Genomic DNA, 116,260 nt, shown 5'->3' on the forward strand with positions numbered 1-116,260 from the left:
TAAATGTATTTTCTCTTCCTTATGATTTTCTTAATAATGTTTTCTTTTCTCCAGCTTACTTTATTGTAAGGATGCAGTATATAATATGTATAACATACAAAAAATGTGCCAACCAACTGTTCATGTTATTAGTAAGGCGTCCAGTCAACAGTAGGCTATCAGTAGTTAAGTTTTGGGGGAGTCCAAAGTTGTACATTGATTTTTTACTGTGTGTGGGAGTGGTCACTCTTAATACCCACGTTATTCAAGGCTCAGCTGTATCTTTCCCAGTCCAAGTATCCATTCCGTTTCTCCCTGTGTCATCTGGTCACAGGAGGGAATGGTAAGGAGCCTACCTGTTCACAGATGGTACAAGTATTGGATACAGCTCAGCATCCTGGGGGTGGACAGGACACATGTGTCATTTGGGGAAGGGATTCACTCTTCTTGGGCTTGCTTCCTATAGGACTAACCAACCTGAAGCCAAACTGGGGAGAAGGAAAAGATTGGTCCTCATTCCTTTGGGCCCTTTTCCATTGGGAGTGATTTTGACTCTCACCTGCTTTGAATCTAGGGTGTCGGGGAGATTTTCTGGTACAAATATTAATGGTGCAGAAAATTGGTCCAGAGTATGGAGAGGAGTTGGAGAAGGAAAGAATGAAGTCCACGGTGTTCTTATGACTTTGAAAAAAATCAAACTTGTAATTTCAAAAGACCATCTTCTTTCCAGTTTTTTCTTTATGAGATATAGATATAATAAATACTCCTTTGTACACATTTGCCTTAAGAAAAGACCTTCCGAGGGGTGCCTGGGTAGCTTGGTCGGCTGAGTGTCTGACTCTTGGTTTCAGCTCAGGTCATGATCTCAAAGGTTGTGAGATGGAGCCCCATGTTAGAAGGTTCTCTCCCTTTGCCCCTTTTCTCATTAGCACACAAGAGTAGGCTCTCTCTCTCTTTCTAATATAAGTAAGTCTCAAAAAAAAAAAAAAAAGAAGGAAAAGAAAAGACCCTCTGAAATACATAGTGGTAGGATTTTAGGGGATTGTTTTTCCCTCGTTTGGATCTAAGGTCCAATTTCCCCACAATATATAAGTGACAATATGGTTGGATGTTAAGTGGGGTCAGGTTCTCAAGTCCATAAGTAAAGAAATAAATCATGTCCAGGAAAATTACCTCAGAAGATAATTTCCCTACCACGATAGGATGTATGTGGCTTTGTGCATCACACACTAATTGCTTTCATTTAGGGGCAAAGATGCATGAAAAGATGTGCGTATTTATACACCAGAATCCACTTAAGGTAACAAGCAGTGTTAAGCTTTGTGAGAGCTGAAACTGGTCATGGAAGAGATACCTCCCATCTTGTCCCTCAGCCTGAGAAGCCCATCTTCACGGAGTGAGGGCCTCAGGAAACATCTCAGGGGCCTCAGGAAACATCTCCATTCTTCAAATTGCTCTCTGTCTCTTTCTCTTCGCAGGATGCTGTGTGAGGCCTCATCTTAAAGCTGGGTTTGCAGGACAAGCCATTATAGTCACTTAGATTGCATATTGGCAGATCAACAAAATTAGCATTTTATTTTCAGGTGGACTTATTTCATGAATTAAATTTATTTTTTTATTTTTTTAAAGATTTTATTTATTTATTCATGAGAGACACACACGGATAGAGAGAGAAAGGCAGAGACACAGGCAGAGTGAGAAGCAGGCTCCATGCAGGGAGCCCAACACGGGACTCGATCCCTAGTCCCAGGATCAGGCCCTGGGCTGAAGGCAGCACCGAACCGCTGAGCCACCTGGGCTGCCCTCATGAATTAAATTTAATGTATTAAATTCTAATGTGAATTTATTACCACTTCACCTAAGATTGAGAAAGCCTGAAGGTATGGGGTGGTAGGAACAGAGGAGATCTGGTTATAAATGCAGGGCTTTTTAGGAGGGCGATGAGGGTAAAGCCCAACCTGGAAGCTCTGGGCTGTTGCAGCAGTAGAGGTCATCTGTGAGGACGACTCTTAACCATGGCTCACTAACCCTGCTCTGGTTGGGTTGGGGTGGAGTGCAGGAGAAGAGAGGGGTTGAAGGGATGGGACTGAGTCCTTTCTCTGTACCCCTGTACTTTGCTCCCTCATCCCCAAATAGACACAGGTGTCCACAAGACTGGTATGCCACTGAGAGGTGTCTGGGGGCCCAGGCAGAAGGAACATTCACCGAATGCCCAACACATACTGATTGAGCATCTGTGAGGTGTGGGGTGTCTGGGACAAGCATCAAGTTTTCTTGGTGGGGAGCCTGTATAGCTTCCTTCTCCCCTGCCATGGAGGCAGAAACAAGGTGATAGAGACGACACAACTACGGCTGCTCGGTGCCCTCTCATGCAGTGATATGTCCAGCCTTGCTGATCATGTGGAGCATCAGTGGGGTTAGGACGTGGGTTTTGGAGTCAAACAGACCTAGGTTCAAATCCCACTTCTGGTACTCATGGGCTGAGTGATGTCTAACAGGTTATTTGGCCTTTCTGAGCTTCAAGTAAGTTATTGAAATAGTCTGTTAATGGGAATGATACTTACTGAGCACCTGCTATGTGTCAGGTACCAATGTTCTCTGCCCAAGAACCTTACAGACTATGGGGAAGAATGGTATGCGTGTTTATAGGGACGAATGAACCATAGTAAGTGCTCCAAAGGGGAAAAGAAGAATCCTATGAGATCATGTAACCTTGGCCCTAATTTGGGTCTTTTTGGAGAGAGAGCTTTAAGGGAGGGCTCTCTTTTTTTTTCTTTAAGATTTTATTTATTTATTTGAGAGAGGGAGAGAGTGCACATGAGTGGGGTGGTGGGAGGAGGGCAGAGGGAGAAGCAGGCTCCCTGATTTGGGGCTCCATCCCAGGACCCTGAGATCATGTGACCTGAAGGCAGCTACTTAACCAATGGAGCCACCCAGGCACCCCAAGGGAGGGTTCTCTAAAAAACTGTCATCAAATTGAGAGCTGTGAGATGAGAAGGTTGCTAGCTGGAACAGTGAGGGAGAGAACGTTCCAGCAGGATATAAAGGGTTCGACTCACCTCCACTGATGAGACCCCCCTGCCACTTCCCCTGGAGCTAAAAAGAAACTTGCCAAGCCTCTGGGGAAAAAATCCTGTCACTGCCCAGAGCCCTCCAGAGAGACGATTCTGTGGCTCTAACCCTCTGTGTCCCACCCCACAGGATGTGTGGGGCTGGTGGTCCTCAAATGGCAGCCCCCAACCTTCCCAGCTATTTTCACCTCCCTGAGAGCATGTTTCCAGTGAGGCTGGGCTCCCAAGCTGGGCGCCCGCCAGTCAGTCTGGCCAGGGAAGGAACTATTTTGGGAATTTTTATGATGGAACAATATTTTTTTGGTAAACAAATGGAAAGCTGTTAAACAGGGACGCTCACCCCCTAGCTCCTGGTTCACCTTTCCCCATGTAAAGGTGTCACAGAGGCAGCACTGTCCGGTGGGGAGAGTGTCCCAAGGGCTACCCACCTTCAGCGCACACCCCATCATTTCTCTCAGGATACACATCTGCAGAAACTGGGAGGCTGCCCCCTCCTCACACCCTGCCTTGGGTACCTTGGGGAAAAAAACCAAACCTTTAGTGCAGTCAGAGGTGGTAGGGGCCATGTCTGATTAACCCCTTAGGGCTTGAGGATGGCCTGGACTCAGAATATTAGCTCTCACAGGGACCTGAGAGAACATTGCCACCCCTTTCCTTCCCCCTCTACTGGGAGGGCACTAAGGCCCAGAAAGGGGAGGGCCCTTTCCCAAGGTCACAGACCTCATCAACTGCAAATAAGGCTGGAATCCAGGTACCAGACTCTTAGTCCTCTTCTCTTTCTTCAGGAATAGCAAGCCACACCAACGGTCAGGAAGAGGAAAGAGTGGGCTGCGAGCTTGGTATTTTGTGGGGAGCCCATGAACAGTACACCCATGGTCAATCCTGACTACTAAGGTCCTCAGCACTGACCCCACCCTTGAGCTCACCTGACAGAGGACTCTCTTTACTTTTGAGGACCTGTCCTTGATCCTGGCCCTGTCTTGCCCTGGCTGAGCTTCTCCAGGGGCACTCGTCTCTGACTGGGTGCTGTGGTGGCTGGGACTTTTGGGGCCCAGGACCCTCTCATTGGTGCTGGGACTACCCCTACTTGAGCACTGTCCCTCCAGCAGTTACATCACCTCTTGTTCTACCTACAGCTGTCTGGGCCTCTTTTTCTCAGACGGGGCTGCCGTCATTTTTTATGTTTGAGTTGAGAAAAGTTAATTAGGGTCCCAACTGACAATAGGACGGATGCATTACCTTTTCCTTACTGGCAGGGCTAAGAGGCCACTGCGTTATTATAGTCATGATAGCTACCTCTTACTGAGCCTCCATCGGACCCTTATAGACATGTTTTCATACAGCAGGCATGCCTGCGAGGGATTATTTGACTCGCTTTACAGATGAAGTTACTGAGGGCCAGAGAAACCCCAAATCACATGGCCAATGAGTAAGTAATGAAGCTGGATTCAGTCCGGCCTCCAGGAGAGCTGGCTTTAGGAACAGCTTGATCTAGGATAGTATTTCTTCTTCTCCTCCTCTTGATACCGCACGATGGTATCCGTGGTTGCTGGAGCCCCAGAATCATACTCTCTCAGCAGAAAGGGACAATTTTCTTTCATAGCTTCAGTGAGAAAATCACAGAAGGACTCCAGTTAGCTGGCTTAGGTCATGTGCCCATCTCTCACCAATCACTGTAGACAGAGGAATGGAGTCTTCTGATCCCGGAAACGTGCGCCACACAGGATGCACTGCCCACAGGGAAAAGGAGCTTGGGTGGTGGACTGAGGGGAGGAAAAGCATGGAAAGACAAAAACAACAACACCCCTTCCTCTGTAGGCTTGGAGACCAAGAGAGTGTCAGCAGCACTGATGATCAGAGGGAAAATTAGGAGGAAGGGTTACACAGGAATAGTTATACTAACTCTAACAGTACTCGGCAAGATTTATTACTTTACAGCTTACGCAGCCCTTCCGATACCTTATTAGCCCTCATGTAACCCTGCAAGGCAGGTGGAACAGGTGTTGTTACTGACCTCATTTTACAGATGAGGGACAGGTCTGGAGAGGATAAATGATATATGCTTGTGGCTGGCAGGGGGCAGGTCTGAGACCCGGATGGTAGACTCATGCTCACTTTCTCTGAATCCCAATTCAGGAAAGAAGATATGCTGAGTGTGAAGTGCCTGCTATCCTGGAGGAAGATGTTACCTTCAAGGTGGTAGGCGCACCTGAGCATCAGGTCACTTTGGGGTCATTCAGCTTAGTATGGTCCCCTGCTAGGTGTTATGTGCCATGTGGGCAGGGACCTTGTCTAGTTCACTGCTCTACCTTAGTGACGAACATATGCTTAGCACTCAAGAGGCTGAATACAAAGTGATCCAATAGTGCCCTGCTGAGAGGCTGAGTCTCTGCTGGGGGACGGAGGGTGGGGACCAGAGTCACAGGCCAAAGACTGAGCCCTGGGAGGGAATATGGAGCGGGAGCTCAATGTGCAGAGTGGTTGGTCCCAGCTCCAGAAAACCTTTGTCAAATGCACTGCAAGTCTCACATCTGCCGGGCAGACCAAGCTGGCCATGTGGGATCTATGGACTCTGAAAATCCCATTGGTGTAATAGGACTGGGTTGGCACCGGATGTGTTGTGCCTTCTGGGGTCTGTCTTTGCTGCACCTGACTGCACTTCTCTTAAGTGAATCAAGCTCCTCTTATCGAACACCACTATGTGCCAGGCATGTGCATATATAGTGCATGTATGGTGATAAGTAAGATACAATTCTGCCTTTTTAAGTCATTTATTCATTTGACCCTCATTATTTTCCAGGTACTGTGTTAAGCACTTGGGTGTACAAGATTTGGTGAAATTCTGATTTTAGGTAGGTTGACACATTCATGACCAAGTGATCATAATAAATACAATGTATAAGTGGTTTGGTCTACATATAAAAAAGTGCTTTGGGATTATAGAGATAAATGTGACCAATTTTTGTTCAGAGATTCAGGGAACTCTTGATAAGCAGGTGTCTGAGCTAGAATAGTAGAACAAAGGAAAAAGGTAAGTGTGTTCCTGGCATGCTCAGAGGATGGGTTGGTGAGCTGTTTGGGTGGGGAGAGTCGGTACACAGGGGCAGATGGTCGGAAATGGAGGGTGGGCAGGAGGTCAAGCTTGAAGACCAGTCTAGTCCAGGTGTTTTCACTCGATCCTTAGATGCCCTGGTCCCTTGGAAGGGAAACCCTTGCCCGGGATATGTGTCTAGGCTTTGCCTTTTACTCATCTGTTGGTTTCATACTTTGTTCTCTGGTCAGCAGCATGTCCTGTTTGTGTCTAGCTTTGTTGCTTCTTAAACCGTAAGCTCCCAGTGGGCAAGATTTTTCCCAGTTTCCGTGCATTTTTTCTTTGCCCTGAGCTCAGTGACAGCATGGATAATAACCAGGCCCCCTGGTGCTGCTGTGGGCCAGGTATATCACAGGGAGAGGCTGGCCACAAGCTCTGCTCAGTGACTGGGGAGCGAACTCCAGGACAATCAGAGTTGCTGAAAATGAGCTCTCCCTGGGCTTCCCTTACCTACCCATGGGGTCACCCATGGTGTGTATGCTGGAGTGTGCTGCTTGTCCACTGACATAGGTCCCCCCTCATCTGGTGTTAGAACTGAGTTTGAGCTGAGCACACCCCACCCAACCTCCCTTGCACAACTATAGCAAGCCACTGGGATATGAGTGGAAGTGACCCACATTTGAGATGGCCCTAAAAGGAAGGCATGACCCTTTCCCTGCTTGGTTCCTCTTCCTATAGTAGGGGATGAGGGCCATGGGAGAAGTGATCTTTGACACAGCAGTGGAAGCCGTGTATTGAGGATGGCAGAGTTGCCTATTGGCCTGGACTACCTCTCTATGCACTGGTGTATTCTGAAGCCTCTTTATTACAACAGCTTCGTCTGTACCTAAATCTGTTTAGTGGAAGGAACCTTCTTTGCCCTGTGGTCTTGGACAAATCACCTTATCTTCTTAGACCTCTGTTGCCACACCTGTCAGAGGGGAATATGAATAACTCTTCCCTTGCTCATTGAGAAGCATCTAAGAGCTACAGATGTGGCTCTGATTTGAGAAGTGTGGGAGCAAGGCAAAGGTGTGTGGGAGCGTTTTCAGGGTGACTGAGTGATAGTCTCTGATCAAAGTTTATTGCTTTGCTCTTTCCTCTTTGGGAATGTGTGAGTGGCTCAATTAAACCACTGGCCTAGCTAATCAGAACCAGTGTGTGTGTGTGTGTGTGTGTGTGTGTGTGGTGGGGGGGGTGGGCTCTGTGTTCACCATCTGCCCAGAATAATTCTCCCCAACCTTTAAAGTGCTCAGAAAACACAAAGTTTGTCTTGGCTGTAATGGGCCAGACCTAAGGAAGTGATCTGGGTCAAAAAGCTTTTACACAATTGTAAGTAATGGAACGTACTGAACCCAGTTGAACCTCATTAAAATGCCATGGCGGGTTGAGTGTTTATGTTTCATGCTCATGATGTTTGAATGTTTAAATTCACATGAAAAACATAAGCACCGAGATGAAATAACTGGCAGGGTCTGGGCCACTATTTCAAGACGAAGCGTACTTGATGGTGACAGCGGTGTTGACAGAACACATGGACTCTGAAGTGCAGGGAGGGCCCGGCTCACACGGGCCCTGGGCTTCCCACTCCGCAACCCGCACGTCAGCACGATTCGCCTCTTCTCGTGGAAACTGGCGCTGTGCAGGGGGCTCGCTCAACACACACCTGGGTGATTTACGATACACGAAGGACAGAGCCCACGCGATTTAGGAGAGGCAGGCAAAGAGCAGAGTTTAGGAAATTTAGGAATCATTCAATTTAGGAAATTGAATGAAAAAGAGGTGGGGGAAAAAGGAAGGATGTCCAGGAAAGAAATAAGACAATGTGTTTGAAAAATTAGAAACAGATTCCTTAAATACCTCACAGTAGAAGATGAGTAAATAAAATTAGGGGCCAGTCACTTATTCCATTCGTGAAACGATATTTGTGTTGTCTGCCGTGCACTGGGGTCCTGGGTCAGTAGATTCTGGGATGAAATCCCCTGACATCAGATTAGGCAGCTATTTAAAGTGATGGTTATGGAGCCTTGGTAACAACTTGGAAAATGCATATCATATGAATTTAGCAGAAGATGCAAGGGTCAAAATTTAGGTACAGTGTGATGACAGCTAGCTTTAAAAAACCCCAGATGTAGTGGAGGAGGAAGCAAAAGGAAGCATGGCTAGCAGGCTGTGCTTATGTTAGGGTGGTGGGGTTAGGCTAACTTGTCTCTATTCTTGAAATTTCTGCGCTGTAGTTGTATTCCATTCATAAATAAATTTTCTTTTCTTTAAGTAAGAAGGGCCATCACCTGACAAACTGACCCTCCCACCCACGTTAACCATCGGTCCAGCTAGCCTTCGAGGAGTACTTCACATGGGACAAGCCCATCCTCCTGTGCCAGCCTGGCTGCTGGCATTCTCCAGGTGTTGGGCCCTGCTGCTAGGAGTCCAAATCAAAGAGTTTGGGAGGAGCCAGGATATGCCAAAGGGCACCCCTGTTCTTAGCGATGGCAAATCTAGCAGCTCGCCAGTGGAAACAGAGAGGCCCCCAATCCGGCACAATGCAGGGGCCGATATTTCCCCCAACTCTCGGGGCCGGGTGCCTGTCCATTTGGGGCACGAGATGAAGGAGTTGGCCAGCTTCCCACCTGGGGAATGGAAGGGCCAGGCATCGCATGCCATGCCCAGGCCAGGCACTCACAGCTGCGCCTGCCTCCACTGGAGAAAGTGAAGGTTCTGTATGTCCTTCTCCAACTAGGCCTGCTTGGGGCATGACTCTGGGATGTGGCTTTGGAATCAGACAGACCCAAATATTTTAAGACTTTACAAATATTGAATTGAAGAACTACATGCACATGGTTAGAAAAATAAAATGGTACAGAAGGGCTTATAGTTCAAAACAGATTTCCATTCCATCCCTTGGATTCAGTCTTACCTCTCAGAGGCTACGGCTTTTCACTGCTTCAGTTTTGGGTTTTGCCAGCTTGCCTTCCTGTCGCTAGGTAATATGTGAATACTGCTGTGTTCTGGTGGATCCTCTGGGGGACATTAGCTGTTGTCTCCCCACTCTGAGAAAGTAGGATTTAGCTCATGCATATACTCGGGGAGACATAGAAAAGCACCATCCAGACTTGCAAAAATGGACTTGCCTCCCAGCTGTAGGGAGCGTGGTCAGCAGATGGCCACCACTGCCAGCTCCCACATGGTCAGCCCCCGAGGTACCGAGAGCCACCTGGCCCCAGGTCGCACCCTTCGTGGGGCTGCCTGCACCCAGCAACCCAGCACAGAGAGGGAATAAGGCCGTTTCAGCCCAACGTGGGGCCCTAACTGGGAATGGTCACTCCAGTGCTCTGGGCCGACTTTGTTGGATAGGCATCACCGTTGACTTCTCTCTCTGCCCAATTTTTTCTTTCCCCTTCTTGTCACAGGTGTCCATCTTTTTTTTTTCCTTAGATTAATTAATTTATTTATTCATGAGAGACACAGAGAGAGGCAGAGACATAGGCAGAGGGAGAAGCAGGCTCCTTGTGGGGAGCCCCATGTGGGACTCGATCCCAGGACCCGGGGATCATGACCTGAGCCAAAGGCAGACACTCAACCACTGAGCCACCCAGGTGCCCTCCCAATACCTTGATGACTCTGTTTCATCAGCTCTGAGTTGTACCCGGCTCCTTACCCTGTAAGGACACCATCCTGTCCTCCAGCCTCTTCAGTCAGGTCATTTTTTTATTGGATTAAATAAAAAATCCACTAATAGTGTCACTAATAGTGACATCCACTATTATCTTTGTTTCAGGAGTACAAGGTAATAATTTGATATTTCTGTACATTGTGAAATGATCACCACAAGAGGTCTGATTACCATCTGTCATTGTACAGAGGAGTCGCTATGATGTTGACGATTTTCCCTGTGCTGGACTTTTTCTTTCTGTGATTCCTTTATTTTATAACTGGAAGTTTACTCTTCTTAAGTCTCTTCACCCATGTCACCCGTCGCCCCTCACCCCCCTCCCCTCTAGCTACCACCAGTTTGTTTTCTGTGTTTATGAGTCTGCTTTTGTTTTGTTTTGTTTGTTTACTCATTTTTTAGATTTCACACCTAGAGAAATCATATGGTATTTGTCTTTGTCTGCCTTACTTCACTTAGTGTAATACCCTCTAGATCCATCCACCTTGTCACAAAGGGCAAGATTTCATTCTTTCTTATGGCTAATATTCTTTGTGTGTCTATACCACAACTACCTTATCCATTCATCTCTTGATGGACATTTAGGTTGCTAAGTGCTTCTATTAGCTCTTTTTAAATTTCTGCATTGTGGGACGCCTGGGTGGCTCAGCGGTTGGGCGCCTGCCTTCAGCTCGGGTCATGATCCTGGGATCCAGGATCGAGTCCCACATCAGGCTCCCTGTGAGGAGCCTGCTTCTCCCTCTGCCTGTGTCTCTGCCTCTCTCTCTCTCAGTCTGTGTCTTTCATGAATAAATAAATAAATCTTTAAAAAAAAAATAAATAAATAAATTTCTGCATTGTCAGATATGGTCACATCATATCCCGTCCTAAAATCATAGTGAACTTTTCCCTTCTTTGTTCACGGTCAATTTGAAAATTTGAAGACCAATGAATGAGTAACAACCGGAATAGTGCATTTTGTGTGGGTAAATATCACGGGTCCTGGTGATGGCCTCTGATCGTATTTCTTTCCCCGAATGTCCACAGGAAGACACCTGTGTTACTCAAAGGACAACGTTCTGAGCCCCAAGATCAGAGAGATGTTTTATGTGCCACCATTTGCTCAAATTCATCTTACCTCTTTCGTTGTTTCATTTTTGGACTGCGACATTCTTGATTCGTGGCTTGCTTTTCCCAGAGTTTTTGATTACTTTCTTGTTTCTGTTTGGGCAAAGAAAGCTAGGTCTTTGCTGTCGTGCCCCAAATATTTCCTAGCTTTTTACTCATTTTATGTGTGGCTTGGGATCTGTTAGATTCTTCTAAAAGATTTTCTCCTTGGGACCCATTGACATTTTATTGGACACCAATTTCTTTTGAAGCAGCTATCATGCTGGGATTTTTTTTTCCCCCCATTGGACTCTGGTTAATTCCACCATTTCTTGTATTTTTGCATTATCCTTTTGTTCCTTTGATGTTCACTCCAGTTTTGTTGGAGTACCTTCTCATTTTGCAAATCTGCAAAGTATGTACAAGAAGGAAATATCAAGTACTTATTTGGGAATTTAGCTGTGTGACTCAGGGAAGTCCCTAATCAATTTGTACTAGTCTCCTCAACTGTGACATGGGGATTATGTCACCCACGTCGGGGAATCGTGGTGAGGATTGCGTGTGATAACACTGATCAAGTGCCTGATCTTTGGGGCTGAGCAAATTTTGGTTTATCTCCCTAATTAAGCTACCTTATTCGCTAAGAGATCTTAAAATGCTCCCATTGCCTATGGAAGAGTCCAAACTCTTTAGCCTGGCCCAAGACCCTCCACAATTGAATCCCAATTGACCTTTTCAAATTTATTTCCTACTACCACCTTCATATACCCTTTGCCCTGCCAAACTCTCCTGCAGCACATGTGTGTCTTCCAGCCATCAGGCCTTGACTCTGCTCCCTCTGCCTTGAAAGCCGTTCTGAGCATAGCATCTGTGTGAGCAAACCCACTTCCCTTCTCAGGTGCTCCCTCTGCCACCATCCTCCCCTAATCTCCAGCTATACACACAGTCCCACTCTCTCTTCTGGCTTTTGCCCCTTCCCACTGCCTCTGAGAGTTGTTATGGCCACACACTTGGCTGGCTGCCTGTGGATGGACCAAACTCTTTCAATTTTTCTCTGCAGCTGGGGCAGCCACAGTGTTGAATGATCCCCTTTTTGCAGGCTGGGAAGAATCCAGGATGCCTCTAGGCAACGTTTTCAGAGAGCCAAAACCTACTGCTTCCTTCCTCTCTCCTGCCAGTGTAGCTCCCCCACCCACAACAGTCCCTCCCCACCCTCCTGCCCCATGGAAGGGCAAACTTTACTTTTAGGGCAGCCACCTATTTGGTGAAGTCTGATGGCCGTGGGAAAATGCTCTGCCATCAAATATCTCTTCTACTAGGATTTAGTAAGGGAACAAAATGCTCATACCTCTGGGAGGGCATCATATTAAGTATACTTCAGTAGCATTAGCATTTGCTCACTCACTCACTCACTCACTCACTCACTCAAGTGTATTAGATGACTCTGGTGTGCCAGGCACTGTGGAGGGCTTGGGGACACAGAGAGAAGAGATATAATCCCTGCCCACAGGGAAAAAACATGAAGAGCTTCATTTAAGATCACTTTCCAACCATGAGGTGTAGCTGACAGCAGGACATTGGGTTGGGTATGAGGGTTGGGATAGTGCAAGAGTGTGAAGGCCCTGGGCGCCTGAGTGGAAGAGGAGCCACAGAGTAGTGGGGTGCCAGAGACAGATTTTTCTCTGTGCCACAGCTTAGCCCTATGCTATGCTGTCTCCTGAGGCAAGAAGTTGGGGAGAGGATGGAAGGGAATACGATGTGGCCTCTGAGTACAGGGTTGTACCCATCCCATTCATGCTTGATTCTCTCTTGACCCTGAGGGAGACGCCTCCGCCCTGGACAGCTCTTGTCATTGTAGCTGTGAGGAAATACAGAGAAAGGAAAGTCCCTCAGCTCACCGAGATGTGTTCCCAGCCATTTCCGTTCATTTTCAGGATAAGCATGGGAGGAATGGGACAAGAAGGATGGCCCAAGCTGGTGCTCTCCCCAGGCCAGACCCAGTCACTCTGACCTGCACTGATGCGCAGGGCAGCCAGCCCTGGAGGAGCAAAAGCTTGCGGTTGTGTGTTTCTGAGCAGACATTGCAGCCTATGAAAGGTTGAATTCCGTCTGGTGGTCACATCCCGCGCCGGCTGCCCCACGGCACACAAAGCTCCTTTTGTAGCCAGTGGGACCAAGGGAAGGGGGAAGCTGAGTTCTTAATGCGACCAACCAACTTCCAGCTTATATCAATAAATTTCTCCCTGAACCTTTCCAAAACAAAGCTTTGCTAATGTGGAGCGGTGGGAGCCGGCTCAGCTCTCGCAGAGTCCGCAGAGTCCACAGGCCCAGGTCCTCCTTACTCTTGGCAAGAGCCAGCTCTGGCAAAAACGGGGGCTTAGGCTACGGGGAAACTGGTGTGCAAGTTGGTTAAATAACTGCCCACAGGTGGTGGGGCCAGTAAGTCTCTGGTAGAGCTGATTTGAACCCAGATCTATGAAAGTCTTCTCATTGGGCTTTTGTGCTACCTGCCCTATCCTGGAGGAAGGCTGTCCAGGGAGCCCACCTATAGTCAAAGACCACAAGTTCTTGCAGCTGGAAGGGTCCTCAGAGCTAGCTGGTCCAACTCTTTTATTTCATGGGGAACGGGGGATTTTGGATCTCTCTGAACTACAGAGACAGTGGTTGGGATGGGGCTCAGCTCCAGGTCTCCCCATTCCATATCAAAACATCTTTTTGCTTACACTACATATCCTTGGGAAATGTGCATGCTTCAAGAGAAGGACAAAAGGCACTTAACTCTAGGGAACCAACAGATGATGGTGGCAGCTAAAACGAAGTTTCCCCACATCATTCTACAGACCACAATCTGGAGACAGAGGGAAGTGACAGTGTCATTCAGTTGGAGTCCAAAAGTCCTGAGAGCCAGGGGAGCCAAGGTTGCAAAGTCCAGCCCCAGGGCAGGAGAATACCAATGTCCCAGCTCAAACAGACAGGCGGGATAGAAAGGGGGCAAAATCCTCCTTTCTCCGCTTTTTGTTCTGTTCAGGCCCACCAATGGATTGGGTGATGCCCACCCACAGTGGAGGGAGCAATCAATTTTTACTGAATTCACCAATTTCAATGCTAATCTCATACAGAAACACTCTCACAGGTACATCCAGAAATCATGTTTTACCAGCCGCCTGGGCATCCCATGGCCCAGACAACTTGACGCATGCAATTAACCATCACAATGTCCTTGCTTTATACCAATGTTGTAAGTCTGCTTTCTTTCTTTCTTTTCTTTTTCCCCGGATGGGAAATTTGAAAAGGAATCAGCTATAATTCTCCTTCCCCACGATACCTTCCACACAGTCTTGGGGCTTCCCAGTGATGCAAGGGCTGACTGGTTGGAAACAAAACCACGGAGCTCACTTATGGCACAATTATAGCTGCAAATACCCTTTGGGAAGTCAAACCTAGCCAGTGGTTCTGTGGCTATGACAGCAAAGAATAGCTTTCTGGGGGCCAAACCAGTAAATCATTTCAAGGTCTTTGTGCACATTGGATGAGGCAATGTAGTCAAATAGTTTAGAAAATTGTCAAGGGAGCCAGGTAAAGATCTGGGTTCAAATCTTGGTTCCGCCATGGTTTACAGGCCCTGTGACCTGTAGACACTTACTTAACCAAGTTGTCTACCAGTTTCCCCATTTGCAAAATGGGGATAATATTAGGATTGGTTAAAAAAAAATATTAGGATTGGTTGGGAAGGTTAAATGAATCCATCCATGTGAAGTCCCTAGAACATTGTCTGGCACATAATAAATGCTCTATATGTGGCAGCTATTATTATTATTGTTATTATTATTATTATTGGAGGAAAAAGTCAATACCATAAACATTTGTTGAGTGTTTGAGTGAGGTTTGTTGATTCCAGGATCTTTAGAAGATACAAGAGTTAGTAAGAATAAGACATGGGCCCTGCTCTCAATGTGCTTTCAATCTACAAGAGGAGAGAAGACACTGATGTGAAAAGGGAGACGTGTCACGCAAGTGAGAACAATAAAGAAACCTGCATTTTGAGAGAGGGAATCGGATCTCAGAATAGGAGGAGCAGAATCAGGCCAGAACTTGAACACTCTGAGCTTTAAGAGATGGGAAAATCACCTTGAGCAATTTGGGGCAGTTGAAAGGAAAGTTTTTTCAGGTTAGAGGCCTAATGTGTGTGTGTGTGTGTGTGTGTGTGTGTGTGTGTGTGTGTACCCACTCACAAAAAAGAAAAGCTACTTTTTTTTTTTTTTTTTTAAGAAAAGAGAGAAAAGAACTTTTCCTCCACCTCCCTGTAACCTCATTCCACTAGGCGGCTTCATGAATTCATTAGCACATCAGCTATGGCAACTCTGTTTTAGCAATCCCAGCTCCCAGGGTACGTGAGGGAATTCTGCAAGGCCGGCTTTGACTGTCAGAGAGAAAAGGAGCTGAGCAGAGATTTCCAGGTCAGCGGAGAGCTGGGTGCCTGTCCCTAAAGCAGCAGACTGGGGCCCCTGCTTCCTGGTACCAGGAAGAGTAGGGCCCAGGGGTCATTGACGTGGAACAGGACTTATGCATGAATTTCTAAATTAAGGTTTCTTAAACAACAACTAAGAAAAAGAAAGGAAGACTTCAACCTGATTTAGAATCTCTTCACTCAGTTATTTTCAGCCTGTGTAATAAGACCTCAATTCTTTGGAACCCCAGAGGGATAAGTTGTTCTGAAGGGGTAAAACTTGGGTGCCCAAACTTAAATTTAAATCATTTTGATGGGTTTGAAAAAATGTATGCATGCTTTTTTGCTTTGTTTAATAGAATATTTGGAATGTGACTTGGGGTGCCTACTGCAGGACTCTGTTGCCCTTTTGCTCTTGTGTACAGGATGACTTGAGGCCATACTAAGCAGGCTCAGACTACTATGTATTTTAAATTTTTTTGGGAAAAAAACACCACTACCACACCATGGAATTCTAGATTCAGCTCTGGCATATAAAAAGCTTAGATGCTGTCATTCTTGTCCTTATAACAAGAAAAAGCTGTACAAACTAAAAGTCAACAATTTTTTTCTTGAACTCATCAGAGAATTGGGGTTGCAGAGCAAATCACCACCTTGAAAGCTGGAGAGATCAGTGAATTCTGGAATGTGTGGCTGGCATCGGCCTACCTGAAACCAATGCTGCCAGAGCCATAAACTGGCAGGGACACTTACCCAGGTACCACAGCCTGGGTGCCAAAGTCATGTCATTTAAACTTCTGATGGTCTCATTCCTTCCAGGCTTAGCTATGCTCTGTGCCAAGCTTCACATCTATTCTTATTTTTTAAAAAGATTTTATTTATTATTGATAATTATTTATTTTTTGATTTGAGAGAGAAGAGCAAAGGAGAAGAGCATGAGTAGAGGGAGGAACAGAGGGAGAGGGAGAAGCAGACTCCCCACTGAGCAGGGAGCCTGATGCGGGGCTCAATCCCAGGACCCTGAGATCGTGACTTGAGCCAAAGGCAGATGCCCTACTGACTGAGCCACCCAGATGCCCTATATCTGTTCTTATTGCAGATAAGGTAGTTAGCAAATGGGTGATGGGTGGCAGTGAGCAGCAGACAGACAGACAGGCAGATGGACAAAGCCAGAGGCAGAGTTAGATTTTGGGTCTTGGTTTCTGATCACCTCTCAGCTTTACATGGTTCAATAGTTTGATATTATCAGTTTAGATGAAAGTAACCAGTGCCAGGGAAGCATCATCCCATAGAAATATGGCTGCCATACATGTACTTCAAAATTTTCTAGAGGTAATATTTTTTCAAAATAAAAAGAATAGATTAACCCAATATATTTCAAATGTTATCATTTCAACATACACTCAATATGAAAGTCATTAATGAGATACTTTACATTCTTTTTTGGTATAAAGTCAAAATGCAGTGTGGACTTCTCAATTTGTCCTGGCCACATTTCAAGTGCTCAAAAGCCACATACATGTACAGGCCCGTACAGCTCTGGGGGATTCTATGAGGCTAGAATTAGGTTTGGCTGCTAATATCAAAAGTGACTTAACACAGAAATGCATTTCTCTTATATAAAAGTTTGGGTAGGCAATAAGAGCCATGTGATAAGGCACTTTGTATTCAACCCAGGCTCCTTCTTGTTGCTTCTATCATCCATCTTGTCCCCTGATACACGGCTTCATTGTCAAATTCCTCAACAGTCCAAGATGACTGCTTCAGCTCCAGTCAGCACATCCACATTCTAGCCAGAAGGAAAGGAAAAAGGAAGAAGAAATCCTCTATTAATGGTGCTCTAAGAAGTTCCACACATATTACTTTTACTTACATGCCTTTGGCCAGAATTTAGTCAATGACCCTACCCAGCTAGCTGCAAGGGAGCCCAAGAAATGTAATCTAGATTTTTAAGCAACAATGTGACCAGCTAAAATTTGAGGATTCTGTGACTAGGGAAGAAGAAGAGGGCATATATTGAGAATCAACTGGTAGTGTTGGTCTCAGACCAATTCACACTGAAGAAATGCAGATTAGAATGGTAAACCAGAATGCCAATTTATTAAGACTTAATGGGACTGTAATTGCCAGCCAGATGGGAGTGTCTGGGTCTGCTGACTGTTGCAAACTCTTCCCAGTAGGATCATCTAAATGGTTGAAAGATTGGTGGATTAAGATATTATGGCCTGATGGACCCCTTTCCATTTAAGGACTCACCACCCTGACAAGAGAACTGAAACATTCCTGCTAGTCTTGCGGGAGCCCTCTCTCTGGGATAATACTACAGACCCTTGGAAAACTCCTGCCTTCACTGGTCCTTTATCTGAGCTTCAGGGGGCAGGGGGTACTGTCCTTTCCCCATCATAGCTTTACATAGTACAACTCTGCTTACATTTGTTACATTTTAGACTTTGAAAGGACAAGATTTTGAAGATACATGAGCCCCTTGTCAACTTTGGAAGTACTACTGTCTCATCAGCAACACTCACTCACTTGACAAGTATTTATTGAGCATATATTGTGCACCAGATATTCTATTCTGCTGAGAGTCAATGAGAACCTGACTTCTGTCCTTTTTTTAAAAATCTTATTTATTTATTCATGAGAGACACAGAGAGGCAGAGACACAGGCAGAGGGAGAAGCAAGCTCCATGCAGGAAGCTCGATGTGGGACTTGATCCTAGGACCCTGGGATCATGTCCTGAGCCAAAGTCAGATTCTCAACAGCTGAGCCACCCAGGCATCCTCTGACTTCTGTCCTTAAGGTGATCACAATATCTAAAGAATAGGGAAGGTGATGATGGGCAGGGTTAAAAAATAAGTAGGTGTTCACTGAGCAAGAGGAATGAAAAGGCATCCTGGGTAGAAGGAACAGTATATGTAAAAGTTTATAGACATTGAAGAACACAAAGTATTTGGGAGTAGTGCATAGCTGGGTGGGATTTGAGGAGAGGAGGTGCTGGAAGGGTGCTACAGTACACACTGTGGTGGTCTCCTCAACATCCATTCCCTCTTGGTAACTATGCCATTTTCCGTTGGGTATGCACCCTCCCTACACTTCCCACACACTTGAGGAAGGTGATTCCACCCTACCCCTAGGGGTAAAATGAATAGTCCCAGTATAGACTCATCAGCAAAATCCCTTTTTGCCTAAGATGAGCAAGTGACCCACTTCTAACTGAAGAGACTGGGAAAGACTTTTCAGGCAGCTTCAGAGAAAGAATCTCTCTCTTTCTCCCTCTACATGGTGCGGAGTGCGGATATGAGGTCAGGAATTGTTGCAGCCATTTTGTCACCATGAGGGAAACCTAGCAAAGGATGAAGACAACACCATGGAGGGGAGAGGGAACATCCTGAAAATTAGGGGCTTTGATGACATAGTTGAGCCATTGAGCCAAACTTACCCTGAAGCCCATTCTACCCCTAGGGCTTCAGCAGGTTTAGGTCACAGCATGAGAGAACTTGGGGCTTAGCCTTTATTCTGAGGGCAGGAAAAAACCATAGAAGATTTTCTTTTCTTTTTTTTTCTTCTTTCTCTCCTTCCTTCCTTCCTTCCTTCCTTCCTTCCTTCCTTCCTTCCTTCCTTCCTTCCTTCCTTCCTTCTTTCCTTCCTTCCTCTAACATTGCATGCTTATTAAGGACTTACATGGGCAGGTATTACCCCAAAGAAAATTATATTAGTAAGGAATTCTTAAATGGTCCCTGCAAACTTTATTTCATATAATTATTTATAAGGAGAAAGAAAATAGATTTTTTTGGTACCTTGTTTTGCTTCTTTCACACCTCCATTTGGTCGTTTTTCAGGTGCTAATCTCCTCCTGCTTTGTAGCCTCTGTTTTCCTTTCCTCCACCTTCCAACCACAGGTCTGAATATCCTTATGACCATTAATTGCACTTCAGTTTCTGGTCCTCCTAAGGCCTCATTGGCTGCCTCTCCTCCCAAGGAAGGCTTTCGAGCAGGGCATGAGCTGACGGACCCACATTGTAGAACGTTGCCTTGGCGTGCTGAGGGCAGAGAGCCTGGACCAAGGCCAGAAATGAGTAGCTGAGCCAAGACTGGAGAAGAGGGGCGAGTTTGAGCACCACTCAGATGACAGAGGCCAGGCTGACTGGACCAGAGGTCGTGAGGACCAGGGTGTGCTTCAGGAAGACTCAAACTCATCACCTGACTATAGGAAGGGAGATACTCTCCTTCCTCCTGCCACCATCATCGTACTCCCATGAAATCACTTCTACTGCCAGATTCTTTATTCTCCTCTCTTGCAGGATTCATGCCTCTGATTATAATTTCTTATGGGCACAGCTGTCTTCTTCCCATGATGCCTCGTCATCTTCCCATCTCCAGGATGTGGCACGTGGTTGGCACTGGGTCAGTGCCAAATTGGATTGATAGCATACTGGTTCTTGCTGAGCTAGGTGTTAGCTGCACCCTCCTCCTGCTCCCAGGGCTGAGTCATCTCTTTCATAAGTAGCCTCCAAAGCTGCAACCACGATACCCAGCTTCCTTGTTGTTGGCAGGTGTTGGCAGCCTGAGTGCCAGAACACCAGGGAGGCAGCCACTAGGAACATGCTGGGGGTTCGGGTGTGGAGAGTGAGCCAAGTAATCAGGCCTCATATACATTGACATGAGGAGTGTGTGTGCTCCCTGGGAGATCTGTAACAACACCCCCTTTCCGGGAAGCAGAAGCCAGGACTCCTTCCTTTCTCTTTTCTCACCTGTCCTGTCTTGTGGCCAGAAGTACATTCACTGGCTTTCCATGCTTCTAAAATAAATTAATTTCAGGACCATAAGCTCCCAAGCTATCCCAGTTTTGCTCCTTGGGAGCATTAACCCCTTACCATCCCACTGGGCCTCCAAGGCTTTGGATCCATTTCACAAAATATTAACACTTTCTCTACTTTCTGAAGAGGGACCTCAGTTTTCCTGAGAACTGTCTGTTCCCCACCATTTCTCACTCTGCCAATAACTCATCCCATAGAATGCTGTGTTAGGGGATGGTCATGAGCTACATGGCCTTTGAGGGAACAATATTAACCTTTTACAACTTTGCAGGGCACCCCTCCTTATCTCTTTTATATCAACCTCCACTGGGTTCTTGAGATGTTCCTGGTTCCTCCAAACCCCACGTTTTCCTCATCACCTCTCCAAGATTCCAGTTCTTCCCCTGGTCTGTATTATTATGGAAATTCCTGGTCCTGCTAGCCCGCACTTCTTAGCAGGGCTCTGAAATTCAGCTCTCATCTGCCCCACTGTTATGTTGTTTTCCCTGTCGCTATGGCAGGGATTAAGACTCCAGCCAGGGAAGGAGGGTGGAGGGAAGAAAGTTGAGCAGGGAAAAGCAGGAGGATGATGGGAGAGAGCCTGATTGGAGGGTGTCAGAGTAGGAGGAAGCAGAGAGAAATAGGCTGAGCATGTCAAGGGCGGAAGAGGGATTCCTGTTTTGTTCTATTTTGGTTTTGGTGTTTTAGTTTGGGTTTGTTTCCGGAGATGAGGAGACATACATTTAGTGCTGGATCCTGCCCCCGATGCAGAGTCACGGCTAAAGAAATCCTCTCCCATAGTCCGTAATCCAGAGGCAATCTCCAGTCCCCAGATCAAGTAGGAAAAACTCTCAAAATAACTTTTAGTTATTCCTAATTTACTTTATGGACAGGCTGGCTGGGTCAGTGTGACTATGTGATTCAGTACAACCCTGAGACCCAGGTAAGGGGGGCCTGACCTTCGGAGATCCCTGCCCTAGCTTCTTTGCATTTCTGGAGTGAGATATCCTCAGGACTAAGGAAGATGCCCAACCAGAGCCAAAGCCTAGACCCACACCCACCCTGGTCTAGAACTTGCCCCTGGTATTCAGGACCCTAGAATCTCTGCCCACAAGGCCCAAGCCTGCTTCCAGGGCCCATGTGGGCCTATTAGCAAAGTCCTCCCTCCCAAGGGTGGCTTGTGTAGCCTGGAGCCCAGAGGTGGCTACTTGGGGCAGTTGGACAGAATGTGGAAGTGCAGACTGGTGTTAGGAACATGCATGTGGGTAAGGCCCCTCGCTGAGGAGGGAATAAAAGGGAGACTAACCATCATCTGGGATAGCCTGTCCCTGTGGTTCTCACTTTCTGGTGTGAGGAGTCGAGAATTCTAAATTTGCTCTTGGCCTTCCAGAAGTCAAGGAAGGTATGTTTGTTAGGGTAGAAGGATAAGACATGGTTTATTTTATTTTATTTTATTTTATTTTATTTTACTTTATTTTTTTTTTTAAAGAGAGAGCGTGCCTGCATGCATGAACCAGGAGGTGGTGGAGCACAGAGGGAGAGGGAGAGAGAGAATCTCAAGCAGACTCCACACTGAGTGCAGAGCCCAACACAGGGCTTGATCTCACCACCCTGATTGTGACCTGAGCTGTAAGCAAGAGTCAGACACTTAACCAACTGAGCCACCCAGGTGCCTGAAGATATTTTATTTAACAATTTGTTAGCTTGACTAATAGTGTTTAAATATTTAGATATATGGTATTTGGGTCTTAATTTGAATTCTTGCCCTAGTCCCACAAGTCTGTGAGAAAATAAAAGATTTGTCCAGTGTGAACACCCCTATTTCCAGCTGTGCCTCCAAATGTCTTTTTCTCCATGTCCCCAGTCCTCTGGCAACTGACTTCATTCAAAGGCTCTAGTGCTGTGTGACTCAGTTACTTAGTTTCCCATAGTTATAGTAAGGGTAGCAGTAATGGAGTAGTGTTCTCTGTTTATTTTTTATGGTTGTCTAGCTTCTGAACCCTCTTTCTGTGTCTGGGAAATATCTCTATCCTGCATGCGTGTTTACACATGTGTACACACACACGCAAAAGCACACTTTTATGAGCCTTGATAGAGAACAGAGCTCACATCCCAGTCCAGAGGACAAAAATGCTAGGAACTTGCTATATCAGATGCCACCAGTCATCTCCTGTGATATCTATTCTCTTCTTTAGTAAGAGAACCCCCAATTTTTAGTTGGGGACATGGCTACCTGGATGGATCAAAGACTACCTTTCCCAAACTCTTTTCTGCTAGATGTGGCCAAATGATCAAATTTCAACCATTGAAATGTAAGCAATGCATGTGATTTCCAGGAAGTGGTTGTAAAGAGAAAGGGTGGTTCTTTCTCTTTCCTGATAGCTGGGATATGGACTTGATGGCAGGTACTCAAGCAGCCACATTGGTCCATAAGGAAGCATGTGAAGGTCTTCAAAGGTGCTTCAACAGCAATCTTGCACTCTTTGCCTTCACATTTTTTATACAGAGTGAGATACATTTCTATTTTTCTTTAGCCACAGTTATTTTGAGTTTTCCATTATATGGTGTGAAAACCAAGTGTGAATAATGTATTTGTCTTCACAGCGTCTCTTGCAGCTAGGGCACAGCATGTGACCAGGCTCTACCTCAGTCTCTCTGGTCAAGGCAGCCTCAGCAGGGAGCTTGAGTTCCTAGAGTAGTGGTTGCATCCAGTGTCCATTGTGAGGCAAGATGAAGTACCCAGTGCTTGGTGATGGCAGCAGGTCTGCACTAGGCCAGTTCTGCCTCATGATTTGGGATACTATTCTTGGCTGCATGGTTTCAAGCTGCGTCTTCCAGCAAATTATCCAATCTCCTGTTAATAAATTCCCCTTCTGTTCACATCTGTCAGAGTTGGTCAGTAACCCACAGTCAGCCCCTGTCAAAATACTTTATAGAAGTAAGATTTCACCAAGAATGTTGGTTTTTGCCATCAAATGAGTCCACTGATGAGTCTGTAATCTGTTAACTCAGACTCAACATGAGGCATGAATTTCATTTAAAAGTCAGAATTTTCTAACACACTTGTTTCTAAAGATGCTTCAGATGGGGGCAGAATTAAGTTCTTTTGAATATTTGGTGTCTCTTGTCACAAGGATATGTGCCATCTGCTAGTTGAAGCCACAGTATTTTGGGAAGAGACCAGCAACCAAAATTAAATATGAATTTAATTAAACTTAATACAAAATTAAATCAGAGGCATATTCAAAGGGCAGTAGCACTTCACTTATCCAGAGGTGATTTATACAGCCAACCTCAATTATTTGGAACAGGAAACAGAAAAGGAGCAAAAATAAACAAAACTCCAAAACCGATGAGGAAACAAACAACCACTTTCAAAACAAAACAAAACAAAAGAATATTTGCAGCCAAAATCAATGCCACAGGGCTCATCCCTCACAGTTTATGCATCTATTCAGAGGCAAGCCATTTAGATTCTCCTTTAGTTCTACTCTTTGTGTAGACACAATTCCAGGGAAAATTTGGGTGGTGAAGAACTTCCCATTCCAGAGAAGATTTGAAAAAGCACCTTAGGGGGCAAGGGGGAAGGGAAAGCTGCTGGAGATTGATAGGAAGGAGATGTTTGTTGGTTTGTGTTAAAGGCAGAAACAAGGCAGTAGAGCACAGCACTGCCTCTGAGCCCCTTCAGTATGACAGTAACCACCCTGGGTTACAATCCATCCAAGGGCGGGGGCTGTGTGTGCTGTGGTCCAAATGTTTGTGTGCCCCCCAAATTCATTAGTAACTCCTAATGCCCAAGGTGATGCTATTAGGAGGTGGGGGTCTTTGGGAGGTGATTAGGTAATGAGAGTGGAGCCCTCACAAATGAGATGAACACCCTTACGAAAGAGGCCCCTGAGAGATCCCTAGTCTGGCCACCGTGTGAGGATTTAATAAGGAGTCGGCAGCCTGGACAAGGACCCTCTCCCAACCAGGCTGGCTCCCTGACCTCAGACTCCCAGCCTCCAGAGTGGTGAGAAATAAGTTTCTGTTTTTATATACCACCCAGGCTGTGGTATTTTGTTAGGGCAGCCCAAACAGACCCAAGACAGTGCTATTCAGGAAAACCCTGAGCACCATGGAAAGTTAGGAAAAATTCACAAGTGGGCCAGTATCCAGTGTCGGTGGACACGTAGAGCAATGTGAGTGGATTTCCCCACTGCTGGAGGGAAAATAACCATTTAGGAAACTGGTTTGGTAGCACTTTGGAAAGCCTAGGCTGTCAGAATCCTTGACCCAGCACTTCCTCTCCTACTACATACAGATGGTCCCGACTTACAAGAATTTGACTTATGATAGTTTGACTTATGATGGTTTCGAAGCCATATGCATTCAGTAGAAATCGTACTTTGAATTTTGATTTTGATCTTTTCCTGGGCTAGCATATGTGGCACGATACTCTCTCCTGATGCTAGGCATCAGCAGCAAGCAGCAGCTCTCAGTAAACCATGCAGTTGTGAGGATAAACAACCAATACCCATACAACTATTCTGCTTTTTCACTTTGGAGGATTCAACAAATTTCAGACTAGGCTAAACTGTGATGTTGGGTAGGTTAGGTGTATTAAATGCATTTTCGATTTATGATATTTACAACTTATGATGGATTTATTAGTACATAACCCCACTGTACATTGAGGGAGATCTGTATAGAAAGAACCCATGGCCCATGGTCATGGAAGACATGAGCCAGAATATTCACAACGTTCAATGAAAGGAGCTACTCCTAACAAAACACACAAGTAGGATTCAAGTTACATAAAGCTCAAGAACAGGTGAAACAAATTCTACTGTTTGGGGCTACATTCCCATGTGGTAAAACAATAAAGAAAAGCAAGGACAGGATTAATGGAAAGAGGGGGCTCCTGAGGTACTATAGTGATATTCTTTTTCTTATCTGGGTGGTGGGTCTACTGGTATCTACTTGATTTATATTCTTTAAGTCATATATGCATGTTTTATTCATATATATGATATATCTCACCAACAATGTTTTTAAAAGAAGGAAGAAGAAAAAAAGGAAGAGTCAGGTTTTGTCCAATTTACCCTGTTGAAGAAGGCAAGATAGCACTTAATAACACTAGAAACATTTCTGCCAATACACTTCAAAGGAAAAGGGTTTGGGCACCTGGAGGGCTAAATTTCAGTGATCTGGAAGGTTCATTTAAACACAATAGCTGCTCAGCTGCTTCTCCAAACAATGGAGATTGATTATAGGTAGTGACCTGGAGCCCCATCTCTTTTTCAGTGAATTTCTGAATTTTGCATTGGCTTAAAAAAGAAGGAGGAGTCTTTGTTGGGGCTCCTTGGGGATGGCATGGAGAACTTTCACCAGTCAGCTTCAAGCCTGCATTTTGGCCTCCTTCCCTCTGGCTGCCTCCCCACCTGGAAGCTGGTTATAAATGTAGAATCTCGGGCCCCACCCCAAAGCTACTGGATCAGAATCTACTTTAAATGCACCCTGAAGTGTGAAAAGCACAATTCAAACCTAGACCATGATGGGACCAGATACTGGACTCTTCATAATTTCAGGAAAACCCTCCCTTTAAACAGGCCCAAGGCGGACACTCTCAGTACTGATCTCCATGCTGCAATAAATAGTACGCCGAAAAATTGGAATGTGTGCATTCATTCAATTAATATTAGGATGAAATTACCATTTTCTTCGTCAAAAATGGTTGAATATGGTCAGTTTGATATGGTTTAGCTCTGAGTATTCATTGAGCTTCTATTATGTGCCAGGCACAATGCTAGTATTAGGGACAGAGCAGTGGGCAAAGCCAGCCTTGGTGGCTGCCTTCATAGACCTCACAGTCTACCAGGAGAGACAGACATGAATTTTTAAAAAAATTTACACAAATCATGTAAAGTCACAACTGTGGCAAATGCTATAAGGTGGAGGTCCCTGGTGCATGGATGGTCCATGAGTTGACATGTTTCACAGTGGCAGGCATGTGGCCAGAACAAAAATCTCACAGGTGAGGACGGCTTGGGAGTGAGAGGTTCTGAGCAGAGGACGCAGCAGGTGCTAAGGCCTCCTGTCATTGATTCTGGGAGGCAGAAACCCTGACCCGAGTGCAGGACCCAGCTGGCTTAGTCTGGATCTCTTCTCTCTCCCAAAAGACAACCAGAGAGGTAGCCGAGTTTGTCCTTGGCACTTGCCCACACTTTCTGCTTTTCCTGCAGCCTCTGTGTTTGAAGAGGTTGCCAGGGCTTTTCTCTCCTCCATGGGAAGGGATTGGAGACCATGGTTAAATGGTCCTAGAGTCAGATTCAGTCACTTCACATCTGTGGGGCCTGCTTTTGATCTTTGTTTGAATAAACTTTGGTGGCCTTGGGAAACTTCTCTCATTCCCTGAATACCCATGATCATCCCTCTTGCCACTAGGACTTCACACTTGCTGGTCCCTCTGCCCAGAGCACTGTATGGACAGCGTGTCCGCCTCTCTCCACTCCAGATACCTGGCTTACCCCTCAGCATTGGCAGCACCCATGCAGGAAGTCCTCTTTCCCCCTCCCCCCAAGTTCCTGTGCTCCTACACATAGTCAGCCAGCACATAGTCAGGCCAAGCATGCATCACCTCAGCACCAAGTGTGATTTTACTCATCAATCTTCCCAGCACCCAGCTCAGGGTACAGTAGATGTTCAACACTCACTTGTTGAAAACACATATGAAACATTATATTTAACCAGATGCACAGCTGTGGCTGACACTGTGGGTTGGCTGGGTTGGCTTATTCAAATGCTCTTTTCTTCTCTTCTCTCTTCTCTTCTTTCTCTTCTCTTCTCTTCTCTTCTCTTCTCTTCTCTTCTCTTCTCTTCTCTTCTCTTCTCTCTTCTCTTCTCTTCTCTTCTCTTCTCTTCTCTTCTCTTCTCTTCTCTTTTCTCTTCTCTTCTTTCTTTCTCTTCTTCCTTTTCTTTCTTTCCTTCTTTTGCTGTGATGCTGGAGCTGCAGTAGCCATGTTTTAACCATGAGAGAAAAGCCAACAAAATCAAAGAGACAACAGTACCGTGCCGCAGAACCAGAACCAGTGGCTACTTATCTCTGGATTTCTCCTCATTCAAGGAAAATGAATGCCCATTTAGTCCACTGTTAGATTTTTCTGTTATTTGTAGCTGGTAGAGTGCCTGATAAGATATGTCTCAGTGGCTGCCAGCAAGTGTGTAGGGAGGAGAGACTAGAGAGTCTACTCTTTGGCTTGCCAAAGAAAGAAGTTAACATTTTTTGAACATTTTTACATTCTAGGTTATGACACTAGTTGTTTCATATACATGACATTTAACCTCACAATCCATCCAAGTAGATTTATTCTATCATTACACAGATGAGGCAACAAAGGCCCAAGACCTGTGTGAATCCCCCCCTGACACACAGCCGGTGGGGTGGAGCTGGTATGGTGGGGCACTGCTCTCTCTACTCTGTCCCACTGGGGCCCCAAGAGAAGGGTGGTGGGCTCTTAGCAGAGTTTGCCAAGTGTTACTGGGGTGAGGGCCGTGGGGGTTTGTCTTAAATCTAGATCTCCCCCAAACTGACTAGGATCCTTCTAGCTCAGCATCCTTTCTGTCTAGCAGCTATTCTAGCTTCGTAAAAGCCAACCATTGTAGTTAGAGCAGAAGTCGATCGCTTTGCGGGATAGCTGGTTCTGCATCACTAACCTTAAAACTGGCGCTGTCACTGTCAGACACATTCTGCAGAGAAACAAGTCCTTTGCCCACAGCTCAAGCATTTTGCTCAACATTGCTTGCGTCTCAGGGGTCCCCAGGTTAAGCAGTGACTGGGCAGGTGGTCCTCACTGCTTCCCTTTCTCTGGTCCCTTTGGCACTTTCTCTCTCTCTCCCTTTCACTAAGTGCCAAGTGTTATCGTGTTTTCTCAGTCTCCTCCATGGAGAGGAAAAAACCAAATTTATAAACATAATTGCAACAGAGTGTTGACTATTTAATTTGTTCCCTCTTTCAGGTCCTCTAGCACAGGTTTCCATCCCTGGGAGCTGGATGTAGTGCTCCTGGTAAACACCCAGCCCAAGTCCAGACTGTCAGAAGCAATCCTTGTCTTTGGCTGGGGGTGGACAACAGTCTTCTTGGCTGGTCCTACTTTGAGGCCTTAGACATTGGGCCAGGCTCTGTGCCAGGCTTTGTGTTAACAGCAATATGACTTAAGTCTTATGAGTCCATTTTAGAGACATGAGAACTGAGGCTCTTACCTAAGGTCCATACATGGGAGAACTTAAAGCCAAGCTTCTTGGACCTCAGACCTGAACTATATAGTCTTTTTGGTAAGGGCACTTCTCACTTGGTCTTGCCGCCACCATCCCCCTACTACTCCTCCACACCATCACTCCCAGGGAGCCCAAAGCCCAAACCCCATTAAAAGACTTATGCCTTGAGGCTGAAAGCATTTTGATTTTTCCAGAGTGTCTGTTGAAATGCAAAAGTCCCAGGGAAGTGTAATCCCCTCAACCTTTATAATATCAAAGTAGGGAGAGTTTAATGGGCCAGCCCTGGGGGAGGTCACAAGTGAGGCCTGGGGGCATGGAGTAGGGGGACAGAATAAAAGTATTTAATTGGCCCAGGGCCCCTTTCCCCTGGGGTCTTAATGAGACCAAGGTTAGCTCTCTACCTGATTCCCAGGGGCCTTAAGGCTGGTCATTTTCAGCAAGCTGCTTGGCGTGGGCAATTATTCTGAGAGCACCTTCATCCCTGTCAGATACAGTTAATAAGGCTTCGTTAGGGAAGGGAGCTTGGAGTTCTCCATGGACAGGTGGCAGCAGGGCCACTTGCTCTCTCCTTGACTATGAAACCCAACTGCTGCAGCGCAGAGAGCCAGGTCCTTCCAAGGTAGGTCTCAGCATGTGTGAGGGGAGGGGTTCAACTCTACCAGCTGACCTAGCATTCTGGGTTGTTACAGCAACCTCTCCTTGAACCAATCTCAGATGATGTGGATGTTTCTGGAGGCAAGCTGATAACTCAATGGCTGACAGCATTGATTTAGGCTGGACCTAAAGACCTTCTAGGTTAAGGGACCATCGCATTTCTGGCTTTGTCACCTTGGGCTTCCAGAACTCAACCTTAAGAAACAATATTTGTGGGATCCCTGTGTGGCTCAGCGGTTGAGCGACTGGCTTCGGCTCAGGGCATGATCCTGGAGACCCGGGATAGAGTCCCACATCGGGCTCCCTGCATGGAGCCTGCTTCTCCCTCTGCCTGTGTCTCCTCTCTCTCTCTCTCTCTCTCTCTCTCTGTGTGTCTCTCATGAAGAAATAAATATTTTTTAAAAAAAGAATTAATATTTATATTTCTGCCTTGGCACGGAAGTCCCTTTGCTGACCAGCAGGCATAAAACTGCCCTTCCACACTCTGAGTCAGGGCCTAAAGGCAGGTGAAAAACAGCCCCCCCCCCCCCCAATTGGGGGAGCGATGTTTCTTGGATTCCCCTTTGCTGGCTCCCTTCCTCCTTGCTTTGGTACTGGATCCATGTTGACTGCTCCCTTTCCTTGCATATTTTCCAGGAAATAGGATGCAAGTTATCCTCATGAGGACTAAGCAATAGTTTATCCACATGCTGGGCATTGTGAGAAGCAGTTTACACGCCTCATTTACCCTCTCACTACAGCCTCAGAACGTACAGGGGAGACCTTGTGTTGCAGGGTGGGGGGCACCGATGTTCAATGTTAGGGGAGAGTAAGTGGTTTGCCGGGGGTCAAGGAGCCAGGCTGTGGAAGGAACCTGGAATTGAGCCCAGGGTGTCTGACTGTCCGGGCTGGAACTGCCAGCGCTGCCTCTCAGTGTGAGTCCTGTGAGCAGACCCACAGGGCAGCAAGTGGTATATTTACAGGGAGATGGATAAATGTAGCCTGGGGAAATACAAAGGTGACCCAGGTTAGAGGGGCCTTCCCTGTTGCTGCCATTGTGCCTTGCAGGCCCTGTGGAGAAAATGTGTAAGAGGCACCCCGCCCAGGATTTAATTATCTGGAATAAATATCAACTTGCCTCCTCCAAAGTTCAAATTTGGTTTAAAATAGCAACACAGTGATTTCCAGTCTTTTTAGATTTGTAATGCTCTGTTGCTTTTGCTTGTTTCTTGTTTCTTTCCTTCTTTCTTTCGATTTTGTAAAAAATCCCTTTTGTTAACAGACATTTATCTGTGATGTGAAATTTCATTAAAAAATGTTTGCAGGGGATCCCTGGGTGGCTCAGCGGTTTAGCGCCTGCCTTTGGCCCAGGGCACGATCCTGGAGACTCGGGATCAAGTCCCACGTCAGGCTCCCGGCTTCTCCCTCATCCTGTGTCTCTGCCTCTCTCTCTCTCTCTCTCTCTCTATGTCTATCATAAATAAATAAATAAATCTTAAAAAAAAATGTTTGCCTTACGGTGACTGGGTGGCTCAGTCAGTTAAGCATCTGACTCTTGATTTCAGCTCAGGTTGTGATCTCAGGGTTGTGAGATGGAGCCCTGCGTCAGGCTCTGTGCTTAGCGTGGAGTCTGCTTGAGATCCTCTCTCTCTGTCTCCCTCGGCCTGCTCACATGCTCTCTCTCTCAAATAAATAAATAGGGGTGCCTGGGTGGCTCAATCGGTTAAGTGTCTGCCTTTGGCTCAGGTCATGATCCCAGGGTCTTGGGATCGAGCCCCGCAATTGGGCTCCTTGCTCAGCAGAGAGCCTGCTTCTACCTCTCCCTCTCCCTCTGCTGCTCCCCCTGCTTGGGTTTTCTCTCTCTCTCTCTCTGTCAAATAAATAAATACAATCTTTTTTTTAATAAATAAAATCTTAAAAAAAATGAAATATATACATCTTTAAAAAAACTTTGCTTTGAAATCTTCAGTGAAACCCCTTAAGATAATGGGGAGACGCCTAAAGCTGCCGTTAACTAAACTAAGTGGACCAGGTTACTAGGTGTGTCCACCTTGTGAACATTCATCGAGTTGCACACTTAGGATCTGTGACTTCCATGGTTGTTTGTTATACTTCAGTAAAACATTCACTTAAAGTACAGAAAAATAAAAGAGCAAGGGCCCGCTCTGAACAATGTGCAAATGAGAATGAAGGTATGGGCATCTACGATCTCAGTTTTTTTGGTAGAGCTGATGCTGGAGCTCTGGGCCTCCTGTATAGCTCTCAGGGCCCCTCTAAGGCTTGCCTTACAGTCACACCTTTGTGAAGACTTTTCTCATGACAGCCTGCTGGGGCCCCATATCCCTGCCTTGTAGCTTTCAGGGGCTCGAAACAGAGTTTGTACAGAGTTAAGTATAAAGACCTCAGAGCACATGTGTACTTGCACACACGTGTGCAAAACAAAGAGGCTGGCCAGCAATTCTGAAAGCAGATAGATTGTTTTTATTTGGGGGGCAGCTATAGCACATAGTAGCTATGTGACCCTGGAGTTCCTCAACCTTTCTGAAACATAGTTTCCTCATTTGCAGAGTGGGGATGGTAATAGGGCCCATATCATAGAATTGCAGAAAGAAGAATTATGTAGGAAAATTCACAAAAAGGGCTTAGCTCAGGATCTGGTACACATAATCAACACTAACAATGCATGGAATCAGAATACCCAGGAATGGGGCTCAGGCATCCAGTTCTTAACAAGCTCTGTAGGTGAGGCTGACACACAGCCAAGCTTAGGATTACTCTTGGACCTGGCCTCTGCCCCCACCACTGCATGTGGGAAATCTAGAATGTTCATTCCCTTCTCTCCCTCTCTCACAGATTAAAGCAGAGGTCAGAGGGGCCTTCCCTTTGGAAAGGGTGCATGGATGCCAAAGGAACGTCATTCCTTCCTTCCTCCCACAAGCACTCACTGAATGTGTGCCAAACACCGTGTGGGGGAAGGACAGGCAGATGGTCAGGTGTGACTCTTGTCCGTGGGGGGCTAAACGCTCACAAAGGAAACTGCCTGATGACATGCACTGTGGTGAAGGAGCACGGAGTCCCTGGGCTCTGGTTCCAGGTTTGCCCCATTTGAGCTTCTCTGAGCTGTTGTTTTTACATCTGGAAAATGAGGGGGATGGACTGGATGATTTTTGAGGCCCTTCCATTCCCGAAATTCTGTGAATCCATAAGTGCATCCCTAAAAACACTGTATGATAAAACTCAATGCAAAGAAAATATCAACTTAATTAAAAATGGTCAAAAGATCTGAATGGACACCTCAACAAGAAAGATACACAGATGGTAAATAAGCATACGAAAAGATGCTCCACATCTCAGATGATTACAAATTGCAAATTAAAACAACAGTAAGATACCACTGCACACCTATTAGATTGGCCAAAACCCAAAACACCAATGACACCAAATGCCGGCATTATGCAGAATGTGGAGCAAAAGGAGCCCTCATTTGAAGCTGATGGGAAGGCAAAAATGGTACTGCCGCTTTGGAAGACAGTTCAGCTGTTCCTTATAAAGAGAAACATCATCTTATCAGACAACCTAGCAATTGGTAGTCCTTGGCATTTGCCCAAATGAGTTGGAAAATTATGTCTACACAAAAGCCTGCATGAGAAATGCTTATAGCAGTTTTGTTCCGAAACTCAGAAGCAACCAAGATGCCCTTCCATAGGCAAATGGACAAATTGTGGTATATCTGGATAATGGAATATTATTCAGTGTTAAAAAGAACTGGGCTATCAAACCATGACATGGAAGAAATTTAAATGAATATTGCTAAGTGAAAGAAACCAATCTGGGAAGGCTATATACTGTATGAGTCCAACTATATGATATTCTAGAAAAGGCAAAATTATGAAGCCAGTTAAAGGATCAGTGGTTGCCAGGAGTTAGCAGGGAAGGAAAATGAATAAGGGTAACACTGGGAATTTTTTCGGACAGTGAAACTATTCTGGATGACACTGTTGGCGGATATATGTCATCTATTTGTCCAAATTTATAGGATATACAATGCCATGAGTACACCCTAAGGTAAACCATGGACTTTGAGTGATAAGGATGTGTCACTGTATGTTCATCCATGTAACAGGTTCCATTCTGGTAGGGGTGTTGTAATGGGGGAGACTGTTGGGGGTGTACAGAGAGTATAGTTGACCCTTGAATAACACAGTTTGAAACTATGTGGGTCCACTTATACATAGATTTTTTTCAATAAATATAGTACAGTACTATAAATGGATCCTCTCTTCCCTATGATTTTCTTAATAATATTTTCTTTTCTGTAGCTTACTTTATTGTAAGAACACTGTATATAATACATATAACACATAAAGTAGGTGTTGACTACATTTTCCGTAAGGCTTCTGGTCAACAGCAGCCTATTAGTAAAGTTTTTGGAGAGTCCAAATTTATATGCAGATTTTCAACTGCATGGAGGTCAGTGTCCCTGACTCCCAAATTATTCAAGGGTCAACTATAAGTGGGAAATCTTTGTGCCTTCTGCTCAATATTGCTGTGAACCTAAACCATTCTAAAAAATAAAGTCTATAAAAAAATCAAAACCAAAAACAAATAAAATGCCAAATAGTGTATGGTTAAGGCTTTGGAGTTCAACTGTTTGAATTTGAGGCCTGGCTCTACCTAACTAGCTGTGACCAATAGCAAATTAGCTCAACATTCTGTGCCTTGGTTTCCTCATCCTTAAGATGGGGATGATAATAGTGCCTGCTTCATGAGTTTTCGTACAGATTAAATGATTTAATAAATCTAAAGCACTTAGCACAGTGCTTGGCATTGGGTAAGTGCTCAATCAATATTAGCTGCTGTTAAAAGGTAAGTGAACCTTTGAAAGAACTGATTCCAATTGATTGGTTGCCTTTTGACCATAGTAATCCCTTGGATTGTTTATCCCTTAGGATAAATAATCAGATGCCTCATGGGATGACTTCTCTTTGCTGTATGTTGGGGTAGAAGATCTTTTTAAGAGCCAGAGCTTCCAAGCCCATACATGTTCTGAGGCCCAGAGAGCATGCCTCTAGATGGGACCATGCCAATGAACCAGCCAGAAAAAGGAGTGATGTATCTATGTCTCATTGGCCTGAGTGACCTGGCAAATCCCCCTGTCCCCATTCTTTCCTTCACCAACCAAGCATTGTTGTGTTTCTGATGTTACTCTGGGAAAGAAAGCTCTGTGCTCGATTAAACTAAGATTGGTATTTAAGTTTAAAGTCATCTTACTATCTTTTGACTGTAGCAACTGGCCTTGAGCACCATGGGCCGTGAGGCATGAACTCATCAACCAGTGATGAACTTGGGACACTGTGTTGCATACTTAAAATGCATTTAATAGTTATTAGACATTTTCCCAAATAGTTCTAATGGCATTATTGTGTTTGGAAATTATGCATATATACACCAATACAAGTAGTTTGCATTTTGATTTAGGATTTTTTTTTTTTAAAGGAAATGTTCTTTTTGGCCATAAGAATCTTAAATGATATATAGTGCTTATTGAAGTAATTAAGAACTGTATTAATGTAATTAAGAACTGTAGGCACCACCGTTGACTTTGGCCAAAAAGGGTCACCTTACACATTGAGTAGGGAAAAGAAACTGTCTTTTTTCTCTGACAGGCAGAATTCTATATTTCCACTGGATTTATTTTATTTCAATCCTACTTTGTGTGCTCATGGTCCTCTTTTGAAGAGCACCTGGCTACCTTCTTTTGAGTCTGGGCCTGTAGGCCTTGGCTCATCTCTGGATGACTCCCAGCCTGGGTCTATGGTTTGATGGCACTTGGCAGCATCTGCACATGGGCCAGAGGCAGGGAGCTCCCGCTACCCTTGGCAGAAGGTATGGCTGTGCAGGCTGGATGTGCCTGAGTGGCTGGCCCAAGGGTAGCATCGTGGACTCCGGCCCCCCACTTGCTCTCAGAGGAGTCTGAGAACCAAGCCCCTGACCACGGAGGCACTTCACCCTGATGCTTTGGTAACAATGGGAGGAGGGGTGACAGATGATGATGCCCTCTTTCAGTGAGTTTCCTCTGTGAGACCATGATTACTAAGCACTGTGGCTTGGAAAAACCCTTTCTTCTTTGAGAGGCCCCGTCCCAAATAAGAAACCTCCCAAAATCAGAAACTAAGGTTTTACACATGGACCTCAACGCTTCTGTTCCTAGTACCTTGGCCAGTTTCCCAAATGGGTTTAGCAATCTCCATTGGAGGGTAACATTAACAGCACAGAACGATTGCATGGAATTTCTATTTCCAGAGTGAGTCTTCTACTGGTTCACTTTATTCTTTTGTCAAGCCAATAAGAAGGTAAGGAATTATCAACAAGTCATGTGACACTGGGAAATGCCCTTATGAATACATACCCAACCATCCGCAGACAGTGGGTTAGGCACATCATATGTGGCCTCATTAGTCCTCACGGTGCCCCTACACAGTAGGAATTCCTACCTTCACTTTACCTAAGAGTATAACGAATCCCAGAGAAGAGACTAAGTCTTGGGGCTGGGATCTGAATCTCGCCCCTGCTGTGCATGTCACATGACATTTCTGGGTCTCAATTTCCTTACATGGGAAATAAGGGGCTTATTTTTTAAAAAAATATTTATTCATGACAGACACACACACAGAGAGAGAGAGGTAGAGACATAGGCAGAGGGAGAAGCAGGCTCCATGCAGGGAGCCTGACACGGGACTCGATCCCCGGTCTCCAGGATCATGCCCTGGGCGGGGGGCGGCACTAAACTGCTGGGCCACAGGAGCTGCCCTAAATAAGGGGCTTATAATATGGATGCTCTAAGGTTTTTTTTTTTTTTTTAAACTTTTTTTTTAAATTATTTATTTATTTATGATAGTCACACACAGAGAGAGAGAGGCAGAGACACAGGCAGAGGGAGAAGCAGGCTCCATGCACCAGGAGCCCGATGTGGGATTCGATCCCGGGTCTCCAGGATCGCGCCCTGGGCCAAGGGCAAGTGCCAAACCGCTGCGCCACCCAGGGATCCCTGTAAGGTTAATTTTACTTCAAACTCCATGATTCTATGAATATTATCCTCTGCCATAAAAAAATAGAATTGAAGTATAGAAATGATCTTCACCTACTGCCACATAAAAAGCTAGAGGGGTAAGTGAGTCCTCCTCCAAACCAGATCTCTGGGTTCCCTTCTTCTTGCTCTAGCGATGAACAGTTGGAGTGGCTCCTGGTATTAGGGAATTGAGATCGATGTGTTGCATATCCAGTTGGCTTCAGTGCCCTTGTCTGTTTAGCTTCTGGGCAGTCTTCATTGCTGCCAGTACCTTGTCTCTTTTAAAAAGTTCTGGCCTCTCCTCCCAGGCAGGCAGCAGCCTGAGACTCTGACCCAGGCTAGGTTCCAGGAGCCAAGGCTGGACACCTTATCAGGGGCGATCCAAACTCTAGCATTCAAGAGTTCCCTTCCTGGGGTGCCTGGTGGCTCAATCAGTGGAACATGTGACTCTTGATCTCAGGGTCATGAATTTGAGCCCCATGTTGGGTGTGGAGCCTACTTAATACAAAATAAAATATATTATAAAAAAAAAAGAGCTCCCTTCCTGAGCCCTTACTTATTTTAAGCACTGTTCCAAGAGCTTTCCAGGAAGTAACTCTTTATATATTAATATATAAATATATGTATATCTTTATAATACCTCTATGAATTGGGTATTATTACACTCACCTCATTTTAATATTAATGAAATTGAACACAGAGAGGTTAGGTAACTTGCCCAAGGCCACAACAGCTAGTATGCATCAAAGACAGGATGTGAACAGGGATAGTCTGGTTCTGGAGCTCACTATGCTATATTGCCTTGCACGATGCACTAGCCTTAAAAGACCAGGTTAGCTACCTGAAAACCACACCTATGGCCATGGATGACAACCTGAGACACCAAGACAGTGAACAAGTCTGAGAGCATTAGGGCTAGGCAGTGGAGTCTGAAGAGATACCCTGGAGCACTAACTCTTTGAACTAAGTGTCCAGGAAGGAGACTTTTTTTAAAGTGGCTCCACACCCACCGAGGAGCCTAACACAGGGCTTGAACTCACAACCCTGAGATTAAGACCTGAGTTGAAATCAAGAGTCAGATGCTTAACCAACTGGGCCACCCAGGTGCCCCTCCAGAAAGGTTTTTTTTTTTTTTTTCCAGAAAGGCTTTAAAAATTTATTTATTTATTCATGAGAGAGAGAGAGAGAGAGAGAGAGAGAGAGAGAGAGGCAGAGACACAGGCAGAGGGAGAAGCAGGCTCCATGCAGTGAGCCTGAAGTGGGACTCAATCCCGGGTCTCTAGGATCAGGCCCTGGGCTGAAGGCGGTGCTAAACCACTGAGCCACTAGGGCTGCCCCAGAAAGGCTTTTTAAAGTACATTTCCCCCTAAGTTCGTGAGTGGGATAAGCCTGGGGCACCAACCTGATTTGGATTAGAGTTTCTGACAAATTGAGGAAGGTTGATTCTGATGGTTTCTCTATCTGTCTCATAACACCCCTTAATTCTCCTTTGCACACGTGCATTCATGTAGTTAATTAGCTAATGATTCATTCACCAAAGAACTGGGCCAATCTTGTTCATAACTGTATTGCTATAGCCCTGCACGTACAGATAATCCAGTATTTGTTGAATGAATGAATGAATGAATGAGTGAATGAATGAATGAATGAATAAGTGAAAGTCCGGCCCTGTGGTCTGAAGTGTCCTTTCAGCCAGAGCTCTTGGGGAAGGCTTTTGGAGGGGAGGGTGCAAAAACAACAAGCTGGCATTTAAGGAAGTATTTGAAAGGAAAGGCAGGCTTTAAAAAAGAGGAAGGAGAGGATTAGGGAGGTGTATTTAAGAGATAGAGAAACACTGGTGGAGGCGAGGGTAGGGAAATGTGGGCATAAAACCTGAAAGGGAGCCTGTGAGCCTGGCCAGGGCTACCAAAGGAGCCCTTGTCCAGAAGCCTCCCTCTGTGGGACTGGACGCGTGGCCTCCCTCGAGCCTTGTCCTGAGGCCAGCCCAGAGATTTCTCCTGCTACAGAAGTGAGTTCTAATCGTAACTTTCTTCTCCTCAACCGCCCAAGGACACCAGATTCCCCCTAGGTTCCTGACGTGGTAAACTTTTTTGGTCCCTGGGTGAGTTTCCTTGAGTCTGGCCTGGGGACTCCCCCAGCCCAGGTACCAGAGCTGCCAGAGGGGCTCTCTGGAAAGCACAATCGGGCCAATTGAGGGCAGCAGCTTGCTTAGAAAAGCAGGCACCAAAACCTGGTCTGGATTTCCTTGGAGCAGGAAGAGCTTTCCTAGAAGTGAAAATCCCAACCCTCCCCCACTGACCGGGCCCACACAACAGCCCAGTCATTGGGCCCCCTTGGCTCCTTCCCACACCTCTCTCTACCACACCACCAAATTGTTGAGTGTAAGAGGAAACACCACCTCCCGCAGAAAACCTAGGGGACTTTTTTTTCCCCTTTAATAAACATTTGCTGAAATAACTTTTTATTGGTGGTTGTTTTAAAACACATAGCATGAAAAGCGTCCTGAGAATTATTCCCATCATAACTTTTGTCTGGCTAGATCTGTGTCATCAATGGGGGGCCTCCATTTCCTCGCCTATAAAATATGGTCCCTTTCTCATGTAATATCCTACCAGCGTACACTGCACCAGGAGTGACTGGTCATTGCATTCTGCTCAGCACCTGTTCAGTGAATTTTCTTTAAGTGCCAAGGGCCTAGACTGCTTTCAGCATTATTGGAGATACAAAAGAAGTTATGTGTTATTTCTTATCCCCTGCTCTTCATTTATTGGAATGCCAAGTGTAAACTCAGTACATGATAGGTGCTATTGAAGTTAAAAATGTAAGTTGTTGGGCACCTGGGTGGCTCAGTAGTTGAGCATCTGCCTTCTGCTCAGATCATGATCCTGGGGTCCTGGGATTGAGTCCTGCATCAGGCTTCTTGTAGGCAACCTGCTTCTCCCTCTGCCTGTGTCTCTGCTTCTCTCTCTCTCTGTCTCTCATGAATAAATAAATAAAATCTTTTTAAAAAATGTAAGATGTTGGGCAGCCCGGGTGGCTCTGCGGTTTAGTGCCACCTTCAGCCCAGGGCCGGATCTTGGAGACCCAGGATCGAGTCCCACGTCGGGCTCCCTGCATGGAGCCTGCTTCTCCCTCTGCCTGTGTCTCTGCCTCTCTCTCTCCCTCTCTGTGTGTCTGTCATGAATAAATAAATAAAATCTTAAAAAAAAAAGTAAGATGCTGTCACTACCTGTGAGGGAACTTCAAGCTCACTGGAATGACCATACATGTATGAAATAGAATCATTTGAAATAGTGTATGATTTTGTTTTTTTAAGGAGATAGAAGTTTATTGAATACACTGGAGGGAGTGATGGGCAGGATAGTAGAGGAGAGGCTGTCTGCAAAAATAGCATATGATTAATGTTAGATGGACAGGGAAGTGCTACTTAAGTTTAGAAGACGGAGAGATCACTGTGAGTCTGATAGATCTAAGAAGACTCCATAGAAGCAGGGCTTGGGTTGGCTAAAGTGTGATGTTGATGGTGGTGGTGGTGCTGCTGCTGAATATAGCCACAGTTATTGAACTCCCAGCATGTGGCAGCTATTGATATGGTGCTTAATAAGTATCTCATTTAAGCTTCCCACCAACCCTCTAATGTAGGTACCATCATTACCCCATTTAACAGATGGGGGAACTGCAGTCCACATGTTTTATTGAGGAATCTGACCAAACTATAGTAACACCTTCTGGGAGCAAAGGAGGCAGGGATTAAGAAGGAAGGAAAGAATGGAGAAGGGTCTTCAATCCCTCTAGAAGCAGTATTAATATGGATTCTAGGTGGAAACAACTTTGTAGCATAATGACTACATTTGCAGACTAAAATCCCTCTTTTAAAAATGGCTTGAGGCTTTTTGAATATGCATCCCTACGGTAATAATGTACCTTTCAGATCTGAACAAATGCAACCGACTCATCTTCAATCTGATGTCTCTGTGATATTTGACCATACTGACAACACACTTTGGTTTCCCTGGCAGTGGGAAGCCTATACCACTCCTGTTGTTGAGGGAGGGAAGATTTGAGGAACCTTGAGGTTTTATGATCCTTCCTTTCTTCTCTCTTCTGCGGCTCCCTTTGTCTGCTAACTTCTTTGCTTCCTCTTATTTCTCCAGTTTGTTCATTATTAGCATCTCCTAAGACTGAGTCATAGACCAGCTTCTGTTTACTCATTCATTAACTCAGAATTTGTTAATCACCTGTTATTTGAAATTTCAGATTTCTAAAAATCATCTTTGATCTGAAGGCGCTTGGTGATTCTATCTAACAATCCTGTTGTTAATCTCAGGGAGCACCAGTATATGAATGCCTTACACAACACCACCCCCAACATGGATCTTTCATCTTTCTCCCTGGGTGTTTTCAGAACAATTTTGAGATATAATATTCTGAGTGCAGCATGTATCACATTTTCCTTAAAGCACTCAGGTCCTTATTTTCCCCATTTTTGTGAACATCATTCATCTTCCTGGGCCTCTAGTCTGTCATCCTTTCTAGGCAGGGATGATACCTTCTTTTTGCTTTGCCTTCTCAAACAGAATGGCAAATGGTGTGTGGTTCATAGCAAACATTCAAACAAGGTTGTCTGACTAAATTATTTAAATGACTAACTGAACCCTGAGCTGTAAAAAGACAGCTCGGTGCAGTTCTGTATTTAGTCTCGGATGGTTGAGTGGCATTTGATGGATGAGGCAGGAATAGTAAGCAGATAAAATTCCCCAGTGTCAGTTCAGCTGTCCTTTATAAGCTTGACTTTGGGGCCATTTTATTCATGTATTCTTCAGCTTTTTTTTTTTTTTTTTTGGTGGCAAGTGTCAGAAAATCCAACTTAAAGTATCTTAGCAAGCAAGAGAAAGGAGATGTATTGATTCCATCACTGTGAAGTCCAAAGACTTAATTCAACATAGTCTCATGGCATGTTAGGTTCAGGGACTCATATGATGATCTCACAGCTGTTTCTCTTTTTGTATGTGTTGGCTCTCTTTTCTGTGTGTTGATTCTGTGCTCAGTCAGATTCTTGTCACATGACAGGAAAGATAGCCACCAATGGCCACCAACTACATTCTCACACTGGTGTTTTCAAGGAGAGGAGTGCCCCTCTTCCTTAACATTCACATATCAAATCTCAGGGAAGACTCAGATTGGCTCTGTTTGGGTCACGCGCCCATCCCTGAATCAATCACCACAGCTTTGAAAATGGACTACTCTAATTGGGCAGCTCTGGTCACATACCCATATTTGGTAGAGGTGGTGAAGGGGCACCAGGATTGAGACTCCTCCAGGGCCACAGAGAGAAGGAGAGAAGTGGTTCTTCAAAAAAAAGGAATGCTGAAGAGAACAACATACACCCACTACACTTCTCTCCCTAATTCCACCTGGCCCAGAATTTTAACCGGAGAATTTACCGTCTCTTCACCCTCCAAAGACTTATTGTGTTAGATTAAGGAGAAAGTGCTGGGCTTTCCCCAGAAATGTCTACATTTCTATGGGTGCCAATTTATTATTAAACTTTTAGACATGGGAGTCTGGATGGCTCAGTAGGTTAAGCACCTGACTTTGGCTCAGGTCATGATTTCAGGATTCTGGGATCAAGCCCCATATCAGGAGTCTGCTTGTTCCTCTGCCCCTGCCCTCTCATGCTTGCACACACACACACACACACACACTCTCTCTCTCAAGTAAATAAGATCTTTTTTTAAAAAAAATTGTTTAGACATACCTGTTGTTTTATAAAATTCTCATTGATTATTGGAAGAAAAGCCTTCTCATTCTCAACTCACAAATTTTCTTCTCCAATACTTCAGCCTTGGAAAAAATATAACATATATATTTAATATATATCATATATGATAATATATTTCAATAATATATAATATATAAATGTATATTTTATCATATGTTATATATATTTAAATATATCACATATATGTATCTTTTAAAACTTTAAATCAAACCACTCCTCAAAATCACTACCATGGAATTTCTTCTCTCACCCTAGGAAAGGGTGTGGGAGGCTTATTTCTCCTGGTAGGTGTTTGCTTGAGCAAGGGAAGGGCAGGAGGAAGAAACCATCATGAACAGGTCTCTGTAATTTGCAATATTTAACAGCTAGTTTCAACTTCTTGTTTGATTTCATAATACCATCCTGCCCTTCAGCATAGAATTCTTTATGGCATTTTCTTTAAAATTACCAAATTAAAAAAAATACCCATTTTTGAAAAATTTGTGATAACTCCATGAATGACCAGGGACACAGAAAAATTAATGCTGAAATTGGCTTTGTGTGTACCAGGAACTGCAAAATCAAATGCCCCCAGGGGCCCAGCAGGTCCTGTAAATGACCTGGCAGGCTGGGTGGAGACAGTGTCAAGCTGGGCTGTTTAAGTCCCATCTCAAGGAGGCGGCTTCTAGTGGGCTGCAACCCACCGCTGCCATTCAGGAGTACATTCTGTGGTGGATATTAATTATTCACTCCTACATGATTTCTTTCTCCTCCATGGTACCTGGGATGACTGAGCTTCCTTATCTCTTTGAGATTAAAAAATGGTCATGTGACTTGCTTTGGCCAACATAAGCTAGAGCGACATGTTTCACTCCAGGAGGAAACCTTTAACTGCTGGTGCCTGGTCCTCTCCACCTCTCTCTCTTTCCCTGCCACTGTGGCCATGGATAACACCTGTTGATACGATGGGGCAATACTGAGCCATCACCGTAGGACTTCTGCCCTGGACAATTACCTGAATCCACAGATGTCTCAGGTAGGTAAAAAATAAGCCTTTTTTTGTGTTGAGCAGCTGAATTTTGGAGGATGTTTGTTAATATGGCATAACCTATTTCATCCTATTAAATGTTTCCTGACTCATCTTTCTTGACAGAAGTTAGAGATCTAGAGTTTTGTGTGAAATCTTTGGTACGTTAAAAAAAAAAAAAAAAAAGTAAGGTTGAGTCAGCAAAGCCAAATTCAACCTGCCAGTTTGTAATTTTTGGCCTACACGGTTTGAATGGAACAACTGATGAATGTTTTTTCTATGGTGCAGCAATCTTGTCGGGACTCCTACAGTGCTTATCATCTGTGTCACATAATCAGTTCTTCGTTACTCTCAGCCTTGCTGTTTGTTGGTGTTCAAGACCTTATTCCTAACTAGATAGGAGGTGGGGACAAATGAGGAATCACATCTTAAACCTTGTGTACCTCACAGGCACATGACTAGTTGCTTGGTTGATTTCTCAGAACTTCCTTCTTTAATGTTGGAGAAACAGTTCTAGCCATTTCACTTTTTTCCTGTCTGCAAAGAGCTTTGGAGTCACTAATGTCCATTAAACTTTCAAAGGCAATTGTCCAAATAAGTCAGAGATGCAAAACTCAATGTGTCAATCAGGACTTTTCTAGTTGCACTACAGATCTTGCTTGACTTCCAGTGGGGTTACATCCCAATAAACCCGTCATGAGTTGAAAATATCAAAAGTTGAAAATGCATTTAATACACCTAACCTACTGAACAGCATAGCTTAGCCTAGCCTACCTTAAACTTGCTCAAACACTTACATTAGACTACAGTTGGGCAAAGTTACCTAACACAAAACCTATTTAATAATAAAGTGTTGAGGGTACCTGGGTGGCTCAGTCAGTTAAGAGGCTGCCTTCGGCTAAGGTCATGATCTCAGGGTCCTGGGATCGAGCCCCACATCAGGTTCCCTGCTCAGCAGGGAGTCCGGTTCTGCTTCTCCCTCTGCCCCCTGCTCACATTCTCTCTCAAACCAGTCAATCAATAAATAAAATCTTAAAAATAGTAAAGTTTTGGATGGCTCATGTAATTTGTTGAGTACTGTACTGAGAATGAAAAACAGAATGGTTGTATGGGTACAGAATAGTTGTCAGTGTATTGGTTGTTTACCCTGGTGATCAAGTGGCTGACTGGGATCTGTGACTGTCAATGCCCAGAGTCACGAGAGAGTATGGTGAGCATATCACTAGCCCTGGAAAAGATCAAAACTCAGACTCTAGTTTCTAATGAATGCGTGTGGATTTTCTACCATCATAACACTGAAAAATCATAAGTCAAACCATCATAAGTTAAGGACTGTCGTAATAGGAAATCTAAATTCAAACTGCCTTAGTTAGGTTGGATATAATTTACTGATTCCTACAGCTAAAAATTCCAGAGGGAATGATGACGTCAGGCACGGCTGGCAATGCCATCTGAGCTTGATGTGTCTCACTCTCTCTTGCTTGGCTATCCTCTACTCTTCTTTGCATTAGCTTCACTCTCAGTAGTGCACCTCTGGCAGTTTCAAGTCAAGCTTCTGGCAGCTTCTCTTCCCAGCAGATCCTCAACATTCCTAGCCTCATCAGACCCACTTAGGATATGTGATAATCTCTCAGTTTGGCCATTGGCCAGGGTTTATTAATCAGGCCTTTTGTAGTTGCCAGTGATAGGAAAGCTACATTTAAACTGTCTTAGGCTGGGTCTCTTGCCTGTCCCTAAGAGCCAGTGGTAGGTCAGCTCCATCCAGCAGGGTTGGAAGAAGTAGGCCAATATCTCCATAAACAAGTTGGTGTATGGCCTCTCCCTCCAGCTACTTCTAGAGGCAATGACTAGGTAGAGATCTGGGAGGGGGCAATGTGGCTGGAAGGGAGAGCTTGAAGCTGTGTTTACATGGCATTTCATATACAGCTGAAAAACATCTGTATGAAATAATGGAGAAGACCTAATGGATAGGACAGGGAGGTGGAGGGGGCTAAAGATCGCCAAGTTACTCCTGGGTGCCACCCCTGTAGCGTATTTAATTCGTGGGGGAAGCAAAGGCCCAGCAGGACTGCCGGTGGCCCAGCTATGTCCAAAGCAGGCCCTGGAGAGGACTTGCTCTAACCACACACACTAATTATTAGCCCCCACACATAGATCAGTTTAGTTTTTTCAAAGCCCCAGACGAAGACGCATAAAGTAACGTTGCCCCTGTTCAATGTTTTCTTCCATATAAACGTCCAGACCTCATTTTCGTAGGGAAACATCATAAGGCAGTTTCATAGTACCCACTTTGATCTCTGTGCTGTAGTAAAGGTGTAGTTGGCCTTTCTGGGGCTCAGCGTCATGTTCTTCCACAAGACTATCGGATTTCTACTCATTTTCCACTGTATATTCTTTCAGGACCTTACTTTGTTTTTACTTGCTAACTTCAATGTTTTGAGGGAGACTGCTGATGGTGAAGGTGAGAAGGGTCAGTCAGTGTCATGGGTGCTCGATCCTGCCCCACGTTCCCCAGCGAGACCAGTCCTCTTATCCAGAAAGCTTCCACCGCCCGCACTGGGAAATAAGCAGAATAAAACCTGACTGTACTCACACCGAAGAGACAGGCTCATTCCGTTTTGCTCATCTGCTCCCATCTGTCTCAAGTCTTGTTGTTTCTTTCACTCTGAGCATCTGTGCTCCAAGAAGGCATGAACTTTTTCTTTCACTTCCTTTCTTCTCTGGGTGATGACCTGACATCACTCTGGGAAGGAGGCTGAAGGTTACCGAATATAAACACTGTCACTCACTCCCATCTGGCTTAGGCAGAAAGGTAGGCTGGGCATGCCGGGGGCTTGGAGGTAGGCAATGCCAACCGTGGTGCCAAGGCCTTGGGAGCCGCGTGTATGCAGGAGGGCTCGGTGTCTCGGTGCCTTTACGTCCTGGAGGGCGCATTTCCTCTGGAGTCGCCATTAACCATCGACCACTCGAGGAGGATGAAAGGTGGGAGTGGGTTGGCCGTGGAAGCCCTAATGGGGGCAGAAGGCCCCCGGGTGGGCCGAGGGCTGGGTCTGCTCGGGGCAGTGTCCCGAGCCGAAGGGAGCCCGCAGGGGCCGGACGGGAAGCCCAGGGGTCAGCCTGCGGCGTCCCAGGGAGCGCAGCGGGGTCGGCCGCAGGCCCGGAGGAGGGCAGCCCGCTGCGGGCAGCCCCGGGGCTGAAGGGCGCCCGCGCCGCCAGGTGGGCTAAGGTGGGGGTGATCCCTCCGCCCACCCGGCCTTCGCCCCGGCTCGCCACGTCCTCCCCTCACTCGCCCTCGGTCCTGCCACGTCCGAGGAGGGGAACGTGCCGGAATGCCCTCGGGCGGGGGGCGAGCGCTGGGGCGGCCGAGGGCCCGGCGAGGCTGGGATGCTGCGGGGCCCGTCCCGCCGCGCCTTCCGCTGCCTCTCCCGGGCGCCGGCGGCCGCGTCTCGCTGGGAGCCCCGCGCGGGGATGCTCTTACATAACCGCCGCCGCGTCCCGCTTCCCCGGGGGTGGGCGCCCGGGGCGGCGCGCGGGGCGGCGGGCGGCGGGCGGAGGGCGCCCGGGGCGGCGGGGGAGGTGAAGGTCAGCGGGTGTGAGCTCCGGATCCACACCCCCTCCTCCCTGTCCCCTCCTTCCCTTCCTCTCCGTCCCCCTCTGACGTCTGGAGCTGGCAGCTCGGCGGGTTCCGCATTCCCGACCCCTCCCCGCCGCCCAGGGGCCGCTATATAGCCGGGGCTGATGCAACCCGTCCCGCCGCCCGCCACAGCCTGCGGGAGGGACGCTCGGCGGCCGCGACGGGGGGCGCTGGCGGCGGCGGACGCTGCAGCGGCGGCGGGGCTGGCGCCGCGGCGGCTCCCGGGCCGGGACGGGCCTGGGCACCGGGCGGAGCTCGGCGGCCGGGCGGCAGCGGCGCTGCGTGGGCACGGCGCCTGCAGCCGGGCCCCGGCCCCGGGGGCGCCGCCTCCGCCTCCGCCCGCGGCTTGTGCACGGTGGGTGCGAGGGCGCGCGCCGGGGGGCGCCGGGCCGGGCCGGGCGGGGCGGGGCGGGGCGGGCCGCGCGGGGCGGGAGCGGCGGGAGGGGCCGGAGGGGCGCGCCGGCCGCGGGCACCTGGGGACCGAGGCTCCCGCAGCCGCCGTGGCCCGCGAGCTCCGTCCCGGCGGGGGGCGCTGCAGCACGGGCCTCTCCCGCCGGGCGCCGCGCCGGGGAGCCGCTGGCTGCCCTTTGGTTCCCGCCCTGGGACGGGAGGCTCCGTCCGCTCCGCGGGCGCCCGGGGCGCTCCCTCCGCCTCCCCCCCGCGCTCTCCTCCCCCGTCCGTTTGCAGGGAGGTGCTCCCTTCGGGCGGCCGGGAACACGGGTGAGTGGGGGAGCAAACCGCCCGGGGTGGGGGTGGGGGTGGGGGGAGACGGGCGGTGGGACGTGGGGTGGAGGCCGAAAGGCCAGGGAGGTGCAGGGTGCCGGCGGTGGAGGGGTGACAGGGACCTGCTGGCAAGTCGTGCCGGCCCCCACCCCCCTCGCTGGGAGGAAGCGCTGCTCTTACAGGACCTGGAGAAGCGCTGGGGCTCTCGGTCCAATGAAGAGGGCTCCTCTCAGGGCCATTGCTCTGGGGTTCCGGGCAGGGAGCGGGCCTGGGGGCGGCCCGGGGGCCCCTGTGGGCTCCCCCTGGCTCCCAAGCCAGGTTACATAAGGAAGGAAGCCTGCTCCCCTAGGTAACCTGCTCCTCCTCTGCTGCCCAGCCCAGTTTAGAAGACTGTCTTCTGCCCCGCCCCTCAAAGGAGCTAGAGGGATTGGGCCATAGGGCCTGGATCCCTAGACCCTGGGGTGGCCGACCCAGGCTTTGCCTGGGTCAGTGGGAGGAGCTGGGGAGATGGGAGGTCTTGGCTCTCCTGGAGGGATGGATGGGCCATCCTCGTAGCTGGAGAGGCTGGTGGAAGAGGAACTCAACTGACCGCTTGATTCAGCTCCAGTTGCAACGTTGCCTGACCCTTGCTCAGTGTAAGGCTCTCGCTACAGTGTAAGTCCAGGGCATCCAGCTATGACCTGACCGCATGTGCTCAGGGCAGACGTGCTGGGGTCTGTCTCTCAGAAAAAGGGCTTGCGGACTGTGAGGGTATGTGTACCCAGGTGTCAGTCTTGGTGGACTCTCCTCAGGGTCTCACTCTGAGGAGCATCTCATCTGAAGCTTTGAACTGTGATTGGGTGCCTGCTTGTCCTGTAAGCCCTTGCTATGAACTGTGTTCCCATATCATCTCCCTTCCCCACCCCAGCCCACCTCCTTTCCCTGAGGGTTTTTAAAAACACCTCCCATTGCTTTCATCTTTCCAGCAAATCTGGCTGCAGCTTGGATGGACGCCTTATCTTCCTTTGCAGGTTTCTAGGGGAGAGTTTAACCAGGTATCAGGTGTGAGCATGGCTCTGGTTTTATATATAAACCTGAGGACTGGGGCCGAGAAGCAAGATCTATTCTCGTGGTGCCTCTGGCTGGTGAAGGTTTTGCCTTGTTTAAAATAGGGAGGACAGATTTCTCAAAGACTCTTCTGTTCCTCTTCTTCTTTGGCTTTGGTTCAGAGCTGCCAGCAGCTCCAGAATCTTCCTGAAGAGCTGGGTGCTGTGAGATTTTGAAGGGCTGTTGGAAGGCATGTGTGTTGAGGCCTCTGACTTTCCTCCTAGGTTGGTTGCAGTCACCTCCAAGGAGATGTGTTGGTAAGTGCTAACAGTGTCCCCTAAGGAAGGATTTGGTCGAGGATCTCTCTACTCAATAACTAGCTTTTGCGGCCACCAGGGTGTGTTGTCTCCCCCACCTGTTTGCAGGACCTGTGGGCATCTTTTCCAACCTGCAGAATCCTTGGCAGGATGGGCAGGGCTAGGCTCTCTGGGCCTTGTTTGTCGCGGGGCTGCTGGTATTGCAGCAGGCCGCCTCTCGCACCGGTGTCTCTGTTTCCAGCTGCGCTCTGGAAGAGAGGGGCCCGTGCGATTCCAGGTTGGCCTGCTCTGTGTTCATTCTGCCCAGCTCAACTTGAGCAACTAGAGCCAGGGCTGAGGGCAAGCTACATTCTTTTCTGCTTTTCTGCTGCAGGATGCAGTTTGCTTTTTTCCATGCGAATGAATTATGTTTGAAACCGAAATGGGAGGAAGAGAAAAATACAGTGAATGTGTATGGGTATGTGTGTGTGCATACCTATATAGGCTGGGGGGGTGGGGTGGTTAGCAGACACATTATTTTTCCATTTTCCTTTAATTAAGGCTCTGTGGAGGTGTGTTTGAAAACAGAGGGTCTCCTATGCCTTTGAGGAGGGTGAGAACACTGTTTTGGCTGCGTCCCGGGCCATATGCAGCATATGGTGGCCAATGAAACTGGGCCTGGCTCGTTCTGTTGCTTGTCTTGGCAGTCGGTTCCGTGGCTTGTGTTACCAGCTCTGGAACTTACGGGCTGCCAAGCTCTGTGTGCCTGTGTGTGTGTGTGTGCGTGTGCGTGTGCGCGCGTGTGCACTCTTGTGCGTGTGTGTGGTTTGGCCTCTCCAAGCTCAGCAGAGACAAATGCCTTAGCGACCCAGGGTTGGATTTTTCAGTCTGTGTTTCTTTACACTCATTGCTAGCTGTGGGAGGCCCGGCCAGAGCTCACCGTTCTGGCTTTTTTTTTTTGTATTTTATTTATTTATTTTTAGTCTGTTTTCTTGCTGCAGCCTATGGGATTCCATTTGTGGAGTTGCATTTCCAAAGCTTTAGCTAGCCAATGGTATTTTTTAAAAAGGGCCAAGAATTTGTCACACACTATGTGCCTGTCTGTGTTATGTATCATACTATGAACTATTCACACCGATGAGCAGAGATGGGGTGAGTTGGGAAGAGAGGATGGAAAGCTTACCCAATGGTAATCTTCTCACTCTTCGCTATTTAGGACAAGGATCTTGGCAGAAATGCCTTAATGTGTATTTATTGAGCATCTACGATAGGCAGGGGAGAAAGCTGTGTTTACAGGCAGGGCCTGATCAAAAGCATGTCTCTGGTCTCCAGGGAAGAATCTTTCCTGGGGGGAGATGTTCCAGTTTCTTCCATGGCTAGATGGTTCTGCCAGGGTCATGCATGCCAGTGTGTCACTCGGGTGGCTTCTCCCAATCCCTGCCATCCCTATCACCCCTCTCCTTGGTGAGGATATAAGGACTGACCCCTCCTAAGCAGTGCAGGAATACAGTAGGTCCAAGGACACAGAAGATGCTGGCCCTCTGCCTCTAGAGGCAAAGGTGGAAGACACTGGTCATGTCTTATTGCCAGTGATCTCTGCCCCTGGAGGAAACCTTAGGAGAAACCAAGGCAAAGGACAGATGCTGGGCCTCCTTCCTGCAATTTTGTACCCAGTGCTGATCTGGCATCCTTTTTCCTTTTTTTAAGATTTTATTTATTTATTTAAGTGAGAGAGAGCGCAAGCAAGGGGACAGCAAGAGAGAGAGAGAGAGAGAGAGAGAGAGAGAGAGAGAAGCAGACCCCCTGCTGAACAGGGAGCCTGACGAAGGGCTCCATCCCAAGATCCTGGGATCATGACCTGAGCCAAAGGCAGACGCTCTCTCGATGGAGCCACCCAGGCGCCCCGATCTGGCATCCTTTGTTTCTCTTCTGCAGTACTGGCCTGGATGCAGGATGGTCTTGCAGGTTGGGGTTTACAGCTGCAAAGTGGGATGGCAGAGAGCCCTCTGGGGAAGAATCCTCTTCACAGCCATAGGAGAGGGAGATCTATGCTAGGTGGGAAGTGTGAGGAAGGGATGTCGAGGGGTCATCCAGCACTGATATCCCTCCAGGAAGGAAGGCCTTCATGACTACACTGACTTCACGCTCACTAGGTGCAGGCGCGGTTCCAGGTACTTTCCAAGTATTAGCTAATTTAATCCACTTCTCAGCCTTACAGGGCAAATAACATTATTTATGACTCCCACTTTACAGCTGAGGAAAGTGAGATGCGGGGACATTAGGGAACTCGCCCAAGGTCACACAGCTAGCACAGGGCAGAGATTGCAGTCACCCTCAGCTGATCGGGCTTCAAAGTTCTTACTCTTAACCGGCAACCTCCGCCCCCCCCCCCCCCCCACCCGCAGAGTTGAGGCAACCATCGGAGACCCTTGTGCCGCCGCCCCTGTTCTCAGTCTCACAGATTTCTCCATTCTTTTCCTCCTTGCCTTCTGGATCATCTTATCTTTTGGAAACTGATTTACCCACATCATTTCAGATTCCAGGAGAGAGATCATTCTGGATGATTCCGTAGCTCCAAGAACAGGTTTGCTATTTAACTCTCTGAGATTCACGATAGTTAGTACTATGTTTTGTGATCACTGGCCTGCTGCTCACACCCCTTCCTGCCCAGGGACTTCTGTCCCCTCCCTTCCCATTTTCCTCCTGGGAATCTATCTTCCCAGGCTCTGGCTCCCAAGAGCTCCCCCCCCCTTCGCTGATTCTCAGTTGCTGGTTACCTGCCCTTGACTTCTAACTGCCCTAGAGTCCCTGGGGCCTGACCTGGAGCAGCCTTACTCCTTAACTTGCCCCCCCACTCACTTCCACTTTCTCTTAATGCTGAGCTTTGTGGCTTTGGGCCTTTTGCGCTCATCACACACCCAATTCCTGGCTCCTGACGCCAGGCCAGGCCAGTGATTTGCCTGGGTGAGGGGGTGCGGGGCCGGCCTTCTCAAAAGAGGCCCAGGGACCTTCAAGCTTCCCTTAAACTTTTACTTCTATGGACAGAGAGTTCAGGATGTGGATTCTAACTTTCTCTTAATCTGCCCTCGTCCCCTTTTCGTCCGTCTTTGCCGTTCTATTCGATTATGACGATTACTGGGCACTTTCTAACAAGAATAGCCACCACTTGACCCACCACTGCAAGATTGTTACTTATTTGTAGATATTTGCATTGAAAAAAATTTGATGTCTTACAGGGTTATATACAGTAACCAAGAGAGGAAAATCAGAGGAGAAAACTTAGGTTACCTCTACCTCTCCTTTCAGCCAAATTGACTGTTCATATTAGGATCTTTCAAGGCGACCCAATATCTGGAACTGAAGTGTATTATGGCTTTTCTTCTGCTTGTATAAGGCAGCACCCTGACAGCGTGCCTGTGAGCCCCCAAGGACGTCAGAACAGGGAAAGACAGATGTCACATCTGTCACATCTTTGTTTTAGGTTCTTACCTCTTAGACCCGTCTGGTCCCTGTCTTTTCCAGGCCCACTTTTAGGGAGCTACGTCACATTTCTCCGAATCTTAGGCTCAAGAACAGCTCAGGGTCCACTATGACCTCCTGAGCATTTTCTATCTCATCCATGCCTTACTTGTCAGTCTCATTCAGATCCTTGCATTACCCAGTTTTTCTTCGCTGGCTAGTTTCCAAGTTGTTCCTGGTCAATGTCCCTAGTCGCCCAGATCTTTTTGGATTCTGGGCCTGTCTTTTGAGGTCAACCCCCATCTGCCAATTTTGGTCTTCTGGCAACATATAGAGCTTGCTCTTTATTTATGCATCACAGTTACTAATGGAGACATGGAGCATATTTATCTTCCATTCCGACCTTCTGGGCCCTGAAGGGAAAAATCTCCGGGTTCTTCCCCTAAAGCTTTTAGTGCGTAGCTCTCCTTTTCCTCCTAAATTGTTTCCGTATGGAACAAGCAGTGGGGGAGATGATTTCACCTCTTGTCATCTTTCCTATGTCTTCCTTGAAGTGGGTAAATTCCTCCTGGCTGCTGTTGGGTCTCTGCCACTGCCCCCCGCCCCCATTTTTATAGATCCCTAAATCACATCAAATTGTTTTATTTTTCAAATCACCAAAGTTGCCTTTCAACCTTGGATCGTCAGCCAGCTTTTCCAGTTAATGAGGACCCGGTTATGAAAGGCAGCCGCTCCAGCTCCTCCATCTTCTGCCCCAACACCCCCCCACCCCCACCCCAGAGCCGTTTAGGATGACTTCGCGCTGGTGAATGTCAGCTGTTGTGATTGTCTGCTAGGAATGGCATGTGTTAAGGACTTTGTGGTTTGTATCTGAGCAGTTAGGGGCGCCCTTGTTGGGGGGAGGAAAAGGAGCGGGATTTTTTGCTTCTGCAGAGGAAAGCGTGGCGTCTGATCCTCTGAGGCTTGCCACTGGGATGGGTTCATGGGGGAGCAAGAATGGCAAGAATTTATGGGGCTGCTTCTCCCAGGGGGTACTAACCCCTCTGAGGGGGTTCCACAGTAGCAAAGAATCCATTATATTTTGGGATCATTTGTTAGTGTCTCATTTATACCATCTGTATGAAAATAAACAGAAGCTGCAAGCAGAGCCTATCATTCCCGGAATAGAGTGGGGTCTGGCTTCCATCTTCCTGAGATGGCTTAGGCAGGGGAAACATACAGAAGCCTCTGGAGTATTTTTCTTGGGGTCTGCTGTGGGAACAAATAATCTGGAGGTGGATAATGAGCATCTAAACTCCCAGAGATAGATCCTTACCCCACTTACTGAATTTTGCCCCACCATGACTTCTTTATTGTTTGTTCATTCATTCATTCACTCATTCATTCATTCATTTTAATTTATGCATTAGCTCAGCAAGTATTTGTTAATTACCCTTTCTGTGCCAGCAATGATGCTAGGCACTGGGGTGCCATGGGACAGCAACCAGCCATGACTGGGGCTTCTGCCTTGAAATCACCCCTATGCTTGCTGAGTGACCACATGGCATCTTTTGCCCCCACAGGAATTGGCTCTTATAGTATGAGAAGGTTCTGGGGCTTCTGGCCAAGCAGGAGATTTTGCTCTGTATTTTTGCTTGGCTGCACACCGGAGGTGTGGTGTCCCCATCCCATTAAGTGTTTGTGTCTATCTGAAGTACCAGGCACAGAGCATTTCCCAGCCTTTCATTGCCTGTCTGTTTTGACTAACTCAAGCATCCTTTTGGGGGTGGTGGTGGGATCACTGACTCCTTGTGGCATCAGTTCAGGTCTGGCAGAGCAGATTTTGGAAGGTTCTCTCCTCTTCTGGAAACGCGATATGAATGACCTTTGTCAGTTTAGATCAGATAGCCTGAAATCACTCCCCTCTGCTTGCGAAGTGTTCACATGGCTGGGCCCAGGCATCACTTTGCCACCTAGGAATGAATCCTTCCATTGGCCCCTTTCTCATTCTCCCTGGAGGAGGCCTTGGGAAACATGTAGCTCATCCACTCTGCTCCAGAGCCACTTTCTGGTGTGGAAACCTGCAGCCCTCTCTGCATTGCAGGCCTGGCTCTGGAGTGTGGCGGGGTGACTTCAGTCCAGTTCAGGTTTAGGGAGGGTCATAACACCTTGACCCAGCACATATGAGATGTCTCAGGGGCCATGTCTAGGCTCCCACCCAGGCTACCTCTGAGTGAGGCTTGCCACTGGGATGGGTTCACAGGGGAGCAGGAATGGCAAGAATTTATGGGGCTGCTGCTCCCAGGGGGTGCTTACCCCTTTGAAGGGGTTCCACAGTAGCAAAGAATCCATTATATTTTGGGATCATTTGTTAGTATCTCATTTACACCATCTGTATGAAAATAAACAGAAGCTGAGTTGGTTGTACCATGGGGTTATTCAGGGAATTTCCTAAACTTAGATCTGCATGGAAGGCAGAGTAGAGGGTCCTCTGTACAAGAGAGTGATCTTCTATTAGGGGCTAGTGTCTCAAAGTCCATCATTAAAAGGTCATTAATATCTGCATATATATCTCTTGAACCCTAGGAGGGGAGACAGAAAGGACAGGGTGAGAAAGCTTTGGTTCTAAAACCCAGGGACCAGGAGTCCAGCCCTGGCTTTTCCCCCCTGTGTTACCTTGGGCAAGTCATTTCACCTCTCTGAGCTTTAATTTCCTCATGTGCAAAATGAGGATGTGGTTTAGATAAGTACAGGGTCTCCTCCAGCTCTAAGACTATAACTTGATGTGAATGAGTCTCAGATCCTTTTCTGAGATGGCCCGAGGGACACTAGGTGCTAAGGAGGGGAGAGGACCTGGGTGTGGGAGGCAGAGCAGGTGGAGAACAGACAAAGGGCTTGGGGTACCTCGTGAACTCAGGTATGCAGCAGCTTCTGTAAACAGCTTCATAGGCAGGTGCCCTGGGGTACTGTTGGTGAAATGGCAGGTCCGCTGTTCACTCACATGCATGTGTCTTTAAGGAAAGTGATGTCCAGCAGAAGTCTTTGTGTTTTGAGGGTACAAACCCCTCTCATGCTTTTCCCATCAGAGTGCAGGACCTATTGAGAAAGGGACACAGGGTTGTACAGGGAACCAAATTTCACCTTTGTTTATTATTATTATTTAAAGATTTCATTTATTTAGAGAGCAAAAGAGCACAAGTGGAGTGGGGGTGGGGGGCAGAGGGAGAGGGAGAAGGAGACTCCCCCCTGGGCAGGGAGCCCACCATGGGGCTCCATCCCAGGACCCTGAGGTCCTGACCTGACCCAAAGGCAAACACTGAATGGACTGAGCCACCCAGGTGCTCCCGTTTCACCTTTAAAAGAGAAACAGAGATGGAGAACATGGTATGCACTTGTGGCCAAAAGGGGCTCCCTAGTGGACCCCTCTCCTGCAATCTAGATCTGGAAGCCTTCATGGGGAAAGAGAGTTGTGGGTTATCCCCCCAAGGCCACTCTTATGGGAGGCAGTAAGCCCAAGACAGTGGCCATATGAGAACATTAATGCCGCCCAGGAGGGAAGTGTGGTCCAATGGATATCACATCTCCCCTGTCCCACCAGATACATCCCTCTCCATGGGAAGAGACTGATGGAGATGGAAGGGTAGGACAAAGCTCCCCCAGGATTTCCAGGCCAGTTGAGGTTTTGATTTTCTGGCCCTGTGCAGAGAGGTGGGAAGGGAGAGACATTCCCTTTGCAGGACTGGAATCCAGGAGCAGCTTTGTACTAAAATGTGCCTTACCAGGCTGTACACATCTGATCTCCATATTCTCAGTGCCTCCTGGCTCTTGGTGGTCAACAATGGGAAGGGTGGGTGGATAGATGGATGGATGGTTGGATGGATGGATAGATATGAGCCCTGTAAAGGACCAGAGAAGCCTGGATTTCTGGGCAGACATGCTCTCTTTACTGCCGTGTCCTAAAGTGACCATTTCTTATCCGCGAGCTTCTCCCAGCAGAAAGACGGAATAAGAATTCTCTGGTATTGCCGTGTTTAACTTAGTCCTTTCTTTCATGCCTGAATCTGTCTTCCTTTGCACACCTCCTGGGTCTGGCAGAGCAAGAATATGTATTTGCTTTGAGAAAGAAGGGACTGGGAGGACTTTTCTGATCCCCGGGCTCCACTGGGAAAGCACATGCTCATGTACTTCATCTTTGCCTCAGTATCTTCCCCATAGACACCAGATGCACACACTCACACACACACTTACCTTGAACTTCGATTTGCTTCATTTCGTATTCAGGGTGTCTTAACAAGTATGCAGAAAGGGATGTGTGATTTGAGGGGAGGCACCGTGCCAGAGCAAAAAATAGCTCCCTCTCAAACAGGTGCGAAGGTGCTTGAGATCCCACCATTGTAACCCGTTTTCTTCGGCGGCAGTATGTTGCAGTTTAAATCCTGGCCACTCCACTTTCAACTGTGTACAGTCTTGAGCGAGTTATCTAAGCCTTGGCTTCTTCCTCTGTGTGATGGGTCTGATTCCGTCTCGTGGGGCTATTGGAAGGGTTACCGCAGTGCCAAGCACATAGCAAATACTGAATCGATGTGGCCTGTGCTTGGGTTAAGCGTTGCCTTCCGTGCCATGAAGAACTTTGATGGGAATTAATTGATCAGAGCTCCCCTCTATAACAGAATGGACTTAAGGGCAGGAGGAGCAACTGGGTGGGGAAGGGGTTCAGGGCAACGTTAGTAAAAGGAAAGAAGAGACCCCAGCCAGGCGTGGGGGCTGAAGCCCCTCATGGATCCCCAGACCTGGCTGACGATGTATGTCCTGTCTTCTCCCACCCACTCCAGGCTGGGCTGCCGCTCCTCCTGCTATGATGCCTGGGCAGATTCCAGACCCTTCCGTGACTGCGGGCTCTCTGCCAGGGCTCGGCCCCTTGACCGGACTCCCTGGCTCGGCTTTGACTGCAGAGGAGCTGAAATACGCCGACATCCGTAACATTGGGGCCATGATCGCTCCCTTGCACTTCCTGGAGGTGAAACTGGGCAAGAGGCCCCAACCCGTGAAAAGTGAGGTGAGCAAGCCTTGTTCCTCCCGGCAGAATCCAAGCATAGGACGCCCGGGTTACAGCCCCAGTGTCTAGCCCACGTTCACCGAGTGACCTAAGCATTGCTGCTCAGCGTGGGGTCTGAGGACCAGTAGAATCGATGTCACCCTGCAGCTCATTAGAGATGCAGCATCTCGGCCCCGCTCCAGAACCTCTGCATCAGAATCTGCATTTTAGCAATCTCCCCCCGGGGGAATTCATGGACGTGTTACCGTTTCAGAAGCTCTGGGCTAGGACAGGATGCTGAACCTGTGTCTGGTTCTTCCAGGGGCAAAGAGTGATTAATAACAGTAATGAGTAATGATATATTGGCAGTCTCTCTGCGATGTTGGGAGGATCAGGGGAGATCGTGGAAACATGCACATGCTTTGGAAACTATACAAGAGAATGCCAATCGTGGATTATCTTTAAAGATTATTATTTTTAGTCACATCATTGCCTCTACCCCTCTTGGCCACAGGCTGGAGTTGAAGGTAGGCACTTGGGGAAGGGGTGGTGTGGCATCTCTTCCCCCAGCAGCTGCCAGGGATGGGCATGGTGGCGGTCACTCAGCACCATCTGCTTTAGATGATGTTTGTAGAGGACCCACAGGTGAAGCACTCCCTCCTCGGGTCCCTTGAGGCTGCAGCTCCCACAAGCCTTCCTTGCAGAAGAGCAGCGTTTCTCTGGGGACTGGTGAGAAGCAGAAGTCCTCAGCGTGGGTGAGCTTCAGTGCTGTACACGCCCCCAGCCACTTCCCCAGGGGTGGCAGTTTGTCCGGAGACCTGCCCCACTGAAGTCCCCAGCAGGGCCATTTCTTTAGAGCCTGCAGAATAGCTGCCGACTTGGAAGGGAGAAGGGGCCAATGGTGGGAGAGGGAGGAGGGGAGGAGGATGTGGGAAGCCGCTAAGCATAGGTGCTCATTCATAGGCGAAGGTGCAGCTGGATGTGGGTCCATCCCATGGCATGGAGCACAGAGGGCTGGACATTCAGGAGAGAGGGACTCTTGAGTGGGTAATGGTGTCTGGGTACTGCATAGGGTTTATTATGCAGCTACTGCTCTGCTCACCCTGCCCCAAACCCCAGGAGTACCATCAAAACTGCAAAGAGGGGCCACTGGGGGCTTGGTCAGAGGGTGGCAGACTGGCCCTTTGCGAGCTGGATCTGGCTCTCAGATGTGTTTTGTTTGGCCCGCACAGTGTTTTAAAAGAAACCTGAACCAACATTTCACCTCCAAATTTGGATTTTAATCTTTGATTAAGAAATTGGGAGATCTGGTCACATTGTACCCCGTGCGGGCCTGGCAATAGCTACATGGAAGGCAGAGTCCCACCTCACCTCTTTCCTCCCTCCAGTTTGCCACAGGTCCTGCGCCTCCTTATTGTTCTTGATTTTGTTTACAATGCTGGTTTTGCTTTTGTTACCACAAGCTGCCTTCCTTTACCTTACTGGGCTTGGCTCCCGCTGGAGACATTTGCGCTGAAGACACCTGGATGAGGTGCATTGTAGGTGCCCATTAAAGACTGTTAAGTACAAGATGAAAGTTGATAGTGATTATATTATTCTTCTGAGTTGATTTTGTAAATCAATGTGCTGTTAATAGCACTTCCTGGCTTTTTTAGTGCTCTGTTTTCTTTATGGAGGGCCCCTGTCTTTGGTCTTTTGCTATTCCCCTTCCCAGGCTCATAACTTGAAAGCATCCGTTTCTGGGTCGTTACAGTATAATTGCTGTTTAAAACCAGCAGCTGAGCAGTTTCACTGGGGTGCTGAGGCTGTGGGACCAATAGAAGAGCCAGGTGCCTTGGTCAGGGGCTGGCCCAGCAGGGATTTGCCTGGGGGCTGAGTTACCACCTCTTCCCTTTCTGCAAAGGGCGCCGGAGGAGCTTTCTTTTTCTTTGGAAAAGGGCTTTATTTGGGTTGGGTATTTTTACATTTCACAGCCTCCCCCAGATTGGTGGCATATGCCCTGTACCTGACAGTGACGTGCTGTCTTCACAGGCACCCACAAACGCCGCACCATCCAGGCCGTGAAAATAACAAGCCGTTTTTAGGGCGTATTTGCATGTCCCCTCCCTCGCTGTCAGACTGCGGCACCGTGGGGGCGAAGAGGCAGATGGAGCAGCGCAGATTGTGCTGGCGTGGAGCGAGGTCAGCCCGCACTGGGCACTGACCTCCAAATGCTTCCTAGGTCAGACCGAAGATTGGGGGAGGGTCCTTCTTAGAGCAACTAAAAAATAAAGGAGACGGGGAGAGAAACTTGCAGCTGGAGAACCTTCTGTCCCCAAGATTTATTTGCATATGGCGAACTGCCTTTGGAAGATTTTCACATTGGCGTTTTAGACTAGTAGAAGTTTCTTGAAGAATAATAAGATACTAGTACCCAATTATTAAGCATTTAAGATGCACCAGGCCCAGTGCTAAGTGCTGAAGTTATGATTTTTAAAAATATATATACTTTTTTTTTTAAGATTTCATTTATTTATTCATGAGAGACACAGGGACACAGGCAGAGGGAGAAGCAGGATCCCTACCAGGAACCTGATGTGGGACTCGATCCTGGGGATCACGACCTGAGCCAAAGGCAGATGCTCAACCACTGAGCCACCCAGGTGTCCCTGAACTTATGATCTTGTTTATTCCTCTTTACTCCATCCTGGCGATTATGTTCTCCCTGTTTGAAAGAAGAGGGATTTGAGGTCCAGGGAGGAAGAGGTCAAGCCACTCAGGATCACTCCGCTGGAACGAGGCAGAGCGGGGCTGTCTGGGGGTGCTGCTGCTGCTGCTGCTGCTAGAGTGGTGCTGTCTCTGTTGCTGGGAGACACGCACTGGGCATGGTGCTGGGTGCTCTTTGTGAAGTGTCTCATTGAACACTTTGGATTGTTATTGTCATGGTTTATGCCCACATTACAGATGAGGTCAACAAGACTTAGCGAGGTCAAGGTCATGTAGCTGGGAAATCAGCCCAGCAGTCTGACTTTAGAGAGCCAGAGCATTCACTTTATGCTGTGTCGCCCACCCACTCCAGGCTCTCTATAGCCTTGCATGCTTCTAATCAGCCTGCTGTTGTGCTGGGGAGGCCGGACGAACCTGGCTCCACAACACTCGATCATTTTGATGACATGGCCCCATTAGTGCTGAGCCCTGCAACTCCTGCAGCCTTGTCGTCGTCGTCGTCTCCCAGGCCCAGGAGAGAGAGCCAGCCCGGCTGCTGTGCAGGCAGCTCTGTCCGAGCTGGCTCGCAGGCGGTCCACCTTGCAGAGGCCAGCGGTCTCCTGGGCCGTGGCCAAACACACGAAGCAGTTTGGTAAAAGAAAATTGGGGGAATTAAGTTAAACGACAGGTTTTGTAAATGATAAAGTGCTTTGTGCTGATGTTGTTATTATTATGTGGCTGACACTTAAACTATTTTGGTGCCAAGAGGCTGGCTGCAGTCCATTTGTCCAGCAGATATTGCTAAGCAACTACTATGTGCTCAGTACTGTGCCAAGCCCTGCGAACTGAACCACAAACAAAGTAAATGAAGCCCCCTTCTCTTGGAGCTGCACATCAGAGTTGGGGGCATCCAGAAATACAAATACACAAAGTAATATATAATGTAAAAGGTCAGGTAGTGGTCAGTATTGTGAAGACAGATTCAGGCAAGCAAGCAGATGGAGAGTGGCCAGAGGGCTCATTTGGCTGGCTGGCTGGCTGGCTAGGGAATCTGGGGATGTCATATTCTGGAGGATGGGATTTTTAGAGCTGATTCTTCTTCCTGGCCTCTTTGTTCTTCTTGCCTTTCCAATATTCCTTTTCAAGACAGGGTGCTCTTGAGCTTTCTCTAGAGTTTTCTTTCCTTTCCTTTTTAATTATATAGCCCCTTCTAGCCGGGACTCCTCAACCAGCCAGCCCCTACTGGCCTGAAGATCGTGGTCCTCCCCAGGGCATCTCCGAGTGTGCTGCTGCAGCCACACCCTGTGCCTGGAATCCCTTTCCAGTAGGGAAGGCAGGGAGGCCAGAAGCCCCACCCTTACACACATATGGGCACACACACACACATACGCACACGCACATACCCCAAGCTCTTAACTTGCTGGATGGGACCGACCCCTCACCCTCACCCTCTGTGCCACTCTGCCAGGCTCTAGAGGACATTTGAGTTCAAGGGAGTTTGGACTGGGTGACCTTTTAGGAAAGAGGCTGCAAACTGTCATTCCATGGGCAGGAGTCAGCCTACGGATGAATCTCATTTGGCCCTGATGATGTGGTTTTCTTTCTTGCTCTTTTGCTTTTTTTTTTTTTTTTTTTAATTGAATGAGTTGTTATATATAAAAGCCAGGAAATGTGGACTTTCTGGCTCCTTAAAAAAAAAAAAAAATCCAGAAGATCTGGCCTCTCTAGGCCCACACCCTTATAAACACCAAGAAGCTGGAGCTGAGTAGCAAGTGCTCACCATATTAGCACCTTCAATTTGCCACAGTCTCCACTACTCCCTGTTGCCTTCCACACAGCCTGCTTTTGAGCCTGAGTCATGTGTTTAGGCCCCCAAGACAGGGAGGACATCTTACATTTCCTTTTATTTCTACTAGACTGTGTGCAGTGCCTTGTATAGACTGCATGTTGGATACGTGCTTGTTGGCTTAAACATTAATTAGCTATGTTGATTTAACAAGTCACTTAAACTTTCTATTCCTTGATTTCTATATCTTTCATTCTTATCTCCAAGCACTGTCCATTTGTTTTTCTACTACTGCACTTAAGTGACTTTAGGCAGGAAAAAAGAAAAAAGGAACACAATGAAAAACCAATTAGTTCTAAAACTTGGCTAATCATCAAAACTGCTTGGAAAACTTTTAATAAATACAGATTTCCAGGTCCACACCCTGGGTGTATGGGCTCAGAAACTATGAGGGCAGAGTCCAGGGAGGGTGTATATTTAGTAGGCTCAGAGATTCCTCAGCTACATTTGGGAACCTGACTTTCACCGTTCATACCTCTCCTCCGGCTCTTCTGATCCTTGTCAGGAGCATTCCAAGGGCTTCACCTTGAGGACTCAGGTGTGCACATTCCATCATGGACAGCCTTTCCAGCCTGTATTCCACATGTCGACTGGATCCATGTCCTTGTCATCTTCAGGGCAGGGGAGACTTCGCTGTTTGCAATTTCACACTGGTCACTTCCCGACTTCTGTAGGGGCCCTACAGAACAGCTATGGGGGGTTCACCTTTGACAGGGTGTGAATTTGAGTCCATGGACTATAGGGGGCTCTTGGAAGGTGTGCTCATTCTCAGCCACAGGTGGTCGTCCCAGAGTTTGTTCACCAAAATGTTCGCCTATGTTTAGCCTGAGCATACAGAGTTGCCCCAAATCATCTGATGTGCTGGGTAAATGTTGGCGTAAGCACGCTTGTGTTTTTAGTGATTTAAAACATAAAGGCAGCCCACTGACATTTTTTTTAGCAAGCTTTGCATAATTGGTTTTTAATTTGTGGCTCTTTGAAATAGCATTGGCCTTCTTCCCCCTGACTCAGACACTTTTTCTGTCTCATACTTGTTTGGCAGAGAGATCCAATCTGTCCCTTCTTGGAACAGGAATCTCCCAGCTCATCTTTGAAATCCTGAGTTTCCACTTTAGTGCTGTCACTTTGTTAGCACATTGTCAAAAGCCGTTAGCTTTTTAAATTTCCTTTAATAGCTTAATTGGAGGGAGAGCAAGCAAGAGCTAAGGGCCGCTCTGGATGTATTTACCATTGGCCCCTCTGCTACTGAGTCCTCGTCGACGCAGTACCCTAAGCTTTCACAAGGGTTCTGACACTCCTGTTTTATATCATAGGTTGGTCACACCTGCTGTCGTTCTTGGACAGGGTCCCTTGGAGAGATGGTGGTGGGGACATGGCTGGATCTGTGTGTCCTTAGAAATCAGACACCTCTGCAAAGTTCAAGGAGTCTGGTGCTCCCTTCTTAGATTCTCTATCTTAAATTGAAGATGATACTAGTACCTACTTCTTAGTGCTGCTCTGATGATCAAGTGAACTAACGCAGGTCAAAGGTCTCACGTAATGCCTGGCCCTCAGTAAGATACACAATAAATGCAAGGTATGAATGGGATCCACTTTTGCAATGTGTCAATTATGCAAGTTAGTTTTTGTAATTGATTCAAACGCTGTTCCTTGAGCTTTCATCTCCTCTAGGGTATTTTGCCTTTGGACATGATGAGTGAGGTCCCAAGTGTCATGGGTTCAGGGCACCATCCTAGTTTCCTAACCAGAGGGACTGCTTCTGGGTCCGGGGAAGAACTCTGGACTCAGGCTCAAGCTTCTGGGTTCAAAGTCTGACTCCTTCACTCATTCCCTGTTCGACCTTGGATAAGTCAGCTGTCTTGTTGAGCACTGGTTTCCTCAGCTATAAAAGGAGGAAACTCATACTCAACTGAATTGCATCATGAAGATTAATGGAGGCACTGTGTGAAGAGATGACCTTGACTCCAGCACAATATAGCTGTAAACTGCCTCTTCTAGGGGCTGCAGCCCATGTGCAGTGAATCACACCACAAATTCTGACAGCACTGGCCTTTCCAATGTGTTATACCTTTGACCTGGATTTCAGGATAGCAAGCCGACCTTCCTATTTCTGGTTGTTCATTCGGGTTTAATGCAGCCAATTTTAGTTACCATTGCAAACTGTAAACGAGAAGGCCCTTCAACCCTCTGTTTTCCCCTAAGCTGCTTTGTGTGACCCCTGTCTTGTTTCCTGTGGTGTTAAGATCACTGCTGGATTCCCGTGAACCATTTTTTAGCAGCCATACAAAGTGGCCTCTTGCATCAATGCTGGCCATCTCTCTTTGGTGTCCCATGGTCCACTGGCAGCATGGACTCAGACTTGGGAAACTGGGTCATCTCACTGGTGAGCTCTGGCTGAACAACTCTGAGGCCAGCCAAGTCTCTCTCAATTCTACTGTGCCCCAAGGCACAAGACCACCTGGCCTGAGGTTGGAGCTCTGAGACCTGGGACTTACTGGCAGATTCAGGCCGGCTGCAGAGGTGCTGGGAGTCAGGTCGTAGGCTTCCTCTGGGTTTAGTGTCCCCTTGAGCCTGCGCACATCCTTGCCCCATGCTGGGGCTCAGTGTGCTCTGCTCCGTGGCTGTGGCTTTTACTAAGCTACAGCTAAGGGGCATGGAGTTTCTTTACTAAGCACAGTGTCTGTGCATGTTCTGGATGGAGAGCCCCTGCACAGTTTGCCTCCATAGCCCTTCTTCCTGTCCCTTCGCCCAGCCACCACCAATTAAAAACAAAACAAAACAAAACAAAACAAAACAAAACAGAAACCTTGGCTCTTTGGAAGCATTGTATCAAAGCAGGATTGGCTGCATTAGAACAGTGTGGCTCTGGAGAGGTTACTAGACATTTGAGCTTCAGTTTGTGCCCTTCTAAAAATGGGGGAGGCAGATCCCTATCTCACACCATATACAAAAACTAACTCAAAGGCTTAGTATAAGAGCTAAAACTATAAAACTCTTAGAAGGAAATAGCTGTTAAGCTCTGTGAACTTAGATTAGGCAATGATTTCTTCGATAGTACACCAAGCCACAAGGAACAAAATAAAAAATAGATAAATTTGACATCATCAAAATTAAAAACTTTTGTGCTTCAAGGGACACAGAGGAAAAAGTCCACAGAACAAGAGCAAATTTTTGCACATTATAGATCCAATAAAGGACTCACATATAGAATATGTAAAGAACTATTGCAAATTTTTTTTTAAGATTTTATTTATTTATTCATGAAAGACACACACAGAGAGAGAGAGGCGGAGACACAGGCAGAGGGAGAAGCAGGCTCCATGCAGGGAGCCTGACATGGGACTCAATCCCAGGACTCCAGGATCATGCCCTAGGCTGAAGGCAGGCGCTAAACCGCTGAGCCACCCAGGGATTCCCTATTGCAACTTAATAATAAAAATGAGCAATGCACATTTCTCCAGACAAGATATATGAATGTCTAATAAGCACGTGGAAAGATGCTCAGCATCATTAGCCATCAAAGACATACAAATCAAAACCACTGAGATACCATGGCACACTTAATTGGATGACTCTAATACAAAAGAAAAATTGTAACAAATGTTAGTGATGATGTGGAGAAGTCGTAATCCTCATGCAATGCTGGTGGGGATGTAAAATGGTACAACCACTTCAGAAAACAATCCTCAAAAGATTAATTCCACTCCTAGATACATAGCCAATAGAAAGAAGCACATGTCCACACAAAAACTTGTGCATGAGTGTTCATAGCAGTATTATTTATAATATCTCGAAAGTGGAAACAACCCAAATGTCCATAAATTGATGAGTGGATAAATAAAATATGATATATCCATGCAGTGGAATATTACTTGCTCATAGAAAGGAATAAAGTACTGATACTTGCTATACATGGATGAACCTTGAAAACAATTATGTTTAGCGAAAGAAGCCAGTCACAAAGAACCACATACTGCAAGATTCCATTGATAGGAAATGTCCAGAATAGGCAAATCCATAGAGACCGGAAGGAGAACCACTTCCCTGGTGCCTGGGGCTGGGGGAGATGGGAGAGATGGGGCGGGGGTAACAGCTAAGGGGCATGGAGTTTCTTTTGGAGTTAATGAAAATGCTCTAAAATTTATTGTAGTGATATTCACACAACTTTGTGAATTCACAATAGCTATTGAGTAGTGTACTTAAAGAGGGCAAATTGGTATGTGAATTTTATCTCAATAAAGCTACTTTTTAAATGAGGAAGAATAATATCCGTGTCACATAGGTGTGAGGAGGGTTCAAGGACATAACCATGTAAATCATCTGGCATGTAGCAGGGCTCCAGAATTAGTAGCCAGAATGATTAAAATGCCCTCTTAAGCCAACAGAAGTGAAAAAGCCAGGATCTGGTTGGGGGCATTTTCTCCTCTTTCCTCTTTATTGCTAGCGGCCATCCAGAAGCAATGAGAGCAATCTGGCAGGATTTTGTATGGAACTTGGGAGGAAATATGGAGTAATCCTGGCTACTCATTAGAGTCCCCTGGAGAGTGTTTTAAAAAAAATATTGACATGGAGCCTAGAGATTCTGATTCAATTGGTCTGGGTGGGGCCGGCAGGTGGTTCTAGCCTATGGCCCTTGGTTGAAACCTCTGGTACAATATAAACCGGTGCAGGTCTTTGAAGGAGTGAGGACATCTGGGTCCAGGATAGAAGGCTCGTGTAAGCAATGCACTTTATAGTTGGCAAACTGCTTTTGTAGACCTTATCTCTTTTGATCTGTTTAACAACAGTACAGAGGTAGGTGTCATTAGGGCCATTCGTTGGGGAGAACTGAGATTTGGAGAGGTTAAGTCATTTTTAAAGCATAATTTTGTTGTTGTTTAAGGCAAGATCCACACACATGCTCATACCTATTGGCTATCAAATCCAACACCTTGGGGGAGCACCTCCAAGTTAATGCCTGGTGCCAGGTTAATCTATTTTGTGTAGACTTCAGAGCTTTTTCTGCTACTCCTCTTTAACTGATGAGCATCTTGAGAATACAGGGCAAGCTGATATGTTATTTACGTATGTCCATAGTCACACACACGCCACTTGTAATTACTGATCCGTGTGTGCAAGGGAACCATGAGATGGAAATAATTTCGATCCTGGGGCTGTCAGAAACCTGTAGCTGCTCCTCATAATCTCTGAGTGAAAGGTTTTTATCAATCACATCTTATTGTTCTCATTGAATGACTATAATAAGTCTATGATACAATGTGAGCCCCTTAATAAAATACCATCTATCTACTTAGTATATTGTGGTATCATTTGAGCAAGAGACTTCTGCTGAAACCAATCTGAAATCCACTGGCTTACATTGGTGCTACTCAAAGTGGAGGCCGCAGAGCAGTGGCACCAGCATCTGGGAGAGCATTAAAAGTTCTTGGGTCTCAGGGCACTTGGGTGGCTCAGGGGTTGAGCATCTGCCTTTGGCTCAGGTCGTGATCCCGGGGTCCTGGGATCGAGTCCCGCATCAGGCTCCCCACAGGGAGCCTGCTTCTCCCTCTATCTATGTCCCTGGCTCTCTTTCTGTGTCTCTCATGAGTAAATAAATCTTTTAAAAAAATTCTTGGATCTCATCCCAAGACTACTAAAGCAGACGCTCTAGAGGGTGGAGTCCAGAAATCTGTGATGAAACAAACCCTCAGGGGCATTCTGATGCTCACTGAAGGTTTAGATGACCCGTAATGTCCTCTCCAGCTCCGACAGGCAATGAGTCTCTGAGAATGCTTACCAGGGTCTAAGGCCACATTTTTCTCCAAAGCGATCTCAAACTTTCTGGAGGGACCGGCACACCATCAGCTGTCCATTAATGTGTGTGCTACCTGAATTTGTGTAAGGCAAGGCTGCAATCTGAGTCAGCAGACATTTCCAAACTAGTTATTTCCAGGTATTGAGATCCTCCCAGCTGCCAACCTTCACACCCTAAGGGACTTCCCAATTATTGAAGCTGCCGAGCTTGTCAATAGGCCGGCTCCTTTATAGTTTTGGAAGGGAGGATCAGATAAGCTGTTCATTGCTGTAGCTGGCTGGAGTTCTCCACGGCTGCTCTGGTCTGAGAACTTGGGGCTGGGAGAGCTGTCTGCCTCCACCCCACCCCCACCTCCACCTGCCTGGGTCCTGCAAAGCCCTTCCTTTCCCATCTCTCAACTTTTATTGCATCCATTTCATTACATATATTACTCATGATAAAACCCTTCCATCCTCCAGGCCAGGTATCCTTGGTTGTGAATTCATCTGGCCGTGTCACTTGGGTGGGATTTTTATTAGCCAGAGTTCAATACCCACGAAATAGAGGTCGCCTGTTCTGCTCAGTGATTTGTCTGTTATCTGTGCCTTATGCCTGAAAGAAATTGGCTGAAATCCGTGTTTTAGCTGCACACTCTGCATACAGATTAAACCGAACTGCATTGGTGGAGAATAATTAAGCCAAGGACCTTGTTTTTCACCTTCATGATGAAAGACAAATGACTTCCAAGGCTTTAATAGGATGATGGCACTTGAAATGTTCTTCTACTTTGGCCAACTCGGGACTTTCAGAACAGCCCTGTTCATGAATATTCTTTGCAACAACTGCATTTTCATTTAATTGTAGGCAGTCATTTTGCAGGAGCTCTTGTCTCTTTTTTTTTTTTTTTTGCCCCAATATAATCAAGGCATATTACACTGCTGTTGTTAAAGAATCAGTTTCAACTGTATTATTAACTCTTTTTGAGAAAATTGATTTTCCCTGCCAGTCTTTTGAGGGTGGGGGAGGGAGAGTCTTGTGGGGACCACTATTTTCTCCCTTTCTCATCTTTTGAATCGAATGTCAATTGGGCAAGAAAATTGATTGATGGCTTAGTGGGAAACCAAACCTCACCAAACCATAAATATGAAACAGGCCTGAAATAGATAGACATATTTCAACAAAAGCCATCGTTCTTCAAATAGCTCTTCTCCAGCAAAAAGGATTTCCCAGCAATCATCAGCTCCTTTCTCTTCAATGCTAGGCTTTCGGTCCCAGCCAAGGTGATTTTTCCTATGTCTCCTGGCCTCTCTAGCTCCCTTTTGCAGGAACAGTGTTGGCTCTTTCCTCAGCAGGACCATCCACAAATGGGTGTCACCTTGCCCAGCTGGCTGTTTCAGGCTTTGTTCCAAACACAATGCTGTCTTTTCTTAGCAGTGGAAATGGGCTGTTCTCCACTGCTCTCTGAGAGAATGGCCCTTCCCTATTCTGCTCATATAAACCAGCCCCAAGTGTCAGCAGCCTATTGTTTTATGGGTTCTCTTAACCCAGAAGGTTCTTACTGAGGACAGGGGGCTGGGAGGGCCAAGGTCAGGGGAATGCCTTGTCTTGCTGAGATGTGAGAAGTTGGTTCTGTTTGGATAGATTCCCCCTGTGAGTACTGATGGCAGAGCGTCAGGCTTTCAGTTCAGAACAAAAGTGTTCCCTGCCTCTAGAAGGTATTCCAGGAAGCGGTGGTGTTCGGGTTGGTTCTGCCACCATCCATGCGGGGACGGAGGCAGACTTATGCCCCTGCTTTGAACTTGAGCTTCCTGCTCTGTGGCTGCTGCAGAGTGCTAAGATCTCTAGGTCTTCTCAGTTCCAGAACCTCAGGATGGGGCTTGGTTTATAGCCCCCCCCAACCATTTCCTGTAGATGCCCAGTGCGCTGAGCAATTATCTACCCACCTGCGCCCCCAGCCAGCAGAGCCGAGTGAATCATCTTGGCAGGTGGAGCCATTGCCTCTGGCGGCTCTTGTTCAAAGCCTTCACCTGGTGGTTGGCTGGGCTGGTTTGATGCTTTGAGTGAGCATGGCATCCACCATGTGGGTTTGTTCCTAGGTGAATGTGTTTGATTATAGCCTGGCCTTGGGGGCATCTGGAGCGAAGTGGAAAGGGCACCAGACTGGGAGTCAGGAGTCTTGCCCAGATCACCAGCTCTGTGGATCAGATCTCCCTTTAGCAAACATTTATTGAACACTCCCAGTGCTCACAAACTCAGCAAGGTGCAGAGCACACACAAAGGCAGTAAGAGACAGATTGTGCTCTCATAGGATTCCCAGTTTAGTGGAGGGGGCAGAAACTAAAGTCAGAAGAGAGCACGGGGTGGGGGGAGGGCAGCGTAAGCTCAGAGTTCTATGGGAGCCCAGAGCAAAGGGCCACCTCCCCTGCTCAGAAGAAATGAGAACCAAGAGGGCTTCCTGTAGGTGGTGATGCTTGAGCTGAATATACAGGGTGAAAGGAAGCCAAGGAGACAGCAGGGGCAAAGACATGTGGCCAGGGGAGTGTGAGGTATAGAGAGGCTCAGGGTTGCAGGAACATGGAGTGTGGGGTAGGATAGATGAGAACTAAGACCACATCTTGTGGGGCCAAGTCACAGGTACCCTTACTTGACACATTTAAGAGCTTAAGCTCTATCCTGAGGGTGATGAGAACCAAAGACCAGTAACTGGATCAGATTTGCATTTTAGAAGGATCCCCTCCAATGGCTGGGATGGAGCATGGCCATGTGGGGTTAGGAGGCCTCCTAGGAGGTGGTCTGGGAGACAGAGAAAGAAGGCCTGGGAAGTGGCGCTAGGGAAGAGGAATGGGGAGCAAATATGAGGAGGATTCAGAATGTAGAATGGGATGGCTTGGATAGCCAAAATTGGACATAAAGAGGACAAGTGAGCAAGCAGGGAGGGCTGAATGTCTAAGTCCAGTGAACGGGTAGGCAGTGGTGCCAGCCTGGGGTAGAGAGTAGACACGAAGTAGCCAATCGGGGATAGAGACATTGAGAGGCTAAGGGACATCCAGATTGAATGTCCGGCTGGCAGTTGGATGTTTTGGCTGGAGCATGAAGATGTGGTTGGCATTCATATATAGGTGGTCGTTGAAACCACACAAGTAGATAAAAACGATGATCCATAGGTGGTACACGTGGAATGAGAAAAGCAGCAGGCGAAGGATAGGACCCTGGGAGACATCAGCCTGAAAGAGATGGGAAGAGATGGAAAAGGAAGGCAAGGGATAGAAAAGGAGAGGCCAGAGAAATAGGAGGGGGACAGACAAGGTCAGTGTTATGCATCCAAGAGCATAGAGAATTCTAGAAAGAGGGAGTCAGGCAGAACCAGGAGGCCCCGGAAGGCTGACCAGGCACTGTCCTTTGGACTTGTTCATGAGGACCCAGGCCCTACCCTCAAGTGCGAGCCTTGGAGCAATCTACTTCCTTCCCCGGGACTCAGTTTCCTCATCTGTCAAATGTGGGATTTTGGCCTAGGGGCTTCCCCTTTCTGGCTCTAAGAGTCTGTGAAGTGACTATTTCTGAAACTTGTTAAAAGGGAAAAGGTGTCCTTCTCCTCTCACCCAGCCAAGCCAACACTGCCCTTGAAGGTGGGTGAATGAAAACCCAGGGACCTCAGAGCTAGCCAGGACTTGGGGGGGCTTTCAGTGGCGCTCACTGTTGGAAGGCAACATGACGGAGCGGAGTTGGGCCCCTGTCTGTTCCCGGCTTGGTGACCTTGGGCAGACATTTCACCTTGTTTCCTTACCTGTGAGATGAGGCCCCTAAAACCGACCTTGCAGAGGCGTTTGAAGGTTAGTGAGAACGAGGAGCTCTTGTGTCTGTTTGAGATGGGCCCCAGGACGGGAGACATGAACTGATGGGCCCGGGGTCACGGCGTGGGACATCTCAGTGACTAGAACCAGGTGTCTGATGACCAAGCCCGCTGGGGTCTGTCTCCTACTGCGGGTGGTCAGTCAGCAGCCTGGGGGCTGGTGCAGCCCACAGATGTTTGGCCCACGAAGTGTTCTTTTCAAGATGGAATTCGTTGTCAATGCTGAAAACTGGAAGATTTTACTTAAAAACTCATATTTTCGGCCAGGCTTGAAAACTTGGAAGATTTGTCAAGGCTGAGCCCACGCTGCCGCAGTGGGGCCGGTTGGGGTGCCCTTTCTGCAGGCCCCAGGCCCATGCAGCCCTCCTCCTCACTAAGGGTTACTTGCTTGATCCCTGGAGAGGACTTGAGTTTGCAGCTCGAGCCTTACTTAGCCTGACCATTTGGCTTGAATTTTCACTTCCAGCCCTGCCCACTGTTTGCTGAAACTGCTCCGTATTTCACAGCTGAGGTCCAGACCGTGGCTATTTAGAGAGGGGGAGGCTTGCTGGAGAAGGCAGGAGAGGCAGGCAGAAGGGTTCCAAGGGCTCAGCCCCCTGGGGAGATGCTGATGGGGAAGGGCCTGGCCCCTGTGGGGTCCCCAGGGGGGTGGGGGTGGGGTCAGCGAGGGTGTTGGAAGGAGGCCCCTGGGCTTTCCTCATTCCTCCCCCGGAGAAGGGGGGAACTGTGGGCCTCACCCTGCTGGCTTGCAGAGGTCTTGCCCCCGAAATGCCCTACTTTGTGGATGCGTGGCCGGACAGGGGAGTGGCGAGGAACCGCAGCCCCTGGCTCAGTGCAGCCCTGTTTATGTGGGGGAATGTCTGGTATGTTTGGTATTTGGGTGTTTACTTCCCAGGGTGCTCATGGGTCCCTGGTGTTGAAATGTGGCTCCTCCGTGCAGTGTGGCTCCTGGCGGGGGGACTCTAGTGGGTCTGGCCAGGGCTAGCTTTGGAGCCCTGTTACTCAGGCCTGCTCATTGACAGCTTGTGTGCCTTGAAGCATTCCCTATGCCCCCGCCCCCCCTTCTCAGGTCTCCTCTGCCAGATTCTGCCCTATGGGAGGTGGTGTGTGCCCCAGGCTGTACTAACACTGCCTTCCTGCCTCACCTGGGAAGGCAGGCCCGCAATCTGGACCTTAGAGAAGGCTCCCTGTGTCCCAGGCTCTGGATTGGAACTGAGTCCTTGTTACAACCTTGTGCTGCTGTGCTCACTGCTTGCCTTGTACAGGTGAGGTGCAGAGGCTCAGGGAGGGCAAGTGACTTGCCTGGGGGCACACAGGCCACTCAGACCCTAAAGCCTATGCCGACAATCCTGATGCCCTGAGTCTCAGCTAAGCCTGGTTCTCTCCATCCATGCTACAGTTCTTCTTCTTTTTAAAAAAGATTTTATTTATTTATTCATTAAAGACACACACAGAGAGAGACAGAGACATAGGCAGAGGAGAAGCAGGCTCCCTGTGGGGAGCCTGATGCGGAACTCGATTCCAGGACCCCGGGATCATGACCTGAGCCGAAGGCAGACGCTCAATCACAGAGCCACCTCGGTGTCCCCATGCTACAGTTCTTACTGTAAGATAAGGCCTTCTAGACCTTTGCCACTCTGGCGAGTGCTAGGGGCTTGTTTTGGGGCTTCCCCCTGTCCCGGTTTCTGCTCGTCTCCAGCTTCGTTGCTCTTGTCTTGGTTGCTTCATCCATGTGAGCGTGTCCATATTTTCAATGCCTCAGGTTAAAAAGGGTCATTGCTCTTTTTCATCCTATCCCTTTGTGGGCCCTGCAAGATATATTTTTGGAAATGCTTATGAAATATCAGAATTCAAAATCAAGTCTGGGCGAAGGTTGCCAGCATGTGAAAGCCACATGGCCTGCAAGAGAGGAGTGGGGAGGGGGGGCCCTCCTGTAAACCAGTCAGTTTTATTGTTACACATTCAGTGTTACTTGTGCAATACACTGTTTTTATTTTAAAAGCCCAAATAGGAAAAAAACAACATAGTCATTGCCCTCAGAGTCAGAAGCTTCTGTGGCTGCTCTACAGTCCCATCACCAGGATGGAGCTGAAAGGACAGGGGGCCTGTTACCCTATGTGTGTGGAGGGGGGAGGGGGGCACACATAGAGCACCAGCCCTTCAAAGAGCAGGAGGCGGTTGGGCCCTAGGGCCAAAAGGCCTGGATTGGAAACTGTCACTGACCTTCCCGGCAGCCTTGATCTCTTTAGTTTGCTCGTTTGTAAAAGTGTGGGGCCGTGGGGTAGTAGGGCTGTCCTAGATGGTTTACCAAGACCATTTGGCCTGCTGAGACTCCTAGGCCAGAGGATTTGATGCTTGCTGAGGTGGGTACCTCTGTTTGCCCAAGCCCTTCTGTATCCAGGCTCTGCTATTTTCCCAGCTGTTCTAGAGGCATGGCTCCTGGGTAGCAGTGATTCTCCACCCCCTACTCTTAATCCCTGGGGACCACCTTCTGCTCCTCCCTTATCACGTGGCATCACCTGACTTCACAAGGATGGGCCCCTGGTGTCCCACAGGCAGAAACCTCCTCAAATTCCCTCCCAGGCAGGAGGAGGAAGTTTTCAGGACAGATTCAGGGGTATGGATCATGGACCCTTGGGTAAGACATGTAGGTCACCCCAGGGGTGGAACCCAGAGGATTCTCCGTGTGCTTCCTATCTGTCCCCTGGGCCCGACTGAACTGCGGCCCTCTGCTCATGCCTCTGTGCTTCTCCTTCTAATGGCTCTGCCTCTTTGTCTCTCTGTGTCTCTTTTCCCTCTCCATCTCTGTCTCTACCTTCTCTGTCTGGCGTTCCCTCCCTCTCTCAGCACCTGGACCAGGGTGAGGCAACAGGATCCCCTGCAACACAGCATTTAAGGAGGCAATCCAGCTTGGGTGCTGATCCTGCCCTGGCATGAGCTCTAGAGTGAGTGTGTCCATCCTGGGCATGGCACTGGCCCCACCCTGGCCCAGGCTCTGCTTTTCTCTCTGTCACCCATTCCTTCTTTTTGTCTTTCCGACGCCCCTCTTTGGCGAAGTGTTTGTTTCTCTCCTGCCACGTGGTCTTTGGTTTCTGCTCATCTCTACACAGCAGCAGCCTGATCTTGCCGCTTCTCTGGGCACAGGACTGAAGCTGGCTGCCCCCTGGTCCAGCAGATCTGATTTCAGATTTTCAGGAGGCGACTACAGCCCAGCTTGGTCTGCCGTTCACACCTCGTCCAGTCAGCTGTGGTCAGGGGCTCGAGTCCCCCTGCCCACAAGCAGAGCCCTGAGAACAGTCTCTCTGAGGAGGGACTGCTTAACATGAGGACCCTCTTGGCCCTGGGTCCCCTAGTCTGTCCCTCACTTCTAGGGGCATGTGTGACATGTGGCACAGAGGTACCCCTCACTTCTCACCCCAGAACACAGACAGCTTTACCCTGGGCCTTCCTGGGAATCCGGGGGAAACAGAGCCTGCATCTCGTGGGTCTTTAAATGTATCTAGTGTCAAGCTGCCTCCTTCTTTAATATTCCTGTTCTTCCAGCTGTATCTGCAGAAAAAAAATCATCATGCCCCATTTTGGGGTTCCAGTTTTAGATGTCTGAACTGTGTGTGGTGAAAACACTGCTGGCTCACCCCCTCCCAGTCGAGTGCTTTAGAGACTCTGGCAAACATCAAGGAGCTGGGGCAGCAGCCTTGATGCTGTGGTGAGGGAAGGCCGGGAGGAGGCTGGTGGCGGTGGTGGCGGCGGCGCGGGGGGTCTCCAGTGGGGCTCAGGCAGGAGCCACAGGCAGCCCGCAGGGATGAGAAAGCTGAAGGGCACTGCCCAGCACCCCTCTTATTTCCGGCAGGACCTCAGCAGCTGTTTTCCAAATTTCCTGGGGTGGCTTTTACATAGCAGCAGGAGAAGTTGGGGAAGATGCAGCACAGTGTCAATGGGGAAGATGTCGTAATGGGGCTTTGGGGCCATTTCTTGCCTTACTGGGAGATGTCAGCTGAGGTGGAGCGTGGCTGCAGAAGCCTGGGGATGGGTGGGGAGGCTACGGGGTGGAGGTGGGGTGTGGAGCTTTAGCAGGGGGTTAGGCTGAAGTGCACAGCCTAGACTGTGTCAGGATTTGTGCAGACCTGCCATAGCCATCAGGAGTTTGCCCTTGATCGAGGCTCTGCCTGGTCAGTGTGCTTCTGGGGAGGACAGGACCCCGCCCCCAAGCTTTGCTGGCCTCCTGCAGACAGAAGAGGCCAGGCCTGGTGCAAAAGGCTCCTTATTAGCACCAGGGAAAAGCTTATGCAGGAGCAAACATAGGCAACACATCGTTTTTATAATTATAGAATCCAAGCCTGTGCCATCTTTCCCTGGAATCTTTTTTTTTTTTTATTAAGATTTTATTTATTTATTTGACAGAGAGTGAGAGAGAGCATGAGTAGAGGAAGGGGCAGAGGCATAACAGGCTCCCCCCGAGTGGGACTCGATCCTAGGACCTTGGGATCATGACCTGAGCTGAAAGCAGACGCTTAACTGACTGAGCCACCCAGGTGCCCCTCCCTGGAATCTTTTATTTCACTCCTTCGACGCACATTTGCTGAGCCCCTGTGAAGTGCCATGTTCTGTCCAGGTGTTGGGGATGCTCAGGTCCCCCATCCTTCAGCCTAGCAGGGAAGACAGAAGCCTACACAAACAGAGAACTATGATGGGATGTGATAGAGACTCTCACAGTGCAGTCCTCAAAGAGCTGTGGCAGCACAGTCAAAGCAGTTAATTCTATCTGGGGAGTCCAAATAGCCTTCCTGAGAGAGGTGACATTTGCTCTTGAAGGTTGAGTAAGAGTTTACCAAGGGGGAAAGGAAGGTCATCTCAGAAGGGCCCAGCTGGCTTGGAGAAGAGGAGACATTTGGAGACAGAGGGTGATGGCTGGAGGGATTTACGGGGCTGGACAGGGAGGCTGGAGCAGCCCCCTGACACGGGCATCGGCCTGGCCCTCTTGAGCTCTTAAACTCCCAGCATTGAGCCTCTTTGTATCTGCTGCTGGAGCAGCTTCCCTTCGCCCCTGGCTCTGTACAGGGCTGGGGTGGAGTGCGGGGTGTTGGAAGACAGAGGTTGTATCTCCCAGGAAGCAGCCACTCTGCCAGAACCCGGGCTTGCTCCAGGCCCTGTGAGCCCTGAAGTGCCCGGGTTGCACACATCACCTTGGCAGTTTGTGGGCAAACCCTCTGGGCCGAGGGGAGATTGCACTGCCAGCCACTTCCTCTAGTTCCTTCCCTCTGCCTGTCGTCACGGTTACCTTGGCCTTGTTGGGGGTGAGGTTGAGGTTGGGTGGAATCAATTTTGTCCAGGTTTCTATTTTCCCAGATGCAGGTCAGCCAGAGGAGCTGTCACTTCTGGTTCTGTTTCAAGGGAGGCCAAGGGGCTGGGAGGTGCTTGGGTGTGGCGGTGTTGACAAGGTGCCTCTCCAGCCAGCCTCCCAGGAGGGGTGGGAGCCGGGCAGGGAGAAGCTCAGAGGTGGTGGAGGAGACAGGGCTGCCTTACCAATAGGCCTGTGCTCATGGCCGTGGGTGCTTGGTCTCTGGCCAGGCTCTGGGTCCTAAGCTCCTAGAGCATGCTGGGAGTGCACGGAGAGAGGCTGTTTATTTTCCTGGCCTAGAGCCCTTTCGGCTGAGACCTTGTTCCAGGCCTCAGGCTGCCAGATTCACCCCCACTGGCTCAAGAAGTGAGAGAGTTGGCAAGCCCAGAGCAATCCAACGACTTCACTAGTGGCCTCTGACTCTGGGCTGTCCCCAGCCCAGCTGGCCCTGTGTGTCCTCTAGATCCTCCTGGTAGCTCACAGACAGCCAGAGGCACCACATCGAAGTGATCCTGATGGGTCAGGGCTGTGAGGGCTGGTGGTCAGTCAAGAGCAGGAAGATTGAAGTCTGAGAAATCCGTGTTGGAATCCCAGCTGTGTCATTTCTTAGTTTGGGTGGCCTTGGGCAGATGGAATCCTGCAGCTCAGTCCCACCAACTGTCGAATGGGACAATAATAGTACCTTCCTCATTGATTGTGAGGGTAATGTGACCTGTGTGGAAAGCATTTAACAAATAGGCATGAAACAATAAGATGTGGAAAGCATTTAACAGATGTGATAAATAAAATAAATAATAAAATGTGATTTAAAAATAAATCACTGAGGGACACCTGGGGTGGCTTAGCGGTTGAGCATCTGCGTTTGGCTCAGGGCATGATCCTGGGCTCCTGGGATCGTGTCCTGCATCAGGCACCCCGCATGGAGCCTGCTTCTCCCTCTGCCTGTGTCTCTGCCTTTCTCTCAGTGTGTCTGTCATGAATACATAAATAAAATCTTAAAAAAAAAATCACAGAAAGTCAGGGTTGGTGGGCGGTGAGTTTCCTCCTTCCTGTTTAATGGTCCCTGTCTTTTGCATGGTGAATTTTCTAACGTGTCCTGGGGGAGAAGCAAGCAAACCTGGAGACTCAGGGAGCCCCTCTGCCTGTGTCCCGCACAGGGCACTCCCGGGATCTTTGGATACAGGGGGGTGTCATGGGGACAGAGCCTCAAGTGCAGAAGCAGGGAAAACAATCAAAGCCGGCTGAGGAGGCCGGGGAAGGTGGTTTAGGAGCACCAGGAGGTAGATGGGAGCCTCTGGGAGGACCAAGAGGGAGGCTCCCCCCGGGGAGGTGGAAGTGCGTGGGGGTAGCATGTGAAACCTGTGTCCATGCCCAAGGCATTTTTAAAGGAAGTGCCTGGGAACCGCTGGCCTGGAAAATAGTGCCCAGAAGGCTTGGGCTGGGCAAGAGGACAGACCGTCACCGCCCACTGGGTGTCACCTCCGTGTGAGTGGCCTTGCCAGGCTCCGAGCCTCCTGAACTCTGGCAGAACCCTCCAGAGGCCTGCCCTCCGGGCCACTGGCCCGCCCGGCCTTGCCCACCTGCTCCGGGAGGACCGGGGCGCCGCGTGGGTGCGGCCGGGCTCGTCCATCTGTCCGCGTGGGGCGGGGAGCCGTCCCCCAGGCCCGCCTCCACGTCTGACCGGTGGCTCTCTGCCCTCACAGCTAGATGAGGAAGAGGAGCGGAGGAAAAGGCGCCGGGAGAAGAACAAAGTGGCGGCGGCCCGATGCCGGAACAAGAAGAAGGAGCGGACGGAGTTTCTGCAGCGGGTGAGCGGGCCGGGCGGGCGGGCGGGCGCCCATCTCGTTCTTCCGAGCGGCCGGGGCACCTGCGGGCCCGCAGACGGCACCCAAGCCTGCGGATGGAATGCACGGGCACCTGCTGGCATCTGGCCAAGCCGCAGCCAGCCCTCGGTTCCTCCCTGCCTCCCACCCACTGCCCTTTCCCCCACCCAAGGGCAGCCGGCCTCAGGTCCCACCCACCCAGGGCCCCCAAGGCCAGAGGAGGTGGGAGGAGCCAAGTCCCCTCTACCAGGTCACACCTGGTGCTGCTGATTGACCCTTGTGGCTGCGGACTGCTACTACTCATTTCAAAACCCTGGTGGCTGCAAGAGTTGTCTAGGGTGGATGCTAATGACCTAGGTGACAACCGCCAAGTGTGCGCGGTGGATGCAGCACCTGGCAAGAGAGAAGCTCCTCCCTTCGCTGCAGGGGGCTCTTCCAACCCCGCATCCCCTCTGGCTGGCCTCAGCCCTGGTGGAGGGGGCCCCCAAGCCTCTGCCCCCAGGGAGCAGAGGTCAGCTCTGCCTGTGAAGGCCAGCAGAAGGGGTCGCCTTCCCCTCCCTCCCCCACCTGGCCCTCAGAGCGGGTCTCTGCCCTTTCATGTGGACTGTGCCAAGCAGTCCCCCCAACCCCCCTAGAGTCCCATCTCTTAGGCCTTCGCTGCTTCTCAACAATGATAGACAGCAGTGAAGGGACATGACCAGGAAAGCTAATCAGTCCAGCTTGGTAGTCTCTGGCCTCTCCACTCTGGATCACTTGTTCATTACTAAAGAATAATAGTAACAATAACAATCCATGGGTCTGGCTCTGTTCTATAGCATGCAACAAGTAACCGTGGTTGCTAACATTTGTAAGGTTGGGAGGTGTGCAAAATACTGTAAATATATTATCTCTTTATAGGCATAACAACTGTATGAGGTTATTGTCTTCCTACAGATGGGGAAACTAAGGCATGGTGAGGTTAAGTTACTTGCCCAGGTCCCTCAGCAACTAAGTGGTAGAACTGGGATTCAAGCCTGAGGCTAACTTGAAAGCATTTGTTCTTAATACTCTGCTATGCTAGCTCTAATTCATTTGTTCATTTGTTCATTCTTTCACTCATTTGTTGATTCATTGGCAAGCATTTTTATACACGTGCTAAATGCCCAGCACTGTGCCAGGTGTACTGAGGGACACACAGGAAGGAGCAGACATAGACCGTCCCACGGGAGCTGGAGAGACAAGGCTGATGTGGCCTCTGGTTTCTCTAATGCTGGGGAATATATGGGTCTCTTCTCACACTCTCAACAAGCAGAGAGAAAACCCGAGGTCACAGGTGTAGACAGTGTGGGGCCGTGTGTACACCAGCAAGCTCTGAGCATCTGGGGTAGGTAAATGGCCATTACAGGTGAGAGTTAGACTCCCAAGAGCTGGGAGCTTCCTTGGAAGAGTTGGGGGATGAACACTGGGCTGGAAGTTTTCAAAAAGTTTCTAAGATACAGGTCTGACACGGGCCTTTAAGGTGGTTGGAGTGTCCCGCACCTCATTTCCAGCCCTGAGCACCTGCAGAGCCAAGTAAGGCATTCGAGTGAGATAAACATTAGTTATCCCCATTGTAGGAATTGACCTCTAGCTCAGAAGAGGTCAAGTTATTTGCCCAAAGTCACACTGCTAGCAAGTGTGAGCTGGGATTCATTTATTCCTTTGCTTATCCATCCATCCATCCATCCATCCATCCATCCATCCATCCATCCAACCAATCAGTGTGTTGTGAGTACCTGCTATTGCACAGCAGACAAGCAAGTGATGTCTGCATAGGATTGGCAGAGAGAAGTGGGGAGTGGTAATGTGTGCTGCGAGTTGTGTTGGGCCAGCTTGGCGGGCTGTGAGAACACACCATGAGGCCCTATCTTAGTCTAGGCTGAGGATAAACTGCTTACTGAGCCACAGAAGAGGAGTAGGAGCTAAGGAGATGAAGGACAGGGATGTGGGGGGTTAGCAGGAACAGTGCAAGCAAAGGCCAGAGGCAAGAGGTGTTTAAGGATGTGATTAAGAAATTGAGAAGAATGTCAGTGTGGCTGGAGTTTAGAGTACCATGGAGAGAGTGGAGGGGCAGGCAGCCCCCCTGGTCCTTGCTAGGTCTGTGCTGCGATGTCTGGGGCAATCCTCCTTTATGCCTCTGGTCCTGGCCTACTTACTAATATCACTTGTTTTACTCTCACAAATGTCTCCATCTCCATGATTATGTAGTCATGGAGAGCGATGGAACGTTTCAGTTGGAGGGAGACACACCTTGGAAAGATCCTCCTGGCTGCAGTGTGTGGCAAGGATTGGGGCAGTGGGAAGACCAGTTATATGACTGGGGTGGTGTCCTTGGACGCTCGGGGTCTAGGAGGGGGGTTTGGGTAGTTCCATCCCAGTCCTCCTCTTCTCCCATGCTCCTCTCTTCCCCTCTGGCCTTAGAAACACAGTTGGGCGTGAGGTTTAGGACACAGATGCAGATGGCTGTGTTGATGGCCAGTGCCCACAGACCTGAAGAATTCTCTTATAATTCAGTCGTTTATTATTTTTTAAAGATTTATGTATTACTGGAGATAGATAGAGAGAGAGAGAGAGAGAGAGAGAGAGAGAGAAGGGGCAGAGGAAGAGAATCCCAAGCAGACTCCCCACTGAGCATGGAGCCTGCCATGGGGCTTGATCTCATAACCCTAAGATCATGACCTGAGCTGAAATCAAGTCAGACGCTTTACTGACTGAGCCACCCAGGTGACTCTTGTACTCTATTTTTTACCAGATAAAATATTTATAAGGCTCAGAGGTACAAAAGGATATGTGTGTACACACACCCACACACGTATGTATAATGTAGAAAGTCACCCACCCATCCTTGACCCCTGGATGCCTAGATCCACTCTGGGAGATTCTTAGAGCCTCTCAGAGTTCGCCTGCCTGGACCAGCCGAGTTCCTGAGGCAACCAGGGTGACCTCAGTACCTCCTGTGTCCACAATTACATGTAGCAGCCCCTGCACTTCTCCCTTCTGTAACCCTGGCCTCTGTAACTGCTGCGCTTAACGCAGGTTCATTCCCTGGGCTTTGGTAGCAGTAACCCCATCTCATACTCCCATGGTGCACTGCACTGTTCATGGCCATTCTCTCCTTGATGGCCACAAGAAGAAGGTGGCTCTGGGAGGAGATGAGGCAGTGCCCACTCCACTAATGAGGATTCTGAGACTCAGAGGAATGAAAGTTTGCTCAAGGCCCCACAGCAGCTGAGGTGGGACTCGAACCCAGGGCTTCCTTTGTTGCCCAGCATGCTGTTCAGGTTGCCCCGGCTCAGGGAAATTGGGGATATGGTTCACAGTGACATAGCTAAAGTGGCAGAGTCAGGATTTTAATTCAGACAGGTCTTTTGGACTCAGAAGAGGCCACACCAGCCTTCTACCCAATACTTACCAAAAGAGTTGTGAAATAGAACTCTATTTTAAGTGCATTAAGGTTACTTGTTTTTAAAAGATAAAATCAGGGATGCCTGGGTGGCTCAGTGGTTGAGCGTCTGCCTTTGACCCAGGGCATGATCCTGGAGTCCTGGGATCGAGTCCCACATCTGGCTCCCTGCATGGAGCCTGCTTCTCCCTCTGCCTGTGTCTCTGCCTCTCTCTGTGTGTCTTTCATGAATAAATAAATTTGAAAAACCTTAAAAAAAAAAAAAAGATAAAATCAGAGAATCTTAATGCTTAAAGTCCCCTGGGCCAATCATTATATTTTCTGGGAGGGGACTGAAGCCCCGAGAAGAGAATTGACTTGGCCAAGGTCACACAGCCAGTATGAAAAGCCAGAACACGCAGCCCCTTTGTATTTTTTCTCCTGCCTTTGCTGAACACAGTGAAAGAGACAGAATGTTCATTCACTTCCACTAATTCTACTCTAGAACGACAAATGGAGGCAGCTGGGTGGCTCAGCTGGGTAAGCATCTGCCTTCGGCTCATGTCATGATCTCAGGGGCCTGGGATCGAGTCCCACATGGGGCTCCCTGCTGGGCAGGAAGTCTGCTCCTCCCTCTCCCTCTGCTGCTCCTCCCCGCTTGTGCTCTCTTATTCTCTCTCTCTCCCTCAAATAAATAAAATTTTTAGAACGAAACAATAACAACAACAAATGGTTTCATTTTCTCCAGGGCAATAAATATCTACCAGAAGACAAAATAATAAGCAAAAATGCAAGCAGAGTTATTGACTTCTGTGATTAACATGTATCTTGATTAGGGAAACAGATCAGGTAATTGCTGCTACAAAACCACAGACAACTTCTACGATCATGGTTAAAAAAAAAGAAAAAGAATCTTCGGAACTCAACTTCTACTTATGCAATTAATAAAGATGTAGCACCACCCAAGAAAACAGAAGGAAATAAAAGTAAAAAGCAGTCACATTCTGACAGCCAGCTGGGCAGAATTTAGGGTATTCCATGATATGCTCTAACCTTTTAAAACCGACAGAATGCAGTGCCATTCTGCTGAATGGTGACTGTATGTGTGAAGCCACATGCCTACTTGGGTCTCTGTGTGATACGGACGTTCGTACGTGAAGTTGGTTGGACACACAGTCATTTCGAGGCATTAGATTGGTGTGTAGTACTGAATGCCGTGTGCCTGGACGCTGGCCCTTGCATTGGCACCTTTAACGCCCACTCATGTGCCACTCAACTGCTTCCTTGCCATCCCCCAAACAGCAGCCCCCTTGGGCCCTTCCCCTCGGGCCCACAGGCAGCCTCTTTCATTCTCCAGATGGAGCCAGTCACCAGGATCTGCCAGGCGTCTTTGAACCATCCTCCTCTGCTGCTTCTCCTTCTCTTTCTCCATGGGCCCTTGCTCAAAGCTTAAAGTATCCATTCCTTAAGCCTCCCTAAGCCTTCAGTTTATAAGGTGCCTTTCCCATGTGAGTTCACTTAATCCCCGCGAGCATCACCATTTTATATTTTAGATAGCTGAGACTCCGTGTAGCTAAGGAACTTACTCCTGACTCTGGTTCCAAACCCTAAAGTTTTGCCTAACGTGGCTCTAACTCCACCTTCCTGGCTCTCTACCTTCTGTCCTAAAGTGACCTATGGTCACAATGGAGGATTTCTTCTCTTAAACACATCTGTAGCTTATTTCCCATGTCTGTGTCTTTGTCCACTCAGGGCCGCCTTCCTCATGTCCCACCCCCTCCACTGGAGGGGCCAACTGGCCTTCTCAACCCAACCATTTTTTAAACTTGAGGCCAGACCTAGCCATTTAGGCCTCTTGGAAGGTCTTCCAGTCCCTGCAGTGCTGATGGGCACATAGTAAGCTCTTTCCCGCTGTATGGATCCTGATTCCCCCAGACATTCGTTGTACACGAATGTCCTCAAGCAAATGCAAATGGGTGGATTGAACAGAAACTCCTAGAGACAGAGGGTCAGAGGATTTGAGCTTGGAGTTAAAATGTTGGCTCAGGGGAACCAGATGGTCAGAGGGTTTGTGAAGAGTCCCCAAAATCATGAGTTCATCAGACCCGGTGACAGGCAGCTAAGATTAGCACCCAACTGGCTCAGACTGATCGGTCATGGACCCATGGTTTCACGTGGGTCTCTCTCCTGGCCTTCAGAGATGACTTCACCCGGAATTCTGAGAGCAGGGGACAGGGCCAGCCTCCCCCTCTGGCTTCATCCTGTTGAACCAGAAACAACCATAGCTGGTTTTTAATATTTTTCCCTTGAGCATTTTTTTCCTTTTTTCAAGGCTGTTCTCCTGCAGTGTTTGGTCACGAGGATTGCACGTGTCAGCAGTCCAGTTCCCTGGGCCACTCATGCTGCGTCCTCAGAGATGAGCACAAGGCAGGCCAGTGGGTGGGAGAAAGAATAGCAGCCCTGGGATGTGTGTGGGCCCCACTGAGGGCCCTGAAGACCACCAAAGGAGGCTGCTCGGCCTGGCCCTGACAGGTGGAGGGCAAGCCTCTAGACCCAAGCCAGGGTTCCCCAGCTCAGTTGTGGAACATGCAATCATAACCACAGCTTGTCCTTTGCCTGATACAGGTTGCTCAACTTCAGCTGTTGACATTTTGTCTAGATAGTTCTTATTGTGGGGCCATCCTGTGCGGGATGTTTATGAGCATCTCTAGCCTCTACCCACTACCCCTAGCCTCTACCCACTAAATGTGGGTAGCAACCTTCTCCCCAGTTGCAACAACCAAAAATGTCTCCAGACATTGTCAAATGTCTTCTAGTAGGCCAAATCGCTCCGAGTTGAGCACCACTGGGCTAAAACTTTGCTGGCTCTTGAGTAAATTTCAACCCTTGAGCTGCTTGCCAGTTTTCAGACACAGTCCAATAAAAATCATTCAGGAGCCTTCCTGTCTTACTGTTTTGACCCCAAGCCTTGAACTGGTATGCCCATCACCTATCCACACTCTAGACATGCGAACTCCCCCTGAAATCAAATAGCCAGCATTGCTTCTTTCCCTTGGAGTCTCTCCCACTGAGCTGGAAGTTCATTGGGAATCTCACTTGAGATTTGAAACTTTATTTTAGATCCAGAAGGATGACAGTTGATTGCCCCCCAATGGGCAAAGCTTCTAGATAACAGGGGATAAAGAGGAGGGTGTTTAATAATTTGGGGCTAATAACCAGGCAGCACGTGTTTTAGGAAGAATGACATGATTACCCTGGGCATGTGATCCCACAGGCCAATATCCCCAATGTACAATGACACATCATCACACATCAAAGCACTTTGCCACTGCACTGCCAGCTGTGGGTCACGTGTGACCCCCTCTGGACCCTTCATGCACCTGCTCTAGTGCCACTGGGCCACTATTCTTCTCCCACCCTTTGTTTCTTTGGGCCAGGGTCAGGAGGCAGGAGAGTATTGGCATATTTGAGCAATTGCAAGGAAGTCACTGTGGCTGGAGTAGATTGAGCGAGGGGAGGGAAGGGGGACCTGAGACAGGCTGGCCCCAGAATATAACCTGGTTCATCCCGCTTTGACACAGGCCAGTGTCACAGGAGTGACGGGCACGGCTGCAGAAAGTCAGTTACCCCAGGGACTCAATAGCAGGTTCTGTGCTTTCTCCAGTGGGAGGCTGGCAGGCAGAAAACAGGCGAACGCCCGATGGGAGTGCCTTGTAGCTCCCCAGAGGCAGAGCTGGTCCCCAGTGAGCGCTTACAGCCCTGTCTCTGTTTCCACGCACCAGGAATCTGAGCGGCTGGAGCTCATGAACGCGGAGCTGAAGACCCAGATCGAGGAGCTGAAGCAGGAGCGGCAGCAGCTCATTCTGATGCTGAACCGGCATCGCCCCACCTGCATCGTCCGGACGGACAGCGTCAAGACCCCCGAGTCCGAAGGCAACCCGCTGTTGGAGCAGCTAGAGAAGAAGTGACCATGGGCTGGGCGAAGGAAGAGGAGGAAGAGGAGGAGGAGGAGGAGGATTTGGGAAGAGGGTAGAGGACGAGGGGTCCCAGAGGGCCCTTCCTCGCTGCACGACAAACTTGACAAGGAGGCTCAGCACAGCCAGGCAGGCCGGGCCTTTTTTGTGAAACTCAGATCAGCCACACGAGGGGCAGAACGGCTGAGGGAACTAGAAGGACCAAGCGCTGAGACCAAAGCAGACCCTCGGGCGGGGCTGGCCTGCTGGGGCCCAGCTCGAAGGAGGCAGCACAGAGACCAGAGACGGCCAGCGAGAGACACCCCAACCCAATGGCCTCGGGCACTTCCCGGCCCCCCCACCGGGCCCACTGAGGGACCTGGGAGCAGCCAGGAAAAGCCATGAGTTGCAAACAAAACGCGGCTGGGGACGAACTCCGAGTCCAACTGCAGCCTGCCGGCCCCCAGCCCTGCCTGCCGACCCTGAAGCCCGGCTGGACGGGGTGCCATGCGGGGCCCTGCAGTCCCCGCCCCCTGGGCCCAGCGTGGGGGGCCCCCCCGGGAGCGGCAGCCGGGGCGCACCCTCGCCCGCCCTGCTGGAGTTTGCTGTGGGCACGAGGCGCGGGCGCCCTTCCAAAGCACATACTCACCGAATGTTTACAGACTGGCTGTCCTGGCAGGGCTTTCAACTGCACATGTTTTTTATACTTTCTTTTTTTTTTTTTTAATATTTTTTACAAAAAAAAAAGATTTTATACAAGCAATATATATATGGATTTCTATAATCACTCGATGTGATATAGTATAAATATGCTATGGTTTGTTTGTTACGAACAGATATCCAGCAGTTATGGCCATTGTGTGTAACTCCTAAGTACTGTAGTAGTCTCTGGGTGTTGGGGGTGGCCGGGGCGGGCATGGGGTGCATTTCCATCCTGGTAAACCCTTCCTAGTACTCAGTCCTGTATCGCTCAGTAAACGTTACTCTTACTTACTCGGCTGCCTCTTGTGGTGTCTGCCTAGGGAATGGGGTGCAAGGCACGCCCGGTGGGCTTCCCGGTTGCGGTGTCAGAGGATGTTTGGAGCGTCTGCTGTAGGCCCTGGGTTTTCACAACAGCCCTCCCAGGTAAGTGATTATATGCCCATTTTACAGATGAGGAAGTCGAGGTTCAGAGAAGTCAAAGAAATCTGTGGTACTTCCTTTGTTCACTCCACGAGTGTACTGAGTGCCTGCCCTGTGTGTGCCAGGCAATCTACAAGGGGCCGAGTCGTCACCATAAAATGATAATTATCTTGTTCTCTGCTAGTGTGGATAGTTGTTGATATTTACTACATAGTGCAAATGATTTAATATCTTTTATTCTCTAAAGGTGGCTGCAGAGTTTGTGTCCTGGCCACGTACCCAGTTCCTATAGTGACAAATGCTGGGATCCAGGATTCCCGGGTTCATTGGGCTCCTGCATGGCCACAGTCATCTGTGTTGGGCTCACCATCCCCCTCCTCGGGCCTCCCTAGGATTTCCTGCCAGGTGGTCACAAGTGAGGCCTGTGCCCAGAGTTGCTCTGAGAATCAACTGTGCAACCTATAAGAAGGACAAGACCCATTAGTAATCAGATGGGCACAAACTAGTATGTGTTGGTTGGGATACGAATTAAAGGGAACTTACATATGCCAGGAGTGGGAAATCCGTGTGACTCCTGTGCAAAGCAATTTAGCAATAACCAGTGATGCTAAAGCTAAACACATCCTTTGACCTAGCAATTTCCCTCTGAAGTATATACCCTGGAGGAACTCCAGCACAGGGGCCCAAGGAAATGGACAAGACTTCCACTGAAGCTTTGTTTGTAATAAAGAGAAACTGAAAACAACCTAAATACCTATGAATAGAAGAGCAGATAAACCGTATTTTTATAAAATCAAATATTATGCAGCAGTTAAAAAGAATGAACCAGAGCTACAGGTATCGATGTGAATAAATCTCAGGAATGCAGTGTTGAGCTGGAGGAGAGGACAGCAAGTTGCAGTGTACCATTTATGTAATCTTTCTGGACATGTAAACTGATATTTTACTGTTTGCGGGTACACACAGAACTGGATAGTAGAGGTGCAAAGGCATGCACAGGACTGCTATCAAAATCAAATATCAAAATCAGTGATGGGGAATGCTCCTGGGGAGGGGGGCGGGCAGCATCTACAAGACCAAGAAGGACACTGGGTTTCAACTGTACCTGTAATATTTCATTTACTTTAAAGAATCTGAATCAAATGTAGAACAATGTTAGAATTTGTCAGAGGTGAGTGATACTCTTCACATTCTTCTGTATGCTTGGTATATTTCATAATAAAAGAGAACAAGCCACAGCACAAATAGGTTTTGTTTTTCCATTCTTTCCTTAGCAAACTCAGGAAATAAAAACAAAATCTGAAGTTACAATGGAGTTCCAGCATATGCTCCTTGAATTGATGCAAATTTCGTTAAGTGTCTAGAGGGAAAGAGAGAGAGAGAGATACAATTACAAGGGTGTAATTATTGTTTCCCTGGCCCTTGTAGTTGGTAAGCCCAAGCCCTGGGGTGAGGGTGTCCAGGGAAGAGGGCACCTTGGGGAGTGTTGATCTGCTTCTTTCAGTGGGTCCTGGTCCCTGCTCTCTGCAAAATGAGCAAGGGAAGGCATACATTTTCTCCTTAAATGCTGACTTTTCATCCCAATCCCTCTGTAAAATGCAATCCACTGCACCTTTAAGGCTAGAAGCAAAGCAAAGGGGAGACATTTTAAAGACATGAGAGCAGTTTTCACAGGTATATTTATTTCTTCTTGTGCCAACAAATCATCACAGATTTTCTGGTTTAAAGCCACACAAATTTTAGTATCTTAAAATTCTAGAAATCAGAAGTCCAAAATGGGTCTCAATGGATTAAAATCAAGGTGTCAGCTGGTCTACGTTCCACTTGCAGGCTCGTGTGGGGGACAATCTGCTTCCTGGCCCTTTCCGGTTAGTGGAAGCTGCCCACACTCCTTGGCTCGTGGCCCCTTTCATCTTTAAAGCCAGCAATGTCCGGCTGAGTCACATCACATCACTCTGACACTGACTCTTCTGTGTCTTCCATCTTTTAAGGACCTTCGTGGTTATATTGGGCCCACCTGGATAATAAGAATAATCTTATTTTAAGGTCAACTGATTAGCAACTTTAATTCCATATGCAACCTTAATTCCCCTTTCCCATGTAACAGAACATATTCACAGATTCCGTCCTTGGAAGGCCATTACTCTGTCGACTGCAATAGGAATTTAAGAGTTGGAGGTTCTTACAGCTCTCCTCATTCCCTGGCAAATTAGGCTGTTTTCCATGGAAGCACTGTGAGGATAGATTCTCTACATGGGACGTCTCCAGTGCCTGGCACTCTGCTTGGCACAGATGGTCAACACACACAACCCATGAATGCCATACGCACAGACGCACAAACTCACAGATATACTCACAGATGTGTGTGACACAGTATAGACACAAACACATCTATACACAACACACGGATACACAGACACACACATTTATTCATGTAAGGTGTGACTGAGCATACAGTAATGAGACTGATGCCAGTCTTAGTGCTTTATGTTACATTTCTGTAATTTTGGAATGAACTTCTTTTCCATACTGGTAAATCCTCTTTCTATGAGAAGAGCTAAATAAATCATGGTTAATGACAATGTCAATTAAGCTGGGTACACTGTTTTGGCTTAAAAACTTAAGTATGTCAGATACTGAGTTTCGGGTTTGGTTTCTATCCTGCTTTGTGGACAATTCCTAAAGAAATGAGTTGTGATGCTTTGGACCATCTGTGGTGAAATTAACATTGCGGCGTCAGCCTCTACTGCTCTGTGTGATCATACTCACCTGGGTGGACAGTACTGGTACCTGTCATGCCCCATTTAAAATCGTCCAACTCCAGTTCTATTGCATGTTCAGATCTGAGAAAGTGTGAACAACCTCACACAGGTACAAACTGACAATGTCTCTCCCACCTGCCATTCCCTGGCATGCCATGTACCTCCCACTTCCTATCCTGGGGGACATCCATGGTGATCTCTCCCTGGCACTTAAACATATGCAACCTGGAAATCTGGGGGAGTTGATGCCTGTAGGATCTCCATTGACTAGCTAGGGGATGGGAACAATGGATAAATGCTTTTCCCTTTCATCCTCCGGGTGCAGAGTTCTAGGATGTACTTCCTAAGCTTCCTCAAAAGGTCTTGCAGGATTAATCGAGACCCATAGAAATGACCTGCAGAGTTGGCTCAACTCACTAGTGTGTCTTGTATTGGTTTTCTCTCCTGCCCTGTTTCACTCCCCTGTTCCCTGGGATCACTTCCCAAATAAACCCCCTGAGCACAAGCATTGGTCTCAGGCTCTGCTTTTGGGGGAACCCAGGTGAAAAGAGTTAGGGTCCCCCTAGAGGGATGCCTGGGTGGCTCAGTGGTTGAGCATCTGCCTTTGGTCCAGGGCGTGATCCTGGATTCCTGGGATCGAGTCCCACATTGGGCTCCTTGCATGGAGCCTGCTTCTCCTCCCTCTGCCTGTGTCTCTGCCTCTCTGTGTCTCTCATGAATAAGTAAATAAAATCTTTTTTAAAAAATTACTCTAGAAGTAGCCCTAGAAATCAGCCCCTCAGAATGGAATATATGGAGGGATTCACTTGCCAGCCAGATGGCAGTGGGATGGAGAGAATCCCTGACCTACCGAAGCATCATAGTTACTTGGGTTGTCTCCTGTGTGGATTGCGATGTGATATATAGGTGGGAAGGGAAGTGGTTATCTGTGGCACCTGTATGGTATGAGGATGAGGTTATAAAGTTTGAATGGATGGCCTTTTGTTAACTGTGTTGGAAGTCTTGGGGGAAAAATGCAAAGCTTAGTTTGGCCAACCATAAACTTAAGACATGCACAAAACTGGAAAACATCTTTGGCAGCATTTAAGGAGATGCTTAGTTCTTCCAGTCCCAAACACTGTGCTGAGAATCAGGCCCAGAATCTAATTGCAAAAGTGGAAGACTCATTAAAGAGAATGAATGTTTACCCTTACATTTTTTTTTCCATATCAAAGTCAGTGTGCTAAAGGGAAAAAGGACCATGAGACTTGAAATGGGGCCATTTGGGTAAACAAGACTCTTGAAACCCTAGAATCTCTTGAACCCTCTGGACTGGCAAAAGCAGCCCCCTGCCCCATACTAGAGGGGAGCAGTTTCCCTGTGCTTGGAGACCCTACAAAGATTGCACTCGAAGCAGGTACCCTGCAGCGTGATGTTCATCCTTAAGATCCACCTCTCCCACACTCATGACCGCCAGGCAGATAGACAGGATCACATGTCAGGACAGTTTGAGTAGGAGAAATACAGTCGTTCCATAAGAAAATCACTTATTCGTTGAAGGAACTGGAGGACCTGGCTGATATGGATTCACAAACACCAGGGGAGACAAATGGGAATGATTGTGCCTTAGGGTATTGGACCAAGAGAGCCTGGATATCAGTCTGGGAAGGAGAGACCTGTACATGGGAGCACCCACCTATGACTCTGGGTTCAAAGCCATGGCATTGACGCCGGGAATATACCTTAGTACGTTGTCAGTGTTGCTTCTTGAAGCTTACTCATGGCATGAACCCACAGTAAGTAAAGTGGAGATACTGAACCGTCCTTGGCAGAGAATTAAGGAAGAGATCAGAAGGTCCAGGGAGGAGGCTATGTTCACATGGGTTTGTTATATGAGACTGGAGACCCCATCACCTGACTGTGCTCCTCAGGAGGACCAGAGGAGTGTTCACGATGAGCTACTGGAGAGGGGCCCTAGCATGCTGCAGAAGCTGTGAATGGTCCAGGGTTGACAGGAGGAGAGGCTGCTGTAGAGCTGGGGCTCCCTAGGATCAGTGGGGATTATGGAGTTCCAGAATGGTAGAAGCCAGGAGAAGGCAATTAACTGGCATCGTGGACAGCAAGGCCCTCATCCACTTTCTAGATCTAAGTCAGTTCACAGAGCCAGGAACCACTGACTGCAGGGCAGGCTAGGTCCCTTTGAGGAAGACCCTGCATTACCATTACACATAATAAAATATTCAGGAAGCTTCCTAAAGAGTAACTAGACAGTGGGGTGAGGAAAGGGGAATTCTCACATCTTTTGAGCACCGTTGCATCCACCATCCCCATCGTGTTGGGCAGTGGTGGGCTATGGTGAGCTTCACCCAGTGGTACTCCGTGTCACCACTGACATGTTTGATGCATTAGCGTTAGGACAGATGGTCCAGCCTCTGGCGTTTGGTAAGCAGCTGTTAGTCGGTAGATGCCTTCTTCTTAATTCCCATCAATAAGGAGAATCAAAAACAGCTCACTTTTACTACAAGGCAGGCAGAGAAATAGCGCTCACTGGCAGGCGGGCAGGGGCCATTGACTCTCCAGCTCCCCATCAGAATATGATCTTTCAAGTTTTGATCTTTTTGTCACTCCACAGAATCCAACTGCTCGCACGATGTTGATGGCATGATGCTAATAGGACCCATAGAGCAGGACGTGGCCAGGTCTCTAGATGCCCTCGTGAGGCACATGAGCACTAAACCATGGGAAAGAAATCCCATGAGGATTCAGGTGCCTGCCACATGGGTGGAGTTTTTTGTGGTCCTGTGCTCTGGCACAGGATTTCAAAGCATCCCCTTCAAGATAAAAGACAGGTAATCGCACCTTGCACCCCACCACTGAGAAAGAGGGTCAGGGCCTGGGGAACCTCTGGATTTTGGAGGCAACACATGTACCTCACTTAGGAATACTGCTCCGACCCCTTTTGCAGTGACTTGGAAAGCCACCAGTGTTGAGTGGGGCTCTGTAGCAGTCCAGGCTGCGGTCCAACTGTCCTGGCATTCGTACCATGTCCCCATGTGCTCCGCCACCATATCACCTGGCACACCCCATGGAGCTCGAGGTTTCCACGGTGCATAAGAAGCGGCTGTTTTGAATGCACAACCCACGGTAAATTAAAATATAACTTTATGTGTTATCTCCCACGGTCCCTGTGAAGTGTATCCAATGAGGATCACCTTTCCTTGTCTTCCAGTCTAAGATAAAACCAAAACCTTAAAGTTTTTATGTTCAGATCTTCTCTCCTCGCCAGCACAGGCCTGCTTCAGTCTGAGAGCCTGCAGCCCGAGGGAGCAGTGGTGAAGGGCCTAATGACCTTGAACTGTTTGAGTTCTAGGCTGGCTTTGGTCATGCTAGTCTTAGCAAATGTTTAAAGCTGATTCTTTCATGAGTTCTTTTCTGGGTCCTCCTGAGGTTTCTGTCTCCAGGGACTTCTTTCCTGCATGACCATCCACTGGGCAGATGTATCTGTAGGAAGCACTGTCCTCAGGCCCAGGAGGGGCCTCCAGCTTCCTTCTGGTACACCCCAGCATCTTCTAGATGGTCTTATTAGACAGACCCAGGCCAGCTACACCAGCCCACACTGGCCTTGCTCTCCATCATGCCCTGCCCAGAGACACTCTCCATCATGCCCTGCCCAGAGACACTCAGGGCTTATAGACCTGGCCCAACACAACCACTCTTCCAAGGGGTTCCAAGGTAGCTCCCCCCACCCCAGTTGGCTCTAAGGAAAGGGGGCACCAGCCCCTTCCTCCCGCCTGGCTGAGAGCAAGGACTCCACATTGCCACACTTTCCTCCAAACCAATGGTTCTATAGATGTTTTTCCCATCTCTACATCAGGAGCCCTCTTTTACTTTTTAAAAAGATTTTTATTTATTTGAGAAAGAGAGAGAGAGCACAACCGGGGGAGCAGGGGGAGAGAGAGAAGCAGACTCCCCACTGAGCCAGACATGGGGCTCGATCCCAGGACCCCGGGATCCTGATGTGAGCCGGAGGCAGACACTTAAATGAACCACCAAGGTGCCCCTGGGGCCTTTTTCATACTTTCAAACTGGAGAAGGTCTAATCATCCTGGAACCCATTCTTTAAAATTTGTAAAGTCTGCACTTGCTGATGTGGCTTCCCATCTATTGTGCTTTAGTGTTTCAATCAAAACTTTAATATCCTGGGTACGTTGTTTCCCCAGTTAAAGGGCTGGCCGGGATTATAAAGGCTCCCAGACTCCTGTGACTCAGCTATAAAAAAAGATGTTGCTGTACCCCAGGAGCAGATGGTATGGTTCACCAATGAACTAAAGGACGGCTACGTATTTTTATTAAGCATCAACCATATGCTCTTGTGAGGTGGGTGTTACAGCTTTAAGTCCCATTTTATTGAGGAGGAAACTGAGGCAGCACCACTGGATTCAATCCAAGTAAGACTTACTGAGCCAGGCTGGAAGACAGATTTGGACCTGATACAAAATCCCTGCCTTTAAGGAGAACAGTCCCTTGGGGAGAGACAGAGCAACAAGTACGGAGAGTCTAGCTCCTGTCGGGTGACCCTGGAGCTGTGTCCTTTCTTCCTGAGGGAAAATAAAACCCCATTTTGGCTGAGCATACACCACGATTTGGTGACCATCTTATTTTACTCCCCTAAAGTAGCTTTCATGTCAGTGTTTTAATCTTTGGTAACTGCCCTGGCACCTCTGAGCCTCTCTTAGGTGGCCAAGGGGCTGCCCTGCAGTGGTGGCTGAGTCCTCAGGGAGGCTTTTCTGATTGGTGCCCATTAGGGTCACTCAGTCCCCGCTTCTACTGCCCTTCTGTGAGAAGAAACCCTGACACACCAGCCACAGGCCTCACAGCAGATTCAAGCTCCCTGAAGGCCCCAAATCCTTCCCTTCCAGCCCTATTACTGTGGTATTTATAGCCCAAATGTGAAGGGTATTATTATTCTCCTCCTCTGCCTTTCTTTGCCTGAAATAAAGACTCAGTCCACTCTTCTATTAAGCCAGATTTGCATAACATGGCCTGGGAAGAAATCTCCTCAGAGCCCAGGGACCAGAGCCTCTGAGCTCTGTCTTTATACAGGGTTTCTGAAAAAGCTCTGTTCCTCTTTGAAGGTACAGGGGAAAACCAGGAGAGACTTCCCTCAAATGCATTCCCTTCAAGTAGCGGAACCTTTGCATTTCTAAAGCAGCTTCTACCCCAGGCTCTAGAGATTTCCCTTCCCTCATTAGAAAGGAAAGCGTGGGTGAGTCCAAGGTCACTGCTTGTGGGTCTCATGAAATAAGCTCAAGTAAAACGTTCGCTTTCTGGGGCACCGATTTGTGGGGCTCCGCTCTGCATCAGGTAGGTGGAGGGAGAGGCACCCCCCCCACACAATTGGCCTCCATCTCTAACTGGGCTCCCCACCAAGGGGCAGATGACCCACATGGGTCCCCTGGTGTCCACAAGGTCCACAATGTCCCCTCCCAAATACCAGACTGCCGTTTCTTTCCCTAGGTCTTTGCAGAAAAAAGAGGTGGGGGGATTCCTTTCATCATCAACTATAAACAATTAATGGGATTTACTAAATCTGTTACCTAAATACAAAAACTGTTTACAAGCATAATACATAGGTGTGGATTTCATTTTGCTGCCAATTCCTCCTCGCTAGGAATTAGTATTAGTCGTCCAGCCAGGCAAAGGGGGTCAAAGTAGGTCATTCCTGTTCACCTTCATCTTCTCTACTTGAACATTAACTTGAAAAACACACAAAAAGTGTTTAAATGACCTATAATTAAGAGAATGAAAAGACAAGCCACAGACTGGGAAAAAATATTTATAAAACACATATCTGAAAAAGGACTTGTATCCAAAATACACAAAGAACTCTCAAAACTCAACCATAAGGGGGAAGAAAAAACTATTAGAAAATGGACAAAAGATTTGAACTGACACCTCTCCAAAGAAGATACACAGCCGACAAACAGGAAAAGATGCCAGTGTCATATATGTCACTAGGGAATCACAAATTAAAACAATAAGGAGGTACTTCTACACATCTGTTAGAATGGCCAGGATCCAAAACACTGGTCACACCAAATCCTGATGAGGATATGGAGCAGCAAGAACTGGTGGCGGCATTCATTGCTGGTGGCCAAGCGAACCGGCAAGTTTCTCTGGAAGATAGTGTGGCAGTTTCTTACACAGCTCAACATATTAAACAACCCAGCAACCGAGCTCCTTACTATTTACCCAAACCAGCTGAAAACTTATGTCCGCCCAAAAGTTTAGAGCAGCTTTATTCACAATTGCCAGAAATTGAAAGCCCCCAAGATGTCCTTCAATGGGTGAAGGGATAAACAAACTGATACATCCAGATGATGGGATATTATTTAGCAACCGAAAGAGATGAGCTGTCAATTCATGAAAAGATGTGGAGGAAATTTAAATGCATATTACAAAGTGAAGGAAGCCAGCAGGAAAGGGCTACATAGTGTATTGTATCAGTTATATGATGTTCTGGAAAAGGCAAAAGTATAGGAAGAATAATAAGTGAGTGGGTGCCTGGGGCTGGGGCGGGAGGAGGGAGGGAGGGAAGGAGGAAAGGTGGAGCACGGGGGATTATTAGGGTGGGGAACTATTCTGCATGATACTGAAATGGGGGATAATGGTGCAGCTATGACATTACACCTTTGTAAAAACCTACAGTCTGTACAACACAGAGTGAACTCTCATGTAAACTATAGACTTTAATAACATGTATTAATATTGGATTACCAGTTGTAATAAGTGTGCCAAATTAACACAAGATATTAATAATGCAGAAACTGGGCAGCCCCAGTGGTTTAGCGGTTTAGCATCGCCTTCGGCCCAGGGCCTGATCCTGGAGACCCGGGATCGGGTCCCACGTCGGGCTCCCTGCATGGAGCCTGCTTCTCCCTCTGCCTGTGTCTCTGCCTCTCTCTCTCTGTGTCTCTCATGAATAAATAAATAAAATATTTTTTTAATGTTAAAAAAATAATGCAGAAACTATTGGGGAGGAGTGTAGTGTGGCAGGAAGAGGGAGTATAGGGGAATATGTGTACTTTCTGCTCAACTTTCCTGTTAACTTAAAAGTGCTTTTTAGGGTGCTTGGGTGGCTCAGTCAGTTAGGCATCTGCCTTCAGCTCAGGTCATGATCTCGGGGTCCTGGGATTGAGTCTCACATGCTGAGTAGGGAGCCCATTTCTCCCTCTCTTTCTGCCTGCCATTCCCCCTGCTTGTGCTCTCTCTCGGTTAACTATATAAATAAAATCTTTCATTTTTAAGTGCTTTTAAAAAATCTATTAATTAAAAAAACTATAATTCCACCTTTACAAAATCACATAAAATAAGAAGACATTCCAGTCTATTTCATTCCCCCAGTCTACACACCCCCAATAAGGTAAGCACTGTTTATAATTAGCTGTGCATGCTTCCTGATTTTTTCCCCTAAGTTTCTACAAATATATCTATATATCTATATTTGTATCTAGCTCTCTATAGCATCACACATTAAAAAAAATAAAAATGAAATCATGCCTTCCATACTATATTAGTTTGCAACTTGCTTATTTTACTTACGTTATGGGCCTCTTTCCAGGCTGTACATGTAGATCTAACTCTTTTTTTGGAAACTGTCCCATCCGATCTATTTGATTGCTAAAGAAGATTCACAAGAACCCGATTGACAATGCTTGCACATCTACAGTATATTGCAGGAAAAGCATTACAAGCACTGAAGCGAGACAGCAAGGAGTCCAGAGAGGTCAGGTGTAAGCTTCAATGGTCTTTCCCTGCAAGAGCCATACAGATGCACTTTCTCTCTTGGATTGCAGAACACCTTAGCTCCAAGAAGCCCCAAATGAAGTTGCCACAGGGCCTTCTCATTCCCTGCTAGCAGTATAGAAATATTTCATTCTGTATTACAGCAGCCCCAGCAGCAGAGACCTCCGGGGTCTCACCAAAGCTGCGTACAAATCATTAATTTCACTGCTATCAAGGAATAATGCTGAAAATAAAAATAAAAATAAAAACAAACACTGCTGACAAGCTGGTAAAAGCCACTTTGAAACTCCTGAGACCCATAGTTATGAAACAACACTATTAATTAGTACCATTAACTCCTGGACCAGGGGGTCTGCACTATTAGGAACATCTTCTATTTCAGTTAATCAGCTCATGCCCATCCCCGGCCTGCTGGAATGAACCTGTGGAGTACACCGTGGTATGGACAAACACACTCTGTTCCACCATTCCCACAGGGGTGGGTAGGAGTCCCGCCCGCCCCGCCAATCCCTCGCTGCGATTATAAACCTGGCCACAGTGGACATCTTCACACATACATGCTTTTATGTATTCGTATATTTATTTCTGCAGCATACGTCCCTCAAGTGATGGGGACAAATCACTTTGCTTTTCTTGATCTGTCTTTTGTGTCTTCTTTTCTCTGTATTTTAGGAGGATAGGGACTCACTGCGTGGTACTGCTGTGCTCAGAGGCTCACATTCCTGTCAGGGTTTTGCTGTGCTCTCTCTGCACCTGCTCTGGTACCCCGCTGTCCTCTGGCTTTGTGTGTCTTGATTCTCTTGGTCTCTCCTTCCAAGCCACAAGGAATGTGGTTACTTCTCTTTGGGATCAGGGCTCTCCACTATGTGAAAGGGATCATTTCTCTAGGGCGATTCCATTTTTATATTTTATTTTTTTTAAAGAAGACTGCTACCTAATAGAACATACACCCACAGGCAAGGCCTAAGAAAATGAAACAAATCTCCTACTTTAGGTGCTAATTAGGTGCTGAAACAGATGATCTCCATGCCTCGACAGCTTGATTTAAGAAAAGTTCAATTCTCCTCTTGTAAAGCCCCAAACGTCACAGAGTAGGGAGTTCTGCTCTGTGTCCTCACTCAGGTATCCGGGTCCCTTCAGTCCTATAGGACTTCAGAGTTCTTCCCATTCAGACAGCTGATGGGGAAAGAGAGAGAGAGGGGGGAGGACCGCACAGGGGTTTTCATGGCTACAACTGAAGGCTTAGCAGATTGTGGTGGTCTTGAAATATATCCACAGATTCCTTAAAATTCTTTCCCTCAAGAGCTAGAGCTCGATTCTCTTCCCTTTGAGTGTGGGCTGGACTTAGTGACTCACTTCTAACAGATAGAAGTCAGAAGTAATGGGCAAATCTGGTCGAAAAAAGATTGCAGCTTCTGTCTTCAGTGCTGTCTCTCTGTCTCTGTTCATCTCTCTCTCATCTCTCACTTTTTAAAAAAGACTGCCTTTTAGGGATCCCTGGGTGGCGCAGCGGTTTGGCGCCTGCCTTTGGCCTAGGGCGCAATCCTGGAGACGGGATCGAATCCCACGTCGGGCTCCCGGTGCATGGAGCCTGCTTCTCCCTCTGCCTGTGTCTCTGCCTCTCTCTCTCTCTCTGTGACTATCATAAATAAATTTAAAAAAAATTAAAAACATTAAAAAAAAGACTGTCTTTTGCAAAAAAAGATTATTTATTTATTTGAGAAATAGAGAGAGCACAAGAGGGGGGAGCTGCCAAGGGAGAGAGAGAAGCAGACTCCTTGTTGAGGAGGGAGCCTGATGCATAACTGGACCCCAGGACCCCCAGATCATGACCTGAGCTGAAGGCAGATGCTTAACCTCCTGAGCCACCCAGGAGCCCCTGAGGGGAGCCATGTCTTAGGAATCCAAGCACTGTGCCAGCAGTCACGTGAGTGATCCTGAACGTGGAATCTCCAGTTCAATCAGATCTTCGGAGGCTGCAGCTCCAACCAATATACTGATTTTGACCTAGTGAGGGACCCTGAGCCAGAACCAGCCAGGGAAGCCACTCCTGGGTTCCTGACTCTCAGAAACTGTGTGATATAATAATTTTTTTGTGGTTTTGGGGGGTAAACTGTTAACTCTGGGGGTAATTTGTTATACAGCAATAGATAATACACCTGCCCACCTGCATTTCATTGGCCAGAATTCAGTCCCATGGCCACACCTCACTGCGGAGAGGCTGGGGAATGATCCGGTCATGTCCCCAGAAGGAAAAGGAGAAGGGTTTGCTGAATATCCAACTTGTGTCTGCTATACCATGGAACTTCTGGGATTCTTCTCCCGCTTGGCAGAAATGAGGGTCAATTCCATCAATTCCTAAGACATGGTAAGAGCCAAAGGTCTCACTTTTGACTACTTGTTCCCTATTTTATGTGAACAACAGCCTTGGATTATCTAGGAGGAAATAAGGAATGCTAATCCCAAATTTACATTTTATTTCATATATTTTAGTGATAGTACAATACTTCTAAATATTTTGTTGATGATTTTGCTTAAAGCTTCTACCAACCACATGGTTTACAAAATGCGCATTATGTATGATATCAATATTACAGGGAGAAATATGCATTCATATGCAATGAAAAAATACTGTGAAGAAATATACCGAAATACAAAACAAGATAATTCCTGTGTGGTGAGGGAATCAGTGACTTTCACTTAGTTTGTGTGCATAGGGATTAGTGTTTTTCCAGCTTTTCTTCCTTTTTTTCCAACTTTTCTAAGATGAAGATGTTTGTTATTTTGTAATCAGAAAAGATAATTATAATAAAAGCAATCATTATGAAAATAATATAAATGTTATAAAAAAGCAATCCCTCTATACGTGGGGCAGGGCCAACTGAGAAGCATCTGTTTCGTTCACGTTGAGTCTGGACAACTGGACAACCACGCTTGAGCTCTGGGGAACCCCCTCTGGGCTTGTTAGTTCTCTTACCTCACAAAGAACAGAGGTAACCGACTTCCCAGGGTGACTAAGCCTTTGATCCATCCTGAGGAGAATCCCTGTTGTGCTCCATGTGGTCAGATCATCCTCTCTACCTAAACTCTTCCCCCTTCAGGAATGGAAAACATTTGTCCTCTAGGAAGACTTCTCCCTAATGACCTCTGCCTCCCCGATTTCACAGCCACCCACTCAGAAACAAATTTTCATTTCAGTTTATCAGAATCACATAGACAGGTGGCTTCCTCTGGGCCTGAGGTTCAAACCCTAACACCCACCTGCTCACACACACACACCCGTGCACACACACACACACACACACACACACACACATGCACACTGACACGCTTCCTCTTGTATGATGAAGGGCAAGTCAGTTAACCACTTAGCCTTAGTTTCTTCATCTGTGAAAGGGGCTAAAACCCTTCATAACTGATGTCACACCTCAAAAGCATATAGGATGATGCAGGGCACGTAGTAGGAGTGTTGTAAAAGCTACGTGTGGGAATCTTGAAGGTAGACGCAATTCCTGTCCTTATGGAGCTTACTGCTTAGTGGGAAAAGACAGCCGTTAGATACATAGTTAGAGGTGTATTGAGCCATTTAAAAAAAAAAAAAGGAGGGAAGGTAGAATTTAATGACATAGGTAGGATCATCAGATGGCCCTTTCTTCAGATGGAGAAACTCAGCTCAGGGAAATTAGGTCACACTTTTAGCCAAGTGGTACAGCTGGGACCAGACTTGATCTGTCTCATATCCAGCCCCTAATTTCAGGGGTTGCACGGGGACTGCCTAGAACCCAAGGAACTGTGCCTTTGCAGGTTCCTTCTTCCATTAAAAAATATATTAAAAATTATATTTTTACAACTGTATTGATATAAAGACAACTATGACCCCGGCTGGATTATATTCATTTTTTCCTTCTTTTTAAAGATGATTTATTTATTTATTTATTTATTTATTTATTTATTTATTTATTCATGAGAGACAGAGAGAGAGAGAGAGGCAGAGGGAGAAGCAGGCTCCCTGTAAGGAGCCTGATGTGGGACTCGATTCTAGGGCCCCAGGATCATGCCCTGGGCTGAAGGCAGATGCTCAACCACTGAGCCACCCAGGCACCCCTCATTTTTTTCCTTCTGATCTTAAAAGAAATTATAACATTTTCATGGCCTCCTAAAGGTATCATTGGCCCCAGGCACTGTCCATGTGCTTATCATAGGAAGTTGAGTAGAATATAATCTGGTCCCCTAAGGAGGCCAGTGGAAGAGACATAAAAAGAGAACAACTAATATTAGTAACAGTAATTCTAGTTTGGGTGTATTAAGTGCTTGTTCATCTCATTTAAATCTCTTAATAAACTAAGAATTAATAAACAACATTAGTTTCACTTGGCAGACAAGGAAATTGAGACCCAGAATGCTGCCATCGCTTGCCCACAGTGATGCACTTGTTGGGGACAGGTGTTGGGATCCAGTCTGCAATTCCTTTTTTTCTTAATATTATTTATTTATTTATTTATTTATTTATTTATTTATTTATTTATTTATAGGAGATGGGGGGTGGGGTAGAGAGGCAGAGACACAGGCAGAGGGAGAAGCAGGCTCCACGCAGGGAGCCGGACGTGGGACTCAATCCGGGTCTCCAGGATCAGGCTCTGGGCCAAAGGCGGCGCTAAACCGCTGAGCCACCCGGGCTGCCCCAGTCTGCAATTCTTTCCGGATTCTTCCTTGTCTGGATTCTCACCTGTCATGCTGTGTCTCAACTGCAGTGCAGACAGTGGATGGAATACCCACTAGAGAGAGGCATGAGCAAGACGGTCCGATTCCATGGCCAATGTCATCAGAGACATTGTGTGCACTGAGTTCTGGGGAGACTTGGCCTCTGACCATTGTCTCTCTACTCCTTACCCAGATGTCCCCAACCACCATGTTGGGGGCTTCTTTCCTTTCCTCCCACTGGCTTACCCTCTGCCCCTTACCCCACATTGGCTAGTCCAAAGCATGCTCACCAAGAGCAAAGCCTTTGAGCTGTGGCAGAACCGGACACGCTGGGAATATTTTATGGGCATGGCCTGGTTGAGGAGTCACGTGGGAAACCCTGCCTACACCTGGGAGCTGATCATCCTCAGCCAAATATTCAAGAGGATGATGCCAGTGACGTATGTTTCTAGCTTACAAAGACTTTCCTCAAACATCTTTTGTTGCTTTTACCATGACCCTTGTGAAATTGGTAGACAGATCATATTACATATTATTGCATGATTTAACCCTTAAAATCCTGCCATGGCTCCTGCTGGCCTTCCCTGGTGGGCATTGGGGGCCACCCTCCTGGCTCCCTCCTGCTCTGCTCCTCATTCTCCACTCCAGCCAGGCTGAACAGCGCATGCTTCCTCCAAAACTGTTCCAACCATTTCACCTCGACCCTACCCTAGAATGACCTGGGTTATGTGACTTGCCTGAGGACACACAACTAGGAAGTGATGAAGCTGATTCAAAACTAGATTTGTCTCACTCCAAAGCACATGCCAAACAGAATTCCCTTAAGGGATCAGTGGTGTCCCAATCTAGTCATGTGAATTAGGCAAGTGTGGCTTATAAATCCAGCTGGTGCGGTGCCCTCCCCCACAATCCCTTCACCTGGGGAACACCTGTGTCTTACTTTAGACTCAATTCAAGCACCACTACACTTTCAGTGGGTTTTTCAGGTTTGAAGCTCATGTAACAATGATGGAGGGAGTTGCAGAGTAAGGATGCAACACTTTTCTTTAGAGAGAGATGTCACACCTGAAGATGAGGAAATGGTGTGGAGGCTTTGCCTCTGGAGAGAACAGGCATGCCCGTGGCTGCTGCCTGGACTCCCAGCCACGGCACTCCTGTTCTGGGGGGAAGAATGAAGTGCTGGCGTGGAAGCAGGAAGTGGTAACTCCTTAAAACTTCTCACTCCTTCACACCTTCTGTGTGACTCATTTTGATGAAATTCAACGAACTCTGAGCACCTGCTCACTACTTGTAGTCTTTTTCAGCTAGAAAACTCCACAACTCCCCTCCCCCAGGATTTCAGGAGCTGAGACCCAGAATGTGAAAGACCCAGCAGAGTGGCCAGTGGACATTAGAGGACACGGCTCCTGCCCTGCCAACCCTCACCTTGCCTGTGCCCCGACCCCTGTGCGGTGACAGGGCGACTGGCTTTCAGGGCTTGAACGGGTGAGCAAGTGAAAGACACTTGGGCCAAAGAATGCTATATATAGCTACACATACTTTTGTTGCTATTGTTGAATTTTTAAAAAAGGACAACCAATGTGTGTATGAATAATAATAATGGTTATTATTATGAATAATAATAATGGTTATTATTATTCATGATGATCCATTTCAAGAAGCCAAAAAATATGTAAACCTATATGTGCTTCTGCATCTAAATCTACATCAACGTCTACACCTATCCAGAAGGATCAAACATCAATGATGTTAAAACAAACATTTTAACATCAAAATGTTAACTAAAAGCAAGTTTTCTCTAGGTGGTGGCATTACAGTGGTTTGCTTGATGTGTTTCTGTATTTTCCTTTTTTTTTTTTTTTTTTTTTTACAATTACCATGCATTAATTAGGCGATCTGAACAGCAAGTTCAAGGCCAATTCTCTTTTAAATGGCTAGGATCCCATGGGAGACCTGGGTGGCTCAGGGGTTGAATGTCTGCCTTCAGCTCAGGTCATGATCCTGGAGTCTCAGGATCGAGTCTTGCGTCGAGCTCTCTGCATGGCTGATTCTCCCTCTGCCTATGTCTCTGTGTCTCTCATGAATAAACAAGTAAAATCTTTTTTAAAAAATGGCTAAGATCCCAAGCCTAGGAAATGCTCTTTGAGTGATGCAGGAGGCCCTTTCTCATTTTTTGTGTTCTCCTTCCCTCCTTCCAGGTTGGAAGAATCTCAAGCAAGCCTCTGCCTCTCTGGCCAATGCCTTTGCTGCCCTCTGGTGGTCACTCGGGACCTCAGCAAGTGCGCCAACCAACCCACCCTCGCCCACCCACGGTGGACGGTTGCTTCTGTTTCTGGTTTGCCCTCTGAAGTTCCATTTCTTAGAACTGTTCCTCCCCCCGCCCCACGCCAAGGTTGAGCATCCTAAAGTCAGTGTCACCCCCCCCCACTAAGGTTGAGCATCCTTAAGGTTGAGCATCCTTTTTTTTTTTTAATTTATTCATGAGAGACACAGAGAGACAGAGACACAGGCAGAGGGAGAAGCAGGCTCCATGCAGGGAGCCTGATGTGGGACTCGATCCTCGGACTCCAGGATCAGGCCCTGGGCCCAAGGCAGGTGCCAAACCGCTGAGCCACCCAGGGATCCCCAGCATCCTTTTAAAACCAGTGAGGTTTGCTCCGGTCTAAGCTTTAAAGCTGGTGGACATGTCATTTTTGCAAAAGCCAAAGCCCCTGGGCCTTTATTCCACAGCCGCAGGGCTTGAGTTCCAGCGGCAGACAGGCCCTGGGGTGCGCTCACCTGCTGCTTTCTCAGGGTTGCCGAAAGCAGCCTTTGGTTTTGGTCAGCATTGTGACTGCCAAAGCCACCAGCCTGCCTGCAAAAGGACGGTGCTTCTCACGGTCCGAGAATGCTGCTCTGTTCTCCACCAGAATCATAAGTAGTGTGTCTACGGCCCCCAACCTGGGCCGCTTTGAGACTGTGTGGCTTTAAGCAAATTGTGTCACCTCTCTGTTCATTCAGCTGTAACATGGGAATTGTCATCATGCCTGCCTGGATTTTACCAGGCCCTGCCACTTGTTAGCTGTTAACCTGGAACACATTACTTAACATTTCTGTGCCTCGGTTTCCTCATTTGTAACACTGGGGGGAAAGTGGTGCCTAATTCACAGGGCTGTGAGGGCGGAATTAATTAATTCGTGCGGGTGATTAGATCAGTACCTGGAACATAATTAGTTCTTAATGTTTTATTATTATTGTTACCATTGCCGGTTACCAAAGCATATTATTAGTTCAATGTCATCCTAAGAATGCATAGAGTTTAGAGTAAGGGATTCATTCTTTGTGAAGCCTTTCATGTATTAGGAACTATTGTGGGTGCTATTTAATATTCACTGAAACCCTTCAAGGAAGGTGTTAATCTTCATTTTACAAGCGAGGAAGTTGATCTTCAGAGAGGTTAAGTAATTCACCCAAGGTCACACAGCTAGGAAATACAGAATATGAATTCGATTCCTTTGGTTTGGCTCTGGAGCCTCTGTTCTTTCCTGTCTGTGTGGTTGACTGCTACCTCCTAAGGGTAGCTTGTTTTTACTAATCTTTTTTTTTCTAGAATACTTTATCCTCCACTCAACATAACACAAACCTCAACGTCCATGGCTTTACACACTAGAACTTTATTTCTCAGGAGTGCAGTAACTCATGAGGTCATCCCCATTTGGTGAGAAGGCCTTCCACGTGGTGATTCAGAGACCTAGGCTCCTCCCATCTAGCGGTCTTATTCTTCCCTGGGGCTTTGGAATCCTCTGTATTCAACTGGTGAGTGAGCAAAGAACATGGAACCGGCTTGAAAGTGGTCCTCATCAACCCTGTCCATAGTCCATTAACCTAACACTCAGTCACAGGGGAGGCTGGGAAATGGAGCTTTACTCCATGTTTGAAGGCAATGGAATGATGACCCACCAGCCAGCCTCTGCCACACCTGACTTATGTCAAACATCCTTGAGACCTGGGTTTAAATTTTAATTCCCCTGGTAAGAAATCTTGACCCCCTCAGGTCTGGATTGGGGCCCCTCCTCTGTACTTCCTTTCTTGTGGCATCCATTGCACAGAATTACTAAGTATTGCCTCATCTATCCTTCCATTCTTCTGTGGGCTGCACTAGACATGCCTGTCTCCCTCACAGCTGAATTCCCACTGTTTACATGGAGCCTAGCACACGGTCGGTGCTCAATAGTTGCTCAATGGATGATGTCTGGGCAAGTGGCTTGAGGGGGCAGAGGATGTGGGTGGGAGTGGTCGACAGCAAGTTTTAAAACCATGAATGGGAACAGGGCTGGAAAGCCCTCTGAGGTTGAGGTTGGGGCGTCTGTTCTCTAAGAGTGGAACCGAGACAACAAGTGTGGTCACAGGTTGTCTGTGTCTCGGCACCTGCCCCGGAGAAGAACCCCACACAGACGTCTCTTGCCTCAGTTGGTTCCAGTACGTATACCCTACAGGGCCTGGTTTTGAGCTTAGGAAACAAACCACTCCCATCATGATGAAATGCGGCATCACGTTTACTTATTTATGATTTATATCCCATCTGTTTCCCGAGAAACTTGGAAGTAGCTTATAAAATGAATACAATAAGAGAGAGACACCTGAATGATAGGGAGACTAGTCAAGGTGATATTAGATCATTGAAAATTGAAAATCAACTGACTCTGGAAATAACAAGATAAATGTTTCTTCCTTACAAGCCAGGTCTTTATTTTGGGACAATATTTAGTGTTTTTTACATTGGTCTTTTGATGTTTTTTTTCCCCCTCACTGTCCCTGGGCGTCTGGCCTATAGCTGAGATTGGTTTTGAGGAGGGACTGCGATGAACTCATGGCCCCTCTTTTCAGGGTTGCAAGACCCTTTTCAGCTCTGCCCTGTCGGGCTCATCGCTGCTCCTCTGCTGGACTACAAATCTCCTTCCACAGCCTGATGTTAAGACGAAGATCATATCCATGAACAAAAACCACCCAGTAGAACTGCCCTTATATGAAAAACCTGAGTTAACAAGACAGAGGGGGATGGTCTAATTTGGTGATGGGGCAAGAATCCCCACCTGGCTCCTTTGGCTGATGGCCTCGACAAGTCACTCAATGGTTCTGAGCCTCCATCGGCTCATCTATGAAATGGGATCATTGAGCCCAGATACCCTGGGTGGGTATGAGAGTTCGATGATACAAAATGCCCTCAGAGGGGTAACGTGTTACATTAGACGGCTGAACAAGGGCAAGTGTATCGGGGTACTGCCCTCAGTACCACCCAGGGATGGGGGACCCAGAGCCTGTGGGAGGGTAGGGATGGGGATGGACTTCAGGGTCAGGGCTCTTCTTGGAGGGAAGGCCAGGGTAGTCTCACAATATCCCAAGGAAAGCCGAGTTTTGGGGACCACAGTCTCCCTGCTACCTTCTCCACTCAGAAGGCATGTGAATTACAGGTGACCTGCAGGTCGCTTCTGGGATCAGGGGGGACTGGGAGCTTGTCTCTGGGTGCAGGATTCTGGGGACAGGAGGCAGCTGGGAGCCTGGGCTGAAGCCCAGCCAGTGCAGGCAGGGGGTCTGTGGGCCAAGGAGCACTAGGACCTCTGTAAGATTTGTATTCCAGAAGCCTCTCTGGCCCATATAGGCCAATTCTGTGCTGATTCATAAAAGGGAAGGGAAAAACCCCCCTAAGTTCCAGGTTCCAAAGGAACAAATTTGCAGTAAGTTTAAAAAAGAACCAAAGCCAATCTGAACTGGAGAAGGGGTTTCCCCTAAACTGTCCCTCCGCATACTCCGCAATCGACAAAGATGCTGAGAAAGCGCGGGTAGGTGGCCTGGGTGGGGACGGGCAGCTGGGGCTTCATTGCCAGGCTGATGGTCCATGGCCCCTTCCCACAGGCTTCTCTGCCGTCACCCCTGAGAAGGGTGACATCAGCCTCTACCCCGTGGTGCAGCACGCCACTGCACGAAAACAACAGAGATGTTTGCCAAGGAGAAAAAAATCCCCGTGACCTTATCATCCCATCAAATCAACTGTTTTCATTTTTCTGGGCTTCTTCCATTCCAGTCTTCACCGTTTGATCGTAGTTCCACTGCCCTTACCATCTTAACTGTCTTTCTCTTCCTTGACATGGGGTGATGTTGGGCAAATTCCAGTTTCCTCATCCGTGCAATGGGAAACTCACAGCACCTATGGCATAGAGGGGTGTGAGTCTGGTATGAGATCATCCCCGTAAAGTGCACGGTACATAGTAGGTGCTTAGCAAACGGTAGCTGCAGTTATGATTTCCGGCAGCACCTCTTTGGTTTTCTTTTTTTTTTTTTTAAGATTTTATTTATTTATTTGACAGAGTGAGTGAGCATAAGCAGGGGGAGCAGCAGGCAGAGGGAGAGGGAGAAGAAGACACCCCAGTGAGCAGGGAGCCAGACACGGGACTTGATCCCAGGATCCTGGGATCATGACCTGAGCTGAAAGCAATTGTTCAACCAATTGAGCCACTCAGGTGCCTCTCTTTGGTTTTCATAATACATACTATTGCACTATTAGAATTTTTCAACTTTTTTTTTTTTTTTTTAATTTATGATAGACACAGAGAGAGAGAGAGAGGCAGAGACACAGGCAGAGGGAGAAGCAGGCTCCATGCACTGGGATCCCGATGTGGGATTTGATCCCGGGTCTCCAGGATCGCGCCCTGGGCCAAAGGCAGGCGCTAAACCGCTGCACCACCCAGGGATCCCCAGAATTTTTCAACTTTTTATATGTGTTAATGTGATAAAATTGGAACAACTTATTTTTTTAAGACTTTATTTATTTATTTATTTATTTATTTTTAATTTTTTAAAATTTATTTATGATAGGCACACAGTGAGAGAGAGAGAGGCAGAGACACAGGCAGAGGGAGAAGCAGGCTCCATGCACCGGGAGCCCGACGTGGGATTCGATCCCGGGTCTCCAGGATCGCGCCCTGGGCCAAAGGCAGGCGCCAAACCGCTGCGCCACCCAGGGATCCCCAAGACTTTATTTATTCATGAGAGACAGAGAGAGGCAGAGACGCAGGCAGAGGGAGAAGCAGGCTCCATGCAGGGAGCCCGACGTGGGACTCGATCCCGGGACTCCAGGATCACACCCTGGGCCGAAGGCAGGCGCTAAACCCCTGAGCCACCCAGGGATCCCCTGGAACAACCTATTTTAAAAGAAGCCTGTTCATGGTGAAATATCTTTTATGATTAGCCTTTAAAGATTGGCATTAGCAGACACACATGCGCCCCACTCTTCTGTACCTGGGGGACCCAGTATGTGCCCATGCTCATTGTGACCTGAGAAAATTCTGCTGGGGCACTGGGTGGGGGAGCCTCATTACAGCTGAGGCCTTTTCTGGCCCTAGTGGACAGAAAAGCAGGGCATGTTGAGACTGCCTTTCTTCAAATGCAGAATCCACCCCCACCCCTGTTCCTGTGATAAGGCTCCTGGGAATCCCAGGGCAGCTGCCCACTCTCGGTGTCTCTTGGAAAAGTGACCTGTCATCCCCGGTGCGGGGAAATCCAAGTGCTGGGCCTTCTCTATCAGGCAGCAGAGAAGGGGCAGTGTTGGGAAAGCGCTAATGGTGCATCTTTGCGTAGGCGAGAGGCTGAGTTGGAACATGTGCTGCTGGGGGCTCTTTCTGATTTCAATTGTGGTTTTGGCGAGCCAGAGTCTCCCGGGATTGATGTCTACTGCAGGTGTCCTTGCGGCATTTCCCGTCTACCTAGGGCACATCCAGGAGGCTGATGGAAAAAAGGAAATAACATGTAGAGTTTAAGACTCAAGACGATCACTCCAGACAAGGCCTCTCTCGGCCTCTGTCCTCTCATCGGTGCCACACAACCTGCAAAATGGACCAGTTGTGGAATTCAATTATTCTCGGCTCTGGGGAGGGAACTGGGAGGTCGCTGGACATTTGCTCTGGAGACTGGTCACATGACCTAAGAGCTCCTCGCCCCCTTGGACTCTACACCTTGGTCGTGGCTTCATCAGTTCACTGTGTGCCTGGACTGCGCTGGGCGCCGCAATGACCAAGATGGGGCCCCACCCTTGGGACCACACAGTCAACTCCAGAGGAGAGACAGGATGCTGCCTGTGGTCATATTCACCATGGCAGTGGCTGCGGTCCCCCCGAGTGCACCGAATGCAAAATCTCATGGAACCCTCCGAACGGCTGCATGATGTCTACCCTGGTAATATCCTTATTTTTCAGGTGAGGAAGACAAAGGTGCTGAAGCATGAACTAATCTGCCCCAAGTCACAGAGCTCGCAGGTGGCACAGCTGTGATTCCATTCAGTCATCAGGCTCTAGATCCTCCCCCACAACCCCCTCCTTTCTTTTTTTGGGCAAGGGGGTGGGGGGCTATCGTACAACTTTCTTGATTTCATTTAACACAATTTCAAATTAAGTCTGTGCATAGATGGCCATAAGAGATAGCTCAAATCTCAAGGTAGAAGGGTTTCCTTTTGTGGTACCCCTCTGAGTACTTTCAAGGCTCCTCCAGTGTGCTGACATGTGGCATTTGACACCTTAAGATTTTATCTAGGGGCACAGAAAGCAGCAATATCATCAATATTCACAGCCCCAGGTGTGTGAGGTTGCCTTGGTACTGTATTAGACTCACTGCCCAGGCCGGAGGCCCAGGGGCAGGGGGTGGGGGTGGGGGCAGTTGGTTAGTGATTTTTTTCTTTGTCTCTAATCTTAGTTGTCATTTTCTTGGTTACCTGTCCTCATCTCCCTGTTCGATATTTATTCTCCTCCTTCGCCCCCTAGTCCTTCCCCTTCTTCACTTACCACTTCCCCTCCTCCTCCTCTTTCTCTTCTTGTATGAAGTATCAAGATATTGGAAAATACTTAGGACCTCTGTTCTCATCTTTCTTCACACATTTAAGTAATGGAAGCTGGCCAATTTCCAGTCCCACAATGGTCCAAACAGACATGCGATATCATTGGTGAGATTTATTTAACATGAATAAGGTTTGGCAACGATCCTGGTACCAGCAATAGAGGCTCAGGCTTACATTTTCCAGAATTGTAAGGCCTTGCGCCATAAAGCCAGTCAAGGTCCAGATGTAGCAGGGAAAGTACAGATGTTACTCGCATCATCCAGAGCTGATAGGCTCCCAGGTGTGGGAGGCCTTCTCCTTTTGCAAATCCTGTGAAACAGCCAGTTCATTCTAGATCATTCTACAATGAGAAGAGACCTCAGCATAGACAAGTTGCATCTTCAGAGTCCATGCTCTTAACCAATGTACATAGTACATTTTTCACCTTGAAACAATTTATAATGAGACACAATGGGAAAAACAACTGTGTTGCACAGACTTTATATTCTACAGAAATTCCAAGGAGTTGGAGATTAAAACTTTCATAGACTCAAAGTTTTAAGGCTCCACATAGCTCAAATTTCCTCAGCCCATTGAGGAAATAACAGAGGCTGGATGAATGGTACCCTCAAGGTCACACAGCTAGTTAGTTGGTGGCAGAGGGAGAACCAGGTCCCTGGTGACTGATTCTAAGTTCTTGGCCCTCTCTGTCACACCACATGACCAAAGCACATGTGGTGAGAAAGCCTCCCCTGAGGAGGAGGAATGTGACCGGGGCCTGAAGGGACAGAAGTGGTGCGAGCACGGCCTTGGAAGAGGGGCCAGGCTCCCTGATGCCAGTTTTAGGCTCCTTTGTGAACACTGACGGTTCAGCTAACTGAACCATCAACTCCTCAATGGTAAGCATTTGTCTCTTCCATTTTCTGCCCCATTGCAGAGTTCCTGATATGGGGCTTGCACAAAGGGATACTTGGGGAACTGGATGAGACTCGATTCTTCACACCCTCTCTGAGATCAGACTCCTTGTTTTAAGAACTTGGCACCAAACAGAAACTCAGCCTATTTCCTTTCTATTTCCTTCTTTACTTCCCATGGTTGATACTTTCGAGAGTGTGTGCCTGAGCCACAACCTCTGAAATGAACAAGCTGCCGGCAGCCATGTTTGTAAGACCAACCCCAGGCCCGCTGTGAGTGGCTGAGTGGCCCAGGAATGGGCTCCTGACTAAGACGGATCCATGAGAGCCTCTCTCTCAATTTGGAACTGTGTCCCGAGGGGCTCCTCAGCCTCCTCTGATGACGTGAACTGAGGTGGAGTAGTTCAGGAACAGGGAACCAACCACCCATCTTCAGGGATATGGAGGTGGCCAGTGCAGAGAAGGAGGGAAGTGAAGCAGATTTTGAGAGGGCAGCAGCAAGGAGAAACCCCAGGACCCTACAGAGAAACCCCGAGAAGCCAACTGCCCTGTGCCTGGGGAGGCCCCTGCCCAGAGGAGGCCTTCACCTCGTTTGGAGACGCCTCCTCCAGTCACACAAGAAGGACAGTCTGTTGCCTGGAACCCTTACCATAGTCTGATGTTATCAAGTTTCTGCAGAAGGAGCTCACTCAGCCAGGGCTCTGACAGAGCCATTAGGGGAAGTCCTTGGTTATGCTTTGTGCTGGAGGAACCACAGTCCGGAAACAGGGCATGTTGTTGAAGGGGAACTTTCTGCTCTTTCTTAAAGGGAGACCCTAGGCCTGGGGGGCGGTCACAGTTTGACCCAGGCTCCAGAAGGAATGGGACTTCAGAGAAGATGTTAATCCTTTTTTGTTTGTTTGTTTTCTTTGCAAAGATTTTTAGTCAGCGTTCTTCACAGCAGCATGAATGGGAGAGGAGAGACCCCCGTGGTCACTTTAGCCATCACGCTAGGTACTGGAGAACAGAGATGAGAGAATACATTTCCACCTCACAGTGAGTGAGATGGACATGGGGGTACGATTGCACAGCCATGAGATGTAAATGCCACGATAAAGCAATGCACAAGCAAGAAGGGTCCCTGAAGAACATCCAACCTGGTGGATCAGAGGATGTTTCCTGGCAGGGATGACAGCTGAGTGGAGCAAACAGGAGTTGACCAGGCCAGAGAGGGTAAGGGACAATCCAGAGGAAACGGCGAGTACAGAAGAGCAGTGTTGAGAGACACAATGGTGGCTTCCGAGAAGTACAAGTGGCTGAAGCCGCTGGAGCGTGAAGTCTCTAGGCTTTGGCCAGAAAGCAAGAAGAGTGACCTGCAGAGCTGTGCTCTCCTAACCTCTTTGTGTGCTCCATCTGTTAAATTTTTTTGAGCATGCAAAAAATGTCTATGTATATTTATAACGTAGATATACAACATGTTTACGAAGCAGTATATGTATATATATTTACAAAATACATAATTGCCTTTATAGTAATATGTTAAATATGATTGTAGCTTCTTAATTTCCTTCTTACGTTTTTTTTTTTAAATAAAAATACACACAGAAATTCTAAAATATTCTCCCCACCCCACAGTGCATGTGGAGAACTGCTCCGCAGACGTGATCAGGTCTGGGGCAACCATCTCCTCCTCAGAATCAACCAGATGTGTAGCCATGGCCTGAGCTGTCACAGCCACAGCTGATAGTCCCTGCGCTGAGTGATTCAGATCATGAAACCTCAGGAGCAACAGCCTAGACTTCTAGAAACCTCTGTGCCTGGTGATTCCCAATCTGAATTTCTGGATGTGCACACCCCTGTGACAGGGCTTTTTTCTTTTTCTGAGAAGGTAGCTGAAATTTGGACCTCATGGCTTGAGGGCGGTCAACAGAAAAATGTAGACCTCACTAGAGCTGCTCTCTTCCTGTCAACCTTCCCTTTTTGTTGCCTCTGGCCTGAGAGTTAGGGCTTCCTGAAGCCCTGGAGCCTCCTCTTGTGCTTGGGGCTGAGCTCCTCCCAGATGGAATGCCTAACTAGGGCTCCCAGAGGACAACCCCCTGAGCTTTAAACAACAGCACGACACCAGTACACCCTATGATGTGTGTGGAGTGGTGACCACCTGAACAGTGCTAAATTCTTTATAGTCATTTTCTCCTCTAACTCCCACAGCAACACCATGGGTGGGGGGAGAGGGGTGCTGCTCCTAGGATCCCCACTTCTCAGACAGGAAATGGGCATGGGAGAGCCTTACTTCCTTAGGAGTCATGTCAAGGCAGACCCCAGATAGTCAGGATTTCCAACCTCAGGCCTGGCTGCTCTCCCCACAGTAGGAAGGTCTAAGGACTGAACTTTGGATCCCCACCTTCTGTTGCCATGCCTTTGCAAGCTGCCACCCTTCTTAGGTTCTGCTCATCAAGCCAGGACTAGAGTCAGATGCAAAAAGGGTGGCCTGATGGTGTTTACTCAGAATTGGTGGGCAAAAAATGATTATGTAAATAAATAGTTTAAATGGCAAAAAATTGTTTAAATTATTGCTTTGTTGAGGTATAATTCATATACATAAAATGTACATAATTAATGTGTACATTTGGATGAGTTTGGACGTATGCATATACCCTGATAGCACCACCACAGCCAAGGTAATAAACATATCTAGCACTTCCAAAGGACTCCCTGTATCCTCTTGCTCTGTGTGTTTGTGGATGTGTGTGTGTTAAGAACAGTTAACGTGAGCTATAGCCTCTCAACAAGTTTTTTTTTTTTTTAAGATTTTATTTTTAAGTACTCTCTATACATAGTGTGGGGCTCGAACCCACAACCCCTGAGATCAAGAGTCACAGGCTTTACTGACTGAACCATCCAGGTGCCCCTCAACAAGTTTTTAAGTGCACAACACCATATTGTTAATTATAGGCACTATGTGGTATGGTATATCTCTAGAACTTATTCATCTTGTACAACCGTTAACTTTATACCCACTGAACAACTAGCTCTTCTTTCTCTTCCCCCCACCCCCTGACAACCACCATTCTCTTTTCTGCTTAAATAGTTAAATATAATATTTTTTAAAAATGAAACTGTAGGGTGCCTTATAAGCCCAGTTCTTGCTTTCCTGGCAGTGCTTTCCCACCAGGAATGAGGTGGGATAAGCCATAGGATAAATTCATCTGTTGGATGGAGGTAAAAGGAGAAACTTTGTCCACAAGATTACTAGAATGGAGTTTTGTTGTTCTTGCTATAAAAATGACTCATGAATGTGGTAATAAAATTTCAAACAATTATAAAAAAGATAAAGAAAATGTGAAAGTTTTCTGCATCTCTGGGCCTCTACTCATAGACCTACTCTCTAGAAGTAAATGTTTAAAATCATATTTGGGTTTTGTGCTTCTCGTGGTTATGTCCAGAATGGTAAAATATGTTTGTACTTCTCTTCCTCAACTTATTCCCTTTAGATATTATTTAAAGACCACCTCCCACTCTAAATATTAAAGAATTTAATTCAGTTATATTTTACCTCATTTACCCACCTCCTGATTTTTACTTGTATTTTTTTATTTTTGGTCTATTAGTAGTCTTTATCACTTTAGACAATTTACTTAAGTCTGTATTTCTTGGTCTGTCATCTTCTTTTTTTTTAACTTTTATTTATTTATGATAGTCACAGAGAGAGAGAGAGAGAGGTAGAGACATAGGCAGAGGGAGAAGCAGGCTCCATGCACCGGGAGCCCGATGTGGGATTCGATCCCGGGTCTCCAGGATCGCGCCCTGGGCCAAAGGCAGGCGCCAAACCGCTGCGCCACCCAGGGATCCCTGTCATCTTCTATAGAGTCCTTTTCACAGTAACTCTTGCTCACTATATGTAAGTCATTTGCAAGTCATTTCAATGGGATTTTCCTGTCAGTCACACGGGCTCAGTCCATCCTAAATCTAGTTTTAGAAGTAATCTTGGGGGTGCCTGGGGGGCTCAGTTGGTGAAGTGTCTGCCTTCAGTTCAGGTCATGATCCTGGGGCCCTAGGATTGAGCCCTGTGTCAGGCCCCCTGCTCAGTGAGGAGCATGCTTCTCTCTCTCCCTCTGCCCCTTCCCCAGCTTGTGCGCTTTCTTTCTCAAATAAATAAATAAAATCTTAAATAAAATAAATAAAGTAAAATAAAATAATAGAATAAAATAAAATAAAAGTAACCTTGGGGTGCCTGGGTGATTCAGGGGGTTAAGTGTCCAACTCTTGATTTTGGATCAGGTCATGATCTCAGGGTCATGAAACTGAGCTCTACATTGCGCTCTGCACTAAGTATGAGTCTCTCCTTCACCCTCTGCCCCTACCACTCCCGCTAATACTTTCTCTCTCTCTCTCTCTCTCCCCTCCCAAAAAAAAGTTTAATAGTAATCTTCAGATTATAACAAAATTGGAAAACCCACTGGTACATC

General features: G+C 47.7%; 1 protein-coding gene and 3 long non-coding RNA genes across 10 annotated transcripts; 2 read left to right on the top strand and 2 right to left on the bottom strand.

Moving 5' to 3' along the window:
- Positions 1–4,352: 4,352 nt before the first annotated feature.
- On the top strand, positions 4,353–25,756 carry LOC144320923 (uncharacterized). Its single transcript, XR_013386537.1, has 4 exons — positions 4,353–4,479; positions 5,187–5,246; positions 5,851–5,902; positions 25,410–25,756. It is a non-coding gene; the product is annotated as an uncharacterized LOC144320923 (long non-coding RNA).
- On the bottom strand, positions 16,682–46,297 carry LOC144320918 (uncharacterized). The gene is made up of 3 exons (XR_013386531.1): positions 45,463–46,297; positions 41,840–41,925; positions 16,682–17,112 (listed from the first exon to the last, which is right to left on the bottom strand). It is a non-coding gene; the product is annotated as an uncharacterized LOC144320918 (long non-coding RNA).
- Positions 45,550–88,056, top strand: JDP2 (Jun dimerization protein 2). Of its 7 annotated transcripts, XR_013386529.1 has the most exons (6): positions 45,695–45,851; positions 56,819–57,042; positions 78,217–78,321; positions 85,519–86,547; positions 86,712–86,814; positions 87,059–88,056. XR_013386529.1 is itself a non-coding variant. In XM_077910042.1 (4 exons), exons 2-4 carry the CDS (start codon positions 56,842–56,844, stop codon positions 85,702–85,704), a joined length of 492 nt encoding a protein of 163 aa, XP_077766168.1. In that variant the 5' UTR covers positions 45,550–45,681; positions 56,819–56,841; the 3' UTR covers positions 85,705–88,056. The 7 variants fall into 7 exon arrangements, 4 of the variants coding, with proteins under 4 accessions (XP_077766168.1, XP_077766165.1, XP_077766166.1 ...); XR_013386527.1 differs by having other exon boundaries at positions 85,519–86,814; XR_013386528.1 differs by having other exon boundaries at positions 86,712–88,056.
- On the bottom strand, positions 58,330–59,843 carry LOC144320922 (uncharacterized). The gene is made up of 3 exons (XR_013386535.1): positions 59,586–59,843; positions 59,027–59,281; positions 58,330–58,577 (listed from the first exon to the last, which is right to left on the bottom strand). It is a non-coding gene; the product is annotated as an uncharacterized LOC144320922 (long non-coding RNA).
- Positions 88,057–116,260: the final 28,204 nt, after the last annotated feature.

Source organism: Canis aureus, chromosome 9 (assembly GCF_053574225.1).
Source record: "Canis aureus isolate CA01 chromosome 9, VMU_Caureus_v.1.0, whole genome shotgun sequence".
NCBI lineage: Eukaryota > Metazoa > Chordata > Mammalia > Carnivora > Canidae > Canis > Canis aureus.

Bases quoted from the DNA above. Each gene is read 5' to 3' on its own strand.
- JDP2 (XM_077910039.1), top strand. From the start codon at position 45,755: ATGCAGGAGGGCTCGGTGTCTCGGTGCCTTTACGTCCTGGAGGGCGCA. The intron at 45,852-56,818 runs GTGGGAGTGGGT...CACCCACTCCAG, and splicing joins CCACTCGAGGAGGATGAAAG to GCTGGGCTGCCGCTCCTCCT. The intron at 57,043-78,216 runs GTGAGCAAGCCT...CTGCCCTCACAG, and splicing joins CCCAACCCGTGAAAAGTGAG to CTAGATGAGGAAGAGGAGCG.